Source organism: Nilaparvata lugens, chromosome 3 (assembly GCF_014356525.2).
Source record: "Nilaparvata lugens isolate BPH chromosome 3, ASM1435652v1, whole genome shotgun sequence".
Lineage (NCBI taxonomy): Eukaryota > Metazoa > Arthropoda > Insecta > Hemiptera > Delphacidae > Nilaparvata > Nilaparvata lugens.
The window spans coordinates 65818882-65963060 of record NC_052506.1 but is presented as its reverse complement, the minus strand read 5'-3'; the positions used below and the strand labels follow the sequence as shown (position 1 = coordinate 65963060).

The window sequence follows — 144179 nt, the reverse complement described above, 5'->3', positions numbered from 1 at the left end:
ATCCTATTGGTAGATTTGTTTTTTCTGACCAGTGATTGGTCATTAACTGGTCATGTGACCTTTTCTTCCCCAAACCTAGCTTCTCAATTTTGGAGAAGAAGGAAGAGAGAGAGAAATTAACTCAGCATTCCAATGGAAAGTCATTTGTAACTCCTATTTGTTATTTTTTGTCGTTTTAAATGTTTCATTGTTAAATTTATGTAAGAGTGCTGAATACAATCAATGTAGAGTTCCTGTAACGTTAGAATTTAATCTGATTACCAAGTCTCAGTTAAAAAGGAGTTATTAATTATCAAATTGCAAGCCAAATAATGAAGCCTAATATGATGCCATGCAGGCTGACGAAAGAAGCCAGCCATCCTGTGAACAAGTCCTCATGAGTGAGTGCATGTATATTATGGGCCCATATAAATGTGAGTGATTTATAATATTATTATTTCAAAATCTCTTCGACTCAATTTTCCATAGACAAACTGGTATATCGTTTGGAAAAATTCTGATGTTACACTGTCCAAACTTGAGTCGGGCAACCCTTGGGTGAAAGCACTACATGCTCACCCTTAATAAATTTATAAACTTGAAAGAACTCTTTAAAATTCAAATTATATTGTTTATGGGCTTAACCCTTCATTATCAAAGTCATTTATTAATTATTGAACAAACAATATTCTTATATGATTTAGTGAATTTAAATAAATGCAACTTGTCATCACATGTTGTTCCTTAGTGACCCTGTGTTCGACCTTGCTTATAGCTTATTTATTTGCTAATATCATATTCATTTCAGAGGTCAATAGTAACCCATCATCGAGTTACTTGATCTTGAGAAAATATAGGACAATTTAATCCTTTGATTAATTGTCAGGAAAATAATCTAGTATACTCTAGACATAATTCCCTATTTCGTGTGACAAGGGTACTTCACAAAACAGGAGTTAACCCTCAGATAAGTGCCGTCACCAACAGGAGACTGGTATTAACCATCACAGCAGCCATGACATTGAGAGAGCCAGTTGCTCTGTCTGTTAATTCATTATCAGGACTAAATATCACAAGAACTAATGAGAGAAGCCTTCTATTAAAAAAAAGCCCTGATCTGATTAATTCTCATGTAATTCAATCCTGATTGAAATTGAACAGGCTTTTGTGCTACTGGGCCTGATATTTTCATGTTTCAATATCAGCTAAAAACTAAATCAAAGAAAAACATAATATTCCATCAGCTGCTCCTATTTTCCTTTCATGATGTCATTACATGACGCAAGACAAACCTATTGATATTGATAGATCACAAGTAAATACTAAAGTTGTCAATCCTATTATATCAAGAGAGCAATAACTGTAAATGGTTATATGGTTATGTATGTTGAAAACAATGGATCTCGAAAACAGCTCTAACGATTTTTACGAAATTTGGAACATAGTAGGTTTATGACATAAAAAATCGATTGCACTAGGTCTTATCCCTGGGAAACCCACTGAAGGACATGAAAAGGATAATAATTATTCATTCTTGGAAAAACAGATGATAATTTGGTCCTCTGTTGATAATAGAAGATGCGAGTGCCTGTGTAGGAGAGAGAGAGAATTATTATGTCCAGCTGTTGAATCTAGAAATCGACTTGATCAAAATAATCTGATTTGTTGACATGACATGGTATATCATCCTAAATCAGAGTATATCATAATTATTTTCAAAGTTAATCATTATTCTACAGTTTTAAGTGATTAGTGAGTGTTTTTTGTTATTCAATTTGGTCTGTAAACAATCTACAACAACAATCCTTTTTACAACATAGTTATTGTACAAAGTAGTTATGGAATAAATAACTTAAAACTAAAACAAAATAACTTAAAATAGCAGGTTAACAAAAACATGGAAGGTCCCTGCAAAGGCAAAGCCTGTGCGCAGGGGCCGAGTGTTACAAAAAACTACAGAACCAAAGTGAAAGCATAAAACAAAAATATAAATTATAAGTATGAAATTTGAATCTGATATTTGAAATCTGAATCAGAACTCTTCTGTTTTCAAATGTTTGGATTAAAATTGGATCTTAATTCAAGTGTATGGAACATAACCTTCTTTTTGGACTATTTATAGTGTATAAATCAAAATTCGGGGAAGAAACAGTTTTGGGCTGTGCCTGTTAGTCCTTACCCAATCATTTTGAGTAATTGTGTTCTGTTAATCAATAAATAAACAACAAGTGAAGCTCGGTGCCCCAATATTTTAGATAGAAATTAAATTAGGTCATATGTTAGAATACATCCAAATTTTCATCCCTAAGCTTTTGGTTTCAAAGTAAGATCAAAGAGAGAAATCATATAATGGTAGTCAATAATCAAAGTGATTGAATAAACTCTATTCAGATTTATGCAAATTCATCCCACTTTAATATTTAAAATATGATAGTAAAGTTCAGGACATGAGGAATCAGCCACAATAAATGTTATACTAACTATTATGAATAGACTCTTTTGTATGAATGGACTTCCATGAAAGAAAGAATCAGTGGATTGGCTGCTTTCACACTTTTGAATAAGTTTTTTTTTTGTTATTTCTATTACAACTAGTCACTAGGACTAACCATTAATTTTGTTCTGTTATTTCTTATCCTAAATTAATTTTTATTGCTAAAGTCTTCCAGTGAAGCCTACAGTTCCAATCTATAATTTCACTACTTTAAATTATTTCACTACACTTTTATTTAATATACTTTAATCACTCCACTAGCACTACACCAACTCGAAGGGCTTTGTTCTCTTCAACCTCCTAGTGAGTTCAGTGTTGTCTAGTAGTTGGATGACTTCGGTGTTGTCGTATTGATGAAGACGTGACTCATGATGGGCTGCCAATCGTCTTATCTCACAGGTCACATAGGGGATGTGCAGATCTCGGTGCAAATCGCTGTTCCTTATGTACCAGGGCGCATTCACCATGTTCTGCAGTACTTTGTTTTGGAATGTTTGAATCTGACTGATGTTAGATGTTCTAGAGCAGCCCCAAAGCTGAATTCCATACGTCCAGACAGGTTTTAGAATTTGTTTGTAAATCAATAACTTGTTGTCCAATGAGAGTTGTGATTGACGGCCCAACAGCCAATAGATTTTACTGTATTTGAGTCCTAGCTCGCTCCTTTTCATCTTGATATGCTCTTCCCATTTCAACTTGGCGTCAAGAGTCATTCCAAGGTATTTTGCTGTGTTGCTGTGTGGTACTACATTCCCAATCAGATTTATTCGAATCGGGTCATTGATAATTTTGTTTGTGAAGTTGATATGAATAGACTTCATCTCATTTAATCGAATTCTCCATTTTTTGGTCCAGTCACTGAATCTGTTGCTAGCATTCTGTAGTTTTGTGGCTGCTTCTTGTACTGTTTCCCATTCTGCCAGTAATGCAGTATCATCAGCAAAAGTAGCTATTGTCACTGCATCCAATTCAGGAAGATCGCTTGTGTACAGCACATAAAGAACTGGTTCAAGAACACTACCCTGTGGAACTCCAGCCCCTATTTCCTTCAATTCGGAGACGTCGTCACCTTGTTCTACTCTGAATAATCTGTTGTTGATGTATGATTTTAAAAGTTTTACAAATTGATTGGGGATAATTTTATGAAGTTTAATGATCAGTCCTTCATGCCACACTTTGTCAAATGCCTGTGCCACATCAAGGAAGATTGCTGAACATATCGATTTCTTCTCTAATGACTTCTCTATTACATTGGTGATTCTATGTAGGTACTTGGTCCAGGGTTGAGTGCTTCTGCCTGAAACCAAATTGATAGGCTGGTATCAGATTCCTGCTACTTATGATGGGAGTCAATCTCTTCATTAGCAATTTCTCAAAAAGCTTTGAAATTACAGGTAGAAGAGATATTGGACGGTATGATTTTGCTTCTTGAGGACATTTCCCAGGCTTTTGCAACATAATGACTTCTGCCACCTCCCAAATTGTAGGAAAATGCTGTAACCGGAGTAATGCATTGAATAAGTATGTTAGCATGACAATACCTTCCCTTGGAAGTTTCTTCAAGATTTCACCTGTAATCAGATCAAACCCAGGTGCTTTTTAGTTATTCAGATTATATTTTATTTCTTCTTGAACCTCATTTATAGAAACTGGATCAATCTCTGTATCTAAATAATCTATTATATCTTTTTCAGGATCAATTTCAGATTGAATGTTGTTTGGCTGGAAGATTTCTTCTAGATGATTAGCAAATAAATCTGCCTTTTCTCTGTTATTTCTTGCCCAAGTACCATCTGGTTTTCTAATTGGAGGGGATTGTAATATTGGCCGCTTAATTCTTTTTGTTGCTTTCCATAATGAATAATCTGTACTGGCATCAGCTGTCAAATTTTGAAGGTAGTTATTAATGGATTCCTCAGTTAGTTTCCTTATCTCTCTTCTCAATTGTTGTGTTTTGTTATTCAATATATTTTTGTCAGCAAGATCACGAGTTTGTTGCCATCTTCTCCTTGCCCTTCGTTTTTCTAAAACAAGTTGTCGAATCTCCAGAGGGTAATTGCATCCTTTTGTTTTCCTGGTATATTGTCTGGTGTTTTTCCAGGCTGATTTCTGGATTTGCCACATGAAATTTTCTGTGGCTTCATCTAGCTGCTCAGTTGTTCTAAGTGGTATATTCAAGTTGATTTCATTCTCCAAATCCACTTTAAAAGCTTCCCAGTCTGTTGTTCTGTTGACTAACATTGGTCTGTCTTCTTTCTTTATTATTCGTTCACTAAGTGTGAGAATTACAGCTGAATGATCAGAATCCAGGTCAAAGCTCTCTTCAATGTCGATAAAATTACTGGATATTCTCTTTGTTATGAAGAAATCTAGAAGATCTGGAGTTTTATTCAAATCAGTTGGCCAATACGTAGGTGTCCCTGTTGAATGGAATTCGCAGCCCAGCTCCTGGATAGCCTCTCTGAGTTCTTTTCCTTTGGTAGTCGTGAGTCTTGAACCCCAATCCTTATGCTTGGCATTAAAATCTCCACCCACTATGAATCTATCTCCAAGCTGATGAAGAATATTTGTATAATCATTTTTCTTTAAATTGTAACGTGGTGGAAAATATGCAGCTCCAACAAGTATTTTCTGGTTGATGGACTCTATTCCAACTACAGTTAGCTGTATTTCATTACTTTGAATACTGAAGTCTTCATAGTGTTTAATACTCTCCTTCACTATTACAGCACTTCCACCTCTTGCTTGATTTTGAGGATGAATAGTTTCGTAAACATTATATCCATTGATTTTGAAGTGAGTCTGCTCAGTTGAATGGGTTTCAGAGATGAGGCAAACATCTATATTTCGTGACTTTAGAAATATTTCTATTTCTTGTTTTCTATTATTATTGATATTATTTATTCCATTGGCATTCCAGTTAGCAATCCTTATATCTTGTTGGCTCGCAATATTCATTTTCTAGTTTTCTTCTCGATACTCTTACTCTTCCCTTCCAAGCTGTCAAGTCGTCCAGAAAGAATATTTAAACTGTTCAAAATTTCCTGCAAAACCTATTGACTTCAACTGGTTGTTGTTGTTGTTGCTTTGGTTGGTTTTCCTGTTGTAGGCTTGGAGTGGGTTTCGTTACTTGGGAATAGGATATTTCTCCAGTGTACTTTTTTGAAGTGAAGTTTCTCTGTTTAGTTGTATGTGGTACTTTGCTACTTCTTTTAACTAGGTTTTCTTTTTCAGTTCTTCTTCTCTGAAGTTCTTTAGCGATGAGACAGCCTCTGTAGTTAGCTGGGTGAGCCTCAGCACAATTGAAACATTTGGCTGGGGTTTCTTTAGCCTTAGTACACGAAATAGTCCAGTGTTTTCCAGCACACTTCACACACACAGGTTCATGTTGACAGTATGTCTGTGTATGACCAAACCGTTGACAACGTTTACACTGTGGAATCATTTTATTACTTCTAATTGATTCAATTTTCACTTTCATGTAGCAAATATGTTTAATTTCAAATATTCTTTTTGTATCTTCTGTATTCTTGAATGTTAACATGAACATTGGAAGTCTGATAATGTGTTCTTTTCCATCTTTCTTCACTTTTTTCATTTTGTTGACAGCACTGATTATTTGAAAGCCTCTGCTTAGAAGATCGTTCTTTATATCCTCTGGATCACATGATGGATGAAGCTCTTTAGCCATGACACGAATTGGACGAGTTTGTTTATTTTCGTACGTGTGCCATTCATATTTAGCTTCATTCAACATCTTAGTTAAATCTCTGTATTCTTGTTCAGTTTCAACATTCAATTTTAGCTGGTTGTTGTTCATCATGTTGGCACTGAAATTGAGATTTTTCGATTTCAATGCCTCTTTAATTTTCGAATACTCTTGTATATTGCTTAATATGACTGGTGGTGGCTTGTTTCTCTTTTCTGTCGGTTTCATAGTTGTAGAATCAGTGGCAGGCCTTATTTTTTCTGGTGAGTCACAGATTTTTCTCTTCTTCTGTTTAGGGAGAATCCATGCAGTCTCTGATGCTACCATTTTCTCTTCTTCCTCCCAATTCGGTGGTGAATAACTTTTATTGCTACTTCTAGAAGATGCTGGTTGCATTGTATGTGAAGCTGAAGATTGAAGATTCTGTGTGGTTGTAGATGCTGATGAAAATATCTCTTTCAGCTGATTAATCTCCAACCGTGCTCCCTCCAACTCCTTTTCCAGTTTATGCATTCTTTCTCTCCATTCACTCTGTTGGAAAGTGACTTCTTTCCATGCATTGTACAAAAACTGCTCCGTTGCAGTTTTTAGTTGGTTTGTTTTTAGAAACGATTCTGGGAAAGTGTTGACGTTTCCAGTCATTGACGCTGGTTCAACGCTCCTAGCCGGTATCAGTTGACTCATAGTTGCGTCGTCCTCTGTTTCCTCCTCCTCTTCGAACTCTGGCAGTAGGAAGGTTGGCAATCTTTTGGGAGTCGACATTCCTCACATTCTTCACATTCCTTAGCCGGACTAGATGATAATTCAGCACTGAACTGATTTTTTGCCACAGGGCACTGAACTCGCGCACAACAATCAAAACACTGAACTCAGCACTTTAACTATTGCATACACTATTTCAACTACTCTTACTAAAAAAACTATGTCTGCTTGCTATGACTGCTCAATCGATACTTTTTGAATAAGTGAAGCGAAAATTAAGCATGATGCTATGCCAAAAATTCCAGAATAAGCAAGAGATCCATGGATACAAGAGTCATAAAATTCTGAATCAACATAATTTGGAATTTAATCTTCAATTGCATCAAGCAAAAGAAAAAATAACATGATCACTGCTAATTTGATAACTGTCAACGGAAAATATTAATTGCCAATGAATAAAGTCGAGGTTGACTCTTGAGCCCCGCCCAATATTCTACAAAATTCTCTGCAATTGGACTACTATTCTACAGAGCAGTTCCAACACATCAATTAAGTATTCAAATGATTTGACTCAATAATTCCCATGACAAGTTGTGGCCTAATCTCAAAAATGATTGTAACAATTTTGGTAGAATTTAGATTATAGATGTTTTACAAAAATAATCTTATTTTTTAATTCTCCTAGGGAAGCACGGGTGCCCTGCTAGTGAAATGATAAATTTATTTTGGCACTGGTATGAGGAAGGGTCGCCGTCAACCTGTCTCCCCGAAAACTAGTCTCCTCGCTATTTTGATCACAGGCGTCAGTAAATCCCCTGGCAAAATATAACATTGACGTCAACTAATCTCCCCGACAGTAAATCCCCTACTAGAATGAAGGAGCCTACTTGTCGGCGACAACACATGCTCACGACAACTAACTAGTCTCCACGACAGTAAATCCCCTGCTGGATAGGCCTATGAGGGGTCTGGTTGTCGTGATCGTACCCAACAACTAGTCTCCCCAACAGCTAATAACCTATTGAATAGAATCTTTATTGCAGCAATATCTGAGGTCTTTAGATACAATACAAGTGTTAAATATATACAACATGATTCAAAATACAAATATATTACATCAGTAGGTTACACTATTAGTACCCTATGATAATATGTCACCTGATTTTCAACTTATAACCGAATATTCCTAGCTAATGTATAAAAATCTTCAATCTTGTTTAAAGTGTTAGCTGCTAAGTAGCGTTTCATATGATTTTTAATAGTTCCATTCTCCATATTCCTAAGATCTTCAGGAAGTGAATTAAACAATTTTATTGATAGAAATAGAAATGTTTTTTGTGTACTAGAATAGGTATACCGATAAATAGTCAAATTACCCCTATTTCTAGTGTTATGGCTATGAACTACCCCCTGCTCCACAAACTTCTCCAAATTCTCCTTAGCATAAATAAGGCTCTGTTGAACAAATATTGAAGGTAGAGTCAATATTCCCAGAATTTTAAAATGCTTATCACACTGTGCTCGCTTAGAAAGTCCACAAATCAGTCTGATAGCCTTTCTCTGTATTCTAAAAAGTCTACCACTGTAAGCTCTGGAACCCCAAAGTATGGTGCCATATGACAAATGAGAATTGATGTGAGTGTAATAAATCACCTTTAAAACATCCAAACTGACATATGACCTCAGTTTTCTAATTAAGAAGACTCCCTTATTCAGCTTGCTAGTGACAATGTCAATATGCTGGGACCAACTAAGGCAAGTGTCAAGTGTGAAGCCCAGAAACTTTGCCTCTCTCTCCTCATTCATAGTCAGTCTTCTATTATAACTGATAGTCAAGTTCTGAACTTTATCAGAGTTGACACATAATAAATTTTGACCCAGATTCCTCAAAAGCATAACCTTCTGGAATCGATCCCCCAAATAAGATTCTACCAGTCTCAAAGATCTTTCCTGGAAGCCATAAAATGCAAGCTTCTCTAGCAACAATTTGTGCAATACTGTGTCAAATGCTTTTGACAGGTCAAACAATTTGGTCTGAGTAAATTTCTTGTTTTCTAAAGAATTCAGACAATCCCTGTATAGATCAATTGCAGCTCTAACCGTATTTCTCCCAGTCATATATCCAAACTGAGAATTGTTGAAAAGATTGTTTCTTTTCAAGTAATCCACGATTTGATCATTTAGAGCCTTTTCAAATACTTTTGAAACAGTAGTGGTTATGTTAATAGGCCTAAAGTTATTATAATCTGATCTACAACCTTTTTTATATATGGGCAGAATTTTGTTCATCATCAAGCTTTGTGGAAAAACACCTTCAAGGATTGAACTATTAACTAAGTGTGTAAGAGGATCTATAATATAATCAAAACTGAGTTTAAGACAAAAGAGTTTTAAACAATCTAACTCGAGATCTAAGGGGAGAGATTCAATGTATCAAGAATGAATCAATCAATAATTACTTGATAAACTTAACAGCAGAACGCAGTACAGACTACTCACTCTGGAAGGCAGCTAAAAAATGAAAAAACATTCATCAATCTCCTCCTCTCAGGAAGCAGAACAGACAATGGGCAAGGAGTAGTGATGAAAAGGCACAGGCCTTTGCAGATCATCTTGTGAACGTTTTTCAACCAAACAACACAACTGAAGAACACACTTTAGAAGCAGAGGAGAACATCTTACAGCCAAATCAAGAAATAATGTGTGTCACAGTAGAAGAGGTGAAAAGAGAAATAAGAAATCTGAATAACAAAAAGACCCCTGGATTCGAAATGATAACTGGTTTAGTTGTCAAGCACCTACCAAGAAAAGCAATAGTAAAATTAACACACACTTTGAATGCCTCTTTCAGACTCTAATTTGTACCAGGAATATGGAAAGTAGCAGAGGTTATAATGCTACTTAAGCCTGGTAAAGAGGCACATGAAGTATCATCATATAGGCCAATATCATTGCTACCTGTGCTTGCCAAGTTGTTTGAAAGGATTTTACTGAGTAGGCTAACACCAATAATTGAGAGACAGCACATAATTCCAAATCACCAATTTGGCTTCAGAGTGAAACACTCAACAATAGACCAAGTGCATAGGACTGTGAATGTAATAGAGAAGAGCCTAGAAGAGAAAAAAGTTTGTTCAGCAGCTTTCCTTGATATAGGGCAAGCTTTTGATAAAGTGTGGCATGAAGGTCTTATTTTCAAACTGAAAAAAGTGCTACCAAAGCAATTTACAGATATATTAAAATCCTATTTGACTGACAGATACTTTAGAGTCAGGCATGAAAATTCATATTCTGATTTGAAGGAAATAAAAGCAGGAGTTACTAATGGAAGTGTTCCAGGACCATTTCTCTACCTACTCTATACCAGTGATATTCCCAGCCTTGATGAGAATACTACAGCAATATTTGCAGACGATACAGCCATATTATCAGTAGACAGTAATATTCATATTACAACAGAAAAACTACAGAGATCCATCAACAAAATTCAAGATTGGACTGGAAAGTGGAGGATGAAACTAAATGAAGCAAAGTCGATTCACATCAACTCCACCAATAAGAATGACCTGCCCATACCAATAACAATTAACAACCAAGTTGTACCATATGCCAATGATGCCAAGTATCTAGGTATGACCTTGGACGCAAAGCTTTGCTGGAAGGCCCATGTCAAGAAGAAGAGAGAGGAACTTGGAATCAAATATAAGAAGTTGTATTAGCTGATCGGTAAAAACTCCAACCTACAAATCCAAAACAAAGTACTTCTGTACAAACAGATACTAAAGCCAGTATGGACATATGGTATACAACTTAGGGGGTGTACCAAAGACAGCAACATCAATGTCATACAACGGTTCCAGAACAAGGTGCTGAGGAACATTGTGGATGCTCCTTGGTATGTCAGGAACAGCGATGTTCATAGAGACCTGCACGTCGACCTGGTGTCCACTGAGATCCAGAGACATGCGGAGAGGCACGAGGGGCGACTGCACCAACATGACAACGTCGAGGCGATCCAGCTGCTAGACAATGGAGGGTTAGTGCAGAGGCTCAAAAGGAGGAAACCGTTTGAACTAGTGTAGTGCTTGTTCAAGTAGTGTCCAGTGAAAGAGCAGAGCAGCGATTGAGTGAATCTAGCTTCTATAGTACAGTCATAAGTGTACATATTAATTAAACAACATTATCAGTAAGAATATCTAATGAGATATTTGCTGTTAACATTTTCAAGTAGTATGTTAGGGTAGAAAAAATTAGCTCATTAGTCTCCAGACTAGATAGCTATAGTATTGGCAATAATAAAAAAAATCGCTGTTCAAACTGTAACCTGGATAACCGTTATTATCCTAATCTTGAGTTTGTTGACATCATATCTAGCGATAGCAATACAGCTGTTTGCTTGAGACCTATAATTTCTTTCCATTCAATGATTTTGATAACTATTCAAAATATCTTGTTACAACACACACAATTGCTTTTTGCTTTTTGGAAAGCAATACCTTCCTCACATATGGTAATATGGCAAGGAAAGTAAAAACGTAATTCTTGTTTTTTTTTAAACCAATGGTTCCTGAGTTATTCAGGAAACAAAATTTTTGAAGGCCGCCATTTTGTTTTATGAATTTAAATAATCATCATATTTGTTTTCGTAGCTTTGTCTAGTTGTTATAAATGATTGTTCAAAGTCTCAATTTCGTATGTTTAACCATTATTTTGTGCCGGGCACTGTCTTTAATTCAGGCCTTTTCCCAAGTTATAATAGTAAATTTAATACGCAGTAGACTAGAGCCATTATTGTAAGTGAGTTAGCGAAATAAATTATTTTCTCTCTCTATTATGAACGGCCATGACTTCGAGTTTCCCATGATAGATATTTAAAAATTGTGGCTCCGAGTCGTCGAGGAATGTAGATTATGGAATTATCTCTAAAACTTAGCCTTCTTGTCGCGACATAAAATGCGATAAGTTGGAAAACAGCAAGCATTGAAATTATAACAAACTACCGATTTTGCAGTTACTATTTGGTCCAAAGGCTGTAGAAGCCACGCGACGATTGGTCAAATTGATTCTCTTCGCCCAATAGGAGACCTGTTTCTAAATACAGTAGTGGGGCGATTCCCCAGCCGACAGACCAGATTACGTTTCGGAGGACACTTTGCTAGGAGCACTACGAGAGTAAAGATGTAGTCAATATGTTTCCCCCTTTTTGGGCAGGTTTATAAGTTTATTTCAGTAGTTAATGTAGGAGCTAGTTTTTTTGTTTATTAATGTCTAAATTTTACTAGTAGTGCCATGTCCTGAAAGGTTTAATTGTGTTTCTTCACCATGTACGAATAATTGTTTCTTCAAATAACCGCTAAGCGGTTCATGTGTGTCCCCAAACCAACTTCTTGTACTACCACCCCTTTGGTTCCGCAACTTTATGTAAAACCGCTTCAAGACACCCGTTCAGACGACAGGTCTAGGGACGTAAGAGGACGTCGCCGTCAAGCCAAATTCAACCGGTAAAAGCTCACCGCCAAAAACAAGGTACTGTAACCCCGACGATAAAGCAACGTACAAACCAACGAAAGTGCAGTGTAGTGAAACAAAGGTTCATTCGAGAATGTCAATAAAAAGTGGGGATTCAAAATTATTATGAAATGGGTTATATGGTTACTATCGACGAAATTTGGGTCAACGGGTTTTTTTCTTTCTTGAGTAATTTCATGTTGAAATTGATTGGTTATTTTATGACTGATCTTGTTTGGTTTTGTGACGTATTGCTATCTAAACGGGGATAGTAATGCGCCCCCGAATCAGATGAAGAATGTCAACAAAGTAACATGATATTGTTGTTTCTGTTGTTCGATTTTAGCTGCCAATGTTTATTGAAACTGTTTGTATTTTTCTATTATTTCAAATTGTAGTGTTATTCTATAGTATAAACCTATTAAATCAGGCATGGCAAGATTAATTGAAGTTTTCTTGACTCTAGCCCGTTCACCTGCATGAATTAGGTATAGACTCAGGTATTTTCTAGATGTGCCGGCCTATTTCGAAATTCTAAATTTTATTCAAAATTATCTTCTTAGGCACAATTTAGAAAAAAAAGCGTAAAAAGCGAAATGGCTGCTGTATGAGTAACTGAAGACTTCCGGACAATTTAAATATGATATTTGGATTATGTTTCTTACAAAGGAATGCAATGCCCTAGAGTAGGCTATTGAAAGGGAGTTTGTAAACACTCTGTATAACTCGAAATGAACTAATGACTGCTTTTTAGGCAGCCGGGGCTGACGGCTTAATGTGTTCATCCGAAACATGGGAGTGGCCCGAGATAAATATCTTGCCCAGGCCGGGATTTGAACCCAGGCCTCTGAATGATAAAGCCAGCATCTGATCCACTCGACTACAGCCACTCCTTATTATTGAATAAAGGAAAAATATTCTTATTGTGTGAATATAATATAATATGATAATAATAATAATAATAATAAGGAGTTGAAAGAGATCCCACAGTTTCTCAATGGGAATAACATACATGCTGCCAAAGAAGAAAGACTCACTTGATCCAAAGGACTATCGCCCAATCACCTGCCTGCCAACAATATACAAGTTGCTTACATCAGTCCTGACTGCGAAAATCCATGAGCATCTAGCAAATAATGAACTATTAGCACCTGAACAGGATGGCTGTCGCAGGGGGTCTCAGGGATGTAAAGAGTTGCTTGTGATTGATGGCGGCATAATCTTCCAGCAAGTACGAAAGAGATCCCACAATGTATCTGTAGGTTGGGAGGACTATAGGAAAGCTTTTGACTCAGTCCCTCACTCATGACTGAGGCATGTGCTGGACCTGTATAAAGTGAGCCAAGGAATTGTGAACTTCTTGTCTGGTGTGATGACTCAGTGGACGACCACACTACAGGTGGGATGGGGTAGTGAATCATACAGAACACAAGGTATCCCAATCAGGCGAGGCATATTCCAGGGGGACAGTTTGAGCCCCTTGTGGTTCTGTATGGCTCTTAACCCATTGAGTAGAATGCTCCGTGACTCAGGCTATGGGTATGTGCTTAAGATAAATCCTCAGGTGAAGGTATCACATTCCTTAAATATGGATGACCTGAAGGTTTATGCTGCCAATCAAGACCAGTTGAAAAATAAGCTCCAGCTTGTTAAGAGCTTCAGTGATTCAATATGTATGGAATTCAGATTGGCAAAGTGTAAAGTGCTGCATGTGAAACGAGGCCAAATATCAGAAGAGGGTGATGGAGCTATACAGTTGACTGAGGAAGTGCTTATTCAGAGTTTAGGCAGGCCAGATGAATACAAGTATTTGGGTCTTGCTCAGCTCTTATGCAGAGCTGATACTGTATAAGAAGAGAAATTCAAAGGAAGACTGTGCAAAGACTTCAGAAGGTATGCAGAACAGGGCTTAGCTCTAGGAATAAAATATCTGCTATAAATACCTGGGCAGTCCCTGTGGCCATGTATACATTTGGCATAGTCAAGTGGACAGATACAGCTTTGCAAGAGTTTGACAGAAAGGTAAGAACAACTTTGACAAAGAATAGACTTCATCACCCCCGTAGCTCAATCCAGAGGCTCTACCTGCCTAGAGATGTTGGTGGAAGAGGCCTCTTGAGTCTGGAGACCATGTGTCATCAACAGGAACACAGACTGCGGAAATACTTCCAGAATGCAAACAGTGGTCTGCTAAAAGCCATTTGTCTGGTAGACAGGGAGTACAGCCCATTGCAGCTGGCACATGGAGTCCAACAGTTAACAGCCAGCTCAGTAAAAGAGAGGCTGGAAGCGTGGAAGCAGAAAGAGCTGCATGGAAGATTTGCTGCAGCACTTCATTCTGATTGTGTTGACAGAAAAGAATCAATTGAATGCTTGCAGACTAGTGGAATATTCGGTGAGACTGAAGGTTTCATGTTTGCCATTCAGGACTAGGTAATCAGCACTAGAGCTTACAAAAGATATGTGATGGGACTCACAGTAGATAGTAGCTGTCAGCTCTGCAGGAAAGCCATAGAATCGATACAGCATATTTGTGGTGGCTGCTCTGTACTAGCTAATACAGAGTATTTACAGTGGCACAACAATGTGGCCAAAGTGGTTCATCAGGCAATGGCGAAAAGATATGAGTTGATAGCGATTGAGGTGCCCTATTACAAGTGTAAGCCAGAAATGGCCTTGAATGGTGAAAAGGGAAGACTTCTTTGGGATTGTTGTATGACAACTGACAGAGCAGTGGAGGCTAACATGCCAGACATTGTCTTGTTTGACAGAAAGAATAAAGAGGCTTACATAATTGATGTGGCAGTGCCCCTTGATGAGAATCTTGTGAGTACCATTGCTGAAAAGAAAATACCAGCCCCTGTCAGTTGAACTGAAAGATATGTATAAATTAAGGAAGGTGGTGATAATCCCTATAGTAGTGTCTGCCAATGGACTGGTCACAAAAGAATGGAGACAAGCAATGGAACAACTGCATTGGAGAACTGGCATATGAGAATTATGCACAAAGCAGCAGTTCTTGGTACAACTAATATTGTATGTAAGTTTCTAAGCCTCTGATCTGGAGAAGAGTGAATGAGTCTCTGCTTTGAATTGCAAACTATTTTAGTCTTGAGATCAGAATTGATCTCCGGCTACTTAGTTATTAAGACAAAAATATTTTTCAATAATAATAATAATAATAATAATAATAATAATAATAATAATAATAATAATAATAATAATAATAATAATAATAATAATAATAATAATAATAATGATAATAATAATAATAATAATAATATAATAATAATAATATAATAATAATAATAATGATAATAATAATAATAATAATAATGATAATAATAACAATAATAATACCTCTGTGGGTGGGGGGCAGTTGAGTCAATCACATGGACTCAGTATCAAGTTGATTAGAATGGCACCCACAGTATCCCCTGCTTGATATAGTAAGAGGCAACTAAAAGGGGACCCTCCTCTTCTTCCAAAGCCCTTATTTCGTTCCTCCTTTATCTTCTTCAACACGCTTTGGATCTGTCTTATTTCTAGAATGACAGTTTTTCCACTGACTTTGCTGTTTGTTATTCTTTCTTATCACTCATCTTACATCTTTCTCTCTGACCTTCCTTGGCCAAACTCTTGTATTTCAAGCCCTGGCCCTTAATTTTGCTAGTGGACCTGTGGGCTCATTTTCAATTTCCATTTTTCTGATTGCAGTGTGGAGTGGAAAAGCTGCCAGTTGGGTTTGCGGCCCCCTGGTGGTATAAAAGAGTTGCACCTAGACAAGAAAGTAATAGAACTCGGGAGGTGAGGGGGGATCAGGCTGACCTCTTTCGGACACCTCATGGACAGTCTGGCATGGAGGAAGGTGGACAAAGTGGCACCCCTCTTGTGCAAGGTACCACAAGGCCCTGGACATACAATTTGAGACATGGTAATGGAATAGTTGAACCTGTACCTGTACCCCCACCCAGGTCAGGGTACCGCAGCCAGTATTTGCCATCCGGGCCTACTATCTTATAAAAAATTATGAAAGGCATATAATGAAGCTGCCTATAAATAATGATTCATGCAGACGTTGTGGTTTGGCACCTGAGACTATTCAGCACATCATGTCAGCATGTCAATCACTGGCAGCTACTGACTATTTAATGCGCCACAATGCAGTAGCTGGGATCTTGCATCAGGACCTTTCTTTGAAGTACAAAATAATCAATCAGAAGCTGCCTTACTACTCATAAAAGACATCCCCAGTCTTGGAGAATGAGACACATAATTTATACTTGGACTGGTTGGTGCTGACAGACAGAACAGTTGCTCATAATAGACCAGATATCATCCTTATGGATAAGGTAGCCAAGGAAACAACACTGATAGATGTTGGCATACCATGCTGCCACAACTTGGACCAGTATTATGATGAAGAAAAGGTCATAATTGTTCCTGTCATTATCTCCACGGTTGGAGTTGTAACTAGAAAAGTGTCAGCAAATCTTTGTCCGATGGGAATATCAAAAAGTGCAAAATATGCCATGAAAAAAGCAGTTGTTCTCAGCACAGCATCCATTGTGAGATCATTTTTGAACATTTCAGTTTAGTAATGCACCAAAGTCTTGCCAAAGGCCAACTTTAACTGCAATAAACACAAATAATATGTTGGAAAAAGTCTGCTTGTAAAAGAGATGATAAAATGTTGAGTAGCTGTTCGAGAATTTATAAAGATAGTAGTAGGTACTACTAACTAGCAGAGTGGCGCAGTGAATTGTGTGTTCTATGAATTTAAAAAGGTTATTTGGAATTTAGAATTTAGAAGCAGACACAATATAACTTGTCAAATCCCAGCCTCTCGTTGAAGCATTGTGTGTCACAATCTTACTCCAAGGGGGGGGGGACACGGAAATATATAATTTGAATTGTATGACAAGGAACTAGGATTACAATCGTTTAACCATAAGTACGATTGCCTCATATAGTAGGTCTTACCTTGTGTTGGCGAATATTGCAGCCTATTTTGCTCCGTGGAGAGGGGAGGACGTACAGTAAAAAAGTAATTAATAGTTAAAATGGTTAGATTAAATAAAATAATTGAACAATTATAGTATTTGAGGTTATGATTTAACGATAGGTAGTTGCAGGTTAGGTTGACCAACCTTTGTTTAATCGGATTGTCGGTACCATTTAATTCAGAGTATCTAAGTAGAATGACTGGTGTATGGATGGAACAGATTGAAAAAGTTAATTTGCTCAATAGAGGGTTTGGCGGTCTACAAAGGTAGCCGAAGTAAGGATCTGAATTTCTAACTTAACGCTGTAGGTGGTTATAATATAGTGAGATGGAATTAAATCCAATTTAATAATAAAATGCAGTTCAACTTGAATCTGCTGAGTGTAAATTATGCTGTCACTAGGATCAGACGGAGATAGTGATTTTGGAGTGAACTTTTTCTCCAAATGATGACTAATATATCCAGAATCCAATAATTGTGCCGTAATTTGGAAAGATATTAGACCGCATGAAACAACAGACAGAATGGCAAATCCATGCGAACCAGGTCTCTGATAAGTACTATAGGTTGTGTGAAGGCAAAGTGCTGAACCAAAATAGTAAATATTTCGAGTACCGAGTTTAATTCTAATGTTGTCTATACGATCTATTACCTCTCTTTGCGACGTTGATCGGCTGATAATGCAGGATTCACTTCACCTCAGTGTAGTAGGTTAGTGGGAGTCGATTTATTATTTGACTCTGCGAGATATTCCCAATAAAAAGATTTATTACTTGATAAGAAAATCGACCACCATTTACCACCAGAAGAAATAATAGTCTAATGATAGATACGATACTCACTAATGTCTGACTATTGCAAAACAGGATGTGTCCTGTATGATCAATATGTGTCAGTCAAGATAGAACGAATTTGGAGGTATAATGAAGTAAACCCAGTTTAACAAAATGGTAATATGGATATATTCTGAGAGGTAAACTGTTACAGCAAATATTGAATAAATTAATGAACAGATTATACAAATTATGACTTTCAATAGATACAGAATGAATATTGAATGATAGCAGATTTGAATCTCTAAATTATAAATACTATGTAAAAAGTTCGGTACTCTTTGATTGAACAAAATAAAATGGATACTAGCCCTTGGAAAGGGTCATAAACTGAACTAGTTAAATAAGAAAAACAAGTTAATACAAAATGATGATTTAGAAAATAGAACAAATTAATAATTAAAATTATTCTCAGGGTGTGGTTTCGCCTAAGGAAAATAGACCTTTTGGCTAAGTACAGCTTGGATATTTAAATTTATTTAACACTAAGAAAATTAATTATGATAACTTTTGTACCCTTAATACTATAGTCATGACTTTCTCAAATGGACAAATTTATACGGTGTACAATTTTCGCAGATTTATGAGGATCCCCTTTTATATATTCGAATAACTTACGTAGACTTTTGTTTCCGTTTTTTGGTTTTCGAAATATATTTGGCCGTAGAATATATTGTTCCGGCTGGATCCTTCCACGTGGCGAAAAATGTTGAACAGACTTCACCAATATAATTTCGGGGTTTATTTGAATGAAATTTAAAATCTTAGTATCACAATTATTATAGGAACTTTGGAACAACTTTTTTAAAACAGAAAGACGAAGATTGAATTACATTAAACAGAAATTAAAGCTTTTGAACAATTAAGTACGTGGACTAGGTCTGCATTCTACCGATGATCCTTGCAAAATGGCCTCGAGATTTCCTCTTCTAATTTCCACTTGGGTTTCTTCTTCAAATTTTATCTCACCAAATTTACATATTGATTCGGGATTGGTCCGATTCTGTGACGTAACCAGTACGCTGAATGGGTGGTGTCACTGTGTCCAACTTTAGAGCTTTTAAATAGGGCGAAATTCCTGATTTTAAGTTGTTCCAAATTATCATTTAGTTTATATAATTATAATAATACACAAATAAATAATAGAATTCGTCTATGATGATTAGCATTTGAAATTGGCTTCGATGGATAGCTAATGATTATAGAACATAGACATGCTTTTATAACATAAAGTAGACATAATATAAGAATATTTATGCTTATAACAATAACGAACACAATAATAAATAAATACTTCTTCCTTTTTTTTATTTATATGGTTTTTTATGTGCTAGAATATTGACCCTCAAACATCATAGATTGGCTAAGCTAATTTGTCTACATATTTTTAACAAGTATATTTTTATGATAGTTTATTAAATAAATATTTAGGCTTATTCGGCATGGAAATTAAACTATAAAAATGAAAATGTTAATATTATATGATTTTTATGATCGATTATTAGTCGAACTGCCTTCTCAATTTGCTACTTGTTAACAAGTTAGCTTTGGTCTGTTTTGGGGTTATGTTTTTGTTTCAAAACTAACCTTCAAATATAATTTTACTGATCCAATCCATAAACATACAAACATATACGGTTTTTTCTGTGACAGATTTTTGAAAGGTATATAACTACTGATTTATTTATTGCATACTTTGTAGGTTAGATAACAGTCGTCTATCTACCTCAGATAAGATTGGAATGTTTTTGGTGATAGAATTTATTTCGTTCTCATAATGGCCTATGAATAAATCTATTGTGTAGTTTGAGGGCTGTACAATCATTGGTACATCACAAACTTAATAAAAGGGATGCTTGATAAACATACTTAATGCTAGAGAATGGGAATCCAGAAATGACAAGAGACAACAAAATAGAGAGAAGATATCAATTATATTGTTGCCTCTTAAATTCAACAGGTAATAAAACAAAAATTAAGTTGCATTATGAAAACCGAAAATGGAATTTCTAAATTTAGAAAGTTATCTCTGATATAGCTAATTCGATAGTAGGCTTCTCTGTCTGCTTTACATTGAAAACGTTTTAGATTTAATTATAAGAAGCTTAAAGGACTCTAATTTCAGAAAGAATAATTGAAAGTCATCATAGATTTTTCTCAGAAGTTAATCATAAATAACAATAAATATTCAAAAGGAAAGATCAACATTCAGAAAACACTTAAAGCATTTAGAACACTTGAAACTTTTAAAACACTATCAAAATATTATCAAATATTAATAATCCCCAATAATATCTGTTCTGTATCTTTATAATTATTATAAAAGCTGCAAAGACAAAATATTCCTAAAGTATCACATCACGGAATTCTACCTAGGAAAACTATTCAAAAATTTGTGATATCAAAACAAATTTAGAAAGGCTAGGGTCCTTAAAAATTTGATTCTTCACAACTTTAAGATGAAAATATCTTTTACAAAACATTTATGGACCTCTAAACATTCCATATGCTAGTTCAAATCTTAGTAGTTTATTAGATTATAGAATATAAATTTAAAGAAAACTGAAATTTCCAGCTGGATCCTCACAGAGAAAATATAGCCTCACATTTCAATGTAAAGATACAACCGAAAATCTACCATTCAAACGAAATAAAAATTTGTAATCTATTAATCCCCAAGTCCCAAATCTCAAAGTTACCACGATTCAACAAAAAAAGAGTCCAATTCAGCACGTTTCAATTGATTAAATGGTACACGTTTTACACCCCTCCCATTTTGAAAGTCTATAGTCACCAAAACCCATTCTGCCAAATCTGGAGTTCCTGGGACGTTTGTTTAATTTGGAAAAAGTTGTTACCTCAAAGCTGTTTCTTCAATTTTAATCTAGGGTAAGTAATTGAGCTGTACACGTCCAGATGGGACAGGAGACAGCATACCCCACGCTTCTAGGACTGCCATCGATTCAGAGGCATCTCAGCAGCTTAAAGACACATGTTCACGAGACATTCATGGACCCGTACATTGACCACTGTTAGAATAAAAAAAAAACTAGGATAATACAAATTAACTCAACTTCAGTTACATCATAAAATCAACATTATTCAGGTGCTTCCTATAAGAAACTCAAATACAAAAAAAAATACTTTGAAATACAAATAGCCATTACTTTTATAACTTGATTTATTTGTAGTCAGGGTCATGCCCTATATACAAAGAGGTGAGTACATATTTATTATTCCATAATACAAAACTTTAATTCACTAGTTGATTAAAAAACTTTTCATAACAAGGTCTTTCGAGTATTGTTGTTAGTTTGTTCAGTCTGTTCCCTTACATAAATTACATATATAGTGTAATTGAAAAGATAAATTACATGATAGGTGTAAGAATCAAGAAAGCATTAAGAATCAAGAAAGCTTTTCATTAGAATCAGCAAAACAAATAAAATCTATAACACAAAATACTGTCATTTGAATTTAGGTTAATAGCTTCCTCTTCAGAAATAATATCAAATTGAAAATATCTTAATTCCTTCTAATAGGTACTCTAAATTTCTACAAAACATACCGTTCATTTTCTTTCATTATTGACAAGATTGAAAGAGTTTATAAAAAATTACAATTAGCATCTGCTTCCATAACTAGAGAATCAAAATAAATTTACAATCACAATAAATTTAATGCTTTGATGGAAGCTTTCATAATTACTCAAATTATATTATAACCTAATTTCATGTACCTTAGTAGCTGTAATTGGAGGGAAATATCCATCGTGAGGTGACAAATTTGATATCCTCTCTTCTTAATTAAAGCATTCACTGAGGCAGAAAAAAACTAAAACATGCTATTGGAACAGATGGTTTCACATCCAAATACTAACAAGCTTAAAGCTGGCATAAAAACAATGATTAACACAAAATACTGAGACTATATTATTCTCAGTTCTGCTAGCAGCAATGGACAGACGCTGAATGAATCCACTTCTATCACTTCTCTCGTCTTGCCATGGACAGCTGTGAACGGCCATACTAGGTTCTCAACTATTGCAACTTAACCAAAGTCAACTGTGATTGGGAGTTACTATTTTCTAGAAAATATTTATCAGAATTTCCGCCAATAGAAAGGAATGGTACAACTACAATTTAAGATACATTCTCCCACCAAGTGACAGCTATTTTCCAAATTCCTAACCAAATAAGGCATGATTGATAATCAATCGGACACAAATTCCTTGCCTTATAAGGTCATGAACCAGGCTGATGCTCTAGGAAAATCAACGATTTTCCTAGTACCATAACTTCTATGCACACACTTACAGAGTCAACACAACACAACGCAGAAAAGCAAAGCAGCGAAATAAATTGTTATAACAGACTGACTTCTCATGATAATTCGCATAATTCTCATCATTCACAATTGGAACAATGAATATTGTTACAAGAATGAGACACATTAAGTTATACTGGGACCGGTCGGTGCTGACAGACAGAACAGTTGCTCATAACAGACCAGATATCATCCTTATGGATAAGGTAGCCAAGGAAACAACACTGATAGATGTTGGCATACCATGCTGCCACAACTTGGACCAGTATTATAATGAAAAGATCTCCAAGTACCTTCACTTGGCTGCTGAGATCAAGGAAGTCTGGATGCAAGAAAAGGTCATAATTGTTCCTGTCATTATCTCCACAGTTGGAGATGTCTGGATGCAAGTAAAGGTCATAATTGTTCCTGTCATTATCTCCACGGTTGGAGTTGTAACTAGAAAAGTGTCAGCAAATCTTTGTCAGATGGGAATATCAAAAAGTGCAAAATATGCGATGGAAAAAGCAGTTGTTCTCAGCACAGCATCCATTCTGAGATCATTTTCGAACATTTCAGTTTAGTAATGCACCAAAGTCTTGTCAAAAGCTGACTTTGACTGCAATAAACTCAAATAATGAGTTGGAAAATGTCTGCTTGCAAAAGAGATGATAAAATGTTGAGTAGATTGCTGTTCAAGAATTTAAAAAGATAGTAGTAGGTACTACTAACTCTGTTCAAACTATAGCTACTCTATGATAGTGCACAAGGAGAGAAAATAAATAAATACAACTTTCAACAACACAATAATATATTGGCAATTGAATCCATGTCATTAAGAAACAATAATAATAATACATAATTATATTAACTGTAGCAACAAAGAGCTGTTTTTCTAAACGATATGTTCACATTCTTACATCAAATGAAACAATCTAAAGTCCTATGATAAAAATATTCCTTAATCGAAGAGTATAAAAAGAGAACAGGTATTTTAAGTGAGAAATCTAACGTTTTGGTACAGATGCAAGAGTGTATTTCCACTAATCAAGTGAGCTTCTTTATACAAAAATAGCAATTGGGTTATTGTTTTAAAACAGACAAATATATGTCTTATCACCATGAAGCGAAATATTCGGTATTTTTTCAGAACTATTACCTTTTCATGATACTGTAACACAATAATAGACGACGGCTTCATCACAAACATGCTATAAAAATAGTCAGTAACTGCTCCTCTCATCAGTTCAAAAATCTCTATCATCTCATTCCATTGAAAATCAGAATCAATTCAAAGTAAGAAATCTCCTTTTCACTCATTTGAAGCCAACCTTTTTATTTGGAAATAGATTTCGTATAGAATTCAACACTAAAGCATCTAATCATACGTGCTATAATATGGAAAATTTTCAATAATATTGTATATGAGTATGAAAATATCCTAAAGATAACAGTCATTTATGATATTTAGTCTCCGCAGATTCCCAATGTCAACAATATTCTTTACAGAAGATGATGTGTTTTCGATTTACTAACTTAAAAAAAACAATTATCGGATTTGATCTGAATAGGAAGAGATGTGACCAGGCAGACTAGGAAATGTGTTTCTTTATTTATTGCTTTTCCAACTAATAGGATCAAAATGTATATGTTTTTGCTGAGCGGAATTGATAATAACCTGTAAGTATTTGTTCAAAAACAGTTGGTATTGGGATTATAAATAAATATGATATAGCTGTTCAATTTTCGACATATTCATTAATTCATTCCTGAAAAATGGAATCTATTCTGGGTAGTTTTTTACTCTTGAGATAACTATGAAACTATGGTTGGATACCCTGTTTGAAAAGCGTTGTTGTTTTTTAGAATTTTGTAATCTGAATGATCAATATTATTTTTGAAGTACCGGTAAAGTATTTTAGGAGAGATTCATGAAAGTTTTCTGACAGTATACCAATAAATGTCTTTAAACGAATCAAAAAATGGATTGTCTTGTTTTTACTCTATACAATAGTGTTGCTCTGGGTACTTATTTGAAGTATATGAGTTGAGCCAAGACTATTCGATTTCACTGGACCATCGAACAGTCAGGCTCTACTAGGGCATAAAGTAGGTCCAGCACAACGCAGCCTCTGCTTCAAAATATTATTTTGAAATATATTTCAATTCTAAAAAGCAATTCGTAGTTTTCAAATTTATTTGATATTTTATGCCACTTGCTTTTAATCTACATTTTTCCAGCTAATAGATTCTTTAAGTAGGTCTTCAAATGAATTGAATCAAGAGATTCTTCAAATAAAACAATAAGACATCATTAAAATACAGAATAGATTCTGAACTCACTGCTGAGAGCTTACTTATCAGGGAGCCATGAATAAATCTGTCAGACTTCATGGAGTGATCGACTTATCAATTTTCCATGACAAAAATTTATAATTAATAATCTATTGATGAAATATGATAAGCAAGTTAATGAGTTGGAAAATTTAGATTTTGAATATCCTCTATCGCTGTATCTCATATAATACCACGAAATAAGTTTGTTTACAACAATCAATATCCATGAATTTAATTTGTTGAAAGTAAATTTTTGATATTATGATGAATTTTATCAAAATATAATATTCTATAGAATTGATGAAACGCTGAAAAAAGGTAAATAAAAATTATATTACAGTTACTCGAAAGCATGAACTTCCTATTCATTTTCCAGCTTCGTTTATGATAACTTTGAGTACAAAACAAAGTAGAAACTTTTATATTTTTGCAGATATAGTGAATTAGTAGACACTAACAAACTAGCTGTTCAATGCAGTTTTCTGGCATTGCCAAAAATATGAGATATACCGTAATACAACTATTGTGCCGAAACTCACAGTTATCGTGTTCTCTAATGACATTTTTATTAAGACTGGAAGGGAGCCGAGTACTTTAATGGGAAATTACTGTACACATCGATGACTAAATTCACACAAAATTAAATGTACAAATCTATCATTTAACTTACAGAAATAACAACAAAATATAAAAATTTTAAATATAAAAAATAATATTGATACTGTCAGTAATATGATTACTACAATTCTTATGGCATTAATGGTAACTAAAAAAAGATGACAAATCGATTTTGAGTGTAATACATGTAGAAAAAAATTATGCTCAGTTTCTAAGTTTGCCATGAGCTGCGAATACAATATTACAATAATTAATGAAATGCAAATTGAACATATTGCAAGTTTGGTTGACCTTTTTATACAAGAGAAAACAATATTGTTGTAATGATGCTTTTATTGCGTTCCTCACACCACCCTGATAAGGTGCAGCAAGAGTTTGCTATCTAATCGAATATTAGAAGGCGATCATTGCCATTGGAGCCCAATCACAGGTGACAGCTATAGCTACCTCCGATGCGGTAACTTGGTCTTATTCAAAATCGGATATCAACACAGCCAATCTCTTCTCCTAAAGAATACAGTATGCAACGTTCCCACTAAACTCTTTCTCTCGATGCTACTAAATTGCTCTATACAAAAGTCTTTCACTATTTTTGTCACCTTAGGCCTCGATCAATTCGTACTCTCTACTCCAGTGCGAATTTCCCACTCGTAATTCCTTCCAAATATCTCTCTCCAAAAGTATAATCATTGTTTTTATACAAAATATATTCCAATCTATGTTGTCAACACATATTTACAAAATTGAATAATTTATCATGTGCATGCCGTACATTAAATATAATTATAAACAAAAATAGATAGCAGAGCTAGACTTACAATATGATAATATATACTACAACATTACATAGAATTGCTACTTTTTTCATAGATAAGCTTTATTCACAGATTTTCCATTTTATAGGCATCAGGAAACTATTGAAACGATCCTAAAGCTCATTAAAAAGACTTCCATGAAGTATAAAAGAATAGATATCAATATAAATTACTGCTTTTAGCTGTTGAGAATTGTATAATTTGCTTCATCATGGTACATCTTTATTTGTGATGATAGATATAAATTTGTGAAAATATACTATTCAGAAGTAGGTCACTTGTAGCAATCTTGTACTTTGAGGAAGATGACACCTGTGTTTTCAAAGATCTATCTTGTTGGCTTTCTTTTTATAAATCCTATGTTGATTATTAAGAACGGGATATTATAATAACAATCATAAATTGAACGAAATATTCAATGATAATAAATAATATATTATACAGTAGTATATTTCATTTTGAGATCTTGATTTCCTAAAATTTTATCATAATTCCAATGAACAATTCAATCTCAGTCTCAGAATGTAGCCTAAGCAGTGATTTACTCTTTAGTGATCTCCACAAAATATCTCCTTGTTTATGATGATTTAATTGGATAAGAGTACGCTAATTGTGTACAGTACATATCAATTGAATTGTATGAGGAGTTTTTGGCTACTAAATAATATTTTTTCCTTGTTTGTTAATGTTAACTTTCTATAACATGAACCGAATCTCAGGAAATATTATTTTAATAATTTATAGACTAATTAATTTTTTTAAGCACTGTCAGATGACAAATTCATATTACTTGTTATTATGAGAATCAATTCATTATATACCTAATATATATATCATAAACTTCATATTTTTGTAGGTAAAAATAATAAAGGAAATCAATATTATTGGTTGAAAATAGTTCGCAACTGATAAGGCCAAAATCAGTTTGCCTCGAGAATGAAATTAAATAGCTTAATTAGTATTGAAAAAGTGTAGTGGGACAAATTTGAAGACAGTATTCGTTCAACAACTCATTAACAAAAAGAGTTACCTACCAAGTACGAAATGTGAGTAAATTTTCAGCTAAAATATTGAAGATTCAGATTGAATTTAAATATTTTCCTGGTTATAATTGGTTGTAACATCTTCAAAAATCGAAGAGACTTTAGAATTACGTAGTTCGTAATAATTTGTGAGAATGCTTGATTTCTCGGTAAGTCGTGTTTTTTTTTTTAAAAAGGCATGACATATTTTTATTGAAACTACTGTATCATTTTATACCATATCCACGATTCGACAATAATCTTTTTTGTCATCCTATTTCATCGATTTGACTCGCTGCCACGAATAACAATAATGTAGCTTATGGTTCATTGAAGCTAATGAATACATAAGTTACATTCTTTTGAAATCGTGATATTATATACTTAACATTCAAGATTTTATAGACTGTTCCAGTAATTACACCCAGATAAACTGAATGGTGATATTATTATACGAGTTTGGAAATACTCGTAGTTGGTCGAACAAATTTGTATTTGTAATATTGTGTAGTGAATAGTACTTTTGTAAGCCTTCATATTAAAAAAATGCTGCTTTCCAGTAATATTAGGCTAAATAAATGCTGATTTTGGACCACTCAAGTTACCAGTAGTAGACGTAATTAATATTTATACATTAAAAACAATTATTGATATTTTTTAGTCCAAGCGTACATTTTTGAATAAATTCATGATACATGTTTCAATTATTGATTTTGGTTTACTACCTAATCGATTCACCTACCAACATTTTTGATGGCATCATAAATAGCATCACCATTCAGTCCATTTGAGAACAAGAAGTAGCTCATATAAGTATTTATCATTTAATACAAAATATATTTTTTATAATTCTTCAAGTAACTTATTATTGCTTTATTTGAGTTTTCAGTGATATTAAACAGTTTAAGGACAGAATTATTACTATTAATATTATTGCAATCTGGATAAATTCAGAAGGTGCTGACAACTCAACATGAATGATATTTGTAGGTACCGTACTGTATTGCTGTTTGAGCGGTTAGCGATTCAAATGACAGAAATATTTTTTAGTCTCCCATATTCTACCGTAATGGATATTAAGAGAGTTTTTGTTAGAAAATATTATAAATTAAATCCAAATAATTTGTTGAGCTCTACCAGAATTTCCATACAGCGAGTTTCTTTTATTTTGTTGTGCGAAGGAGTTTTCCATTGATTAAATTGAGAATAAGAAGATGGTTGCCCTCTCCTATTCTTGCGAAGACAATAGCGATGACACTTGCACTTGACAGAGATAATTTATTAGAATGTCTCAAGAATTTGCAAAACTACTATAGTATAAGAGTGAAGCGTTGAAGTATTCACGTCCTAGAAAGTTTTTCAAAATGGCAGACTGGCAACAAACATGTTCTCTATGAGAGGAGGCGCTGGAACCAAGTCTTCCAGCTTCAGGTAGAAGATCCTCTGCAGTCCTTGCACACTGAGAGACCGCAACTCAGGCAGTTTTCCCAACAGCCGCGAGAAGTAGTGCGACTTGCGCTGCGCTTCTGCGTTGTAGGTCACGTGGTCTCTCAAAGAGCTGATTATCTTCATCTGAAGTTGTTCAACCTTATTCGGCTCTTTCAATCCATGGCGCTCTGCAATACAATAAAACATCAGTCATTAACATGAAAATTATCTCATGAATCTATATGGGAGGATAATATAATTGTTCTTATAAACACAATTCGCCATATTATATTCGAAACGTTCCGTGTGAAATAGACTATGTGATAATGTGAATTAGTCGGAAGAATATACCAAAAACTACGTTTATACCCTATACCTATATAGAATGTTTGAAACTATCTTTGTTGAATATAATTGACGATGATCATAATAAAAAAGAAAATCATTCAACAAATTTGATCGGAGTGAGCAAGTGAATTTTTAATTAATTTGGAGTTCAATAAACAGATTCTCATAACGTTGGAGAATTCAATTTCCGAATGAGCGCGATGAGCTCAAGGGATTGAGTACCACTGCTCACAATTAATAGCTCAATTAATGAAATTACTTTACTTTGTTGAAATTACTGTTTTTTGGAATTTCAAATAAAATTCATTCATTAATTTTGGAAGTTGATTGTAAGCGAGTGAAAGTTTTTACTGAAAAAATAGCTTCACTTGTAGTAAAGTTATCGGCGAATAAGATATGAATCATTGACAAGAGACAGACATACTGTAATTAATTCTGCAACAACCAGTATAAATATTTCCATTCATGAGTAAATCTCATCAAGTGAAAACCAGAAATCCTTGCTCCTACTTCTCTGTACTTGATAACACATATCATCTCACTCATATTCTCTTTTACTCTTGCTCTAACGTTTTGGTTCATTCTCTTTTATTTTCACTTTCTCTCACTCAATTTAATATTCAATATCAATGTACGTGTACACCCCAAAGCTACTAGTATGCTTCAATAATGTAACAATGATAGCAATGCAGTTGGTTCACCGTTCACAAATTTGGATCGTTGCCATGCACGATTTTATGTGATTTATTCATATTTGCAACCAGTAGACTAATAAACAATTATGAAGAGTTTAGTCCACTGTATATTTGGATTTCAATGATAGCTTTCTCAACATTGTTACTGCAGAAGCAGTTACCTCTGTCAGACGAAAGATTGAAAGTCAGATTGGATTAATAATTTATTCTCCAACCTTCAATGAGAAGATAATTCTAATCTACTCAACATTTCTAATGAAATCGTTTATAGAAATTTTGTTCTTTAGACTAATGTTGGTGGATATTTTTTCCAAGAATATGTCTTGAAGACTTCTAGGGGAGTGGAAGACGAATACGCTCAAATAATACACACATTAATATAATACATACAATACAAAATACACACATGAATACAGCAGTTGCTCCCAATTGAAGTCAGCTCTAGTTTCAACCTGATAGGACTAGTCTATACGAGTACTATTAATGGTTTCATCAACTAACCATTTCTTGATTTCTTGATTTGAGTATTTTTTTAAAATTTGAGTTCTTCATATCACAGAATGCTTGCAGAAAGTGCAATAGCTCGTTATTTAGATACCCCGCGAATAGATAGCTAGTTTTTTCGGATAATTTCTTGTTATGACTCAACAAGTACCGTAATACTATGTTTGGCTTCGTGAATTGTAATAGAATAATCAAGAAAATCAATATTTTGGCCTATAAATGAGAATATTATCAGACGAGATGACACACATGAAGATGGATTGAATTAGTCACCTGTGATAAGCGTGAGAGCACACAGACAAGAGAACGCTGATATGTCAACCTCCATTGCATGAAGGCTCTGGCAGAACTCCAAGATTGAGTGCAGCCAATCTCCAAAACTGCGTTGGCATTGTTGCTTATCAAGAACAACTCCATTGCAGAAGGTCAGCTTTGTGTCTGTCACTCTTGTCCTGTTGGCAGAAAAAATCCTGTTCAGCTCATTCTAGTCTAATATAAGCCATATTATAAGGAATTTACACTCATAGTTTGTGAGAAAAGTATTTTGGATCTGTCGAAAGTCAGCTTCTCACATCTGTGACTAATTTATTGGCGTCTGAATTACTTGAATTCATTACCACTAGGGGTCATTCTTTCCTTGTTGTACGGTATTTATCGACCATGATTTAGTTATCAACCTACTATCTCAAGTGATATCTTGATTTTTTTAGAACAACCATCATAGTCCTCAACATCGATGAGGGTAAAATAAGAAGACAAAATAATATAAATTTACATGTACAAGTAATAAGGAATTTCTCAAAAAAGATTATGCCTGAACTTCTAAGAGATATATTATTGATTATTCTAGATACACTGAAAACCCATCAATGAACAATATGAATCTGTTTGTCTTACTGTTTGGACAAAATCACCATTAATTATAAATTATTATTACTGATTTGAATTATTTTGAAAGAATCGATTCAGATTCGGTTATCAGCAATAATACAATTATCCTATTCGTGTTTGAAAAAACAGCTTCAATCAGGCCCAAATATTATGAAATCTCAATCATTCAATTCTTAGAAGGAGTTTCTATATACAGTTTAAACGAAATGCATTGAAACTGAAATAATATTCATCCAAACAGCGCTTTCTGCTTCATTAAGGTGATTATTTGAATAGCAGATCGAGTAAGAGGATTCACTTTTTAACTTGAGTTTTACCTAAAAATTTCTAGATCAGAATGGAGACACAAAAATACCTATTTATACCGTGAAACAGTTCATCATAGAGAGTTGTTCAGGATTCAACAATTTCCTACCCCATTAAACTCGACCACTTAATTCATATGTGGAAATTGCAGTTAGAAGCTGCTCATAGATGTTTCATGGAGCACAAGATATCATGTGAAGCTAAACTCTTGATTTACTAGTCGAGTGATTTGCTACCACTTGGATCCTACAAGATAGCAGGTTGCAACTTTTGATTTAGTACTCAGCGTCGGCCGTATAGAAGTTGGCTCTCACCTGTAAGCAAGTCGCAGTACGAAGAGTTCAAGCGATGCCGACTGGAATAAAAGCTCCTGGTCCTCCCGACAGAAGTCGCTGAAACCCGGAATTCTGTCAGCGAAATGTCGTATAACATCCACTGACGTCGTTAGAAGGTTGTAAAACTGGTGAATTTTCTCTGCCTCTGTAATCGGTGGTTCCATCGGCATCGGCTCTCGGTACTAAACAGAGAAAGCACAAATTTATTGTCATTCCTTCAACACAGAGTTTAATTGCAATTTGTAGGCTTTCATACCTCATGATTAAGTTCAAACTTTTTTATGAATTCTCTCTTGAGTTGAATTGTGATAGACCAACGAAAAGATCTAGGTCTAAAGAAATTGAAATGTGAGATCTTCTTATGAAGAACTATTAATAATTAATTCTACAATAGCACTACAGTACTTGATTTTTTAAATAATATTATTGCTAAGATCCCATTGACTAATGTTTACCAGGCCCGGTCAAGGCATTTGAACATGGTCGAACTGGGTATGATTTACAAGTGTGTACTGGAAAGTAACTAAACCCATGGAAATCATATGTTCTGGTGCATTCGTAAATCGTACCTGATTTGACCATGTGAATCATGTCTTGACCGAGCTTGGTGGAAACAAATACTAATGATTATTAAGTGAGATTTAAGATTTCGCTCCAAAATTATATAGCATCAGTTTTATATTACTCATCAGTCATCACTACGATCTATATTTGATTGACCTCGGGAAACTGAATTACCATATCCAAAATAGCCTCATCCATGTAGAGTTTACGAAAATTTGACCGAATGGAATAATAATTTTCACATTTCGCAAGTGAAAATGAAGCAGGATATTCGATTTCCTGTTCACTCTGGGTTCTCTAGCTATTACAGTAATCACAGTTTACTTCTACAATTCCTGACATGAAGATGACAAATTTACCCATACCTATGACTAGAGAATTTAGTCGTTATTTAATTTTCATGAATTTACCTAAATAAAAAAAAATTCAGTGAATTTCCCACAATTAAGAATAGTAATTTCATGAAGTTTCTCTAATTCTGTTTTGTAGGCCTACAATAAACTATTTAAGTATTATCAGTTCATTTGTACTTTGTATGTTTTCAAATTTCTTTACTTAATTTTAACTTCTATAGAATATTTTTTAGGATTATCAGAATTCGAAAACAAGATTGGCCTACACGATTTACTTTGGAAATCATTAGAGAGAAGGTTCTCCTATTTGTTCACTGCTTGCTGTATCTGAGAATATCAAAATATCCCTTCTTAGTCGAGCCTACTAAAGAATGTGGGGCAGAAGTAGCGATTTGTACAAATAATTGTTGTTGTCGTCTACACGGGTATTGTAACGGTAGCGTCATCGTAAGGTAAGGAGAAAGAGAAAGCGGTGCGGCGAGGCACGTCGAGGTGCGTTGCGGGAAGGAGGAAGGGGGAGGACGGGCTTTGAGGAATTGTTGCATTGCGACTGCTGGGCCATTAATCCGTGGTTTACAGGCGATATGGTTTTTGTTGTTGAAGGCAGACAGTGTTGTGCGCATTCCATGTTGTTGTTGTTGAGGCGGCGATTTTGAGTGAAAAAGGGGAACAGGTTGATGGAGACTAGCAGGTGCCCCTGGTGGGCAGAGGGTGAGTAGGCCTGGTAACGGTGCGGTATGATTCGGCGGCATAGACGCATAGTGTAGCGTAGTTCTCTCGCGGCAAGCGCGTACCTTCATAAACTAGTTCGGGGTCGTTTAATCAAAATATAAATCAAGTTTAGTGCCGCACACGAGAATCGTTGTGTGATGGTGACGGTGAGGGGGAGGGGGAGTTGTGACACAAACGAGACCGAGATACGCCTGCTAAGTACCTCTTGCACCGAGTACTGTACACCGTCTGTTGTTTGCCAGTTTAACCATAAAGTCTGCTGACTGCTCTCTCACTGCACTGTTATTAGCCGCAAACAGAGAGTCCTGCCTGACGACCATCCACCTGCACGCTGCCGATCTTCCAGGCAGACTCTTTTATCACTCAGCCCACAGCTCCGGATCTTGTCTTCGCATGCCAATCCTTTCTGCATGTCATTACTCTTGTGCTTGTGATCTATATTGGCTATGAAGCCATGATCCACAACATTCCCACTATAACCCCACCCCCACCGTTACGTTTAGAAACAATTTCTTCCAGATCTTGACGTTTTTTCAGCTGATCAGCTCAAAATATTTTGCTTTTCAAATGGGACCTTCAAAATTTGAATGTTGCTAATTCTTTGCTCTAGGTGGAGTAACATTTCTTCCATGAAAATTTAAAAACTCCATGTCAATATGCTAATAGTACATGTTGATCAATTGCTAATCTCCACGATCACACAACTCTAATATTTTCACAACACTTCTAATCTACACTATGATAAAGGAAAGAACTGGCTTATACACGTATGGGATAGGAAATTCACGAATGACGCATCATCACGTCTGAACTACTGGACTGATTCTTCAAGATTACTTTGTGAAGTAATTAATTAGTCCTTGCGGAGCATGGATTACCTACTAGTAGAATGTAGTTCTTGTTGTTACAAGCATGACTGTAGAACTTCTCACATCAAGTTTTTCTAATTAGAATCATTTATAAAATTAATAAATAATTACTTCGAAAGTCGTTGAAAGGTGATTATGTCATTGAAAATTCCAATTTTCTTACATAGATGGTCTCGATCTGATTTTTGATACCAAAACTTGAAGAAATCTTCCAAATTTTTTCTCATTTCTACTGTTCTTACAAAAGTGACTTTCCACGCCTGTTTATTACTATATTTCCATAATAAAAACTTTTAGTACCCTTTCATTAAAAACTTTAAAATAATTGAATAATTTCCATAATTATTCTAAGTGCTGTTCATTGTTTAGAATTATCGTATTGTTCATCCAAATAAATATGATAAAAACTTCCGAATTTTATGTGCCACACAATGCACTTACTGCAAATTAGAACCAACGTTGTTTCCCGATTATTCTCCTAATAAGAGAGGTTTTACAAGAAGTAGCCTAATGGAATAAGATTGTTCAAGTTGGCAAAACACACGCCGATAACCTTTTCGTTATTAGTTGAAAAATGATAAGGTGAGAATGTTCGATAAGATAGAGAATATTTTCCATCGAAATTTAATTATAAACAAGCCGATTCGTGGATTACGACACGATGATATCGAAGGATTTTTCTAGGAGAGGGATGAATAAATTAAGTGGTCAATCCAAGTTATTACTCTTCATGTCTGTGTTTTTAAGAAAAATATGTGCTATCAGCGACTATGCAAATACAATCAGATAAGATCACTGTCATTCTTTTATCGCGACTGTCAAGGAATACTTTTTCAACAATTCCTTTGAAAATAAAATAACTCAAGTTTTTTATTGTTGAAGGCAACCATTTTTAAATCGTGATTAATATCGAAAGCCACTTAGATTTCTGTTTCAAGATACCCAAATGATAATTTGATTGCTTCCACAAGGATGCAATCAGCTAATTGGTTGAGGAAATTTGGTATAAATAAATCTTGGTGGCAAGTCGTCATCTAACTTATCAAGAAGCAATAAAAAAAGACAAGATAATGACTGATTATATCATAGTTTAGTTTATCAAAAATAAGTTACATATTTTTATATTATTAAATCAATATTGGTTTACTTCTGACAAAATGAGATACTTCAACAAAGAACTATCAGTCTAAAGAGCTTCTAGTCTTCCTAGAATGATTTTTCACTCAGAAAAAAAGCTAACCGAAAAGTAGATTTTGACGACTGATTTAGAAAGATTTCATTAGTAGATTTCTATCAATGCTCAATCTTTAATGGGAAAAATCCAAATCTCTCTATTTTGTTATTGTTGCCATTCTTGAATTTTAAATGATTCTGACAGTTGAAAATCTTCCTGCATCCTAATGTGGATAATAATCTAGCACAATATCAACATTTGGGCTACAAGTTGATACAACTGATTGTGTGGCGTATGTGACAATTCTAAATTCTCACTTCACGAAGTGTGCTCAGTTGAGCTTTGATTATTAAGGAAAATCAACTTTACTAGGTGATTCATTCACTTGTTTTATTTTCTGAATTCAGACATACGAAATAATTAATGGTAGACGGATGTACATAAATTAAGTAGTGACGAATAATTTGATATGCAAGTACACATCCAGGTAACAATTAAGTAGGCGTCCACTAACTAGTGTATGATATAAACAAGGACATTTATTAATAGTCCACATAATTCGAGGACGCTGTCAGAAAGGAGTTTGTTCTAGATTGCACAACGAGTTTTTCTTATCAAGAACACCGCTAACAGTGCAGAAATCAGAACCAGGGTAATTTATTTTTGGCAATCTGACAATAGCATGTATTGAATGGTGAAAACACAGAGTTCTCTATTGGCCCCCGCAATCTTAGGCAATAAACACCAGCCCAAAAAACCAGTTCTACCGGGGCCGAATTCATAATATAATGCATCATAACGAGGATCCAACTGTGTTTAGTTTAAGTTGCATTCGTATTGTTAATACTTGATATGATCTAGATCGCTTTGCTTTGAATAAATTATTATTTATTCACAGACAAATGCAATCATAAATCAATCCCACTTCATCGATCACCCTCCCTTGTCCCTCCAGACGCTTTCTAAAATTCCATTCAACAAATTGAAACTAACTACAACTACTCTGTTGGAGGCTATATCAATGACTGAATAGAAAAGAAAAGCCAACTAGATTGTATTGATCAATAAATTCTACCTATTATACTTGATGTCATTTGAAGCAAAAGAAGTTCGGAATTGATTCATATTTATAGCATAAACGAAATGAATTGAACTGGTATCCACAAAACACAATCAGTAATGTATGGGATGATATTAATTTTGGTAAACTCTTCAATAATGACTAGTTTAGATTATAACTCTTCAATCATGGTTTAGATAAAATTAATGATTCTGATTGATTAGTGAGAGATAATTATATGCAGAATAGCCGTTATGGATATGGAATAGTTTATGTTTATGCAATCTATTCACATTAATTATGAATGCATGTCGATATAGTTTGCAGTTTTACCGGATATGAGTTATCGAATAAATATGATTGAGATGCATACTTGAAAGATGATTCTAATTCGTTGGAGGTTGAATTGGGATGAAATCTTACAATTCTTGATTGTCAATTTAAAACAACTCAATCGAATACTATTACAAAATCAGAGAAAAGCTTATTGACTTTGATCTGGAAATTTTTGTTATGGGATTGAGGCGATTCTCATTAGTATTATTTAATATCGAAGCTTTACACTACGAACAAGTCTCAAAAGTAGCCTATCTATATATTGAATTTATGAATAGAAAATTGGCTTTAATACTGTTTTATTGAGATTGGAGTTTACGTGGAAATCCTTTCATTCAAAGATGTATAGTTCTATAAAAAAGATACTGGTAATATCAAGAGTGAATACAGTATAAGCTACTAGACCTAATTACCATTTGCAATCAAATCGAATCCTGCTGAACGCAACTGTTAAAGACATAATATATATATACTTGCAGTTCTCCAAGGGAAGAGAAAAAATCTAATAAAATAAAATCAAGAGATATGGAACGACATAAATCAATCAAAGTAGTTGTTTGAGAAAATCAATCTTGGAATATGATTATTTTCCAAACGTTCAAAAGTCCTCCATTCCTTTTACCATTAAGAAAAACTTGGAATTCAGTCACGTTATTCATTGAAAATAAAGGTGAGCAAAACTATCGACCACGACTATTGGTAATTGAACCCAAGTCACTATTTCATTCTTTAACTCTTCCATTTTCAAGTCTCAAGTACAGTTCAAGGTTATGCTGTTTTCATAAACTGTGGCAGCCTACTCTCTACTGTATGGTGTGAAAAAGCTGAAAATTACAAAAGAGAAATTCAATTGATTCAATTAGAGTAGATCGGATATAATATTAAACTGGGAAGTTGGGAAGGACCAATAAAAAGTAACAGATTATGCAGATTAAGGCAGAATTACAAGTTGTTGATTGGACGATCCCAAGTGCTTTATTTTTGTAACCTTATCTATTTCAACTGAATATATTTTTGTAAGAGTAAGTTGGTTCAGGAATAGTTCTTGAAAAGCCATTCGGGATTTACCGGTATTGATCTTTCACTACTGGCATTGATTGCCAGAGCTTGATTGGAGCAACTTGATTCATCTCACTGAGTAATGAATGATCCGAGGCAGATTATAGTATATTGTTAGATGATAATATTAGGATGAATCCATTAACAGCCCATTTCAATTAGAATTCCAAGTTTTAATCTTGCAACTTAGAACAGCTTTAAGACTTGGGTTGTAAATTCATGGAAGCATAATAACTCGAAATTTCAATACCCAATATAGCTTTTATAATTGCAAACGATGTAAATTGCTGATTAACGATAAGATGGTTGTTACTGTAGTATTGAAATTCCGAGAATAATTTCAAACTATTTAAACTACGAATTTGACTGCAATATAAAAGTAAACAATATTTTTCTTAATACAACTATGTTGAAAAGTGCTCCATGCAAGCCTAGTGGGTAGGCCATGTGGATAAAATATTACAATAAATTAGGTTGGCTTCAAGTGCACGATAATAATAGAGCGTTCCCAACTCAATTATCATAATGAGATAGTTTAGTGCACTTTTCAAACTGTCAAACATTATTGAGAGTTACTGTTATCGTTGATAAAATATCTTAATTCCGAGTACATTAATACGGATCAAGGCGGAGATATAAAACCGTATATCTCACTATCGCAAAAGAAACATGGAATTTCCATTCTGAATCGCTTGATAATTAATTATAGTATTAGTCGGCTAGTTCTTTATTGTCCTATCAAGGAAGTTAAGAATAAGTACAGTGATTGCAATACAGTAATGTTATAATAGGAGTTGAACATTTATAGAATTGTTCCATCTGTTTTTTCTTCTATTTTCATTTTTTATTCTATTATAAGAAAATATTTCATTTTATTTCTATGTTATTATAATTGATGAGGTATCATTTGAATTTCTACTTTCTCTGTCCTTGTTAGCATGTTAACTAGTTCTTTAACAATCAATGATTGATTCTAATGAATTTATTCCAAACGAAATTCTCAAATCATGATTGATATTTGTTCACGTCTGCTGTGTTAATGAATTCAATTCAATTCAGTCCAATCTATTGAAACACACTATTAATACTACATAAGGAAACATGAATCTACGTAACAATATTTCCTCACATACAGCACTACATTATTACTACTAGCTCTACATCTAAGCTCTCGACATCCTGAAGTGGAAGACGCTGGGTGGAATGATTCTTTCCCGACTTGGTAGTATCGAATTTGCCTTATCGTTCCAAATCTCCCTTCACTATTAATTTTTATAATCATGTAATGTAATAGTGTATCTATTATAATGATTCTCTCTCTCTCTTCGATTAACAGCCGTTGGGCTGGTTACCCAAATCATCATAATGATTAAAGAAAACGAATACAGTACCTTTTATGATAAAAAAATTTTTTTATAGAAAGAGGGCACTCCTATAACGGTATATTCGTTCTATTTTATGATTTAAAAGAGTAGCCCTGGATATTCGAATAGCTTATTATTTTATGAGAGGCCTCATGGCACATTTTCAGCCATTTTTAAAAAAACATCAAAAATCAATTCTCAATACGAAGCTTCATCTTTTACTTATGAAAGGACTCTTGTCCCATAGTTGTAACACAGCCGCATAGAATGCGTATATTTATGAAAGGTCTCATATCACTGGCGTGAGCAGGAGGCTCTACAAAACCAAAATACTGCTAAGTAACAGAACAGCTTTTCTGAAGCGTAGTTGCTATTATTATAGTCACTGAGTATGATTATTGACGATATGATTATTGCTTGATGTCTAACCTGGGAGTAGTCGAGAGAGGCGAGATCGGGACTGGTGTCGACGTGGGCGCGAACGAGGGCTGTGATGAGGCTGACGGGCGGACTGGGAGGCGACTCCTGCGGCGACTTTGGCTTGGACGGCAGTCGACCGCGGCGACCCTTGAGCGAGTCGGTGCGGACCACCTCCTTCACCATGCCCACCACCAGGCACTTCTGGAAGCGGCAGAACTGGCAGCGGTTGCGGCGTCGCTTGTCCACTGGGCACGCCTTCTCCGCCAGGCACACATACTTCGAGCCCTTCTGCACCGTCCTCTTGAAGAAACCTGATATCGATCACAATTTACATCAACTCTATTGTTATTAGAATATACATTTTTCTGAAAATAATGCAAACCATAAGTAAATAGAGATAATAGATTGGATAATATATAACTAGATTTGTCCTACTATTTTACTGCTATTCATCGAAAGGAGAGACAAAACATAGTTTGTGTTTCTATTACAATATTATTTTAATAATTGTATTTAATATGATATGGTATTCCAAATTAAGGTTTAGAGCAGTTTTGGGCGAATGCCTGCTGTATTTACCTGGATTGTATTTATATATGAATAAATAAATAAATTCATTTTCTGGAATAAAGAATATTTGAATTTGAGTTTGCACTTGTGTAGTAAGTTCTGAAGGATTAAAATACGGTATTTGGACCAAATATCGTTCAGAATATACTTCGAGAACAGAGTCTTGTCGGGTTTTAAGCTCTATTGTAGGAATTTATATGATCTCTGGCTGCATCTGCTGTACAATTGATGTGTTCGCTCCGAAGTCGAGGTAGGTAACAGATAAAAGCTGATATATGAGCAGGTAAGGACAAAGAATAAATATCTCGATCTGACCCCACTCACTACATCCACTTAGACCTGTTCCAATATCCAGCTTAATTCAATTATTCCAATGATCGTATTCGATCGGTTCTTGATGATATAGAACGTATCAGACACAATAATTGACAGGCTTAAGAAATAATCGAACTCAGAAAGCAAATTAACAAAACTGAAATATATTATAATAAAATATATGATCATACAGTGCAGATTCAGAATTTGATTTACAGGTTGATAATAATTTAGCATTAACAGAATAGTTAAAAATTTTCTTGTGCTTGCATGATACCATGCGTGATTCGACAGAATTTTACAATTGATAAAATTTAACAGTTTTGAAAAAATAGTGAAAAAATGAATTATAAAATATTTTTAAAATGCTCGGGGTCGTGGTTCTGGCAGCGGAGGATAGCTAATCAACTACAAATTCTTAGAAATTCTATATGGATAAATTCTAGGCTCTTAAATGCTAAAGCGCTTGTCGGCGTGGCCAATAATTTAACGAAGAAAATTTTATATCTTTCTGCACTGAAATATTTTCGAAGCGTAGATTGGGGCCCCTTTAAACTTATAACTCACGTGAAATTCCTTGGTGGTCGTGGTTTTCTTCTTTAGATCAAAAATCGCTTGATCAGCAGCGGGTCCAGGCTTCGGTTTCAGCACGTGGGGAATTTTAATTTAATATCTCCTTCACCAACTTAATTAAGGGATGATTTAACTTTAAACTTTTAAATTTATCGATTGATGAAAATAAATTTACAAATAACAAATAGATTAGCCTAAGATATCGGCTCACAAATGAAACATATAAAATCGAACGAAAATTTTACAAATAGGTCTTGGTAACTATAAAGAGATCTGAACGGTGAGGATTTCAAAAGGGAAGTGCTGTCTTTTTTCTCTAAGCTTCTTGGCTAGACCTTTCTTCTGAGAATCTCGATGTAATAATTTGCATGAAAATTTGCCATTGGTAGAACGATTGTGACGTAGACGTGACGTCAGTGGCAGGCAGTAGAATATAATTCCTTTAATTACAATAATAATTCAACTTATATAATTCTTAAAACTGCTTAATCTTCTAGACATAGTTCCTCTCATACAATGTACATGTACTAGCATATATGATAAGGCAGGTTTGTTGTCTGATAGTAGATTAACATGTGTTGCTTTCAAACGATCACCTTTTTGGTGCTATTTCTATGCACTATGATTGGCTTAGGCTTGCCAAAGAGATTTAATTACCATGTGGTTCAGTTGAATTAATCATTAATAAATTAATATTCTTATACAAATTTTATTATGTTTGAGACTGTTATAATTAATTTCTGCCGTTTTATCAATAATATACTGTTCATGCTATGACCTAGTTAGTTACAATAAGACCTGACATATAATATAATTTCTTAAATAATAAATAATTTCAACGATAATACATACATTTTATTTTTTTATTCGAAATTCTTGGTCCTTTATTGATAGTTTTATAATTTTTAGAAATGGTATTATATCTTGCGTGAAGCCAGCATGACATTTGACAATACTTTGAATCAGTCAGCTGCGTTCGAACTGTTTTAAAAACATCTGATCGATAGTAAACAAAGTGTAACCTCAAAATCAGTGAGCAATTCATAAATATTTCTTGCTTTATTTGCAGAATAATTATAATTTTATTGAATAATTTTTCTAGAAAATATTCGGTACAGAACGGTACTCTTATCTAATATACAGTTACTGATAAGTAAATGTTATCGCTCGGTCGCTAACTATTCCTTTAGCAAATTCTTTCATTTTAAAAGGTAATCACAATTTTTCTCTCTTTTCATGAGGTCTATTTAAAAAATTCATCACAGTATGAACGTTATGACTCGAATCAGCTCATTCTATACTTATCTTATACCTATAGGCCTACTTATTTCAGCTATTAATAGCTGATAAGAGTAAGTTATTACTTTTATATTCAAACTAGCCGTCAGGCTCGCTTCGCTCACCATATCCGTCTAGCCAGGGGGCTCCACCCCCTGGACCCCCGACTGGATCGTCCAAAGATAAGATCAGCAGGCTCGCTTCGCTCGCCTTCATTTTTCGTTTAAGCATTTTTATGCTATTCATATGTTAGGACGATCCAGTCTGGGATCCAGACTAAAGTCTGGCTAAACAGATATTGCGATCGAAGCGAGCCTGACGGCTAGTAATATAATATTCCCAGGAATAGCTCTGATTAAAGTAGCAGTGCCCAATAATTTTTCCGCGATAAATGCATTTCAATCTTCAACTTGGTGCCAACCTAACAAAATTATTAATTTAGTTACCAGTTAACAACTGTTTCGAAGAGGTACTCTATCTAGATTATAGTTCTATAGTAACATATGATATGGAAATTTCAATTATAATTAAGAGATTGGGAGAAGAAGAATATACATGCTAAAAGGCGAACTTTAAACCCTTAAAAACAACCCTTAGAGTTAAAATATTGCCAAAAGATTTCTTAGTGCGCCTCTAAAGGGCCAACTGAACATACCTACCAAATTTGAACGTTTTTGGTCGAGTGAGTGAGTGAGTGAGTGAGTGAGTGAGTCAGTCAGTGAGTGAGTGCCATTTCGCTTTTATATATATAGAAGATAAGCACAAACTTATGTCTTGTCTCTGCTGCTTTAGATGAAAAGACAATGAGAATCAACCAAGAGAACAAAAATATGATATTAGGAAGAATTAAAGTAATCAAGATTATCAATAATACTTCACTATATAATTATCTACTCTTGAAAAGAATTGAAGATGTTGTCAATAAGAGAGATACTGATAGCATTTCACTTCATCTTTGTTTTGGTTAAGTGAAATTAAGACAATATTAAGAGTAGTTATAAAAATTATACTCGTATCTATTTCTATTGCGTATGCCATTTGATGTTTACAGAGCTACCTCAATGTAGATCATTGACTCAATGAAGTATGATAAAGTAGAATAAACTGCTAGACGGAATGGGATTCGAGCTTGATACATAACAATGAATCAAATTCATCGAAACAGTTATCAAAGAATAATTTTAAAAGTGGGATTGACACTAGCTATCGCAATCATTCATATTATGATGATTATTCAATTGTTTAATATCAAGTTGGCTTCCATAAAATCACAAATGAGATTTCTTCACAAATTAAATGCAGTGGGAAAGGAAACATCGTAAGAAGTATAATTTACGGTAATAAGTCCTCTTCATAATTTCAGCACTATTTGGATGCTGCAAAGCATTCATGTTATATGTCAATGCTGACAGTTTGATGTGAACCTCACTAGAAATGTATGAGGAAGTAGGACGGACATACCCTTGCATCCTTCGCAGGTTCTGACACCGTAGTGCTGACAGGCAGCCGTGTCACCACAGACAGCGCATAGCTGGGATGGAGAGGGAGGGGTGACCCCGGGGGCCGGAGGCGGCTGCGAGGCGGAGGGCGGTGGTGGGGGCGGTTGCTTGGAGGCGCGTGGAGGTGGTGATGAGGAGGCCGGTGATATGTTCAGACCCAGTCGCAGTTTTGGTGACTCACTACTGCTACTGCTGCATTCAACACACAAAACAAAATGTTGCACATCTTGAATAGATCTAGTAAAAGTATTCTAGTAAGGTAGGCCTACTTTTATTGATCTAACTTAAAAAAATCACTTTTTCATCCAAGATCAAAGTGAAACTTTGTAATGGAATGAGTTCAGACCATAGGCTAGCTTATTCTATTCCACCATCAGTAATTGGGAATATTTTATTAATTTAATTTGCTTCCTCAATGTTCATATATTAGATGATGTTTTAAGATACTTCTGCCTGAGTTAGGCTGGAGTTAGGCTGAATGTATTCTCTCAAGTACAAAAACTTGTGATTCTTAAGTAGACAGAACTCAGTCCAATCAGGACAAAAATGAATCAGAGTCGTCTAAAGTTTCACAAGGTTTCCACGATGACTAATATTTCAGAAGCTGACTCATAGCTTTTGATGCCAAAAACTATAATCTCCAGTAATATGCCAGCTGGGTATCTGACAGGAAGAAGCTAGAATAAAAGTTCGGAGTTGTGTTTCGTTAGTGGGCCTAGGAGCGGTAAAATGCATCGGTGCGTGTAGTAGCAAGTTTGGGCCAGAGATGATGATGCTGCTGTTGGAGCTCACATCTCGACTCGGGGATTTGTGGAGAATCTCAAGTAAGTACATTAGCCGGACTGCGCTGCTCCTACGAATAATAAATAGACTAAGAGGATTTATAATCTTATTATTTGTATCCACTGTGCCGGGTGGGCATGTCCATCTTGAATTTATGCTAATAAACGTGACTTGTAGGCCTTCTTTACAACTGGGGACTGCGCCAAGTCCCTGGCTGAGTTTTCACCAGTGAAGTGGAGATTTTCTACGACCGGAAGGCAATAGAACATGGTCTCCAGTTTAAACCTGCTCGCGGCTCTGGTATGCTTGACTATTCTATTCTCTAGTTCTACAGTTTTGACTTTTCTAGCTTGTTAGTCTGATGGCAACGAAAATATTCCATTGTTTGCCTCTCAGTTGCTGTAGAAAAATGTTCATATTCAAGATTAAACTAGGAAAAAGTGCCACGATGTACCATCGTCCATCATACATTTTTGTAAGTTCTGTTCTATTCTCACATACGAATTCGAAGGGAGTTCCCAGTCGAAATATCGGAGAATTATGTAGAAATTTGAGTTATGAACTTGAATAACTCCAAAATTTCAGCTTGAAAATTCATCTTAATCAATTATTATTGATAAATTACGTCTCGCTGGAGTACAAGTTTTTTTGGAATTGAAATTTACACAATTTATCAAATCCTTCTAAGGAATTTATTCTCTAGATCCACATTTATCAGGTCATACAATCACAAAAATTTCCAGATATAGTTTTCTTAGAAAATTTAGTATGTAAAATTCATACTCCAGACAACGTTAGTTACAATATTTGGTAACCAGGGTTCCCAACCAATTAACTGATTCAGTTCCTATCCAATGATTTCTGAAAAACCTAGTTGAAAAGGCTAACGGCGGGAAATATAATTAGGGGCATGGCACGAAAGCAAAACATAAATTAATAGCAAATCCTAATCCATCAAGTACATTAGAGGCAGATGTTGGTTAAAACGACTCTCAAGAAAATCCGATTCTCCGAGTTTGAGGAAATAAGGAATGATAGAGAAGTAATAAGAGATAAGGAGGATAAATGACGTGGATTAAGTAGATCAGTAAAGAAAGAATGATATAGATTGAGCAACTAAGAAGAACAAGGAATTGTTGGAGGCACGTAAATCGCACATTCCATTGCTACGTCTCGGTATTCCTCCATGAATCCAACACGGCCTGCCTCCAACTCTTTACTCATCCTGCTTTTTCCAACCAACGTCTATTTCCTAATAACCAAGCATCTGCTCCACGTCGAACGGCATTTCTGTTCGGTTTTTATCGTTAATGATAAACCATTGCCGAAGGTCGTGATTGTTTTAATGCACGGCGTCGTCTTCACAGACGCAATCGAGTGCGACACTTCTCCAATATTGGCCGCGCTGAAAAAATGACAGCCGCTCACGTCTTCAAAAGCCGAATAACATAATTAAACGTCTCGAGCTGTCAATCTTGTTCATACCTCTTCACTTTTTCAGCAGCACTCATCTCCACCGGTTGGATCACTTGACTTCCTGTGCTCACACACAAACACACACACACACACACACACACACACACACACACACACACACACACACACACACACACACACACACACACATGTATTCAGTGCTTGACGACAACGTTTTGCAATACGGAGCACATCAGAACACTGTAACGTTGCTGCCAAATTGTCGAAAAATTAACTCAGTCATGGAAGTTACTCTGCTCTTGAATGAATCGCCGTATTTGCATCAATAAATTGTCAGCTCCACCATCCATTACAGTATTGATATGAACTGTTAGCAGAGCAATGTAGTAGCTGAGAAATAGGTAGGAAGTAGTATTATAATATCAAGTATTCTCATAGATGAACTTCTGTAGCTCAAGTTGTCTTAGTAATAGTAGCTTAATAATAATTATGTAGGGTCTTCGTGGCAGTAGACCTCATATTGTTTGAGATGATTATTTAATTTTTCCATGGTTTTCATTTACTGCTAAGCTTATTCTATAATAATGTATTTCAGAAGAAAATCATAGAAATAATAAATAGATAGGTGTGCTGTTTTGATATTCCTTGATGTTATAATACAATCTTAAATATCAATAAAGGTATGTAGAATGAATGATAATTATGCTGACCTGGTGGACTCTGATCTCTGGAGCGGTAGGGAGGCTCGCCTCTGCCTGGAGCCAAGAGCGGTGTTGACGGCGAGCTCGGCGGCAGTGGGGGTGGGGAAGTGGGGCAGCGAGTAGGAGTCCTGTGGCGGCGAAGGCTCGAAGTGCTGGTGCGGCGGGTAATAGTGCGGGTGAGGGTGGGGATGTGGATGCGGCACAGGGGTGTTGGCGGCGGCGGGTGCGGGAGTGTTGGCCGGCGGATACGGCGGTTGCGGCTGCGGCTGCGGCTGATGATGGTGATGGTGGGGGTGGTGATGGTGGGGGTGGTGGGGGTGATGGTGCTGGTGGTGGGGGTGGTAGGTCTCGAAGTGCCCCCCTGGGCTGGGGGCGGCTTGGCCCGGGTACCCAAAGCACTCGTCATCCATCTTGAAGCCAAGACTGGAGTAGGTCTCCTGGAAGCTGGGCAGGGGCACGCTGTCTGCTCCCTCCTGTCCGTTGTTGCCTGAGAACACGTCCTGGAAGGGGTCGAGCTCTTCGGCTAGAGAGCCGGCTGATTCGTCTGGATATGGAGCTGTCAGCAGCTCTGAGAAACTGCTTGAACCGAAAGATGTCTGCAAAATCAATTAATGCATTTCAATTTCCATTCATTTGGTCTTCAATAATACAGTTGAATACTTCAATTGGATTGATACTTTAATATGTACAGTCTACTTTATATACAGTCTACTTTGTATACTTTAATATGTACAGTCTACAATAGAAGCCATGTTTACTAGTTACAGATTTCTATCGCTAAGCCATTACATCATGTTTGAGAAAAATCTACAGAATAAACTCACTTATAAGAAGCTGATGAGAAAAGTTTTATGTATAGAATTTATCTCCTGTCATGGAAACACGAATTTAAAAGAGATATTGTACAGGGGTGGTGAATGTTCCATAGCGGGTTATTACAATAGTGGATTAGAAGCATCCCTTTGATCGCATATCAAATCTCACACTGTCATGTAGCCTATTAGTTATGGATAACGACGAAATTAGTTCCAAACAGTTCGGTAGGAGAATAACGTGTGATATGTTATTTCAGTAATGGGACTAAAACATTGTATTTGCATGATTCATGATTGAATTTGAATTAAATCAGAGTGATGGATCAAATAGTTTTTAGTTTATCTCTATAATCCAATCAAATCAAAGTAATAATTTCTAATTGGAAAAATTGTCCAGCAGTTCTCCAGTGAACTTTAGTATTTCCAAATGGTAGGTTGTATCCAAAAAAGTGGATGCTCTTTCTGTAAAAAGTTTCATTATCTATTCCACTTAATTCAATTATTCTATAACATTAATACCAACTCCAATTTTTGGGAAGTTCAGGATAATTAGAGAGTTGAACATAAAAATATGGGGCCTCAATGATAACGTTAACTGCCATTTTCTTCTGCGATCATAAAAACATAGCAGAATCTGATATTTTGATCATGTACAGTTACGCTAAAGAGCTGAAGTATTCATCCAACGAACATTCATTTCAATATTTACAACAAGATAAAACATGCTTGAACGTTTTATGCCCTCCAAAATCTTGAAACGACTGCGGTCATTAAATATCGCTTGAGTACTATTAAAGATCTTACAAGCTGATGAAAAAATCAATAAAAGCTTTTAATTATGATCTATTAAGCATCCAACAACTGTTTGAAACGACCACCTCCTGAATTATCAAGAGCTTGATGAGATTTCTCTATACCGGCCAAATTCAAACCGGTTAAGAATTACAAGTTTCTTGCTTTGATTCAACACCTTTATGAGAAGATATATATTTTTCATGGTTCATTGTTCGACGTAGTGGCCTGAGGGTATACTTCTCTCTCTTGAATAGCCCATTAATGCCTAACCAGGTTTGTACCGATTTGAAAATAACAGACGGAAACTAAATGGAGCGTTACAGATTGCTCGCACTAACAAGGCTACCCTAATTTATTTAAGACAGACCGCTCGCAAAGATGAAGATCCATTTCTTCATTACTCGAGCGGACACTTCCGGCCGCCGCCTATCTCCCAAAATATTATATCTATACATCTTGATAGTCATAGATAGCACAGCTAACAAGCAAAGACCCCATCCACATCTACATGCTACAACTGTAACAAACATGAGAAACCGGTTATCACTTTTTCTCTACTCAAAATCGACAATCAAACAGAATATCGCCCTCGAGAACAGATTGGACTATTTTCTAATCATGATTTCAATTACTGGCAGTTAGAGAACCAGCCATCAAACTTTCGGAACCGATAATTTAGACAAACATATCGAGGGTCCGCAACAGCAAAAGAACTCTAAGCAGCGACCACCGCTACTCGCTACTCTCGGCCATTCAGCAGGCCATAATCAATAGATTCACAAATTGGATTCGTCTCGAACCAGACGAAAGTCAGAACATATTTTGAAAAATACTCCAATTAGTTATCTGACTTATATCGGCGGATCTGGTGGAAACTCTGACCATTCCAATTTTTGTTCCCACAACACTTTGATTTATGTTGTCATGTTGTACCTCATAATGCTGCTGGTAATCCGTTCCACTGATTAAATATTGATTTGAAATAAAGATTTATACCCGCTGTCAAATTTCTGCTTTGAAATGATTACAAATATTCCTAATACGAATCAATTACATTAAACAGTTTGCATACTTTCAAACGTGGTTCCAATTACACGGATCACTAGCGAGGTGTTAAGATTGGCCGTTTTTTACAATTTTGTCTGTTCAATTCATATTATATTATTTTGTAATAGTATCTATCATACGTGTTATGTATAAATTATGTGAATCAGCACATTTGCTCAAACCTCAACTCTTGGACACCTGGCCATGAGCCAATATCATAGTATCATACAATTTTGTAACTCGATGAAAGATAAATCTTTAATAGGCCTACTTGACACTGAATAAAAATTATGAAAGGACAAGACTTTTCATCATCAGGTAATTCCTCGAACAGGTAATTTTTACCTTTGGGATTGTTTGTTTTGTATGTTAATATTATTGTAATTTTACTCACTCTTATTTTCAGGGCTACTGAAAGTATGGAAACTTACATAGTTAAAATAAAAGTGTACTTGATGTATTCTATTGTGTTTCAATATTGTAATTGTTCATGTATTATTATGTGAACTTATGGATCAATAACGAAGTTCTGAGATATTAAAAATCATTCAGGCCTATTCCTTGATTACCGTATGAGGAATAATAGATTCAAGTTTGTAGTGATCTGTAAAGGATCTCTTCTTCCCTAAAAACTATTTCTTGAAAAATGAGGATAATGAGATTGCTCTCCATCAGGGGAACAATGGGAGAAGAGGAAAATTCCATATAATGAATAAAGGATCATCGATTATGAATCGGTTAAAAATGATCGTGTTTTATGGCCTTTGTCAACAGCACTCGCCATTCCACGTTATTGTATTAAGTTGTTTCAAAGTGAGAACAAGGGATGTCGTAATCCATGTTCTTTGTCGGTGATCGCATCTTGCAATAATTCATCATCGAACAGTCTATGGACACATCAATCTCAACATCAACACCAGCTTCTTGTTTGATCAGCTTGTCTGCAAACGAAGGTGAACTACTGCATGTGACTTTTTATTGAGCTGCATGAGGATAGGCCTGGTCGCCGGTCGTCCTCCGAGCGAATCGGGGGCGTCACCCGGAAGCAAGTCACGCATGCGTGGATACCACGGCGTCGGGACGTCTCTATCCAACCAGCGTCCATTTCTTAATTCCATGCGCAATGGCAGTCTGACTCCTTCCTCTTGACCACACCAATTCTCCCACCATCATCCTCCACCACCAACAAGGCTTTTTTCATAGCTCGGTTGGTTAGAAACTTTCAATATAAAACTGCACTTATATATATGTGTATCATACTTATATGTTCATCTTATACAATACATTTCATTGTTATAGGCTGAATCAATGTTTATACTAGGGTTCACTGAGGATCAATGCATTGCAAGATGCACAATGTTATATTGTATACCTCACATAAAATATTATGTGAGTTAAAATTACACATTTATAAAAACAAGACTCTCAAGATCAAAATTAAAGACATGAAGAGAGTTTGTCGATTGACACATTAGTCTTAATTGACAAACAGTCATAATTGAATAGATAAAGATTCTCAACAATATCACAAAATCTATTACGTTATTCTGTCGTAACGTTTTACTCTGGCGTTATTCGATTTCCAAAGATATAACAATCCACCGCAAACCTCAATTTATTGCTGTATTGAATTCAGACAGCTTATCAATAGAAATAAATTGAATTGTAAAAACTGACGGAAACTTGCACTGTCGATCATTTACTGACATGAACTCATCGATGAAACATGAACGTAATGGAGCTTTTATTACGGTTTAAAAGCAACGTTGAATAGCCTCTAATAGGCAGCGGTGAGCTTTTGACAGGTGAGAAAACAATCGTGATCTACGAGAAGGGCTTCTTGGCGACTGGTTTAAAATAGGCTGATGAATAGAGTGGTCTGTTAGAAGGGTTGGGGGGAGGAAGCCCTGTTAGTGCACTAACTCAGGTGAGAGGTGACAAGCCGGTGGGACTCTTATTATTTATTTATCGGTGAAATGGCCGCGAGGCAATTCAAGACAAGCCGGGTGACTGGTTTATCGCATCGCGGTCGTTCGCCACTTCAGACAGGACGACGTCGTCAACCGACCTTTCGCCGTGCAAACCGGAAGGTGCAAAACGCGACGTTTCAAGAGCGCCTAACTGCAAGTAGAAGTGAGGACCTCCTATAGTGTAACAGGCCCACCGCGACATACGTCTCTCAACATATTTACGGTCGCAAGATATCTATTAGGCGAGCAACCAGCCCGAGGTGCACAATTTCAAACAGCACACATCGTAAATTCGGGCAGCAAGGTTCATCTGCCCATTTCTTCTCTTTTTTCCGGCAGCTACAAGCCGAGAAAAACGCGATTCTGCTCACTTGGAAATCGTGCTCTGAATTGACTGCAGGGCGAATCTCGTAACCATTAATATGTGAGCCGAAAAGATTGATTGCACTCTAGTTCTAATGCCAGATTAACGCTACTGGTATGGAAAGGCGTACACGTGCACTGGCCGATCCTTCAAAGTGGCAAACAGCTCTCTCAGTTCACACGTGAGAGCGGCAGTTATTGGCTGATAAAATAGGACGCTTCAGCTCAAAAGCAGAATACATGGGATTAGTTTCAATACAGCACACTTTCTGACTTGGAAGGAAGCAATTTGTATCTTTTGAATTGTGATTGGAATTTATTGTTGATTGAATTTATTATAATTACTGATATAGAATATACATGTATATGTCTGATCATATGAAGAAATGACTATTATAGGGGATATAGGTCTGACCGCATGAGGAACTACTACGCGGAATTAGGACATCAATAATATGCAACAATTGTACCTGGACCCGGTTCCTAGGACACTTATTGAATCTATATTGAATTATAGAAACCGGGCCTTAAAGGGTAGTCCCCTATCTTCCCATTATATGCAGAAAAAATAATATAAATTGCCAGATATTGTATGGAGAAATTATTGCTTTCCCTCAGGTATCTCGAGTACAAAAGAATTGAAAGTTACTCTGAATCTTCGAGACATCTCCATTAAACAAGAATGATAGTGAGAAAAAGAGCGATAATACAATTTTTCATTTCATAAATAATTGGGAAAAAGAGATGCAAAGAAATAGGATTGAGAAGATATCAACCTACTTCGCTGGGGAAATGTTCTTAACAATGAATATTGAATTAATAAATATTAGAAATCGTGAATCTAACTAAATAAGAAACGAAAATACAGTATTCGACATTTTGTATGAGTATTGATCATTTGAGAATTTGACCCATAGCCTACTATGAGAAATAGTTTCATTGAGAGTCAATTGTCGTCGAAGTACAAGAGATTCGTGAATTCTAAGACTGTGGCAATTCTTTGGATATTGTCGGCAAGATACAAACAAAACAGTATATTATAAAACGTATAGAGTATTGCCATACTGGGATTAGTCGGACAAGAATGTCAATATAATAATATACCTCTCAATAAGAAACCTCTTAGTCATTCCATGTATGAGAACAATCCGTTGAACTCCTCCTTGACGGTTAGCCTCTCATGAGAAATGGCTTGACAGGTGTTAGAAAATGGTCACTATGCTTTGTTCTGTCTTGGGATATCTGCAGATTCTTCCCCGTACAACGCAACTTATGGCATTCTCTGCTGCAGAGTAAGCCGGGAGAATATTTCGAGCGGTGCAAGTTTCCCGAACGTACAACAATAAAGATCGCGAGTGCTTACTTCTGTTTTCTAAGAAAGGTAAGGTGCTTTCGTCTGGATATGGAAAGAGTGGCCGACGATTAGCACAGCGACAGTTGGCTATTTGCTGTTTACTTGATATTCGTAAATGGTAATAGGAATTCAGGTCATAATGACAATAGATAGTAACTTACGAATAAATAAATAGATAGGACTTTTATTCCGCTTTTTAAAATGTTTCACAGATTGAAAGTTCTTAGGCCTTTACCTTCCTAGAGAACTTTCTGAGATGTTCCTCCAACATTCTAAATTGTAGAGGATAGGATTGAGTCGTGATTGTGGATATTGTTACGTTTATACCTGAATTTTCAGTGTCTAGGAGTGGAAAATTATGCAGTAGTTTCACTTTTATTTTCGTTTATTGATGCATTGAGAACTAAGAACTTTTAATTCATACATCCATAGGATAAATAGAAATTACATTATATTTATTTTATCCGATGTGAGATATAATTTGATGAGGAATGAAATTCGATTAAATTGTATACGATTGTAAAACCGCAGTTTCATGCAAGACTTAGACTGTTTTCTTCTTTTGTTTGAATATGACACTAGTATTATATCTTTCAGGTCTAGGAGAACTAGAAGACATCAATGGAAGAAATAGATCTACATGCTGACGGAATTTGATGTTCATTTCAGAAAAGTATATTTTGATTGACACTTTTATCCTCACATTATCCTGACAATTTAATTCTCTCTATCATCTTCCCTCAAATTTAAAAATTAAAAAGCTATTGAAAATAAGAACTATAAGAATAGTCGATTAGCTTAGAACTAAAAAAACCTATTACACATTCATAGAATTAATAAAAGTTTCATTTTACTGATCTTATTGAAAATCAATTAAATGAGTAATGTGAAGAGTTATGTCTGGAATTCTCCCTATTTACATTGCTCAAGTTTATAAAAGGAACAATATTATTAGTGATAAAATAACATAATTTTTGTCTAATTGCTAGTAAAGATGTAAAGGCCAAAGTCCACCTTTGACAATTAATTTAAATAGGCTTAACCGTCTGTATCGAACTTAATAAGCGCACTTCGAACAATCACCATCATAACTAACAAAGCAAGGTCGTCTGTGGTCAATTACTCGTTATTTATTCTTTCATAGATGAAAAATCTAGAAGCTCTCAGTGCTTTCTGGTCCTATGATGGTCTTAATATTGGCGTCTTAAAACCAGTGCGATATTATAACTGAGATTGGACTCGTTGGGTTAATTGGCTATGTGATTATTTGCAACACAGACCTGTCATACGGCTATTGCCAACTATGCTGCATCGTAAAACTTCGCTTACTATCAAGTCAATTATAACAAGGCATATTTTAACAAGCGGATCAATGAATGACGCAGCTCCCAGTCATGCAATTTCAGGAGTCTTGTTAATCCAAAGTTGATTTATTGAAGACAATGCTATTTCATTTTCGCCCATGAAAAACCCATTCAGTGAATAATAAGTTGATTTTTAACTATCTATTCCTATAATTGTCTTGTAAATACTATTCCAGCTTAGATAATTATTTGTGAAGGATATGGTTTTTGGGCAGTAAAGATGTATAATGGATAGTAAATTATAGAGAAAGATTCAATGATTCAACTAGCTTCACACCTTACATTCAAGGTTCAAAGTCATATCAAAACCAAATGAACATCATGATTGGTTTCTAAAAATTCATTGAATTAGTTTGTAGAGTTGGACTGATTTGAATTGAATTCAATTATTACTCATAGTTTGTAGAGTTAGATTGGATCGAATAAGTTTGTAGAGTTGAAATTTAAAAAAATCACTCTGTAAATTTTTTCAAGTTATTTTTTTAATTCATAATTGTAGATCATGAAGGATGGAGCCCCGATAATATAGACAACACTTATCTGATTTAATCAATCATTTTTCTTGCAAATAGCTAATTATCGCTTATATACACCGGTGCAATATTTCTCTGATACAAACCTGCTGCAAGAAGTCAATTGAGAGCAGGTGATATTAATTCATAGCCTTATAAAAGTCAGAAAGAGACGCTTTATTCATCAATAAACAGTGATGCATGCATGCGAATTGTTTTACGGTCTCTATTTACAGATAAGATCAATAGAATCGATTAGAATTGACAAATTCAATTAATTTCAAAATGGTGGGCGTCTGTTTATGAGTATTGGGTGTTATCTTTGCCACTTGTGTCTATATCGGCGGAATGTGTGTGTGTGCTACGAGGGTAAGCTGGTAGAAATTGTAACTTTGGTCATTAAGAAAATTGCCACCGTGTTGCAAAACTTGTTGGAAGAGCATACAGGATGTTGGAATCGCATGGTACTTGGCGTAAAACTGCCGGAATATCACATTCCTGGCGACACTATAACATGCTAAAGAGTCCTGCTTATCGCACCCCTCATGTACTTGGTACCCCTCCACCCAACTCACCGCTCTCAACTAGCTTCCTTCTCTATTCAACGAAAGACTCACTTCCATCATTATCAAGCATGTACTATTAGTTCAGCTACTTCACACTGAGGGACGATTCAGATCTAGTCCTACTTTTACATCAGTTGCTCACAATTTAATCCCAACACTCCTCTTATGGTATACATTCATTTATAAATCAAACGTATTTATTACTATTTGTGTATAAATCTATACTGAAGTTGTTTATTATCAGAAGCCGAACGTACACATGATTCCAGGTCTATCCAGTCATCTGAATAACAAGCCTGGAGCTGGTTTATCTGAACGGTGAAAGTGGCTAGAAACCCTTTTATAGATCTGTACCTAGTGGAAGAAATGAATTGCCAAATTGTGTTTATAGGTATTGTTTTAGAATATTTAGCTTCAAAATCACGATCAGTCACAAGTTTCAAAGTTGAAATTATTAGTTTATAAAAAATCAATGAGCTTATATCAATCTTTTGTTTTAAGCTAATACTATGAATAACGATGTAGTAAAATTGACGAGAAGGATAAAACACACATTTGAAGAGACGTTTGACATTTTTCGACTTGTATTAAAAAAAAGTGATTTTCTGTGATTGTGTAAATCAGTAAAGTGGACAACACAAATCCATAAATGGATTCCGATTCCATCATCAAATATAAAATTACCTCCAGTTACTGTGTTTGTAAAATTGAGCAATAAACTGTATAAAATTCACAATTTTAACAAATAATTCGTGGTCAGGGACAATCAAACAATTCAGTTCTAATGTATTAAAATTATTGCGAAAATTATTTTTCGTGGGATAATCATCTCACTCTTATTTGTTCAGATTCTTGGATATTTTCAAATAGATCCTTGGAAATATAAGAGGATAATATTATAATTGTGCTTCAATAATTATATTCTTTTATAACTATAAATTGAAGTATAAAAATTTCAGATTCAATACCTAAGACTGTGTACAGGAATAATAGTAATTTATTCACCAACCTTAGATGCTGTTGTCAAATTGACAATCAAAGGAATGATATACAGTATCCGGTTGATTATTTCAATCTAATTAAAATTATAATTCAAATTATACTGTAATAAGACTCCATTGCATCTCCTATGAATCGCCCAATCTAATTCAGCTACTGCGCACAAAGTACTGGATAGACAGGCGCCTCTGCGGAATTCAAGAAGAGCTGTTTTAGTTTGTCAAGCTTCTCGTGGTATAATGTGTTGTTAATGACACCTTTTACATAAATAAATAATAATCGAGCTATTCTGCCCATGGGGGAGAACGCAGGTGTTCAGGTTTAGGAACAAAGATTAAGTCTTAAGATGAGTTTTTGATGTTTTTCACTCATTAAAGATGTCGAGTATATTTTCCAGTAAAAACTAGTTTTAGTGTAGCGCCACTTGAAATTGTGGGCTACTCATGTCAGTGTACCAAAGCCTGTTTCTCAAATGGGTTTATTCTTGAACTGTTCATTAAAGCATTCCACCTGTCCATCTCGTCAAAATCTGTATACGATTATGTAAGAAACGAACGATAAGCCTACATGTCATCACAAGCAAGTGACAAGGTTTAATAATACAGAATATGAAATCTTGTTTTTCTTCGGACCTTGAATAAGTTGTGTTTTCTTCTTGTACTTAGCACAAGACTAATATACTACTTGTAAGTTGAATTCGCTGTCCTGCAATTCTAAGGTCGAACGTCAACGTTTCTTGAGCCATTTTGACAATCGATATAGATAACGTTTTATATTCAAGCTGCGAATGAATTCTACCACTACTTAATAAGTTTTAAAACATCTTATTGATGCAGACGACAGGTTCAACATGTCAATTCTCTTAACACCCGCTCCAAGACAGGCGTAATCTGCGAGAAGACTGATTGTCTATTGATAGATTCATGAGATTGTTAGATGCTCTGTCTATAAGTTAATGTTCAACCAATCAGCAGTTGAGGTCTGGTAGTACGAGGAAGTAAGAGAGATACGCCAATCTGGCTTCAGGTGTCAGATGATCCAACAAAACTCCCTTGACTAACAAAAACTAAACCGAAGAAACTAATTCAAAATAAACAAGGGTATTTCATACTTCTTTATTTGACCTTAGTTCGACATAATTATTATTGATGATTCTCAATTAAAAGAAATTCAAGAACAAGAATAGGAAAAAACAATATTATCACATCATTTCTCATCATTGAGTAACTCTGGTCACAAAGATTAACAACAACAAATCAAGCCCATTTTTTATGTAATAAAGATTTTGATCAATCAGTCCGATATGTTTGAAATATCCCCAGCTCAATAATATATTACTGGAATCATAACGACATTGATAATTCATCTCATTCCAAAATCAACCCACAATATCAATAGAGTCATCATTGAATTGTGATGTAATGCTATTATGAAAAAATTGTTACTCCTTGGTACAAATTAATACTTAGCCTCTATTAGGCTCTCCAAAGTGGGGGAGGAGCTACACTAGCAAGACAAAATTATTACTGTTTGTGTAAGATGGTGGCGCTGAGGCGGGGGGAGGGAGTTGTGAGCCCACGTGGTATGCTTTGTAATCAACAAGAGGCTTCCGTCACGGCCCGGCGCCGCGGTGCTTTGCCATGGCGTCGTTTCTAAATGTCAGCAGGCGTCGCCACCAGTCCGGAACCACCCGTAGCGAATCAAAATGAGCTCACACTCTCAGAATGAGCCCCCCTCCACTCTAGCTCACCTCCCCACTATGCATTGGGCCCTTCCCTATCAACTATACACAATAATTAATTTCTCTGCATCAGCTCATCCAGGAATTCTTCATTGTTCAAAGAAAAAAATGGGTCATCATTGGGAACAACGGACTGTGGAAATAGCTCGTTGTATTATGAAGATCTTGGAATATTTCTGTTTATTCTCATTTGGCATAGACTTGGGTGGTTTTCTTTGTTTTGTTAACTACCTGATCTCAGATGTCATCTATTATTCTTGCCTTATTCAATAAGAATATACATCTGATTTAAAATGTATCATGGAAAGATGTAGCAAGGAATTTTAAATGGCAACAGAAACCTTCAGCCTCCAGAACAAAAAAGAAAAAAATTGAGTAATAATTCTTCAACTAAACTGGCTCAATAGCAGACTAATTTGTAGGCTCATACTGAAGTGCTGATGAATTATAGTTCTAGTGTGAGGAGCTTTGCTAATGACAAAACTCAACTAGGTGGTACTCAACTTACAAGGCACTTCTCTTTTGCCATAATTATCATTTTAGTTGGGTCACTAAAATTGAAACTTGATCCATATATCATGAACTCCTATGACTATCAATCGGGTGGCGCTGAGATAATAATAACCCGTGAGCCACGTGTTGAAATCGAAAAGTGGAAGTGAGGTGGCGCAAGGCGCTAGCATGGCGCCAAGAAACAAAAACACTTAAAGTACAGTGCCTTCATTAAAGTAGTGCAGGACAGCACTTAATGGCAGCTCTTAATTATCTCTTGTAATGACCAGTGATAAAACAAAATCACTTCCTATAACAGCCAACAACTGATAAAGGCTGTTCCGTTTCAAACTTTGCGCTCTTGTACTTACAACCACCAACTACAACTACTTCCTAATAGGGACCGTAAATACAATAATAAATGTTCAATATAGTTTAACGACTGCTATTTTTCTCCTGCATCGTCCCACTGTTGTCCTATGAGACAGCAAACGGCATTACAGTTGGAAAAAATTGTGGAACCAATTCTTCCAATCTTGTCTTGCAATTGCTTCTGATATTGCTATTACTTTACCATTATATTACTGCTGTATCAAAGTGCGACTAATTGTTCAATTGAATTTCTTTTATATCCCTCCGACAGGAACGCTCTTCAAAGAGATGAAAATTAAAAGCCGACACCGTTCGCAGACTTGATAGTAACTTTAATATCTGCCAGTGTCAAATAAGGGCAGAGGTATCAAGAAAAAATAGATAAATAACATATAATTATCTTGAAAAGAACAGCGCAGAGCTCAATTTGTTTTTGTGCTCTCTTCAATGAAATTAGAACAGATTTTGCATTTGGCCTATTGAAACTTTAATACATGTAAAGAAAAGTGATGATTTGTATTGAAAGTTGAAAAGAGTGATGAGTATAACTTATTACTAAAGTACTTCATTGTATCATGTAAGACCAAAAGAATCTCCCTAGAGCTCACAGAATAAAAGTTGTGAGACTTGGTCTTAATCTTTCCAGTATACGATATATACACTTAACAGATTGAGATCATTTATATGCAAAACTCAGGTCATTTATGCGCGAATACATCCCACATGATGTTGAAGAGTAGCTTTGTTCTTTCCTGAACAAATTTACGGTTGAAATACTGTTTGACATTGACACTAGTTTAGTCACTGGTGTGTGCTTTTTATTAGTTGCCCTGAGGAGCTGAATGAAAATATTTGAACTAGCCGACCATATTCATGTTTTATTCATAATTTTGACCGGAGTCTAAGCCACAGATTTCGGCGATGTACATCCAACGCGAATCTATATTGCCCGCGGAAGTCTCCCTTCTCTCTCTATCTCTCAGATAGCTTCAACATCCTTCTCTCTTTGACTGCCCTGTAATTTGTACTCTCTCCACTCTCAATGATCAGGAAAGCGCGATAACAATACAATACATTCTCCCTTACTTTCTCTTCGATCTTCCCTCTTTTGAAGAGAGAAATATGTATTTTGTGATGTACACATGCAAATAATGAGGTGCTAGAAACATACTCCTCCGTTATTTATTGGTGGGATAAGGTGATTTATCTGTTAAGATCATTACCTGGATAACGACTGTCTTGGATCTATCAGCAATGCATCAGAACTGAAATTATCTGTTCAAAATCCAAAACTGAATGATGACAAGACGTAGGCTGTATCATGTAACGAGCCATCACTAAAAAAGTTTCTATCTAAAATAACAGTGATTGATTTCTTTTGATTCGCAGCATAGGTAACATTACAGGCAGCATTACATAAGATTAAACTCATACATCCTCTTTTCTTAACGAAAAGAAGCCAATCTCGATAAATTTCAGTTTTCCTTGGTTGAATTTATCACGTAACCTGTAAACCTGTGTGGTATTGCATGAGCTCATTTTTCTTGTTCAGCTTGTGGGAGTAATCTAGTATGCAATCGCTCAATGCAATTTGCGAATAGTGCAATTTCATTGATGATAATCTTGTTTAGTATTATTCGACTGTGATTGAGCAGCTCTTGAAATACTCTACCAATGCGGCTGGAAGAGCGAGATGGTTTTTAAGTTTTCCTCAATTTGATAAAGCTATCTTGAAAATTGATTCTGTTTTTTACAGTTTCATGGGAATATATAGTATGAAACTTTCTATACAATATATCTCCATCTTTCTATAGTGGTGGCTCATTCACTAGAAATAATTGTATTCAGAATATCACGAATATGCGTATTCAAATTTTATCATATACAGTTCAATACAAGAAAGCAATACGAGATGAGTTGAATTTAAATAGTATCCACACAAATCTGAAAGAGTTACAAGTGTTTATGAGATTGCAGTCGTAAGTTTCAGTCGTGGAAGGAATTCCATTGTATTTCCCTCTCAGGAGGAGGTAATTTTGCCTTGGTCAAGTTGTCACACCTGTCGGAGGAGCGTGTCTGTAGCTCACGGATCTCGGCTGCCGCTGTTTACAATGCAAACAATATCGCGTGATTGAAGCTGATGAAGACTGGGGGAAATTTATCGGCATTATTTACGAGCTTTCTCAGGATCGACAGGGTTGAGTGGAGGGGTGGTGGGGGATAATCGCCCCGGCTCGCTCACAGTAGCTGACTTCCCGTAAAGCTGGTTTATCCCAGGACTACAAACTAGGACTCTGAACGTGCTTTGCACCTGAGAAAAACAATTCTTGATGATCACTTGTAGCGACGTCTCATTCATTTCACCGTCCAACGCATGGCCAGTGCTCTACAAAATAAATATTTATAAATATCTAATCAAATCTCACGCGTTGAATGATGAGAGAGTTCTCGTCTTCATTTACCGCTTTTCCATTCAATCAGGTTCTCAGCTTCAGCTTCACAATTTATTACCTTAATCTCCGCTTTTGGCGAAAATTGTTTGGCTAATAGAAACACTGGAGCATACTATTATGTGTGAATAAGATGTTGCTGTAATCGATTCAAGTAAGTTTATTAGAATTATCAAGTATTCAGCCCTATGGAAAAACACTATATTAGTGAAATCCGCAAAATAAATATGAGAGAATTGATGAATTCTCGGATTCGATTCCACAATATTATAGGGTATATTTCCCAGTAAGAAAGTTTGTTACTGGGACTTTGTCAACTGTCGTGAATGCAAGTGATAGTGCGATTGGTGCACTTCAATACATCGGTGCAATCATAACAGCAAGTCCCAGTACTTTGTTACTGGGATTTGATCCAGGACTTTTAAGGTACAAAGTATTTTATAGCTGTATAGATACTTCCTGTATAGTTGAGCACCCATATTTCTTATTTCTCTCTTTAACAAGATTTACTTCCTTGAAGACTCTGGCATCCCTATCGCCATTGATAGCCCCCTCAGAATCTTTCCTCTGATAATTTCTCATTCACATCTTCTCGTAGCTTATAGTCGCATCTAACGGAGCCTTGGAATAACATTACTCAAACTACTGACTATTGCTTCCTAAAATCGTTTGCTTGTGATGTGATAATCCACATTATTGATTCAATTTGTCGATTACGATCTTATAATTATATTGAAAGATGTGAAGTCATTTGAATTACAACATAATTCCAACATATCATAGATAAGATAGGTAATGGACTGCATGGATTTTGAATAAAAATCATTTAGTCTGCTCAAACTTGAATATGAACCGATCAAAATGTAGGCCTACTGTGTTTTGACAATTCAAATTGGTTTAATATGTAATCTTGGTTTAATCATCATAATTATCTTATTTGCAACAGATATCATTATCAAAGAGATTATCAAAGCTTTAGAGAATTAGGGTTGTATTGGAGAAGTTTGAAAATAGAGTTAAGTAAGAAATAGATGACACTGATATTTTCAGATATTGTGAACATGAAGTCATCGGGATTGAATTTGTGACATGCTAGTGGACACGCCAACAACAATTAATTAGCAAAGCGTAGCAGTGCTCAATTGTCAAGCGTGCGACTGACACTGGGCTGTGGACTGTAGGAGGTCGCTTGCTAGTTAATTTACATAACCGCAACAAACTCGGCCCATATGCATTTTAATGATTCTGCAAACATACAGTAGAGCTGTCGCAATGCTGTTGCCGGTCGCGGGCTAATCACCTAGACAGTATTTCAAAATATAATAAACTAGCCACATTAATAGTTCATAATTGTTCGTCAAGTCGAACGTTTCATCAATTATCGAAATTACTAATGCTAAGTGATTCGGCTTCAATGTTCAGCCAGAGTATAAATTTTCAAAAACTCGTTCCACGCCTCTCTCTCCTCCCCCACCGCCACCCATCATCCCCAGCAATTGCTCTGTATTCTGCAAGTGCAAACATAAAATTTAATCGTTTTCTATTGTATTCTGAATGAGCAGCAGCCTCTCGATCTTCAGGATGACTGACTGAACAGGGAGCGCAGCGTATTTATTTCATTAATGTGGCCTTTCTGGGTGCGTTTCTGCCATTTTAGCAGTGATTTAAACAAGTGCCGGCATTTTCGAATATGACCCACTTAGCCAGCCGCGTCCAGACCACACACTAGTAGAAAGCTAAAACAAATAACGCGTCCCGATGAATATGGATTAGGGATTGTGCACTGGCTGATTTACGACTTCAACATGCTGAAACAAGTAACTGCAGTCTCAATACGGCCCAGCCTCATCATCTGTGTGAGATTTATATTTGTTGGAAAATAAACTACGAATATGTTTAGGAGGACAAAGGTTCGTAAATTCTGTCTAGTCCGGTTGACAAGCACCGTATAAATCAGAATAGTAAACTCCAATTGCAAAATTTAGACTTTCTCAGTGCTGCTTGTAGTAGTTTAGAACAGGGAATTATTAGATTCATAGGAATAAGATTTGCAGGATATCTCCCGCAATTCTCTCCTTCATAAATGACCAAGATCTTGATGTTATCATGTATTCACCCTCGTTCTCTAATGAGAATGTTGTTCAATCAACAACAAGGTCAGAAGTTATCGGATGAAAAACAATACTATTTCTGCCATCAGATCGGAAATATGACACAAGAGTTTTGATGAATGAATATTCAATGTGCCAATGAAAACTCTATCCTTGGAACATTCAGGGCCACCCCAAATGAATGAATATGAAAATAAAAATTTAAGAGTGTTTTGCCGAAATCAAATTAAATTAAATTTTACAGGAACAAAGTATAAATTTGATTGACTAGCTACAATGATTCAGAGTCGGCAATGAGAGCTCATATTTGAACTTGAAACCACAAATAAATTCGATATCACCTTGTTGGATCGAACGAAATAACATGCATTGAAATGGCAGCACAATGACTTGCAAGGAAAACACTCAAAAGCGCACGGGACAGCAAACCACAAGCAGCCGAAGAAGGCGAATCAAAAAAAGAGAAACGCAAGAGATGCTGGCTAATGCAGCACACACAACATCATGCACCTACGTCTGTCTGCCGCAATACATTCTACAAAAGGCAAAAGAAAGTGATCACAAGGTCTAAAGTGATCAGAGGTTTATTGTTGGTTGCTTTCACATGCAAGAGCGCATCACTGAAGTCGCAACAGTCAACACTGAATCACTCTCCGGGCGATACCCGATCATTTTCCGTCAGTGAAATTTAAAATTTCAGATTAGTCACGGTCGCACGGCACCGCGCAGAACACATGAACCAGTTCAAGCGTTAATGATTGCGACAAACTTCGGCCCAACTCAAATGATCTAAGTGTATGATCTCAGCTCCGTTTCATTAGTGATTACAATCGCCGGAACCATTCTGCGCCGCCTATATATTACATCGCTTCTGCCAAAGGAACATGATTTGGAGATTTTTCTCATGTTAAGACTTATCTCGTCAGCTTGAAGTTTTGGCTGTCGGAACTCTTTAGTGATCTATTACAAGGACCATTCTTCTCAAGAGCTGCTCTCATTCTTGCTCTTCCATTCTAGATTGTTAAAACTGCACAGTTTTATGAAAGTATACGTTTTATCATGAGCTACTAAACCCGATCTTGCAGCTTAGGACACATTATCGCCAATGAACAAAATAAAAAATGAAGACAGGAAAAAAATGAAAGTACACTCCGAAATCAGATAAAATGGAATATGGTTTTGGATAGTAGTACTTCGTATTCAAATTGAAAGTACATAAATATTTGTACATGCGTTGTGGAATTTGTGCCCATTAGAAAGAATGAAACTTTCAAGAAAAAATAATAAGGTTAAGGTAATGTAGTGATGAATCATTTAAATTAATCGAGCTTAATCGATACAGAGTTAAGAGTTAAGAAGCAACACTTGTTTGATAAAACTTTATTTCTAGACTAATATTTCCATGCATCGTAGAAAATATTTTCATATTATTCATGAATAATTCAGTTGAAATCAAGGAATCTGTGTATTCTGTATTCTAGATTCCATGGTTGAAATGATTCAAAGATTGAGTGAACCAAACTGAATCACTGTAGAGCAAGGTACACTTTCTAATGACTCTCGAATAAAATGATGCAAGTTCATTAATTTCTTTCGAGAAATCTGTTCAGGTGAACAAAATGATCGCTAAAATAACGGCATTGCGTTGAAGAAACTATTCACTTATACTGTTTATTCTTTCTAGTAAAGCACGCCTTAATGCACGACTTGCATCACCGATGGAAATCCGTATTATAATGTCTATCAGAAAAAAGTAATAAGTCCTTAATTACTGAGAAGGTAAATGCAGTAGCAGACTAGGCTGATTCTTGTATGCAATCCATCCACTAATATTATTGAGGTCAGATCTGTTTGTAATGCTTTCAGGCGGAGCGCGGTTAAGTTGCAGTCTTGACTTCCCTGCTACTCACTTCACATCTAGACATTAAAGTAAAATTATAAACACCCACGTTACGGAGGGATCATTACTGAGCTAGCAGACAAGGCTCCGACTAGGCAAGCCGCTCAGCCATACTACTCAGACAGCTCTTCAGAAATTACTGCAATGTAGATTACCGGCATATGCGAAATATAGGCTAATAGGATCACCCGCAAGATCAGTCTCCTTCTCCTGCCAATGCAGGTCAAATAAAAGCTCTCCAACCTTACTGAAGGAACTAATATTGCTTTAAAGGTGTTTAATATGGTAATAATCTAAGGTTTCTACCTAAAATAGTGAGTTTTATACATGCTATTCCAATCTCCCACAACTATTCTTCTGTTTTCCATTGTTCTTACTACACATTAAGGTCAAGTAGAAGAATATAAATCCGAAGTTTCTCTTCTAATCCAATAGGGACTATCCAATAGTGGGCGTCCGAAATTTTCATCCTGGGTGGCTTTAAGGAAGCTGTTCTCTTAATTGAAATATGAAAAAATACACATTTGATGAGATGGTCACTACATAGAATCGAAACGCTCATGCTCTTTTGAAATACTAAGGTTAATGTTGGAATTTGGAGTTATGAAAAAATCTTATTTTTTGGATGAGAAATTTGATCTATCTCATGAAATAGTGAGTTCTCAAAAAAGTCTGAATTCCCAGTCTCACTAATGTATGAAATCAGCCAATCACACTCTTCCACAATGCATGAAGGACACACCATCATGTCACCCACCATATCTGGCAACTAATACTTTTACTGGGTTTCTTTGTTGACTTCTTTCCATTTGAAATTCACTCGTATTATATGATTAATTTTCATAACTCAATCACTAATACTGGTTATGGTTAACATTACTTCTATAATGTTCTCTTCTTACCTTATAATGACAGTTACCATGGAATAAATAATAAATGAAGAAGATGTTCTGATTCAGTCGCATCTCTACTTTTTATACATCAGGGATAAATTTTCCATGTCTTCCGTTATAAATGTTGAGAACTCGCTTCCCTCAAGAAATGCTACAAATATTCCGCAACTCAGTGTTCAAAAAGGCTCAAGTAGGCCTCATCCTTTAATCTGTGAAAAAATTATGAGGCAAACCTGATGAAATTCTTCAGAAACTTGATGGTTACTTGCAGGATGAAAAAGACGTACAAGATCCCGTTTCAAGTAGAAAAACACTGTAGCATAATCTATAATTATTATTCCTAATTTATGTGTTGGTTCAAAAGTCAAGCAACATTACATTTGCTCGATATTATTTCATTTTGAACACCACGCAAATACTGCTTCCTCTCCTTCGATTCGCGCAAAAGAGAGAACGCATTAAATATAAGACAGGCTTTGCACTGGAGATGCTGGACTGAGCCGCGCCACGGTTATGCCAGTAATATAAGCTATAAATCGTGACTGATCCAGCCATTTTTTCGTCTCGAATCGCGTTCAATAGTTCTCAAACCAACAGCTGGGCAGCAATCTACGTTCGAGCCAGCTCTACTATCTCTATCCATCCATCTTTTCCACAGCGAGAGTGTCTAGATTTCCATTAGATTAGAACATTGAAATAACACACTATCAACGATTATTAAATACATAACATATTTATTAGGATAGAGAGGCAATTGATTCTGCAATATCGAGCAAGGATACTTTGCAAGAAGTGGATGAGAAGTGTGAGCGTTTGCACATGAGAGAGATGGAGCAATGAGACAGCTCGTGCATCACTGCTCCGTCCAACGTACTCTGCCAACTCCATAATCTGCGTTTAGTTCTTACACACTTTTCTTGTTGACCATTCCTCGGATTAAGTGTAATTATAAAATCGTTCTTGGGACTTGGTCGTCCATGTTCGATGGCCCGTTAACACTCAAGTGTTTTTACTGAGACTGATTGATGCAGTCTTGCCATCAAGTCTTCTTATCAAGACTTTCCATCGATTTAGTGAGTGGAAGATCGTCGTCCACATACAACTAGCAGATTACGAAACCTTTTCACCGACACCATCATGAATCCGTTTGTTTGTCAGCCAGCGGTCGCTTGCAACAGCACACACATGCACACCGGGCTCTTCTGCTTGTATAGTGTGTTGCCGAAAATTATCTTCCAATCACAGATATGTCAATTAATTGCAAAGTCTGTTAGGCGTACCAATCAGCTCTCAAATTGAATATGGAGGCTATCAACTATTCTTGCGCAAGTCGCTAGGGCTTATCTTGACATAATCAGCCAATGGTCGTCTATGTAACGGGCATCACGATCAACATCTTCTATTGATTAGAGATTAGACTACACCGATTGATGATCGATCTGTCATCCAAATGAATTGACATACTTGATTCATTGCGAACGCTCTACCACTACTGCATCTAAACGTATAATGTGTTCGAATACATGAGCAAGAGAATTCCTCCTATTTGATTTACAAGTTTATCTTGAATCACTTCATCGATAAGATTTGCTCTACTTTGAATCGAGCGTTCTAAAATAGTCTCCAGCTTCTTTCCGATTCTAGTAAGTACTTTCTTCACTGATTCATCCACCATCATAAAGTATGACGAGTCACTCAAATGCGTGAGTAGAGATTGAGGAAAATCGTTCTATTGTCATTTCATGCTGATTCGTAAAATAATAATCATAGCATTGGATGAAAATCAATAACTATTGAGTCTCTACTCTTCTACTGAATCTCTCAATCTCAATAAGACAATCCGCTGAAGTCAGATGAACGAATAATATTGAATAATTGACTGAACGATATGACGAGTTTAGTACTATACTTGAACGTGCGAAAAGTGCTAATGTGATTGTAGAGGGATTAGAAGAATATTCTGTCACTTGCTATAAATAATGAAGTTACTGACAAAGAATACAAGATTAGTATCACTTTCGTTTTGATCGGCATCAACAGTATCATATCAGGTTTTTAGCAGCAATAGTCAATGTCTGTTTTGGTGTTTGACAAAGTTGTGATAAGTTATTGACTGAGATATTCAAAGATTTGTAAAGCTGCAGTCGTTCTAACCAAGAAAGGAGTATATCTTCCACTTGAAGAGTTGACTGTATCCTTGTATGATGTCATACCTGACCTAAAAAAGGTCGCAAATTATCTACGAATAAGGGCCGACTCCCCATTTATGATAGTTGAAAAGGAATTTCATTTGACAGAATGATTATTTTCTCTCGTGCATGACGAGATACATAAAGATCTGTTGTGAAGTATGCTAGAAAAACAAGGCGCGATATCTGCCTAAAAACTGTCATGTACATTTTCCAATAGGCAGAGTGTAGAATTCATTTGCATCAGATTAAGTGATATCGGGCTGACATTCGTATTCGGCGTCCGAATTCAGTATAGTAAACCAGTTATTCTTCTTTAGCTAGAGATTTTCCCGTATCGCGTTTCCTATTCGAAGAATAAAACATTCAAGATTTCGGACTTTGATGATAAATTTTGGAGACACACTGTCTGTGTGTTCAGTTTATCTCTCTTTTAGTAACCAAGAGCCACATCTTGAAGATGTCGATCCTAAAAATTCCGAGAACGGTAATGTCGCTGAATGAGAATGTGCGATAATGTAGACAATCCATGTTAAGAGATACCGTATCTAAAGTGAGTCGTTCAATTTTGAAAGCTTACGTTTTCTAACACAATACCTCACTACTGAATAAGAAGTGTATCATGCAAAAGAAGTGTATCATTTACCGTTGCCATATCGGAAGTCATTTTCAGCCTAAATTTCAAGCTCGAGTGAATATTTTCTCAGGACCGGAATAAAATGAACTTATTATAATCAACAAACTAACTTAAAGAGAGAAAAAAGAGACAATAACTTCCTGCTGTTTATCCTATATTTTGCCTGTACGAGTCGAAGATTAGAAGTTAGTCAATAATGTAACCTGATATCAACAGCATATTGTTTGCTATAAAATCAGTTACGGCTCGACTATACTCGTAGCAGTTTATTATTTTCCTAACTTGTCACCCCTCATGTCTCTAATAAACAGTGAATTATTGGTGTTTCACAATGGGACTTCACCCTCTCAGAGGGGACGCTACCCGTGGCAGATATCATTTTACATGCCTTATGTTCATGTGCAGATTTGATTATCTCTCCCAAGAAGGATATGCTGGTGAGTAAAACTATATTGATGTTGATATTGGATGGAACGACCTGTTGAATCACAATATTATGGCCAGTACTAACATTCTTTCCCCTCTCCGAGATCTCTCGATTTTCTCGCCCTTCACTTAACTCAAATTCCCTCGAAAAATTTTGACTGAAAATTTTGAATTTTGTGACTGACCCAACTATTTTGAAAAATATTCCCGGGCTGGCAACTAATTTTTGGATAGTAGTTCTCATCGAATTTCCATCTAGCTGTTAGCCCTGTTGTCAATGTCTGCAGTAGCAGAGGTCTTCGGGGTGATTTGCAGCATTTATTTAGGATTTTCGTTAAATAATAATTATATATTAATTAGCATTTAAATAAATGCATTCTCTATTTAATTCCATCTGTAACTAGTTGGCCGCTATGGCTTCGTATAAAATGAGCGCTGCTATCCAGAGATTGTCAGTTTGGTGTAAGGGCAAGCATTCCTGACTAGCAATTGGGAGGTACCGGGTTCGATTCCCGGGCTGGCAACTAATTTTTGGATAGTAGTTCTCATCGAATTTCCATCTAGCTGTTAGCCCTGTTGTCAATGTCTGCAGTAGCAGAGGTCTTCGGGGTGATTTGCAGCATTTATTTAGGATTTTCGTTAAATAATAATTATATTTTGAAAAATATTAGCACATTCATGTGCATTGAGCAGGTTTCATTTGTATTTTGTGCTAAAAGCTAATTAGGTTGAGCATGTGAATTAAGTGAAAAATAACCAGGCACTTTCAAGCAACTTTTCGATAAAAATTATTGCAATAATAAGTGTACAAATAGGCGGCATTATAACGCTAATTTATTAGGTCAAACATGTAACATATGTCAAATGAACGGTGATTCTATCCCGTGGTTTTTTGGGAGAACTTAATAATACTGTAGAGTATTGAATGCGGAGGCTGGAAACAAGCAAGAAAGACGGTATTTCAAACTGTTTTCTTGTAAGGAAATTTATTTTTATTATTGAGGTGTAAATATGACTCACCTGCGTCTGCAGTAGAAGCATACTTGATGACGCTGGATGAGGCGGTTGGCCTGATGGGCGTAGAACTTCTCTGTGGCTCTCCTCCTGATCTGTAAATAAAACACATCCAAGTTTTATAATCCGTCTTATTTTTCTTCTCATCTTTCTGCACATGATTGAAAGAATATATAAACGATGGGGAAATCACTGTACATCACTCAAAAAAGACATATCAATCATTGACATATGATAATTAATCATTAAAATGTCCTTTCCCATTCTATTAAATACTTGTAAATAAGAATAATCCATTGCACTTTTGAGCAACAATTTTTTATTGATAATTTAAAGTTTTGTTTTAGTATATTTAGTATTAGTATTCTCCGTCTATAAGAAGCGATTTTATTCTGATATTGGTAGAGTAGGAGCGTTGAGAGAAACAAAGTAGTTATGTGGTGAATAACATGATATTGAACCGTGGGAAGGTAATAAATCAATCATCAAACATCTCAAAAGAAAAGTGGCAGGAATTCTTTTGGCAGGTTTTCTTGTGCAAAGGCACGCTACCCTCGGTTAACATTAGTTGAGTAAATAACTGTGAGGGCGATAATTCATGTAACAAGAGAAGTGCAAGTAAATGGCAGGCAGAAATCTGGGTAATAAGAATGTGTAGGTTGGAGAAAAACAACATCGAGGAGTTGGAGGAATCACGGAACACACCAGATGATATGAAGCTGGAGAAGGTGAACATACTTAACAGTACTTGATAGTTGAATGATTAGTCAGAATTCTGAAGAAGATTGACGGTAATTTTGTGCAAGTTCTCGTTGCATCAGATCCCGTATGGTCATATTATTCACGGTAAACATGCACATCAGGTGCACAAAGCTCTCTCGACGGAAGAATTCAAGTAACAAGAGAATTGCGTGCTCAATCAATCCTTAACGATCTCCTCTATACGGAGACGCATTATGGAGTCCAGGATTGAAAGCGAATTGAAACTGGTTCAGCCACTGACAGACGTGCACATTTTTTACTTGTTTTTGAATATTTCCAAAGGCCGCGAAACTCTCTGTACAAAACCAGTAAAAGATCTCCTCAGAATCAGCAACAACAACATCGAAAGAATTCCAACAACCTTGACTTGGTGTAAAGAATCAACTATGCCACACTAGCATGAAAAACATCCGTCTGCAGCATCAGATCACAGTGCATTCGATCATAACACTTAAAATAATATTCAGTTTGTGTAATACACACCAAGTTATAATTTTCTCCGACATACCTATTAGTGCTACCCATAACTTCAAGTATCCCGAAAAGGGACTTTACCTTCAGCTTGTTAAATAAATATATATGCAAATTACCGGTGATTAATGCCAGAGACTGGTTATTATTCAAATAAGAACGATGAAAAAAGCATATTCCTAATGGTATTATAAATATCATATTAACATAAAGGACACCTATTATTCCGTATGAAGAAGATCCAGTCTCAATGGTCTCAATCAGATTCAGTCAATTTTTTGGACCAGCCTTCAAAATGTTGGGACCAAATCATTAAGGCGATGAAAAAATGACTAAATTCCTCTTGTGGTATCAAACTTGACATTATTGACACCTTGAATGCATTAAAAGTTGAATTCGCTCCAAGTGTTAAAATTGATTTAATTAACAATAACGGCTTCTTCCTTGATGTAAATATTCTAGTATCCATTAGTCACAAGGAACTTGATAAACTATAAAATTTATCACTCATGTAGCTCTTGCATTATAGTTCTCTCAACATTCCTGCTGATGAATGATTTAACAGAATATGCAGGTTCATATATGATGATGAAATGATTGTGGATAATGCGAAATTCGATGGTTTCACGAACTACTCGGAGGTTTTTGTAACATCATCCCCTTCGTGAATCTGTGTTCGTCATTTTTTATATGAACCGTATAGATCTACAGTTTTGACAGAAGTTTCCAGCTCTTTATAATAATCAAAATGAAGTGCTCGAGTTTGCATAATACATGATAATGGAAAAGAAATTTTTCAGAATGCTTCACTTGTATGATTAACGGACAGGTTGAAAAATCATTCAATTCAAGGAAAACTTATGATCATAAATAATGATTGTACATATTTGAAACCATCCAGAACATCCACGCTACTCTTTCTTTGCAGGCAGTTGTAAATCTTAGTAGAGCTCTGAATCATGAATGAATAGCATTTGAATACATAAGCAAGAGCTGCTATTAGCAGAGCTGTCGATTGAAATGTTAGCAAGTGGAGCGTATCTCATGTCACACCTGATGATTTGAGCCCTGAAGCCAAAAAAGTTACAACTGCTGCATCAGTAAGCAAGCTTGTCGACCAGGTTTCATCTATGCAAATTCGCGCATGTATTTTTCATCAAGTGTCATCGAATTTTTCTGTCATTCAATTAAGATCTCAGAAATAAGAGATCATAATTTTTGAAATTATTATCTTATGAACAAAAATATTGGGTTATTTGGTATTCGACAAAATCATCCAAGATATAAATGCATAATCGTAATTATAAGTAGAAATGTAAATCAGATTTAAGCATTAAGTTACCTGGATGAGATCTGTAACATCCATGGAGAATAAATCCAGGTTCTAAATATTAATCTTCAAGTTTCCATTTCTAAAATGGTTAGATGATGGCCTGCATGAAATTCTTGTTGATATTGCACAGAATGATATTCACAGTTGTTCAGAAAAAAATCAGAGAACAATATTTGTTAGCAAGGTAAGGTAAGGGTGAGTAAATCTGATAGGTTGAGTTTGAAAATATGTTTCAAAAATCTCATCTGTTGACCAAGAAAAAAAAACAGCTAATTTTCAAGCACTGAATTCCTTAAGAGTCTAAATAGTGAGATGTCTACATCAAGCAATAAAATAACATGCAATCCAATACTAGATTCATAAAAGAAGCAATAATGAAAAAAGGAAATATGAATTAAGAGAAGAAACCCATAGATTTTCATCATAGCTCTTCCCTATACTTACTATAGTTTTCCATAAATGATATAGTGTATATTATGCCGACGCGAATGTAATATTATACGCAACTAGAACTTCAAAAACATAACCATAATTAAAATTTTGTAACAAATGGGGTGAATTTGTTGGAAATCAACTGATCGTCATAAAAAATATGGGTAAAATACGGTACGGTAATAGAACTCAAGTGGAAAATTATATACGTGAAACTCACCGTTGGAGGCGGAGATCATGACGCGTTCTGACATGAACTGCCGCCCCACAGCTTTGCCGCCTCTATATATAATAGAAGCCTGGGGGCGGTGTTTGCCCAACGCTCCCCAGGGACATAATACAAGAGGCTATTAAAAGCGATGGTATTTTCCACGCGCAGGTCTTCTTCACTAGTGGGGGAGAGGGGAGGATGTTTGTCATATTTTCAATGTGCCTTCCAAATAAGTTTTCCATACAGATTTCCTTCTCTCATGATTCGAACGCTTTCTGTCAAGCTCATGGCCCGTGACTTCTCTGATGAGTAGTCTGTCTCTTTTCCACCCTCAGTAGAACGAGATAGGAAATATTTTGTTAAAGAGAATATGAGAGAGAAAAATTCGGGAGGGAGAAAGAAAATGTGACAGAGTGAGGGAGATAGCAGAGACGATAGAAACTACGTGAAGGGTTGTTTTGACACGGAACGATGACCCCAATCGGTCCTAGGGTCTACAAAACCATTGAAAACTGATCATTAGAACGACAACAACCAGCGTCATCATGGCCCTGATTATTCTACGTATCGTATTACTTATAAAACAACCATCAACAATCAACTTGCAAACTTCTATATTGTTTTCAATTACCAATCGGTGAATTTACTCCAAACTTCAACAACGTAGAAGTATCAGAGATAAAATTTTGTTTTACTGTAATTGATAATCTTTCAACAGACGTTCCTATACATTGAAGGAAATAATATTGATTCCTGATTCCTGATTCAATGATGCTACAATGGTGAATCAGCTTACCAAATACTATGCAATATGACTCTCCACGACTTGCCAGATTCTATTATAACACTGGCTCTCTAATGAGTTCCAAATTTTCAGAGTGAAGCAATAACCAATCCGAAATCGAATGAGTCAAGTGAAACTACAGGCAATCTCCAGTCATCTCCCAATTCAAACTCCACTGAACCTATTAAAGTTATCAATCTCTTTCCTCCACTTCAAAGAACTGTCTTTGGTTTCAAATATAGAGTATTATCTCTTTCTTAACATAGAATTTTAATTTTAACGTGACCCAGTTGTTGTGAATTAAATTCGAACTGACTATCTACTTGGATGCACCGTTAGTGATAAGAGGATTTTATTGTGCACTCTGCCGTTTGAATGCATTTATTTATTTTTCTTTCAACATAAAAACATATTTATTCAAGACATTCTTTCATTCTATTGGAAACGTGAAACTATCAGGTTTCATTCGGAAAGGAGAATGGTTAGACACATAAAATTATGAAAATATCCAACGTATCTGTTAATAGTGGCGGCAAGGTAGCTGTTAATCGGACCTCCTACTGGTCTGTAACTGTTTTTCCATCTTATTATGCCCTTGCGGTTGAGCTCCTGCTATAAATGCCTCTAAATTTTCTGGTTTATGACTTACGTAGAAGATAATATGTAAATATTTTTCATCTATGAAACCATTAAGAGTGTTCAAAAAACAATATCAATCGATTAGAAAAAAAACGCTTTCACATCTTCTACCTCATGTTATAAATGCATTTAATATCATGTTGAACAAACACCCAATGAACGAGCACATAATTCGTAAGAATTGAGATGATAACCAAAGCCGTTTCACACGACCCAGTTTTCTTGAAAGAGGGGAATTTGTGAGAAAAGCATTATTGTTTGCTTTATTTTAATCTTAGAACGGTAAATGTTTTATCATCTTCTATTTGAAATATAAGGATATATAAGATTATTACTTTTTAAGAAAATCATACGTAAATTTCCGCAAATGCATTTTCACTTTCTCGATATTAAAAAAATGACGAATTCTGTCAAGACTTGACTCACCATATTCTAATATTCACTTTCAAATACCTACAAAAGTACCTGGTAAGCTTCTATTGCATGATGCTGTTACCAGTACTGTGATGTGTAACATGAACAATAAATGAATCATGTTATTGTATATTGCCAGTTTAGTACGAGAATAATCACTTCTCCATCAGAGCTCCATCATAGTTAATGACATAGGTATATTTCTGTTTTCATATACACATTCTGCTTAAGGCAGGACCTGTCTCTTTGTATGAGTCTTGAATTCCAACAACTTCAATCGATATTGGAAACAGTTGAAACACCTATGAGATGATTCATCGGATAAAAAAGTTTCCAAGGTTTGCCTGCACTTGTCTGTTGTATTGCAGTTGCTCGCGGAGCATTATATGTGAACGCCTTGAGAGACTTTAATGCCATGTAATTGCCGGAACATGCATTCTCAAATAACCGTTGGTTAACGGTTGGACATACACGATTGGAAATACCAGCTATTTGTTCTGCAATTATGACAATTATCAACACCATCAACAAGAAGGTAGGGCAACTTTCAAGTAGTGTCAAATAAAATATATGGCGGCCGCACTCTTTATAATCTGCTTCGTCAAACTACTTTCATTCTATTATTTATCTATTGTTCCAGTAGCAACAAGTGTCTGGCTCAAACTGGGCTGCTATCCTTATCGCAGAGAAAAAACCTGCAAACGGCCAATGTGTTTTTGAGCTAATTAATTGAACCTTTTCCAGTTGAAACGTGGATAAAAACAAATACAAAAGAGTTCAATTTCAGTTTTTGCAAGAGCGGACTCTTTCAATTTAATTTGCATTCCAGAATAAAGATTTACAGAGGACAAGACGGCCTATAACAGTCTGAAGCAGCAAGTAGTTACTCATACTTGAACCAGTTTCTGTTTATAACTGTTATAAGATGTGATACGAATAATAATGAGTCTTGCATTTCATTGAAGAGAATCTATGTGTGTGGTGTTGTTAAAAATCATTTTTAGCACCACTATTCAGTTATAGAATTCTCCATGAGCCTCTAAACAGGCATGTTTGTCGTATATGAAGTAGATAATGACAGCGACCAAGTGCAATAATAACAGCTGTATGTTACATTCCCTATCAATAGGCTGTATCAAAGAGAAAAGATAGCATTCATACTTTGCTGTATTTATACTCTATAGCAGCATATCTGGAAGGCATAGGATCTTGTATTATATTCTGGAGATTAAAATAAGCATTACAGATCCATTCCATGAGAACTACATTAGGTCGTAGGCTATTACAAACTTCGTTCCAGATATCATATTGAAATATTCTGATCGATTCACGTTAATTTTTTCATTTGAGCATGCTTCATGAAGCTGGAACAACTATAAATATTGAGAAGTCTGCATTGAAATGAACAATGCATTTGAATTGTGATTAGTATAGGCCTGATGTTGGTGAGTTGATATAGGCTTTATTTGTGAGTTTGTTGTTTGTGTTTTTGACAGGCAAATTATTATTTTCTCGTATTTCTTGCGATGACAAACCTTCATGAGTCATGTTGATCAATGGCTGGCCCATCCCTACTCGAATATAATTTACAGACTTGCTCGTGATTGATAAATGCTCTAAGAGGATGATTCAGCTCTATCCTTGCCTCTGTGACCCGAATAATAAAGTGGTTTGTCTAACTCTACCTCTGACAAAGTTACACTTCAGGTACATTGTGCTTATTTGTCTCATTCTATAATTTTAAGAATACTATTGGCGGGTATATGATTATAACAATGAAGCTCTAATAAATTTCATATTCATTACAGGAATGAGGAGTCTTGGAATATCAGTGGAGAAATGAAACATAGTTAATAGAGAAGACAACTAAAGTGATGATTCTGAAGTTGCACTCGTGACAAGACTCGGGGGTACACGCATCTTGAAAAAATCTTTTATCAGGTAGTATGCTCAAAAAGGAATATCAAAAGAAATAATAGCTTCCTTCCTGAATAATAATAATAATAATAATAATAATAATAATAATAATAATAATAATAATAATAATAATAATAATAATAATAATAATAATAATAGTAATGATAAATAGGAATATCAAAAGAAATAATAACTTCCTTCTTGAATAATAATAATAATGATAATTATTATTCCCAATACTTATTCACAAACTCAAATTCTGTCGTAAATTTATCAAACTCTTTAAATAAGGATGATAATTAATCTGGAGTGCATGAATCTTCAAGATCCTAAGAATATTCTTCGTGTTTCCAATTTGGTATCACTAATACATCTTGGGTAAACAGACCTTTACTGAACTTGTTAATAATAGGCCATTATGATTTATACACTGTATCTTGTACAGTAATTAAGGTCCAATTTTGTTACGTACAGAAGGTTAAAATGATTTTTAATCTCTAAAATTGTGTAAAAGTTATTCTGCAGATATTTTTCGTTCAAGTTAACCTCCAAAACTACAGATCTGTGGAAGTTCTTAGATGATAAAAATTAGAGTAGTTTACATTAGTGTGATGGAAGTTTTTCAAACAGGAATGTATTGAATGAACAACTTCTATCTGTTAATAGATTATGCATTTCAACCGTATCTTATTCGATTTTATATCAATTTCATATGAACGGGTGATGACTTAGATAACTCACAAGATTTTCCAAGGCAATATAGATAGTGATCATTGAACCAACTCTAGCGACTGAACAGGATCAGAGAATGAACTTGAAAAGCTGATACCTTAATAATATTTATAATTAAACTTAAATGGATTATGAATAGATCGTATCTTATAGTTATTAGAATGAACATATACGTGTAAGCTTTAATTAAGATTGATTAGATTTTGTTTTTTATTTCAGCTACGTGTTGTTTGTAATGCCTAAATAGCATGCCACTCATGTCACCTACATTGCTTACTTAATCTACTCTATAATCATTGAGCAAGGTCCTCATCTAGGCATTGTTCATCATTTTTTATTGATGAGTCCCGGCGATCAATTGATTTGGTCCTTGATTGATGGATGATTGATAATAATAGCACTTCTTCCAGTGACTATTGAAGAACTTATTTGACTATGAACTTGATAAAATTTGAAACTTGATTTCCCAATACTTGAATGTAGTTCGAAGCGTGTTGGAAATATTAGCTGATTTGTAAACTCTGAAAAATCACTATCATGAAAAATAAGTTCTTTAACCCTCAATCTTGAGGATTGGAGTGATCACACTCTATGGATAGCTAATAATATATAATTTGGGCAAGAGTTTTGAAACAAAGTAATCTAGAAAGTGGAGATGATCATGATCTCCAACTAAATTTCAAACATAATGCAATTACGAAAAATTATCACAGTGATTGAGTTTATTATTATTAACTCTTATTTTTTGAAAAGTTTCCAACAACCTATAAAAGCAAAAAACAAGTTTTTATCGATGGATGACCTAGTGGCAAGTTCATAATAATAGCCAATTTCACGAACGGCAACTTCTTCAGACTTGATTAATGCAGGCGATGAGATAACGCAATCTGTCGCAACACACTCGCACCAGTTGATTGATGATAGACGATGAAAGTGATATTATACAGATACAGTGCAGAAAGAAGACAGCGAAACCAGTGTGATGAATTCTATATTGCAGTGTAATCCAAGTGTTAATAAAAATAGCACTTAAAATTGAACATCATACTTACAGCAATTACAAAATATCAAGCTTGCAAGGAATATGATAATAAATAGCTTAAATATTAATAATGCTTGATAAATAGAACTCGACGTATGAACATAGTTGGAAATGAAACCCTTGCTCTACTGCTACAAATCACTTTCATCCCGATTTACTTGGCTAGAGTCAGCGAGCCAAATATTATATCTTGAATGATATAAAATAATAAGTGATCACTTCCCAATTAATAAATCATTTTACTAAATAGGACATTGGATACATAACCAGTAAACCAGTGGTTGGTTTTTAACCAGTAACTATTATTAATCCTTGACTTATACTAGTTTACAATACTGAAATTGAAACTACTTGTAATAAATTATATCATCTATCAACCGAAAAACTATCCATTCTCCTATGAATGCTATCACCCATAGTCGATTTAGTTCAAATAGATTGTAACTAACAATATTTCAGAAAAAGAAATATAAATATTCAATCAATATTTCTCTCTGCTTTTTAGATAGTTCGCGCTAAGTTTTTCTCATTTGCACACTCACTGACAAAAGCTGACCATGTATTCTGATAAGATCAGTTGAACAGTCACAGTTGATCTAGTTACAATATTAATAGATATAATACGGATTCAATACTCTGAATTAATTTGAGCAGGAGTGAATAAACCAATCAATTTATTGATTATTATGGAAACCACAATCGAAAGCAGCACTCATTACCTGATAATCAACTAGGAAACTGTTCATATGCAAACAATAAGACAGTTGTTGAGATTAAAACGTTCCTCAGCACATCAAATACAATCAGAGATTGTCAACCGTCGATAAAAACATTGAATAGAGAAAATATATTATAATAGCATTATGTAAATGATGTCATACGGTTGTATATGGTCATTGGGTGTGGGTGTTGTTTTTCTTTTTTTCTCGGGCTGCAGCGAGAATTTGGTCGTTTGTTGTCCTGTATCCGGTATTGTGTCCGCAATATTTATAATGGGTTATATTTTAGCGGTTGAAGGCTGGTTGCTAGACCCGTTGGTTGCTTGACGCTCGGACTGGACATCACAACCCCGTGGCAAAACGAGAACACACGCACACTGATACTCTCACACACACGCACACATCCAGCGGATGCTGCCCAGTGATCACTGGCGAGTGGCGAGGTCATTTCTTTCAGTCGGCTAGTTTATTGTCGTAATGATTGGAAGCTGAAATATCTATATTCGCGATATTTTTCCCTGTCTGGTTCATTAAAATGGAAATCAACGTCACAATCTCCTTGCAAATCATGGATGATGATGACTACTTGAATGAACTGAATAGACTCACTGGACATTTCACAGAGAAAACAAAGCTGATCATCACCCTCTACCGTGAATTTATAAAATATTATTACCAGGCTTTTGTTTTGATATCACACAAGATACTCGAGAATGAAAATAGTATTACTATTACTCAGACTATAATCATCTTTCAACATAATCGAATATATTTGTCTATATTCTATAATCGGATAAGATGAGATTGGATGAAATTTGATAATAGATACATTTTTCAAGCTAGTCAAATACTACTTTATGGTTTTTTAATGAATGATAAGTTTAAAAGAAGATACGTCTTGTTCAAAACAGTTTTGCTCAAAAATCAATCATAAGAGGTGATTCACTAGCTAGGCTAAAGTTGTTGATAGGGGAAGAAAAAACATATCTTTTTGAAAAATAATAAGTACAACCGAAAAAATGTGTGAATGCATGATAAAAGTCTGGGTTTAGGCCCAGGTTCAGTTCAACAGGCATTTAGAATAATTTCATTTCAAAATAAGACCATGACTCACAACTACCAAGAAATTCTATAAGGCAATTGGACTAGATAATTATAAAGTTTCCTGTTTAGTCGTACTTGATGTGTCCAATCACAAGAATTACGCAGTATTTTCGATATAACAATTCTGACGAAAAACATTATTGATTTGAAGGGTTGGCTTGATAGGGATACTTCTTCTAAAGTTTAATGAATATGATTTTTATAGGGTAAAATGCATAATCTATTTTTGAATGCTAATTCCGATGTAATATCACTGTATTATTCAGTTATGATAAACCCATTTTCAATGATAACAAGTTCTGTGAAAGAGCACGACGGACACAATAGTTATTGAACTGAAGCGTGACCAAACCTCTCATTCACATACTGTCTCAGTCTGACACTCACACATACGCACTCACAATCGATTGTTACCGTACGAAGGTGTTGCAGGGAGATAACCAGCAATCAAGGCCAAGACGTTCATTAAGAAGCCACGAAATGAGATCAATACTGTCGTGTCACACCGGCAGAGGTTGTAAGCTGTCGTTTATTTAATCTCGAGTTGGAATAACGTAGTTACAACACTCAGATGGTGATACACGTCTCGTTCGGGCAACAGCTCATTGTGCAGTGCGGACTGTGGGTCTGAGGGACCTGGGCCATCATTAACGAGTGGTCTATCAGGCCACAGCGTTCATCTGCCAGATATGATCAGGCCTACGCGGCGGTCGCCACCACATTTGCATGCGATGTGCAGCTGCAAATCCAAACACATACATTCACTTTGATCACCTTCTAAAGACACGCAAAAAATCAGTTGGCCAACATTGGACGAGCTTTTAAATTTGTCCACGCCAACTCTTCCATTAAACTTGTTCTATTTTTTGTATTCTTCACCCGTGGGCATCACTTTGAAGGCGTTTGCAATTTCAGCTTCTATTAAGTTGTAAAATGTAGTATCTGTCGCGAAATAAATAAGATGAAATTGTTCTCAAGTAACATGTATCCCCATAATGTAGTAGTGACATGTCCATAGTCATATGAAATATTGATCTGTTCCCACTTTTGCAATACAAGATGGTTATTTCGAGTACACTCTCACCGTAAAATGAATTCATAGTTTAATGAATCAATTCTCAACTGTAAAACTGAACTTCATAGTCAATTGAATTAGTAACTCACTTCTGTTGGGAAAAGTTCCAATACTGCTAAATTCTGATGATAGATCATCAATTTGTTTGAATTCAGTCTGAATTCATTCCCTACCACCTCACACGTCCTCATCAACATAAGCGTTATAATTTTATAAAAGTGACAAAATTATCAGGAGGAGTAGAATTCCTCACAACTCATCTGTGGAATATTGACTATTCAGAATAATTAGAACAATGAATTCACTTCGGAACGACAATACGTGAATAATACCTTAAATTAATATGCTAAACATCATGTGTACATTATGCAGAGCAGTAATGTGACACTTTCAGGAAACTTGAACAATTCTGAATCTGCTCAAAAACTTTGAAGTGAAGAGTACATACAAATCTGCATAGTATGTAGTTTTTGACAAAGGGGAAAGAACAAAGGGGGGGTATGAATAAGAAGAGATATTCTTGTGAAGATTTGGAAAGAACTCGAATTGATTGTAAAGGGAGAAAAGAAATGAGTGAGAAGTTTGATATCTGGTAAAAACGAGAGGGGGGGTAGTGTGTGGGTTGCAGTTGCCAATGGGAGTGGGTGAGCTGGGTGAGCCTTACCGGCTGGTGAACTATCATTGTTAGGCCTTATGCTAATGCACGGCAGGGGGTCGTCTTTTGACCGCCTTTTGATTGATGGCAACTAGCAGGCTGAAAAAAGTATTGAAGACAATTTGCATAGCTCCAGATGGGATCATTGGGTCAACTTCGCTGTATCAAGACTATCAAGAGTATGTAAAACATGGCATAAATGTTTGGTAGTAGAAGCAAGTGAAAAACTTCGGCCATCTGATTGAGAGATGCGTGAAACTGTTCATGGACGATTTTCCCTCATCTAAACTTGAAGTAGTTCAAAAGAATGATACAATTTCAATTATCCTTGCGAATAAATAACATATTTTTCCTGTGGTATTACCCACATGCGTTCCAGGCTTATTTATGCGTGGGTGATGAGATGTATGATAAAGGGAGATGAGTGGACCAACAGCCTAAGGTGTGTTCAATCATGTCTTAGAATGATTTTTTACTCAATTACATATTATTGTGCTTAGAGAGATTATTATTAGGAACAATTAATAAAGTTTGAGGCACATAAAGAAAAACACATAGATGAAGACTCATTCTAAGATTGCTTTAATCTTTGAAATACTATAGGTGAATTTCTTTTGAGAGTTGGAATAATCCTTGAGCATTCATGATGTTGATTCGGGAGTAATTAATATTGATAGAGCACATCATTATAACTAAGTATATTTTTTATCTGAAGACCTGATCTGAAAAACTTCGATAACGAATATAAATATGCAAATTTTATGAACTGGTTCAAGTCTTTCTTTCTTGATATGTTACCTCACACCTTCGAGATGGAAGGTAGTAGAAATGAAAAAGATTTAGATCTGTGTCATCAGTGATTATCAGATGCACACGTAGCTGAGCTCATTTTACACTAGACGAACGTTATAGAAGATTATGAGTTCGGATAATATGTGAAGATCATGTTTTCATCGTATAAGATATCAACACCTCATTTATAATTTTCTTGATAGTTCTAGATCACATCTGATATTATAACGATAGCATTAACAGTTTTTATTGGGCAGTTTTGGTCAGGATAATCTGATAGAACCCTCGATTAAGTCATTACAAAATTCAGCCTTATTCGTATCTTTATGTTTTGCAGATCCTCACCAGATGAAACTCTTGAACAGATGAATGGTAAAAATTCTAATATAATGTCTTATGTGTGAACCACAAAATCATTCATAATCGTTTAACATTGTTTGAGAGAATTGATGTTGTAGCATTCTAGAGAAGACATAGAACTTTTCAAAAGGAGGCTGTTTAAAGGATTCGAAAGCTTTTTATAGCAAAATAAGTGATAAAAAGAGAACTGGGAATTTCAAGGTAATTTATTATTACAGTATCAAAATGTATTGACACATCTCATTACGAAATCAAAATAGAAATAAAAATCAGGAGGTTTCAACTGATAGAACTGAATTAAGAAAAATCAGGAATCAATACAACAAAGTATAATATAATTATATTGTTATGGATATTGCTTATCAAGAATGATGAAGTCAATGATATTTATTTTTCATAAATTACTGTAAAGCTCATTCATCATTGCACTAATAGAGTCGTCATACTTTCAAACCTGATTTTCATGAAAGGTTTCTGAATAATAATAATTGCAGATGTAACGGAAACTTAAATGATTCAAACATTTTATCATTCCAAAGATTTATAGCTAGTTTTAAGTCTTGACGCGGCAAATTTTGTATTTTCACTGTTGAAGTTTCTTCATTCATCACAAAATCCGTCTCTTTCCTCTTGTAAGGAGGTAGAATGATTATAAATATTATATACAGTGGAACAATCACTGTTGAGCTTCGGCTGTAACGGTGACTTGACCAGATAACCATAGAGTGATAGAGCAGTGAGCTTTTAAAGTTCGCAGGCATTCCATTAGCACTGAAGGGGTCTCTAAGACTTTTCAGGTTTATAGTCTGCTAATTGAAGAACCTTGTAAATCATGAATACATCACTTTTGATGCTCACGAAGGTTCTTGAAATTCCATTTCGCCAACATAGCCTACTCGTACATAATGTAGCCACTCTGTTTGGACAGCCGATGGTCAGGAATAACCTTACACTGGACTTGGATTTCGGTTCGAATCACGATCATGGATGGAATTGATATAGTTTGAATCGTGAACGAAAGAACTTTTTGCTGTGGAAGGTGTTGTTGGAGAGAAGAGATGATCAATGTTTTTTTCAATTTCGTTTCTTTAGCCTGGAACTTGAATTAGTTGACTTTTTATAGCCTTGATACTATAGGCTTGAATTGGAAATACATCACTGCAATCATTGAATGAGACTTGGAAAAATATTACTCGAACCTGATCATTAATTATTGTGAGGAGGTATAAATAGCCCTTCCGACTCTCGAGTTGTTTTCATTTCACATACGAGTATATCTAATATTTCACCTCACACATTCATGGTAATTATAATTTAGTACTATATTTTCACACTGAATTGATGTGCCTCTTTTAGGAGTAGGCTACTTATGTGGTACGGTAAATGACAGAGTGACTAACTATTCTAATATTATTGAGCAGCAGGTTTGTTTCAATTTGAGAAATGTATAAAGTTTTCTTCGCATCTACTGCCAACATTCTTATTTCAATATCTTACCATTGCAATATTCAGATCGTTATAAGGAGTAAGAATCAGCAAGAGGTATGTCTAGATCCATTATATCATATTCCGAAGATTATACTGGTTAACTTTGTTGGACGATGGTGAAATTTTTGAAATCTGATTGTATGTTCATGTTTTGCTATCTTCATCTTGACTCGACTGCATATAAGTATCCTATTTCAATGAAATATTACATGAATGATATCAATAAATCTCTTTGGCCGAGTAAAATGAATATTTGAATAAAAAATAAAGAAGATGGGTGAGATGTTATGATGCGAATGAAGAACGGTATAAAAAAATGAAGATGCAAATTTATCTTGAATGTGCAAAATTTGAAATGGGATGGTTGGGAACAGGTTGAAATGCATAAATTGCGGATGATGTAGTCACATAACCACTCCGTTATTTACGATTTGTTTGCTTGTATTTCAGTTTTGCTTTCCTTAACAAACATACAACGAATAAATTAATATTTTACAGTAGTGAATAAATGGTTTCAGTTAAAAGTATAGCTCAGTTGGAGAGTTGAATTTCGAATAAAATTGAATGTATGATCATATTGAGAAGCGAATGTGTACAATGTTGTGAATATCATGTAGATGATCCGGTTCTATGTGATTCTGAGGCTGGTGCATACAGTGAGAAAGTGGGAGAGAACAGCAAGGTCTTCAAGTGAGAGCAAGTCAAAGTGAGAGAGATTGAGAATATGGAATGATAGAGATGATTGAATGACTGTCAATGGGAGAAACCAGCGATTGAGATGGGAAGGGGTGGGAGTGAGTAGGTCGATGCTGCTACCAAAAGATTGATGAAGATCACTTCAGTTCAATATACATCGCACGTACGAAATGGAATAAAATTTGAACATTATCAACCTCCAAACAAGGTGTCAATAAGGCTGCACAGAGATACTGAGATAGCATGCTGTAGATAATAAATGATTTGTTTTTATCATTTGAATGAACATAAACTCATATTCAATCTCTTGGTGCATACACATCCATAGAGTAGGGAAGCTTCACATAATATTGTAAGTTTCATAGGTAAATAGTGAATTCGGATGGCTTTTGTTGGTGGGGAGTGTACCTTGCGGGAAGGTTCCACCTCGCCTGAATATATAAATTAACGGTCAATGGGCCTTACGACTGTCATTCTTCAGCCGGGATCGACAATATAAAGTGTCCATCCAATAAAACGGGAGTGATCTGGTTAAAAAACTTTTCGTAATGAGAGGGTTTGAACCCGGGATCTCTATGCTGCTACGCAAGCACTCTATGCACTAGACCACGGTGTGCTTATGATTGTAGTGGTTTTGGTTGCAAGAAAGAGCAAATAGGAAACACTATAATAGGGAACGGGAAGAAGAAAACATATTGGAGAATTTTATTCTAGAGCTGAAAAGAGATGAAGAAAAATTTTAATCTTTACACACGATTAACATTGGAATCATTCAACTATCTGCTGAAACTTTTACAAAATAGATTGGCAAAAAAGGACACACATTTTAGGAATAGCTTATTATTATTTAATTATTATAAACCAATTCTTTCGATCATATTCCTATTATGGTGCTTCATACTAGAACGAACATGACAAATTTTTCATCATCAGAAATCATGAACTCTGAAATTACACTTACCACAACTACGAGAATGATTTACACTGACCACAACTACGGATTGTCCAATGATGACTGATTACTGATAGAGATGGAGCAAGCTCTTTTCGATTAGACTTTATAGTGAGTTGTGTTTTTCTGGCTCTAATTTTGTCAAATTACGCAAAAATGTTTCAAGTAATGGTGATTTGAGTGTGATATTTTTGTTTTTTATTCTGTTTTTAACTGTAAAAATTTAACATTCTTAGTTTTCGTTGTTTTTTTAGTGAAAATGGACTAAATTTTAGAAAAGTGAAACCATAACCCTATTTCGGACTTTTAAAATGTTATCTAAATTTGGGAGAGAAATAGTACAAGGAGTATCCTTACTTTTTCTCTCCCAATAAGTGCTACTTAGTAGAAATTATAAATAAATAAAATAAAATAAAGACGTGGAGTAAAGACAAGTTAAGACATTACATGTCTAATTGTACTAATTAGTGTGAGTAGCATAATAAGCAACAATGTGAGGTATTGTGAGATTGTGACTAAACTTGTCTGATCATGTTTTGTCTTTTCTTGACCCTTACAGTCAAATCGACGAATTGCACAGTTTTATTGTGCTTACATGCTAGTGAACAAACAAGGCTGAAACTTCATAATACTGTACTATCGAAAATAGTGGTACAACAGGGTCTTCAATAATTCCTTTCTCTGTAGTAGTAGCTGAAGACCCGTTTGAATTTAACTAATTTTGCTCTGATTTGCTTTTATCTCAGATGTCTGATGACTTGCGGTTCAAATTCGATTCAAGTTTACTTATTCTTATTTGAAAAATTTATCTATTGAAAGACACCCTTTACAATGTAAGGCTTATTGCAGGGTAAACTCAATAATTCATAGTTTCTTTTCCTTGAAGCCTAGTTTGCTTAAAAATGATTATATATTTGTCAAAACAAAATATCAAATCAAATATTGAATAGCTAAACTCCCACTTTTTTGTTCTACTCCTTATCCTCTTTCATTGAAACGTGCTTGACTTCAGTATAAGAGGTTTCGAAGACTAAAGCAATAATTGGAAAAACATTCTAACAATCTTACCAATGACAAGAATTCAAAAAACAAAATCATTCATGATAATTTGTTGAAACAAACGATAATACTGCAGTTATCACAGGTGAAATAACTGTTATTAGAATCAATAATTTCAAATTCAGATTTGACGTGACTGAGTTGTGGTAGCTGTTTTACTGGACTGCTAATTGATGGAAACTGGTAACTCCCAAACACATTTTCCTCATGTCAGTATTCATAACCGAATCATGCAGTTTTGAAGATGTAATCGCTTGCTATCCATTATTTACTCATCAACAACCTTCGCATCGGCTGATGGATTGCAGCTATTAGGCCAAATAGAAGTCTAAATGGACCTGGCAAAAAAATGTAGATGTTGGTCAAATGGTTTTTGCCGTTCAATTATTGCACTTAGACACAGTCGGCAAGGCAAGGCCCACACGTGGATTGTTGATGCACGATTGCTCCGTAGAACCTGTTTCGGACTTGTACCGTATCTTTGGAACATTCGCACTGGAATATATTGGCTCTCATTATTTTATTGCTACATCTAGTAGCTCACTCAACCTATTGCATTTATACACGACTCGATTTTTACAAAAGTATGAAATAAGATTTATACTTCTTCATATCTCAACTATCTGTTGGAACTCGACGGTATTGGATGAATAAGCATTTTTGTTCTTTACTCCTGAACCATCTTTGAAATGAACACATTGATCTCAACCTATATAGAATGATAAAAAGGGTGCAATACTGCAATAGTCGTATGGATTAGCGCAACACATTGAGAAACTCTTTTAATGCGGTAAACGGAGTTGGAGATAAACAAAAAACCGATCAGTATCATTTACCGGATGATGCATATTTGATACGTTTGCTCTGCTTGATTTCCAGATTTAGATGTGACCTTGAGGAAGAAGTCTTAGACGTCCTGGCTTCATTTTCTCTTTCAAACACACCTTCATACCATTCATACACACTCTCTCTTCTCTCATACGCTCTCTGTCTCTCTTATAAATAAATATATTCTTATAATATTCAATATCTTTTGATGTGATATAAAGAAGAATCACTCAATTTAACAGATTTGCAAGTAAATTGTCCACAATTGATGACTTGCATAACTGTTGGCATTACATCTTATTTCTCTTGAGAATTCTAAAGAATGAGGGTAGCCTGAATAGAGTATATAGTACATATTTATGTATTAGAGAAGTGATGATAGTTGATAAATCCCCACAACTTTTGATAGAACTAACATTCGAGTGTTCCTATTCTTTAGAAAATAATCGAAGTAGAAAGTAGTTGAAAGGTTTTTTGAACTAACATCAATTTATAATTGGGAAAGTGGCCCCTATTTACAATGAAAAATAAGTGATCAAATGAAGAAGATCTAAGAAGTACTGAGTATATGGTGTAGATTAGTGCAGGATTATGTTGATTGGGATACGGGTTTTAATAGAACAGTTCAGAAATGTCGTGACAATGATTGGATGAAAAATTCAATCTTCCAGTAGGCAGTTTCATCAGTTGACTGTCGCTGTCTTAAACCAAGTACGTTTATGAGTAGGTTTTATCAAACTTGGAATGAGTGTTCAAGTACAATGAAGAGAGCCCTTTGAAATAGTATATTTCTGTGAAACCTTCAATTGAGACAGTTTACAGGTATGATATCATGTCTTCCAACTGTGGCTGTTTCTATATTTCAGTGATTCATAGCTTATGTAATATCATAGCACTTGGAAAATGGACAACTTGGAGATTTCTATGTCTATTGGAAATACAAATGATAATGATTCCGATGACATTAAATTTGGTTTAAATATGTGGAAAGCTCGAATCTCATCTGACCAATTACTGGTTTTTGGATGGGTGTAGCAAAACAAACTCTTCGAATCTCTCAGTATGAATGAGACTGAGATTAAGGTTTACTGTTGCATTTGTATCAATAATTGAGATGTTGCCATTATTATCAACGTGTAAATCTTCGACGTAGGTCCGCATTGCTGATGCCAATAAATTACCAAAGAAACGTTACTGCCTGAAGGTTTGCGTTGCTTTGCTTTGCTTTGCTCATGCATATGCTATCAGAGCGTGGCTCAAGTCATTCGTCGACTCAGACTACATGCGCTGTAATTAATAATAGATGTTCGTAATTAATGACTTGGACACAAGCTACTAGTAACAGAAGAAATCGGAATAATAACATAGGGGAGCTCATGGATAGGGCGCTTGTCAGTACGTTTCGATGTTGATTTCGAAATTAAACAAGCCAAGAAGAAAACGCTGGAATCGAATTGTCTGTGAGCTCGCCTACGATTCATTACTTTTCCTTCTCATTCTGTCTCATCTCTCATGCAATCCATCCTCGTCTAATCTCTTCTCCATTCAAATTCCATTTGCAATGCTTCCCTGTCTACACATTCCGGAATCAATATTCATGATATCAGTTTGAATTTGTTAGAAGCTAAACGTTTATACTTTTGACATGAACTGCTGCAAAAAAAATCCAAAACATACCTCTCATTTCTCTTTTCTTGTTTTGCGCCACCTCTTTTGTCTGACAGAACATATGGTGATGTGGACTACTATATTATTTGGCTGTTGAATCAGCATTAGAGTAAATATCGGGGCACCGAGCTTCGCTCGTTATTTTCATTTATTGATAAACAGAACTCAATTCTCTGAAATGATCGTGTTTATATTTTACAGCTGGCTATACGTCAGCTTATGAATTTCGGGGATGCGATATTTTGATAGAATCACTCGCTCACTTTTGATCACTCGCTTACTATCCACAGACGACGAAAGTCTCAGCTGTTTCAGTCAAGGATGAATTATCCTTCTAATGTCGTTCAGCGAGTGTCCCCAAAGATGAAACCTAGTGCAATTGAATTTTTATATCATAAACCTACCATGTTCCAAATTTCGTGAAAATCATTAGAGCCGTTTTGGAGATCCGTTGAACATAAATAACCAGATATAAATATACAGAATTTGCTCGCTTAATATAATAGGATTCGTAAATATGAAATTCAACCATGATTGCGTCATAAATCCTTAGAGATCTCTTCCTAGAGCATTCTCAAAACTTGTTACTGCAGGTATTGTAGACTATAATAAGAGCTTGTAATCTCTATAAGTGAGGGAGTCAATCATGAAAAAAACTATTTTGTGAAATACATCGTTACTACAGTTAAATATTATATTCTGTAAACTACAAGTAAGATCATCATGCTCCATAGAAATAATACTACTATGAGCAGATAATAGGAAAGCAGTTCATGCTTTGAAAAGTTTCAAAACTTCAGAAAGAAGTGTTATCGCTAGCTTGCAACAACATGCTTGAAAAGTAAATGGGAATGTTGAATGCTGATACTTGGTTAAATCAATACTGTACTTCAGAATGAAACAATTTATCATATGAAAAAAATTTATATTTATATTCCCAAAACAAGTAACTAGCATGTTGGGCATGACGAATCATCATGGTTTGAATTGCACTATTTTTGGGTGCAGAAATGGATATTATAGACTCTCAACTCAATCCGTTAAGAGTTTATCATAAGTCAATCAAGTTTCGGGTATAAGAGCCTACATTTTCTACTCAACGTTCTAGAGTCTACTCAATTGACTAGAGTTTGGGTTTGGGTGCACTGCTAATCAAAAATGCATAAGTTGACCAAGTCAACGATTCTTTACCTTTGAATGTTGAAAAAAACGTCAAAGCGAAAATGTCATTTTCGCTGAGCTCAGCATCCGCCTTGAGCCAGTCGGGTGAGCCACTACTACACCTCTGAACGTGAGCCCTTGGGATGGCCAGGACAGCTCTACCTGTTCACTGAATCTCCAAACTTCTCTAGAGTCGAGTATTCTTCGACCTACAGAGAACATATAGCGTTATCATCTATATGCCTATGCTATGACAGTTTGGGGTAAGTCAATCAACAGGCATAATTTAAGAAAGCATCAATTTCAAAGGTGTGGGGAAAGAGGAAAACACATAATACGGTATATGGGAAACCTCAAATTAATAACCTAGATTACAACTCGGTATGCAAACAATTCAAGATCTTGAATGTTAAATTCAGCTCCTCGAAATCATTTACTAATCAATCAAATAATAGAAGTATAGTTGAAATCTATGATTCTGGTCAGAGAGATATAGAACGTATTTTGCTGATAAAAAATTGAATTTGTGAGTACCTTCACGACTATCTTCATTCTCCACTCTCAAAAACTATACTCTTCTCTTATGACTCAGGAAGTTTAAATAGTTCCAAAGATTGATTCGATGAAAAACAGCTCAACTGTAATTCTTAGTATACAGAGGAGTTGAAAATTTTACTGATTCCTTCTATGAAATTCGCTCTTGAGCTCAAATTTTACTTCTCACTCATTTTTCTTTCTCGGATTCTTTTTCTTCCCAGAGAGCTGTCTGGACTTTCTTTCCATTGAGTAAAGTTTGTCTTATCAATATACAATTTAGCGAAGAAGCTTTTTTATGTAGGTGCAAGAAACCACCATAAATACAAGGAAGTTCTCAAACCAAGAATATAGTATCGCTTCTATTGCATTCTGAATACTTCTAGTATTGGAGTTGTTTGTGCGTGGAGAAATTCACGGAAGATGCCTGGTCCGAAATTTCAGCCTCCGATATTTATAGTTTCTATCGCCGTTTCAAGGTCTTTCGAAAAGTGGTCCCATAAATAAGACAGTGTGGCCCTATCAGCGGCGTAAATCGTCTGACCGAAACTAAAAAAACCAACAAAACTGAAATTACTGAGAGGCTTTGATGGGAAACCGAATGAGCTTTGTTCGGTTCCATTTCAGTTTATAACAATTACGTCAAATTTTTATTGGTTGTCTATCGAAAAGACTCAGTTTTATCGGGGCGCATTCCGTGACTGATGTTGTCGACTTTGATTTATGACCAGATTCGCAAGGTTTCACCGTTACTGCTAAGAAGTCACTTCTTCCATGCTTTTTACATCGATCAGCCCATTTGAATTCGCTCTGTGTTTATGGCAGTCAACGATAGCCAATAGCGACCTTCTAATCACCGCTCTTATCAAAACGATAATTGAAAACCACATAAAAGGTGATGGGCGTAGAAGGTAATTATTTTACCTTGAAATATTTCCCCGTACTTGCCAAACTGCCAAGCTGTTTAGTAGAAGCGATGGACATTTTGTACTAACCAATATCGCCGTTTTTAACGCAATAGAGATAAGAAATTATGAAAAATTGATTTGTTAAGCAGTAATAGAGCTCCTTGATTAAACGCAGCCCATGAGATAAAGCTTTGTCTTTGCTCCAATTGATATTCTTTTTCTACACAGATTTTATTCCTAATTTTGGTAAAGATATACTAAAAATATTTTGTTACATGATATAATTGATGATAGCTTCCATTGGTTTGATTCGTTTACAAAACATACGTAATACACAATACATAATACATGATCAAATGCAGTTGAAGGCCACTCCGAAAAGCGTTGTCCATATATAATGACCCAGTCTTGGAGAGATTGAAACCTCTCCACAAATTCTTTCTCCAATGGTAGTAAAAGTCAAATGGTATGTATTTACGCAACATATTAAACGAAATGGGAAAAAGATTTGCAAACTGATAGAAATCTCAGCAGCCCACCAATAGAACTGTAGCCGGTTTACCACTGATTCAAATTTATTTTTCCAACTATAATTGGCGTGCTTGTAATACAATGATAATTGGGAGGACAAGCGTGGTTAAAGTTGGCGCAAAGGGAGATTACAATGTACCGATAGCCTCGTCTCAGTGTCTGCATGTAGATTATGTTGCAACCTGTTATGAAAGGGAATTGGTGTTTGGGTAGATGGTGGGGGTTAAGAAGGGACATCGCCCGCACTCATATAGGGACCGAACACGAGTGAACATTCACACGTTATAAGGGTGATTGTTATTGGGCCATTAGAAGCTCACAGGCTCTATCCTTGCTACGGTTTTCTACTGTTATGACCCATAAAAAGTCACTCCGCTCCGGTTTGCTAATAGCTTTACCGCGTCCAGTCAATAAAATATTCAATTTATTATGAAGTCGATAATTGTTTTACTCACCTCTATTCTAATGTCTAGCTGGTGTAACGCCCACCTTTGCCTCTCTATCTTTTGATTGTATCTTTGCCCGCTTCACCAAATCATCACCACTACTTAGAGAAAAGCTCGGTTCATCCATTTCCAGCTCAACAAACTATCTTAAGAATGCAATGAGCTGCATAGTACAGTATCATTATTTTAGATTTTGCACATTGAGAAATTCGAAATAAACGTGTTGAGCAGCTAGACTACATTGAATTCTAGGAAAGTGTATATTATTGAGTTTTCAAAGTTCTGTTTAACAAAACATGGATGCATATCAGCATATCATTTGACGCAATCGAAGTGATTATTATTGTAAGCGAAAAACCTCAACCTCTAAATTAGACATGAAATGTCGTTTTGAATTCATAGGAGTAGAATTGAAAATAAAATTGGGAACTCTGTTGTAGTTTCATCATGGAATTTTACTTCATGTCCATGATTTACAATGATGAAAATTTCCTGTTTGTTACTCTATTCCTTCATTTCAGTGATGATGACTAAATATCTGAATCAGATTAGTTTCAATCTTCATAAAACTGCTGTACATAATTCACTAGTGATTCAAATTAGTCAATCAGTGGGAAAGTCTTCAATTTTTTTTTTCAAATATTCAAAGCAGTTTTGTCAATTTGTTACGTATTATCAATTGTTAGAACATTATTTTTATGTGTTTCGGGGCTGAAAAACGTCTAGTGGGTCACTTCTTTACGATGTGGACAAGTCTATATCATGTTGAAAAAACCTTGTTATTGTTCACAATATCTCAAATGGTGGTGGCCAGACAGTGCAAAGACTCATCAATGTGATATTTAGATTGAGATTAATAATAAGTCTTGGAAAAAAATAATTTATATTATACTTTTAGTACCGATCGCTAATGGTGCGATAAAGTACAGGAATTGAGTTGGTTTGTAACTCAATAGTGGAGAGTTAAGACGACGAACTCTAAAGCGAAGCATATGTGTAGAAGACAGAGACAGTCCAGTGATGATGCAAGAAGAGTGAGGGAGAGGGTGATCGTTGAATGACTGAGATTCAGGAAGCGCAAATTTGCCATAGTTTCTCTTTGCTCAGTTAGAAGCAGTAAAATATCATTGCTCGGCTGCTTGTTCTCATGTTGAGAGTATCGCTGTGAGAATGTGCGGAAGAGAAAGTAGCATCTAATGTGATTGGTCAGTCGCTGATGAGATGAGCAGAGACGAGTTCTCATTGGCTGAGAGAAAACGCTCGACGGGCGTGACTTTCAACGTATTAGTATTGTTACGAAATGAACATGCATCCATGCCTGAGACCAGAATTAACACTCTCCACACTAATAAAAATTTTTCGAATGATTTCATGAGGCTCCTTGTTCTATTTGATTCGAAGTTCGTACTTTAAAGAATTCAAACCTTATAACGAATTATGATTTAGAGATTGTAAGAGATTACACTGGAGGTAGGTGATGAATTAGCTTCAAAGAGGAAATCATGCATATCCTGTACTTATCTACTAATCAAAGTGTTGGAGCATTTCTTTCTTAAGTTTACAGAGGGAATAAAAAAATAAAAATCACAAGAAAAACTATGTAAGTTAGTAAGGGCTACTGCTTCAGATATTTGTGATAAGTTAGTAGAGACTAACTAATTTTGATCTTTTTCTGAATTGATTTTGTGAGTCTGCGATAGAGAACTACGAAAGGCATTTTCTATTCGAAGATAAGCTGTGGTATTTGAATTCGTTCTAATCTCAACCACATTGTCTACCACATTGATAATATCTCCTGGAAAGCGATTTTCCACTACAAGTAATATGAATCGGCGTCCAGAAATAGCGCGTACAGTACTAGGAGGGTAAAGCCATTCGTCACTCAGAATCGTACCGGGGATTAGCCGAGGAAATCGTCCCTCAAACTCAAATACACTCTCATTCAGATGTAGATGTTCATGACTATAGTTTGTTATGACTAGTTGCAGGTATAGGTTCAAGTTTCTCTCTGTAAATTTGCTAACCTTCAACCTGGCTTTTATACATATGCTTTCTACAGGTTACAATTTATTCAATTTAGCAATGAATCTTTCGAAAAGTGCAACCATTATTGGATGAAATACTTATTATACCTGTATGTTCAAATCAAGTGAGTAAAACTTATCCGGTTTGACCTCAACTGCAGCTGACGACGTTAAATCAATTTAATCTACAATATTAGGTTGATCATGATCAGGAAACTCAGTCGAAGAGAAATTTCTACAATGTTGCGGATTTAATAGCGCGACCGATTCCTATCAAGCAGTTGTAAAAAGAATCGAGAATACTTGAATTTTGAGTTCTTATCGATTCAATCACATGAGCTAGCTGAGTTGAAGCATTGCTATTGGATTGCCTGCTCATCCTCATTCAATGCATGCAAATCGAGTTGATGGACGGTTCGATCATTTTCCTGCAAGGTAATGTACACCTCTTGCCAATCTTGGACCACGTCAAGAAAGCGATCGTAAATTTGAAGAGAAAAAGAAAAGAATGAAGACCGCAAAGAGGAGAAAACTTGACACGGCATAAAGTGTCCATCGTAGAAAAAAATTAAACGACCACTATAAAAAAACAGCAACATAATTACACATCAACATTCCGCGAATAATTGAATAAATTTCCTTTATTCCTTCTAGCGAAGCTGCTTATTAAAAGGGGAGAATTATGAAAACTGCAGTTCACTGAGGATATTTCTTGAGCTCATCACCGAGTATTTGTTGACCGCTCATTATTACTCTACTCATTTCCAAGCAAGCATTCCTGGAGAATAATTTATCTTTGTCTCAAAATATGGGCTATATACCCGGCTGACGGCTTGTCCGTGGTAACGTGATAATGTACTTTGAATAAGCGTTCAAGAGTGATTGATTTTCACTCCTCCTTAACGTTTAAAATGGATGCCTATAATTGAGGAAATTCTCTACTGAATAGGGAAAAAATATGTATAGTAATGACTTGAATATTCTCTGTGTTCACCACTAGACGTTGAAAAACAAAATTCAAGTTCTTTCTAGAATTTCATGAATGGTTATTTTGATATAATGATGGAACGTATTGAAACAAGGATCAACTAGTTATTTCGGCTATTTCTAAGAATCTGAGTATTCTATGATAAGATTTGGATTAGCTCAATGTAGATTGTATATTCAATGTATGCTGGGCAGCATAATTATAATGCATAATTGTGCTCTTTCTAATTATTCCAGTGATATAAGTTGTTGGATTTCTATGTGGATATGGAAAATCACTCGAATTAAATTTTTGTATCCCATTATGAACGGGGGGGGGGGTTATGCTGTGGAATTGGCAAATTATGTGGAAAAGGAAGAACAATACATTTCAAGTCAATTCCACCCAAAAAACTTGGGTATTCTACTAATTGTTGAATGTTCATGCGTAGACTATTAATAATATAATGCAGGCCTGTATTCACTTATAACGGCGCTATGTAGGCAACTTGCAACTATACATTATTGCAATAGTGTATATCTGAACAGTAAATATCAGACTAATTACTCATTACTATTGTAGTATTATTACTATTTAATGGTACAGAGGAAGATTTTATGTTTGGTCAGCAATTCTCAGGGAGATATTTCATATGAGAACCTTTTGAATAGATGCAAGGTTTTGAATATAAAAGGTATATTTCTGTTTACTTTGATTTTAGAAAATTACTTCTGAAAAAAATATTTAGTTATGGAAGTTAATCGATATGATTTAAGGAATGAGAGGTATGTTGTACCATTTACTTCGAATAATTTAGCCAGAAACACCTAGTACCTTGAACTTTCAATGATTTACTCGATAATTGTGCTGAGTTTGTTAATATGCGCCTGTTGAAAAGAAATTTAAAGATTTGGTTGAATAATTACACTTTAGATGTAACATAATGTAACTCATTATTAATGTATTGTATTGTTGTAATTCATTCTGTTCTATTTTTTATATGTAAGTTCAGGTTGACTATAAATTATAATACTCTTTAGATTTTTGAGAGCTGAGCCAACAATTAATTAATTAATATCATGATAATTTTAACTGTTAAGTAAATTTGACAGTGTAATAAACTGATAAGTGAATTTAACTGTTAAGTAAAAATAAAGTTCACTGATATATGTATAATTATATTTGAATTTACATGTTTTGTATAATAGTACCTTGTCAAGCAGCCTCTTTGAGGTTCGCTTAAGGTAGCTTATTTATTCAATAAACGTTTTTTCTATTCTATTCTATCCAGTGATCGTTTATTTATTTACTATTTATTGTGGTATTACTATTGTAGTAATTACTCATTACTATTGTACTCAGTACTATTGAGTAGTCATCGGGGTGCGTTCAGTGCGCCTGAAAAATTTCCTCTGCATCTCCTGATTTTATATCATGAGATGAGCTAGAGCTTCTATATTATAATTCTTCGATCATAATTCATATTATGGACTAAGCATAATGTGTTAGCATCCAAAATGCGAGTATCTTTAGTTCCGTTATACTGCCAAATTAATTGCGCAAATTAAAATCCTGCACTTCCAAAATTCGCCAATTGCAGACTTGCAGTATAATACTTGTATGTATTACTACACTACACCCTATGACTTTCGTGATGAGATAGACGCGAGATTATATCATATTATTATGAAAGTTACTCGTAGTAGGCTAACGGTAGAAATAGATAAATACAACCACTCGTTATAGTACGAACTTTGCTACGAATATAAAAATTGATTTTCAATTAGAGAAATGTAAATAAAACATCGACTTCGGGGAACATTCCACCTTTATTCAGGATGGTTTGATTTTACTTTGATATCTAGATCATCTAGAGAAATAAAACACTTGAAATAGCAACAAACAGACGCGCATTTCTCATTTCACTCAAACAAATTGTAGATACTTATATGGTGAGGAACTGAAATGAGGAAATACATGTGTAAGAGCAGTTTATTTTCAAAATAATTGAGTTACGGAAAAACATGTCTTGGGGTAAAATCCTAAACAAGACTACATCGATATTATGAGCGGGAGACTGCTTTCAAGTAAGGTGCAGCGCCCTGGTGAGTTTCGACAGAACTAATACTGCTTTCCTGCATGGACTGAGATAAGTTTAGTTCTGATAAAAATTAATATTCACCCACAACAATTTAATCGTTTATTTTTCTGTTGTGAATTAGAAATTGATATCTGAATTATATTCGAGCTATCCAGATTGAAGTTTCCGAGAAGAAATTTTGTGTATCGAAAAGTAGTTAGCTTTGAGTAGATAGGTTGGCAAAGCATCCACAGTACAGTGCTGCTTTCTTCCGTTCGATTGCTGAGTTCCTGGGAAGTTCCTCAGTTCTCGTCGGAGAGCCGCCGTGGCAACATCTCCCATGCTCTTCTTGTTATCTAAACGTTATTTTTCCAATAAAAAAAGAATCTACATTTTTTCATGCAATCAGTGAAATTAGTTCCAGTAACACATCATGGACTGAGTTCCTTCCACTTTTATTTAATGGCTCTTGTTATTCCTTGTGAAACAGGTTCATACTTATATTGATATAATGTTTTTGGTACGATTCCTATCTAAACATAATAAACATTCCAAAAAATTGAGAAAAATAGGTATGTTTCACGTTATTATTTTTTGATGTTCCATTTGAGTTAGAATAATCTTATTTGATAACTATTGTTAGAGCTTTCTCATCTAATTTTACACGTAGTTGTTTGAGAAATATGATTTTCCATCATTTCTGAAGCAGAAAAATAGAATACTCTGAAAATAATAATATAAGAGCTCTTCCGAAATACTTCCGGAAGACACTAGACAATTCAAATAATATCGTAGAAATAAAGTTCAGAATATGATAAGTTCACCTGGTAATCCGACGATCTGATTAATTTTGCTATTCTTTCGTTAGAACTTTCTCAATAACAATGATGTATGAATAAGTGGAAGAAATATAATTCTGATAATAGAAAAATATAAGAAATCATTGACAATCGAGTTACTGAAGCTCATCGATTAGTTTAATTTATTATAGAAGTAAATCAATACTCATGAAATTCTAAGTTCAACCATTAATAATGAGAAATAGTTCAAAAAAATTTAATCAGAAGTACACTTTTCTCCAATAAATCCTTAGACAACCTATGGAACGATATCAATGCTGTAATAGAAATGAATAGAATGTAATTTCTCTAGCGAATAGTTTTTTGGTCGATAATGATGAACAGTATTCACAATTTATTCATATTCATTAAATTATATCAAATACTCAAATTCATGAAATATTAATCGTTGAAAAAACAAATATATGCTAATAGGCTTTGATTTCATCATTATTTTGGTTAATCGCAATAAAAAATTATGAAGCTAACAATTCTATTTCGAAGATTTAATGATTTGGCAATTATTTTCATATATATTTATTTAACGTGATAGTAATAAAATCCTTTAACGGGAAATCTCACTATTCACAATTGTAAATAAGCGGAATGTTTCCTACAGTCAAAAATGAACTATTGTTCGAATCTTTTTGGAGCCCATTCAGATAAATATGTTTGTAGATTACAGAGAATATATGTGCAATCCTCAACTTAGAATATTCAACTTGAGCCTTGGATTCTGAACTTCCACGCTCGTATCCTTATTTTTATACAATATCATATTCATTTTTGAGTCTCACATCGTCAGTCGAATTTGTTGTACTCAATTTGCATTATGCTTCCATTGATATTCGCTGATGTGTTGTGAATATGATTTTTGCAGTATTCCGTTGATCAGTTTTAGTACAGAGAATAGAAACAGCAATAGTTGTTTCTATATAGAATAGAATAAATTATTGTTTCTTCTCTTCGTTGTCGTGGTCTTCGCTTCAAAAAAATGTTACAATACTCATCTTTTTTATCTAGAATGTTGATCATTATCAATCATTATTCAAAAAGCAGTGAAGAATAATTACTTTTGAAATGCATTTATATTTTCTCGAACATGAATAGAGCATGAATTTGATTAAATGATAAATAACATAGTCAACTATAGTTGACTCCTCATAGAGAATTAATCTCAGCAAATAGTTCTGTCTCTCAATAAATCATAATAATATCATATTAATATATTGGATTGATTATTTAATAATTGATCATCTTCAAATCTTACTTGGCGCTCTTTCTCCTAGAAACCAATCCTTACTATTGGAAATACTTACCCCCAGTTTTAGAACTTATGAATGAGTGTTTGCAGCTGGTACTTTTGAGAGTGAGAGTATTAGGAGAGCTTCCTAAAAAGCCAGGGGTAACGTCACAATCATTGACTGACGCTGATACAGGTAGAACCCGACCTGCGCAGAGCACAGTTTCACTCATTGTTAATGTAAGGGTTCAGCGCGTCACGGCGTGGGATCGATAGAAAAGGGCCTGAGAATGACGTCACAGTCGCATTGGCGTCATTCCAGTGTGACGTAAGAGATCGCGGGCGTCCCGACGCCGAAAATAATAGGAAACACATGATTCTCCCCCTTTACGCCCAACACCCCCTGTCATATCATTGGCGTCTCGTGACGGCTCTTATTCATAGACGCCGAACACCTGATTCTCAACTTGGACGCTATTCAATAGTCTGCTATATAACCTACTCAACAATAAAAAAACGTGATGTGTTCAGGAATTTCTCACATGATCTGTTAATACAGCATTATTCGCTCTGTGAAATACATTATGAATGAAGTTGGAGTTGGACCAGAATAGTTCGAGCTTTTGATCGAACTAATTGATCAAAAATCGGGCAGTTGGAGTAAAGTGATAATTTTATGTCGTAGTTCTCAAGAGTGCGCAAATGTAAATTATTCAAATTTGGTTTACTGATAAAGCATTATTAAAGGTAGTGATTATTTTGAAAACTATGTTCAAAAATTATTAGAATTGAGTACATGGATGGAATAATTCCCTAAACTGTAACTTTCCGACAAATCTTAAATTAACATTAAAGTTTTCGCATAATCGACCGAATTTTTCCAGAATCAATCATTTGTATTCTTTCATATTAATTGTATATTTCTTCATTTTTTATCTTCTTGTATTCCAAATTGTATAATGTGTTGAAAATATTGTATTGTGTGAAGGAGGCAAAATGGGTTTATCCTGTTGTCTCCATTAATAAAATTATTATTATTATTATTATTATTATTATTATTATTATCATCACTGTTTATCCACATTAGGTAAGATACAGAAAGATCTGATCAATAATTTACTATCGAAAAAGATATTGACTTGAAGTTTAAAATTTATGCTCCAGTAAGACGTCATTTAATTCAATTTTAGGGGATGATTGGTAATATTGTTAATTACTTTGCAAAATATCGGCAAGTATTTCTATTCAATGGCCTATTAAGGACACAAAAGTTATGACTTGGAGACAGAAAAAATGATTAAATTGATTGTTCGTGGTGCTCACGATGAATGCGGTACGATTCGTTTAAAAGTAAATCTTGTTTCAATTTATTTCTTCATAAATCCTATTGAAAGTCATGCTTCTCAAGATTTGGAACAATTTTCTAAAATCGTGTTTAATTTTATAATTGAGTTTTTGTGATTGATAATATTATATTGAAATTATTTTGAAGTTGATAAACTGTGAGAGCAGAAAATACGTTGTTTTGATTAATCAATCAGCGGGTGTAGTTTAAAAATAATGCCAATATTTATTATTATGTGTGAATATGAAAATTTAAATTCTGTTGTTATGCGCTGGATTGTGAGATTTTGTTTTACTTTTGGAATTGGAAAATCTTACATTCATTATATACTATGGTCTCGACTAAAGACATTTCCACTTGAGAATCAATGCATCGTGACAAATGAAGCAGATTAATTATTCAATTTGAAAGAATGACAATTTCGGGAATGCGATTGAGTTTTAAGTAACTAATTACGTTATTGTGTAATAGAGTTCTCTCCTAGAATATAAATCGATTTGGCCGATAATTTTTGAAATTGTAGAAAATAATTGAATTGATTATTGAGCTACTGCCCTATAGTATACACCACCACCTCCACCACTGAACCCGTGCTATAATTTCATTTTGAACTTACTGCAGTAGTATATCCGTTTCTTAGCGTGTACAGTCCTTTGATTGTTGTTAGCGTCGCTGGTGCCGTTGGCTGCTGCAGAATTGCTGTTCGCACACTGAGTCAAATTTATCATAATTTAATCCTCATAGTTTCTGCACTGCAGGCAGACCGTCCCATACGAAACACTATTCCGAATTCGGTCGTCTCCGTCTTCTCCTAATTGTCGTCATGTCAATTTTCGAGATAAAAATTTGATAACACTTCAGAAGTACCGAGACACCTGATTTTGTGATTTGTGGGGATTGAGAATGAGATATGAACACTTCACAATAACAAAACAATGATGATGGGTGGGATGAGACACGGAGGGATCACAATGTAGTTTCAGGAGGCCGAGGAGTCAGTCCACATAAAGACAACATAGAGGAAGACATGAAGTTTTCTGAGATATTTTGGGGTGGGAAGGCTCACCTTGGGGCTGGGCCGGTGACAGTGGTTGATCCTCTTGCGCGGAAGGATCCAGAACGTCTGACCGGACGCAACTCAACTCAACTCGAAGAAGACACGTGATTGTTGGTAGTCGTCGTCAGCCTTACAACCAGAACCGTTACTGACATGCTGATCGGGCAACGGTCCGCACAGCACTGTCCTCCTGCCACCTCCCTCTCAAGCTATTATAAAACGCGCGCCTCCTTTCCCCCGGTTCATGACGTCACAGCTCCGTGACGTAGCTAGCGGATCGATGTCCACCGCGCGTCTCATTGGCCAGCGTCGTGCAACGTCATAGTCGCACCGTAACGCGCGTGACGTCACCACTTCCCCATCGATCAGGCAGCCCAAAATACACACTGCCCCCATGTACCCTGAACCCCCTGCCCCCTCACGGGTTCAACAGCGGGCTCGATTGCATTCTGCGCCAACCTAACTCGCAATGTTACAAGTTGAGAACTTACACTTTACGATTTTGTTGACTGAAAAATTCTCTCACACTAACAGAAATAAATCAGAGATTAGCATTTTGCTGAAGGATTCGAATGATGTCTGAAAATCAATGTAAATTAATTAAAAAATGTCGGTATTAATTCTTGTAAGTTATCGTAACGTTTAATGCAGTTTAAGATCACTGTAAGATAATTTTACAGAAATAACTCATGAAGAAATAAATTGAACATCAATATTCTTCATTCATTTCTTTCAATTCATTCAATAAAAATTGAACAAGAATAATCTTAAATAGTTTAATTTGTGTTTCTCTCTTTTTCCATTGATAGTATCATGACATCATAACATTCTAGAACTGATATAGTGGTTGATTTATCGTATTATACTCTTACAAACAACTATTCACACGAAACTCCAATATTGCAATTTTTCTACCAAAACTGGTTCTCCAATATTTTATAATAATATAATTATCTACAATTCCACAGATCTGATAGTTCCATCAAATCAATAATATCAATGTGACCCAAACCTGCAGTATTCAAGATAACTATTTCGTTGATTTTATTTTTATGCATTTACTTTTTCCATTAAATATTGCTAGACAAAAAATTACATATTCTATGGGATTGTTTGAGCAAATTTTTAAAGGATTTGTGAGGGGAGGATCAAAGTTTCATAGAGACCGTTGTAAAAAATGTATCTGCTCCAATAAGGAACACCTACACCGAAGAGTACTCCTATGAATAAATTATTCAAGATTTGACAATTGAATGTAGTGTGGCACAGGAACTATTACATTGTCGAAGCGCGAAAATAGTTTCTATGAGGATGTAAGTTGAACTTGCAATTAGTCAATATAGATGTGGATGGTACAATTGTTTCTCACCATCATCAATTATTCGGATTGATGAAAGTATCATGGCTTTGCGCAAGTTGATGGAGTTGAAGTTTATTTTGCAGATTCTGAGGAATCAAAAGTTCAGTATAATACTGAAATGAATAATATGTGTAGTTCAACTGTGTTTGACAATGAAACCTATTTAAGAAGGTTGCTATTTCAGGAACTTGACATTGACATTATAAACCATATTCGCGTGATTTGGTTGTTGAAAAATATTAAAATTTGAATCCATATTCCTGAATGCGTCTCAATATCCCGCAATATTTGCTCTACAAAAGAGATCACTGTAGTGGCTATAATCGATTATGGAAAGAATAGATACTAAACTTATTTCACAGATGATCAACCAATATCCTAACTACTCCACTATCATGTTTTTTCTTTTTCTTTTTTGAAAGTGTATGCTAATTTTTTGTTTGAAGTGTTTGCTAAATTTTTTTTCTACAGTTACTTTTTTTCTAGTTTTCTCAAATTGGAGTGCTTACTGAATGATCGTTGCTAGCGCACAAACTTTGTTTTGCTTGCAACGCCAATATTATATATTTTATTATTATTTAGTTTCAATAAAAGCTTTCATAATTTTGTTAGTAAATTTCTAATGTATGAAACTGAATTTTGTTTTCCATGTTTTGTGAATTATTTATATGAATTTAGCAATAAATTTGATTTGATTTGACTTGTGTGTCGATCTTGTAGATTATTAACGACTATTAATCCATAATTTGCGCTTGTTGTTATTAGCAGATGAAAAATCCAACATTATTTCAATATTATAATGGAAAGCTCATATTCAAAGTTCTTTTCGTCTCTATCTCCATAAGTCACATTAATGAGAGTATTATTATGTCTGGTATGTTGAGTCTTGAAAACTGATAGTAAGAATAAATTCAATAACTTATTTTTATAAGTAGTCGTAATAAGTAGGATAGGAACAGATGAAAGCGTTACGTAGGTCGGGAATACGAAAAAGGAGTACAGCCCAAATGAGAACCTATAATATATGAGAACCTAGTTTCAAAAAGCGGATTAAGCGGATAATTTAGAGCTTACTGACCAATATATTTAGATTAAAATTGTGTGGTAATCACGAGGAATGAAGAATTATTGTTAAATTTTGAACAGGTATGAATGGCTCAACTGCAATATTGCTGCTAATATAAAGTGAAAACTCTTAAACTCTTGATTTATCCAATCAGAAGAAAATCGTTCAGGAGAACAGAAGGCCGGCTCCATGTTTTTTTTGCATAAGAATACGACATAATAAAGTTAGATGCATTATAGCCGATATTAGCAGGCACGGGCCTAACTTTGGAACGTGACTTGAGAAAATTAGTTAATGACCACGTTCAAACAATTTATCTACGCGTTCTACTGAAAAATTTGTGAACCTCAGGCTTGGGACTCATTGGAAACAGCCGTTGCTAATAAGTAACATTGATGCTAGTGTTATATCTCAATCCAGCTCAACATTATAAATATATTAGAAGACCGTTAGTCGCCTCACATGCCGCACCAAGTGTAGGCCGATTTTGTAACAGATTACAACCTAGGCTGAACCTTTTTCCTTCCAGGTGCTATTACAAACGTGAGTTGAGAAAGGAATCTTTTTTTTTGTTCAATCTTCTTATACTACTTCTAGTTTGAATATTTTTCGAAATCCTGAATTATTGTGAAAAGTCACTAATCAATTGAAGAAGATTCTTATTCATATTGCATTGATGTCAAGACTGACATCTACCATACAAATTTCATAAGACTTTAGCATCAAAATTAATGTCAAACAGGAACAATTGAAAGATTGATTAGAGATTGATATTTTTCTTCGTGAAATTATTCACAGCTGAAGTCAAAAGCTGAATGACTTCCATAGAGAGATTTTTTATTTGATGAAGTCATGTTATTAGCTGATAATCCATAAAAAGTTACAATCTATAATAATATAATGACTATACAGTATATATCTTGAACATGTACTGGATAGGACATTCACGAATGACGCCTATCACTTTTGAACTACTAAACTGATCAACTAGAAATTTCGTATGAAGATTCTGACTTTACCGCTTATTTTTATTGCAATTAATCCAATTAATTCTAATTAAATAATTTAAACAAATTCATTCAATTCATTTCAAAGCTTACGTAACTATAAAAGCCCAACCAAACAGGGCTTTCATGAGTGACTCCCCAGCTTAGTTGATAGCGATGAATCAAAGGTTTGCAATGGTTGTGGTTTCAAGACATATGAGACCCATATTTTTAGCTAGACATTTTCAACTATCAAAATGAATATAATGACTTGGCAGACTAATACATTTTTCTATAACTAATTTTACTAATAGCTTTTTTGATATTCAAAGCTTTAGAAAAACATCAAATAGTTGTTCATTTTTCTATATAAAAATCCCATATGTACACTATTCCAAATTTATGCTAAAAACATCATCCCTCACCACTTTTTCGCGTTCACTGTATCACTCTCTTTGATTGATGCTATTTAACCTCAGCGACTGCGATACAACTGATTATCATATAATAAAGATAGGATTAAGTGAAATGTGAAAGTAGTGTAAGTTTTATAAAAATTATACTCTCTGCCATTATTACATTGCAGGAGTTGAATAGTACCGTGTAACGGACCCACACAGCACTAGTGTTTTAAGACTGAATTAGCTTGTCCAACTGTCCGTGTCTAGCATCAGCATGTCTTAGCTGCACAATATCCATTCATCAATGTTATCTCTAGGTGGAGAGCTCACATACCTAGCCTACATTTGCTGTCAATCAGAATATGTAACTAGCATGTACGGATCGTAACTTGTCGGTGACGAGAAGCAAACATGCTTGGTGACACGTTCGACTGGTCGTCATTCGACATCAGACACTGATCTTTGGATTGACAATCCGTGTACTTTGGCACTCGACTGATGCCCAGTTGACGGAGATGTTCCACGGCCTTTCGATGGCACTTACAGGTAACACTGTAGCTTGATGCAGCTACGTATTCTCTGTCCATAACAATTACATGCACATACCTACTATCACATCTTAGAATTCTTCAAAATGCAGGAAATCTTGATAAATAGTTCCTGGTTAATAGTTGTATTATTTGTAACCATTATTATTTCCTTGGTAGCCTGCTGGTTAGTGCGATAAGTATAATCCTGGGAAGTCTAGTGATGTAGATAGGCTATGATGTACGCTTGAATAGCTTATTTGTCCAATTTATTCAATCACACGAGGCTGTAAGAGAATTGAGAAATGTACTGTTCCAGACTTTGAGAAGCTAGCAGGAACCTCACTCTCTCACAAAAATATATACACCACTGCAATTAAATGCAATTTCTGTGTTGGCCGACAGACCAACTCATTTCAAATCAAGATAAATGAAAAGAAACACTCAAATGGTATTTCTTCGAAAATTTTTCAAATTCAATCAACAGTCTCCCCATGACCCCTCAAGATCTGCAAACTCGTCCCATAAACGGCGAAATGTTATTCAAATAAGCAACGTTCCAAGTAATTCACGTTTATTGAGTGGCTTGAAATTCAATTGGTTTTTATTTAAAGTGAACGAAACATGTTATCAAATAAAATTGGCATACTTTGAAGCATTGAAGTTTTATTAGTAAAACTTAGTTGAAGAGGCAACATATTTGGCACTATCATCAAATGATTTTACGCTCTTTTAATATTTTTATTCATGAGATGAGATATAAAGTATTTGTCGTATAATTATTTATTCATTACATCTCATCTTTACGGAACTAACTTACCATTTCTAACGGTTTCTCACACGTGCTACATAGGTTGATGTGGCCTAGTAGATCTTGCTCCTCATCACGATGCAGCATCTTGGCAAACAAGCTTTAAATCGTCCGTACATCATAAACTTCATCAGAAAAAATGTAATGCAGTAATTTCCACAGTATTCAGTGATGCTCCTAAAAGTGGAGATTAACCAACTTTGAACAATCTTTGTTCGAGAATACAATATTTGTTGCATGGAAGATTATCAACTGACAACGAGTTATGTTGAACGCAACTCATACAAAAATTTAGTTCAGCTACCTAAGCTACTACTTTATATGAGGCACATTAGAGTCAGTATAAACTCAAATAACCTACGGTATTCAAGATTGGTGAAGAAGAGGTTCGATTTTCAATTGATTCTTATGGACTTATTTCAAATATGATTACACTAGTATTGACAAAATGTCTCATTTGAGATCAGATTCAACTAGAAAACAAGATAAAGCAGGTTGATGTGATCACTCATAGTGGTAACTCATAGTGATAGATGAAAGTCTATTCCAACATCCCTGATATTATAACGATTGAGGTTCACATTGGCATGCACATTTTTGGTTTATACCGTAATGTTAATATTGTTGTGACATTGTTGTTGATGTAAGAGAATTGAATAAAGATATTAGAGAGGAGTCAATAGGAGCCTGTGAGAGATTTCATTGATAATGAGGGTTTGGCTAGTGATAATTGGCTAGATCTGTGATATTAAACTTGAAAGTCAACTCCATCGAGTTCAAATAGATAATCCTCATAATGCGGCCTCTTTCCCAGATAGATCATGCGTGTAAAACGAAATTGCCGCAAATCGGATGTTCCAGTGGCGGCTTGCCTTCCGCTCGCCTTATCCCAAAGGGAGATCTGGCCCGCCTTGCTAGCCTCCTACAACGCTCCATTAATTTTTTCACTTGAAATCCTCATTTGAGTAATCAGTTCCCGCCCGAGATGAAAGGGACACCGCCAATCACATAGGCGGCTATTAAGGGCCATTAGGAGGCCTAACTCATGCTTCGAATTTCTTTATCAATTTATCTGGAATGGCTCGAGAGACACGTGGCTTGTATACATTCATGTAATCCTGTTAGTTTTATGGCTGAAAATAATGAGATTATGTTAAAAACTGCTTGATGAAGAAGAGTACTCAATCTGACTTATCACCAGCTAAACATTGGCAACGCCAGTGTAACTTTTGATACTATCCACAAAGGCTATAGCTAGTTCATCTAATACGAGATCTGATTTAAATTTCTAAATAATCACATAAATAATTTCTCAATTCATTTAAACGGATTCTGTAAGAATGAATACTGCATTACAAATGTGCCTCTGTCTCTTCTGTTTTGTTTCCTGTACCATTTTTTCAAGTACTAAATGAATGGGAAGATAATTGGCCAATAATAACATCTCTGTATTCAATTCAAGTCAAATTTCACGTGGAGATTACAACAGAGATGCATGTTTTCATTATGAAATCAGATTATCATGATCTTTATCGATTGAGCTTACATCAAGTGCTCAAAATCAATAATCTGTTGTTAAATGAACATGACAATACGAAGAAACGAAAAATTAAACTACGTTCTAAGTATTGTAGAGCGAAATTGGGTTTTAAATGACACAACCGTCCCACGGAGAAAGCAGCCATTAGCTAAAATGGTGGGCGCGGTGACCAAGAGAAAGAAATCAAAATAATTCGATATTGCAGAGGCAGACGAGTCATCCTCAGAGACGGCTCTCACCATTGATTGTTAAGGAATTGATAGTCCGATGAGTACCTTTCGTAAACTAACGTTGCAGTTCTGAACCCCATTATGATACTGACGTTTCAAAGACGAACCTAATAAAGGCGATGTAGGCTAGCCTGCTAGTTGTATTAGTATTTCTAGGAGTATCCTAACAGAGATAAAATATTACTTTCAGTATATGATATTGATCCTTTTTTCGTTATGATCCTAGTGTCATGTAATGTTCTATTTATAAGCTTTCAAAACATCAAATAATAAGTTAAATGTAATACGTTACATGTTAAATGAATGAATTATTTCATTAGGGCCTTCAGAGTGATTCATTCTGAAATATCAGGTTTGACCATCTTCGGCAGTCCAATCCGCAATACTTCGGTTGTAAATTTGCGACCATTTATTTTTATAGCATTGCTTCTTTGGTATAATTTATTTTTCTTGCATTACCTTTCAAGTATATTTAAAGCACGCTGTCAACTGATCCAACATTTCCCGTCCATTACAGCCAACAATGAAATAGATAGAGAAAATGTTCCATAGAAACTAGTGAAACTCCAATAAAAATGAGAATCTAACTCAATTAACATCCTTTTCTCGAATTCGAATGTAATCGATGCGTCAACAGCCAGCCATAATTTGGCAAGTGTCGTGCTTACGTTTGGTGTGCGCGTTGAACAACGAAAAGTCGTGATCCAGACACACAACTTGGTTGGAGTTGGTTGCTTAGTTGGAGTTGGTTGCTTGTTTGGAGTTGGCTGCTTGGTTGGAGTTGGTTGCTTGGTTGGAGTTGGTTGCTTGGTTGGAGTTGGTTTCTTGGTTGGAGTTGGTTGCTCGGTTGGAGTTGGTTGCTTGGTTGGAGTTGGTTAATTGGTTGGAGTTGGTTGCTTGGTTGGAGTTGGTTGCTTGGTTGGAGTTGGTTGCTTGGTTGGAGTTGGTTAATTGGTTGGAGTTGGTTGCTTGGTTGGAGTTGGTTGCTTGGTTGGGAAGCACACCATGCACACCTACACCGTGCTGTCGATATTTGCGCATCCATTCTACTCGTTATATAATATTGGCGCCTATTATGGAACAATTGGAGAAATTTGCGAAATTGGACGATTGCTGAAAAAAATGCTCATAGTCATGTGTGGTTGAATAAATCAACTGGGAGAGTTCTCCCGTATAATTTTCACTCTATTTTCACGTTCTTCCGTACTTCATTTTTCACTTGCTCATTGATAATATTAATATCTCAGTAAAGGCTGTTTGAGTGGAAATCATGCTGCATGATTTTCAAATCATTCCAATCTCAATTGAAAAGTCCTTTAATATAATGTGAACTTCTATCAGGGCTAGATGCTTTCCAATTACTCCAAGACTGGGAGTTGGAACACATGTAGTCTCCAAAATTGTGGAGTACCACAGTTACATTGTTGAGCATCACAAGGTGAGTATTGAATTGTGGTGGATTTATTGTGGCCCACCTCATCCTCTCCTGCATTGAAGTACTGAATTCGTCAACCTAACGATTTTCGTCAATTATCATGGTATGATGGTCATTATACCATTACAATAAAAAAATACCATTAACGTTAACTTTCATCATAATTTTATGCTGATAAAAGTATGACTGAGAATCATATATTATATAAAGAGTAAGTTTTTTTTAACTTAATGTAATTCGATTATGTAGTGAGAATTCACTTTATAAGATACCAGCTTGTAGGACAAGAGTATTTAGAGTCATTTGAGCTTGCCAATAAATGATAGTTAAAGAATTACGTACACTCATAGTATGAACACTTTCTAAAGACTAGTTGACAAAATGATATCACGCCAACATATATTACAATCAGGAGGCTATTACATTATACATTCATACAGCGATTGAAAACGTTTCCTATATTCTAGTGTTCCTCAACTGCTTCCCCAACTTGAATCAATAAGATAAAGGGAGCTTTACGATTTGAATTGGTAGCGTTCTCGGTTGGAGGTTCTATATGGCGAGTTGGCCACAATGAATGGTCCGGCCCAGGGGTGTATTCAGCAAAGCAACACGGAAATTATCATAAACGGGCTGCTGTATTCAAGAGATTGACTCGCCCTGTAGTTGGGTGATAAGAGGTGTGCTATGCGACGGTCATAGCCATAGGTGTGCTCCATACACTGGCAGACGACTCGATCATTATTCTGCCGGGACTTGACTCGGACTTAGCTGACCGTTTGTTACTTCTCAGCCGCCCCCAATGCTTTGGGCTAGCGTCTTTCGGCGTGGTCGCTCGTCTTAAATAATGGATTATCTTGGCTGGCCACCCAGCTGGACTCGTGACGTCACAACTCTGCCTGCCTACTCACAGCTCACAGCCTCAGACCCAGACACTCCCTCACTGCACTCACACTTTCACGACAAGAGCATCACACTTTATTGCTATCAGTTGTAGTAATTCTGCAGATTATTCGTGTGGGAGAATAGCTGTATACGCCAGACGATTGTGGTTTGATCGCACCGAACGTGTCATGATACTCAGCCACATTATAAGCTCCATGAATTGATTTATTTTATTTGAAATCAATTTTTGTCGGATGGTGATGGCACGAATGGAGGAGGGTGAACTTGTACTCGTAACATTAATTATTGAAGTCGAGCCCAAACATGATGGGGAGATTATTATTCACTTTCACAGTAAATATTATGCTTCCATCTTGCACTGTTGGTGAAAAAATCGATTGGAATGTTCCCTTGTCTTAGGAAAATCATGAAGAATCATAAGCGATACGAAGGTCATTTTGCTATGTATATGGAAAAATAATTTTCTCACGAAAAGTTACATACACTTATGGCTATTCTTGAACATAATCGCTGTGAAGATTGAAACATTTGTCTCACCAGTAGACTAGCATACCAAAATCTTGTTCATGAATAATGTTGCCGCCAAATGAGTTGAAGTGGGCTATGACGTTGTTTTGAGCTTCTTATTGATTTGGATGTGCTGCTCTCAAAATCATGTTCTGAGCTTGAGGGAAAATAACTAGTGGCCAAGTTAGGTTTGAATGACGAGTGATCGAAAATATCTCATTTGAATTGTGGTGAATTTATTGTGGCCCACCTCATCCTCTCCTGCATTGAAGTACTGAATTCGTCAACCTAACGATTTTCGTCAATTATCATGGTATGATGGTCATTATACCATTACAATAAAAAATACCATTAACGTTAACTTTCATCATAATTTTATGCTGATAAAAGTATGACTGAGAATCATATATTATATAAAGAGTAAGTTTTTTTTAACTTAATGTAATTCGATTATGTAGTGAGAATTCACTTTATAAGATACCAGCTTGTAGGACAAGAGTATTTAGAGTCATTTGAGCTTGCCAATAAATGATAGTGAAAGAATTACGTACACTCATAGTATGAACACTTTCTAAAGACTAGTTGACAAAATGATATCACGCCAACATATATTACAATCAGGAGGCTATTACATTATACATTCATACAGCGATTGAAAACGTTTCCTATATTCTAGTGTTCCTCAACTGCTTCCCCAACTTGAATCAATAAGATAAAGGGAGCTTTACGATTTGAATTGGTAGCGTTCTCGGTTGGAGGTTCTATATGGCGAGTTGGCCACAATGAATGGTCCGGCCCAGGGGTGTATTCAGCAAAGCAACACGGAAATTATCATAAACGGGCTGCTGTATTCAAGAGATTGACTCGCCCTGTAGTTGGGTGATAAGAGGTGTGCTATGCGACGGTCATAGCCATAGGTGTGCTCCATACACTGGCAGACGACTCGATCATTATTCTGCCGGGACTTGACTCGGACTTAGCTGACCGTTTGTTACTTCTCAGCCGCCCCCAATGCTTTGGGCTAGCGTCTTTCGGCGTGGTCGCTCGTCTTAAATAATGGATTATCTTGGCTGGCCACCCAGCTGGACTCGTGACGTCACAACTCTGCCTGCCTACTCACAGCTCACAGCCTCAGACCCAGACACTCCCTCACTGCACTCACACTTTCACGACAAGAGCATCACACTTTATTGCTATCAGTTGTAGTAATTCTGCAGATTATTCGTGTGGGAGAATAGCTGTATACGCCAGACGATTGTGGTTTGATCGCACCGAACGTGTCATGATACTCAGCCACATTATAAGCTCCATGAATTGATTTATTTTATTTGAAATCAATTTTTGTCGGATGGTGATGGCACGAATGGAGGAGGGTGAACTTGTACTCGTAACATTAATTATTGAAGTCGAGCCCAAACATGATGGGGAGATTATTATTCACTTTCACAGTAAATATTATGCTTCCATCTTGCACTGTTGCTAGTGAAAAAATCGATTGGAATGTTCCCTTGTCTTAGGAAAATCATGAAGAATCATAAGCGATACGAAGGTCATTTTGCTATGTATATGGAAAAATAATTTTCTCACGAAAAGTTACATACACTTATGGCTATTCTTGAACATAATCGCTGTGAAGATTGAAACATTTGTCTTACCAGTAGACTAGCATACCAAAATCTTGTTCATGAATAATGTTGCCGCCAAATGAGTTGAAGTGGGCTATGACGTTGTTTTGAGCTTCTTATTGATTTGGATGTGCTGCTCTCAAAATCATGTTCTGAGCTTGAGGAAAAATAACTAGTGGCCAAGTTAGGTTTGAATGACGAGTGATCGAAAATATCTCATTTGAATTGTCATAGTGTGAAGGTTTCGTTTTATTGGTACAACACTATGAGGACGGACTTTTTCATGGATCACAAGTCACAACGTTTTGGAAGTCATTTCAACTGGCGTCTTCTAATATTACCGACATCATTCACGCACATCATCACTCATAAAGTTTTCTGCATAAACTTGGATTTCTGCTGAAGTATTGCATTTCACATAAAAAAACTGGAAACACTACGCATCTAGCTCTTGACTAGAGACTAAATATTAAGGCGGCCGTTTTTCTTGTTCTATAATTCGACAATAATATAATAATTGACATTCTGGACTCACCGATCACAGAACACTTGGTCAGGAGGACATGCAGTTCAGCTCTGTGAACATTGCCCTCCTGTGACAGGAGGTTGAAAAATGACCCTCGTACTAGATAAATAGGCTACCAGTTATTTATAGATCATGCTATCGACAACATACAAAGTTCCATTTCAGGTTGTCTAGGGTTTGCGTCTATCTGAATACAACGCGCCAATTCGTTCCCGATTCGAAGATGTACTTTTGATGCGGATGACAGTAACAAAGAAGCCATCGCGATCTGGAGAACGACAGAGTTATTTGATTTGTTGTTGGTTTAGTGCTGGGAAAATATTTTGAATATTTGAGTCGTCCGGCAAGCTGGATAGAACCGGCTTCAAAGAAACCGACTCACCAACGAATCAAGTCCGGCTGATCCTGTCTCCTACCAGCACGACCACAGCTGTCTTTTTTCAGATGACTTTCCTCATGAAGATATCAAAACGAGTGTCATTTTCCTCAATTTTCATGTTGGCTGCTGAGTTGGATTATTGCTCCAAATATAAGAGAGAGCGAAATATCCATCTGTTAACAATTCATCTGTTAAATTATGTCTTGTATATGTACATTTGGTCACTATAGACACTTAGTTATAGAAACTTTTAAAATCCATTAAAAGGGTTAAATAGAGATTGAAAATGAAAATACCTGTAAGAAAACAATAGAATGAATAGTTTTCTTAGATTAATTACTGCAGAGTTTAGTTATTGTTGAATTGTATGTTGAATTCTTCTTTTAAAATTCAATAACATTGATTTAATTTTTGCAGTAGAATTGTGATTGGGAAATATGTTTATAGGATATAGGTTATTCTATGTTTATGGAATTATATAGTTATTCATTCTTAATGTATAAAGCGGTCATTGTTGAACTGAACTTATAAGGCTTGTTGGCAACGTTATTGGGTTCCGAATAATCAAAACCTTCTATGTAAGTATCTATTGCTTAATAAGTTCATAATTGTGGATGTAGTGATTCATGCTTCAAAATGTGTAGAGTAAATTAACAGATAGTGTACACAGGTTCTGAACTGCAGCGCTTATGAAATAGCTACAGCCAAACTTGCTAGTTGATTTATACACATTTACTTTCAAAATGCATTCGAAATAGTAGACAATGCAAGTAACGCGCATACGAGATGCACGTTCACGAGGTCTATTGCGCATGACTGCATTTCCATGTGGCGATCAACTAGGATTAGTTTTTTCTTCCGTGGCTGATGGTTTCCCATCTTACCACCCCTCACCATCCACCGACGTCTAATTATCCAATCACAAAGAGACCTTTCAATTTCCAGGATAAGCGACCAGCTTCTTTCCCGGCGAGCAAGAACCGTATGCGCCTGTGCCTTCTTTGGAAAACTGTATGACCTTTATCGTCGGTCATCTCACGACCAACGTGTAATATATCGCCTGTCTTGCATAGCAGCCCAGCGTTGAGATCGCACCGTCTCTAAGACGGCGCAAAAGACAGCAAGTCATACGCTGGTGAGAAATGGAATATCTCCTTTTAAGACAGCACACGATGAGGATCACAGTAACACCTGGTTACCAATAGATTACAGCGTGTAATGCAGCCAGTTTTACATGCTAGATACTTATTGGAGGATAGTGGGCATATATCATACTTATGTAGAGACTAATCGGCCAGGATCAACCAGATTAACTGTCCACTGAACTTGAAATCTCCCAAGTAATAATCCTTATTGTAAATATCGCTAATCATGTTTTGGGTGGAAAGTTGAAGTTGAGAGTTCAGTTTCGAATTAGAATAATGATACATGGCAGCCTCAGTAGAATGCCGGAAGAAAACGTAATGGCTCATTCTGAGGCAATGGGATTGCAGTTGAGCTTAGTGCATGCTTCAGCAAGTTCATCTTTTCAGCGCTTGTATTTTGTGACGCTACTACTCCTCAAATGCTCAGTGAATAATAATATTTAGTGTGAAAAACTGTTATCTATTATCAAAAAGATTTATAAATGATAAATTTCTTATTGAAATGAGAATTGTTTCCATTTGCATTAAACAAAAGTTTTTTCTACCAGTACACAAATGAAATCTATCTTTAGGTATTTTCCATAGAATTCTGAGATTGTCGAATACGTTAGGGTTCTTCTTTTCAAATAATAAGATTATTATAAGACCTATCCATATTTGAGGGCTTCAAAGTGTCATTCCCATTATAGAGAACCACTGTATATTAATAAGTTTCACAAGTTGTCAATGAATTGTTACATTGTACCTGTGGTTGTTCTGGCCAGTAGCATAACGGCCCTCACAAGAGTCGGAGAAAGATTTAAACCAACGAATTTGTTAGTGAAATTTTGTTGGGAGATTGGATACTTGTATAATGTGAGAATGAGATTAAATGTATCTGGAAATACAAGAAACCGAATTTGTAGCTTACATAGCTATACCAGTTGGACATTGAAGATTATAATCTATGATTAATATTACTTGTAACTGAAGACGTCTGTGAATGGAGATTGACATTATTGTCTGATCAGTTATAAAAGGCTTACAATTGAATTTCTTTGGATATTCGAATAACACCCTCCTTGCCAGCAATGCAATTGGTTGCAGATCTGTTGTTGAGTCGTCCGTGAGAACAGCATGAAGAGAGCGACAAGAGTGATTGTTGTGCAACATGCAACAACCAAACGAACAGTAGCCGGCGATAATAGGAGTGTGCACTTTGTTCTTCTGCCGGCACATTTCAATGCTTGTAATTACGGTTGGGCCGTGAAATAGCGGCCGAGATGGCAAACACGATAAACAGGGCACCATCAAATATTTGCCTGCGAAATAATTAAGCAAAATCGTCGACATTTCTTCTTTTTCAAAGTGAAACCCGGATGAAATAGGACCTGGATGGTGCATTCTACCAGTCTGCTTTTCCATCCACCTCCTCCTCCTCTTCCTCTTCCTCTACATTAACACTCTGTCTCGGACACTGGGCGACAACTGGGCCCCTGGAATGCAATAAGGTCGATCACGGCTTACTTTAACCACAAGAAAAAGCCTTCTGACGCTCCTTATCTCCGTACATTAACTGGCACCAATTAATGGATCCTTTCAAAATATTACACTCCTCTTAAATTTGCTCCAACAATGTTCTCAGCCGATAAATATTACATTCACATTCAACGTTCACTGCCGCATACGATTGTTGCCGTTTTTTATGTTGTGTGTTTTTCTTGTTCGAACCAAACCGGAGAGTTTTTCATGTCCTTACAAATATCCAGGATGCAAATCGTCCCTATAAAACTGTGGAATGCAAATATCTTGTTTCTTATGTAGGTTCAGAACCAATGTTTCCATTGATTTTCCAATAAAAATGTCAATTATTACACAATCATAGACATTCAAAACTTCATTATTATATTCACCAGAAGTGGCGATTGTAGCCACTCTCAGGAAATTTTTATTCAGTGGAGACTTGGATTTCGCGATCCAAGTCATAAAACCTTTAAGATTGAATTTCCAATTCACCACGTGGAGAGGAATATTGAGTGTTGTAAATAATTAGATTTTCACGCGCTACTATCAATGAGAGCAGTTTAACAGTATCAGTATTAGGTGGTAGCATGATAAAACTTTCTTCAATATAACACAAATTTTCATGATGTAATTGATTACACTTTTATCAGAGATAATTCAATTTGTTCTCATGACCCAGACACGTGAAATGTTTTAAAATATGCACATGAGGGAATTCACTCATTATAGATCAGTAATATTAACTTCTTTTACGAGATGAATGCTAATATAATCAACTTCCAAATTTGATAATAAATTTATTGAGAACCCTTGAAGTGGTGAATCTCCAGTTTGATCGTCGCCAAACTCTCTCGCATAGTGGTAGATTAAAATTTCATGACAGCTCTGAGAGCGAAAAGTTACAAACGAACATGCGGGTGACATATTTCTCTAATTACCTGGTAAAAAATAGCATCATGACTGGTGGTCATCCTGCTTTCCACATTGTAGAATCTTCTTTTCCATAGCTGCTCGGTTTTTTCCGAATAACGTTGATAAAAATAGTTCTATATAATGTGCAAGTCAGGTTCTTCTTTTTTAGTATTTCAACTTTGTAAAAATTTATTTTTCGTGGCTGCTCGGATTTATATTTTCTGTATAACCTTGATGAAAATAGCTCTATATCATGTGCAAGCCAGGGTTTTCTTTTGAGTGAATGATCAAATAATGTCAAATTGTTTCAAAAATATTCAAGAAGCAACTAGAATAAAATGTATATTAGAATGTAATCACAATCAAAACATGGCATTTCTACAGAAATTAAATATTGACTTTTCTACCACGGTTTTTTCATCGAAAATAAGCGATTCAGAAATATGGAGCATGTTATTAATTCTGAGGTAATTAAAATGTTCAAATATACTGGATTCGAAGCTACATGTATATTGAGTGTAACAACAGGTGAACTGCTTAATCAACAAAGGCGGAATTGAGCAAGAGTGTTCCCTCTAACTGGGAATGGCTCTTACGGGTTTCACCAACTTTAAGGTTCAAGTGGAGAATCGAAAATTAATTGCATGATAAATAAACCAAGTAAGTCAGCCTACAAATACTCCTGTTGCAATCTGTTCCAGAGTCTGAATCGAAAAGCCGGACAAGTTTTTGTATTCTAATAGCTGTTTTCTCACCTGCCTGTTATAATCGTTCAATTATCAAACAGCGTAAAAATGAAATTCTTCTGAATTACGAGCTTCTTTGTAATTATAGTTTTGAGTCTTTAGAGGACGATTTATTTACAAAGTGAACTAAAATGCCAATTGGGCTATTGAAGACAATTCCTTAAAAATCTTCAGGTACAATGCAAATCTCTCCTCGTCCAATTTTTCCAAATGCTATCTCAGCATTGAAACAGTTCATCTTCATCCTTTATCCTTTAAAATCATTTCACAGCATGTAATCGAGTAGTGGATGTTTCAAAAACGAAATTATTTTTGAGAATAATTTCATACTAGACTATACTTTACGATTATGAAACTATTCCATTGCAGTCACATCACATAATATGGATTAGATATGCTTGAGATTTGGTTTTTAATAAAAAAACAATATCTCACTGCCACTTTACTTGCACTTGGATGATAATGACAATCTTAAAAACCCGTCATACAATACCTAATCGTAAGTTCTAAGAGCGATTCATTAACTTCTCCATCCCTTAAAGATTCGTGGTCAACAACATAACAGAAGAATCTTTATAATTTTCAAATAAAGAATACAAATTAATATTTTACAGGACTTCTTAAGCATTCACTGGTCTTATTTTGTTCCTTCTTGCATTCTCAATTTCACAAAACTTTTAAAACGTCTAAAGAATGTGAAGGAAGAAGAATAAATTTCACTTCTGACGTGAATAAATTCATTTTCAAAAACTCCTGCTGTAAAATAGATTAATTGGCAGACACGAAAGGAAAAAAATGCGGATGGATTGTAGATGCGTGATAGATACTCATCTTAATGCTTTTTACTCGACTTTTTCACATTATTCAGATTTTTTTTACTGAGTGAAAAGTTTCAAAGGAGCACTGAACTGTCGATTCAAATAAGTCTTCCGTTTATTTACAAGCTTATATCGATTTAGCTTAGTGTCACTGAAAACCGGGCTACAGATATAATTTTTTCAAACTTAGCGTAACACGGTTGATCGGTCCATCGCATCTGATCATAATTATCCTCTGGAACGCAAAAGTAAAACTGAAAAATTCCAGGCATAGAAAAACAAAAGCATGTGAAAATCTCTTAATTAAACATCTGATCCTTCTTCTCAAGTAAAATTTCCTACCGACTTATGATTATATAGCATTCCCAGGTCTTGTACTTGCTAATCTCCCATTTCTACACCCAAACTACAGGTTGTATTGTGTTGGACAACTTTCTTAGTTCAGTTTTTATATTGAGAATCAATAGAGCGGCAACAGATTCATCTAACGAGCTCAGCTCTACTAGTTCACTAGATCCGTGAACTAAGTATCTAAGTTCACTACATCTAGATAATGCTGGTTGATTAGTTCCTCAAAAGATAAAACTGTGCACGCAATAAGAGCTCTAAATATACAGAGTGAGTCATATTATGTATGGGAACCCTTCAATAAATATAAGACTGTTGTAGATATAATATTGTAACTTTCAGGATAAGTTATTGGTCAAATACTCTACCTTTTGACGTACAACTGAATTTCAACACCCCATAAGGGGGTGACTTGGGGGTTGTAACTCGAATATTTTAAACGTAAACATCCATTGTGTGGTACATAATTTCAAAGGCCTTTTCAAAACAAGAAAGATGACATCAATAAAAAATGTTCTATGATACTAGAATCCAAAATGACGGCTGATTGAAGTTTTAGTTTTTAAAGAAATAATTGACAAAGTTCAATCAGCCGCCATTTTGGATAAAAGTATCATAGAACATTTCTATTGACGCCATCTTTCTCGTTTTGAAAAGGCCTTGAAATTATGGATCACAAAATGGGTGTTTTCATTCAAAATATTTGAGTTACAACCCCTCATTCCTCTAAAAATCAAAACTTCAATCAGCCATCATTTCGGATACAAGTATCATAGAACATTTTATTGATGCCATCTTTCTTGTTTTAAAAAGGCCTTTAGAATGATGTATCACACAATGGGTGTTTACATTCAAAATATTCGAGTTTCAACCTCCAAGTCACCCCCTTATGGGGTGTAGAAATTCAGTTGTACCCAACTTAAAAGGTAGAGTATTTGACCAATAACTTATCCTGAAAGTTATAGTATTATATCTACAACACAGTCTAATATCCATTGAAGGGTTCCCATACATATGACTCACTCTTTAAAATAGAGCTATGATTTATTTCAAATCAAATCATGAATACAGCTGGTCACAGACTGTGATAGTTGCAACTCTACAATGTAGAGATCATGTCATGATTCCAAACACAAGAAACAGTTGTTCTCCATTTAATTGTTTCTGAATAATAACTTGCGAAATAGGATAGCTGAACAAGTCATTAATGAGAACATTGGATTCACGAATCCTTAGAGCTCATCTAATGATTCTAACGTTTCTCAACTCTAGCAGGCCAAAATACAGCAATATAATCAACTATTATGAGTTTCAATGTAGAATCATTTTCCGATGTTTCTCCCTTGCCATTCCATTTTTTCGTGGTGTGCTGAAAATATTAGCGAATATTTATTAGTTATCTACCCATGAATAAATCCTTGAGCCTTGAAAGGGTTGTTGCGAGTGTCTATTTCCATTGACAGCGTTGTCCCATCAGTATCGGCATCAGCTCATGGAGTTTCATGTATATCTCCTTCCATTCATTCCATTCAACAGGGGAACTAACAGTTTCACGAATTTTCTAGTCTCAACTGTGAATAACGTACACACTTGAAAAATCAATAAACATTTCATATCAAAAGCTCATGAAATCATATGAAGTAAGGGTGATTGCTTTCTACTGATGGCTGTGTTGAGTACGGTGACCGTAATGCTCCTCATTGTCGCAAGGCAAATGATTGGTGGAGTAGGCCTAAGTTGGTCTACACCACATCGCACATCAAATCACAAGACTTCGCGTGGGAAATACATCCAAACGATGCAGCACAATGAGGAAGTGCAGAAAGAACTCATCCGAAAAAGATTATTACTCCATAAGAATCAGTTTTTATTTGGTGATGCCGAGAGCAGAGCCTGGCTGTGTACGTTATGCCGCTCTAATGAATAAGGCAAGGCTTTCGCTGAATAAGTAGCCTGCGTTCGAAAAAATTGAATGGAGAGCGCAGAATCCGGAGAGAAGATGGTGGTTTTAATGAGCGCTGGGAACATCGACGAAAGAAAGCAGATGAGGAACGAATGAATATAAAGGAGAAACAGTTGGCTAGGAGAGAAAGAGAGGAGGGTATGTGCAACTAGTAAAGTAGGAAGTGTAGTTGTGTGCGATTATAAGCCGAAGATTATGAGGCTGTGGGTTGTTAAAGCGACGCTGGTACCGAGTATGATTCTCCCAGGACCAGAATGCACTACTGTAAGGAGCTCGAGTATGAGGAGAAGGCGGAGGACAAACTCGCAATTAAGAGGTAGGAACAGCATACAAGTCATCACGAAGCGACAGTAAGAAGCTATCTGCCACCTGCAATGTATCCTAACCTTCTAATGTGTGAATGCTGGCTGGTAGTGTCTCCCTGCCACCTTACCGTACTACCGTCCCAACGACAGACAACTCATTAGTAATACCAGAGAAAGCTACCAGTGCAACTGAAAAACGCGATTGTTCAAAACAGGCCGCTTCAATGCTGGTACATCATTTTGATGGAGTCTGTTGCAGACTATATAAACTGGTTATTCATCAAGGAATTATTGCCAGGACACCTTCGATAAAAGTGAAATGAAGTCATATAAAAGATCTATCAAAACGTTTAACAATGGGTAATATTTCACTTTGAGGCATAAGATGAGGAAATCAAATGAGAAATGAGGATCTCGAACATAAGGTACGTACCTTGATGTTTACTCCTAATTCTAATAGAATTTTCAGTATCATCTTTTACTCTCAGTAATTTTGTTATCACGAGATAATCTATTGAGCAACAGGCTTCAGTTGTTATTTTGTTATTTCATTGAAATCTACCCCCCCCACCATTCATAATTTGGGAACACAAAAATGTCATTTTAAACACTGCTGACCTAAGGACCCTCCAAGATTAGATTTTGAGATTCCTTCCCCCAATAATTGCAAGGACACAGTCTGCGTCCACAAATCCCCCTCCTGTGGAAACCACTGTCGAAGAATAAAGAAACTGTCGGATCTGACTAGCATCGCTTGTTCAAGTTGGATCCTCAATTGAAACCTGACTATAAGGTTCTTGGAAAAATGCTACATAACTTATAAAGAAAAACGAAGTCTAAGTACCTTTTTTAACTTTCATCAACCATTATTATCTTGATAGTGGCATCATATAGCCGAAACATGTTGTGACTAAATAATTTATAAAAAATTTAGATTTCTACTTTTATTGAAATTCAAAAGTAGCCCTAAAGAAAAATACAATTTGAAGGCGAATCCACATAACTTATATGTTTCTCTTTGATGTTTGAATTGGTATTCATGTTATTATAGCATTTCCAGAACCATCAATAATGTTACAATAAATGTAATGAGAATACTATATTTTGAAAAACAAATTTCATTTTATGGTACCGAATATATTATGGAGAATTACAGACGAGCACAATAATTTGTAAATGATTGAGGTTCAAATATTGAGGTAAGAAGTCAACTCTGTTTCAGAAAGTCCAAAAAAATTCCATATTCATCAACTAAGTTAAATGAGAAGAGTTTTGTAGATGGATCGTTATAACTCCGAAAAGTATTATATTATTCATTTGAGTGCAAATTATTCCAATCAAATTTTGATTGGGGAACCGTTTTATGCAGTCTTCTCTTCTACGAGTGTGGAAACAAAATAGGTTGGCCAGTTATTACTTTTCAAACAATCCGTTACTTACCGATTCAAATTGCGTGGGTTATTGATCTCACAGAGTTGAGACGCCACGGCGAATTTGTAGCCGAACGTGATGTAAATTGGCTGTCTTTTGAAGACCAGAAACGAGGTTCGGCACAACCTCTTTCTAATTAATAGTCCATACTCACTTCTAATGTGTCCGTTCAAACAGGCGAAACGTTTGTAACTTACATTCATTTAATATTCCAATTTAAAAATAATAGCTGGCCGAATATTGAAAGTCTAAGTACGTTTGTATCGTCTCGTTCGACTCCAACATTAAATCGGCTGCCTAATTCAAATTTCTTTATTTCTTTATTTCTTTTTCTGTTATTCGTTCTCGCATATTGGCTACTCGTACGCCTTTTGCCTTTTCTCGTACTTTGTTCTGATCCGCTTGACCTGCAGTTATTGTTTTTATCGTTATACCTATATCCGCCTTCATCTACATCTGTATCTACATCTCTCACGCTACACTTGCCCAGCTTGTTCATTGGTCGAAATTTCTCATGAATATTCCAATGGACGAAATCAAATCCTTTTCAAATATTTATTTGTGTACAAACTATTGAGGAAGGTTATCAACATAGAAATTTCTCTTGAATCATCATTTTAGATTTCGACTTATCACCAAAACACACGTCAACAACTTATTAAATGGAGATATCCTTTTATGGCACATGAATATTCAACGGCCAATATTTCCGCGATGAGCTCGTTCTAGCCGATTAGTTCTGCTGTTCTGTTCGTTTGGAGCCAACTAAATCAGAGATAGTTAAAACGAATTTAAGGCTTTTTACTCTTGAAGATGATTATCGTTAACTGGTTGCTGAGAATTGGAAGGATGTCTTTGATCTATGGTAGAAGATACTCCGATGTTTCTTCACTGGACTCATTTCTCAGGGCAAATTAATATAACAGTAGAGTTTCAAAAAGTTATGCAACTCTTTGAACTAGAATTATATAATTTATTACGAAGATTATTTGGATTTCAATCTCTGAAAGTTTCAAATCCAATCGAAGTGAGAAGATAACTTTTCATATGAAGAATGTCCTTAAAAATCACATACGCGTGACAAAAACTGAAATCAAGTTAAAAGTGAAGTACTAGAGACCCCCTGGGTTGACGAACTCGCTCATGAACTGTTGTATTGATATCCTGAGATCCGAGACTTGTAATTATACAGAGTTGGTGAGAATTATTATGGAAACACCTAAATATATATTTTATAAGTATGATATCACAGTAGTAGGTTCCATGGGAATCCTATTCCAAAAAAAACTTTCTGTTGCTTCAAAACTTTTGTCCGCCATCTTGGATCCGTCATATGGATCCAACTTCATTCGAATCCAGCTTCATTTTGAATCCAACGTCATTTTTCAAATGGGAAGGTGGTCATGTGATACATATATGATTTCGATACAGAATATCAAAGGAAAATTAATGGCGAAACCCGCACATCGATATCTCAAACCGTTTCAATGATCTCATCATTTGAAGGTACTAAAAATGATACAAAAATGAAATGAATGAGTGAGGTACCTTACTTGTATCTGTAGGCCAATAAGTTGGTTTTCCAGTTGAAAGAGATTCACATCTTGACTCTCTTACAGCTTCGTAAAGTACCTTGCCCTTATGAGTTGTTAATCGTGATCCCCAATGAATGTGTTTTGAATTGAAGTCACCGCCAAGGATAAATCTCGTTCCCAACATATCAAACATTGATAGATGATCTTCTTTTCTGAATGAATATCGAGGAGGACAGTAGACAGCTGCAACTACAAATCGATAATTAACTGCTTCCACACATACTCCTATCAATTGAATTCGTTCAGTTTCTAATTTAACGTGTTCATTATGCTGAATGCTCTCTTTGATTATGATTGAACTCCCCCCTCTCGCAACATTGTTGGGATGTAAGGCGTGGTAGGTCCTGTAACCTTTAAATTTTATGTAGGACTGTTTTGTAAAGTGAGACTCAGAAATGAGACAAATATCTACATTATCTATGTTTAGAACTGCTTCCAATTCCAGTTGTCGTTGTAAGAGTCCATTTGCGATCCATTCCATTATGTTTAGTGAACGAATCATTTTGGTTTTTGTTGTCTATTATTGTCTAATTTCTCGATGCGAGATTGAAGGGATGAAATTAATTTCTCTTGTTTATCAAGTTTAGATAAGATGAGCTGTAGGATTTGTGAGGTGTCTTTTACTTCTTCATTTTTCTTCATCTGTGATTTATTTTCTTTGGATACGATTTCGGCGAAAGTCATTCTCTTTTCTGTGGGCCTACTTTGATGTTGAGTGGGCCTACTTTGAGAATTAGCCACATTCCGAGCCTGAGAATCGACAACATTTTTTGATGTTATATTCTTACTGGCTACCCTACTTGAGTTACGTATTTTTTGTAACTCAATTGCTACAGAGCAACCACGGTAGCTTGCAGGATGAGCTTCACCACAATGAATGCATTTCGGTAGTGCTTCACTAGGTTTCGTACACTCCTTTGATGCATGTTTCCCAGCGCACTTCACACATCTGGCCTCCTTGTTGCAATAAGCCTGAGTGTGGTTGAAAGCCTGGCAACGCTTACATTGAGGTATTAGATTAACTTTCTTCAATGCTTCAACTTCTACTCTGCAACCCAGAATATGTTTAAGTGAAATGAAGTCATATAAAAGATCTATCAAAACGTTTAACAATGGGTAATATTTCACTTTGAGGCATAAGATGAGGAAATCAAATGAGAAATGAGGATCTCGAACATAAGGTACGTACCTTGATGTTTACTCTTAATTCTAATAGAATTTTCAGTATCATCTTTTACTCTCAGTAATTTTGTTATCACGAGATAATCTATTGAGCAACAGGCTTCAATTGTTATTTTGTTATTTCATTGAAATCTACCCCCCCCCACCATTCATAATTTGGGAACACAAAAATGTCATTTTAAACACTGCTGACCTAAGGACCCTCCAAGATTAGATTTTGAGATTCCTTCCCCCAATAATTGCAAGGACACAGTCTGCGTCCACAAATCCCCCTCCTGTGGAAACCACTGTCGAAGAATAAAGAAACTGTCGGATCTGACTAGCATCGCTTGTTCAAGTTGAATCCTCAATTGAAACCTGACTATAAGGTTCTTGGAAAAATGCTACATAACTTATAAAGAAAAACGAAATCTAAGTACCTTTTTTAACTTTCATCAACCATTATTATCTTGATAGTGGCATCATATAGCCGAAACATGTTGTGACTAAATCATTTTGAAAAAATTTAGATTTCTACTTTTATTGAAATTCAAAAGTAGCCCTAAAGAAAAAATACAATTTGAAGGCGAATCCACATAACTTATATGTTTCTCTTTGATGTTTGAATTGGTATTCATGTTATTATAGCATTTCCAGAACCATCAATAATGTTACATTCATGTAATGAGAATACTATATTTTGAAAAACAAATTTCATTTTATGGTACCGATTATGGAGAATTACAGACGAGCACAATAATTTGTAAATGATTGAGGTTCAAATATTGAGGTAAGAAGTCAACTCTGTTTCAGAAAGTCCAAAAAAATTCCATCTTCATCAACTAAGTTAAATGAGAAGAGTTTTGTAGATGGATCGTTATAATTCCGAAAAGTATTATATTATTCATTTGAGTGCAAATTATTCCAATCAAATTTTGATTAGGGAACCGTTTTATGCAGTCTTCTCTTCTACGAGTGTGGAAACAAAATAAGTTGGCCAGTTATTACTTTTCAAACAATCCGTTACTTACCGATTCAAATTGCGTGGGTTATTGATCTCACAGAGTTGAGACGCCACGGCGAATTTGTAGCCGAACGTGATGTAAATTGGCTGTCTTTTGAAGACCAGAAACGAGGTTCGGCACAACCTCTTTCTAATTAATAGTCCATACTCACTTCTAATGTGTCCGTTCAAACAGGCGAAACGTTTGTAACTTACATTCATTTAATATTCCAATTTAAAAATAATAGCTGGCCGAATATTGAAAGTCTAAGTACGTTTGTATCGTCTCGTTCGACTCCAACATTAAATCGGCTGCCTAATTCAAATTTCTTTATTTCTTTATTTCTTTTTCTGTTATTCGTTCTCGCATATTGGCTACTCGTACGCCTTTTGCCTTTTCTCGTACTTTGTTCTGATCCGCTTGACCTGCAGTTATTGTTTTTATCGTTATACCTATATCCGCCTTCATCTACATCTGTATCTACATCTCTCACGCTACACTTGCCCAGCTTGTTCATTGGTCGAAATTTCTCATGAATATTCCAATGGACGAAATCAAATCCTTTTCAAATATTTATTTGTGTACAAACTATTGAGGAAGGTTATCAACATAGAAATTTCTCTTGAATCATCATTTTAGATTTCGACTTATCACCAAAACACACGTCAACAACTTATTAAATGGAGATATCCTTTTATGGCACATGAATATTCAACGGCCAATATTTCCGCGATGAGCTCGTTCTAGCCGATTAGTTCTGCTGTTCTGTTCGTTTGGAGCCAACTAAATCAGAGATAGTTAAAACGAATTTAAGGCTTTTTACTCTTGAAGATGATTATCGTTAACTGGTTGCTGAGAATTGGAAGGATGTCTTTGATCTATGGGTAGAAGATACTCCGATGTTTCTTCACTGGACTCATTTCTCAGGGCAAATTAATATAACAGTAGAGTTTCAAAAAAGTTATGCAACTCTTTGAACTAGAATTATATAATTTATTACGAAGATTATTTGGATTTCAATCTCTGAAAGTTTCAAATCCAATCGAAGTGAGAAGATAACTTTTCATATGAAGAATGTCCTTAAAAATCACATACGCGTGACAAAAACTGAAATCAAGTTAAAAGTGAAGTACTAGAGACCCCCTGGGTTGACGAACTCGCTCATGAACTGTTGTATTGATATCCTGAGATCCGAGACTTGTAATTATACAGAGTTGGTGAGAATTATTATGGAAACACCTAAATATATATTTTATAAGTGATATCACAGTAGTAGGTTCCATGGGAATCCTATTCCAAAAAAAACTTTCTGTTGCTTCAAAACTTTTGTCCGCCATCTTGGATCCGTCATATGGATCCAACTTCATTTCGAATCCAGCTTCATTTTGAATCCAACGTCATTTTTCAAATGGGAAGGTGGTCATGTGATACATATATGATTTCGATACAGAATATCAAAGGAAAATTAATGGCGAAACCCGCACATCGATATCTCAAACCGTTTCAATGATCTCATCATTTGAAGGTACTAAAAAATGATACAAAAATGAAATGAATGAGTGAGGTACCTATACATTGAATAATCAAGTGTGAAGCTTTTGGGAGCCAACTAAATCAGAGATAGTTAAAACGAATTTAAGGCTTTTTACTCTTGAAGATGATTATCGTTAACTGGTTGCTGAGAATTGGAAGGATGTCTTTGATCTATGGGTAGAAGATACTCCGATGTTTCTTCACTGGACTCATTTCTCAGGGCAAATTAATATAACAGTAGAGTTTCAAAAAGTTATGCAACTCTTTGAACTAGAATTATATAATTTATTACGAAGATTATTTGGATTTCAATCTCTGAAAGTTTCAAATCCAATCGAAGTGAGAAGATAACTTTTCATATGAAGAATGTCCTTAAAAATCACATACGCGTGACAAAAACTGAAATCAAGTTAAAAGTGAAGTACTAGAGACCCCCTGGGTTGACGAACTCGCTCATGAACTGTTGTATTGATATCCTGAGATCCGAGACTTGTAATTATACAGAGTTGGTGAGAATTATTATGGAAACACCTAAATATATATTTTATAAGTATGATCACAGTAGTAGGTTCCATGGAGATCCTATTCCAAAAAAAAACTTTCTGTTGCTTCAAAACTTTTGTCTTGGATCCGTCATATGGATCCAACTTCATTTCGAATCCAGCTTCATTTTGAATCCAACGTCATTTTTCAAATGGGAAGGTGGTCATGTGATACATATATGATTTCGATACAGAATATCAAAGGAAAATTAATGGCGAAACCCGCACATCGATATCTCAAACCGTTTCAATGATCTCATCATTTGAAGGTACTAAAAAATGATACAAAAATGAAATGAATGAGTGAGGTACCTATACATTGAATAATCAAGTGTGAAGCTTTTGGACACATTTAAAAACTTTGAACAAAATAAAATGTGCTAATTACAACTGCTATCACAAGTAGTATTAATTACGTGTATGTTACAGACAGGCAGACAGACGTTAACGGAAATGAGTTAATATAGAACTTATAAATTAATGTTGTGTATTATTCAGCTGAAATCATGTGTCGGCGCATAAAGACTGTCTGTCAGACAGTCTGTGTGACAACTGCCAAATAATAGCATCAGCTTCCTACTTACAGACAGAAAACGACTTTGGGCTCTCGTAAGTCTCAAGTGAGAACTTCGCTAACGCTCGTTCAATTAATATTTTCACCTTCAACAAAAATAAAAATTAATATACTTTTTATATTGAGATGATTCAATTATCAGTGGAAGAAGTCCCGATCGTGTAGAAAACTGGCCAAAATACTCTATATTCAACCATATAGAATGATAACAACAGGAATAATTGTTCCATTATTCATATCCAATGTACAGTTAAATAGCTGTTGACTCCTTTTATGTGATAGGAAATTTAAACCTACTAGATTAGATTAGAATATCAAGCTTGAAACTTCTACTATGGACAATTTTATCAACAGTCAACATAACATTAGAATTGATACGATTCAATCGTATTTTTATCTCCCATAATAAAGACCACAGGAGTATCTACGAAACGGGGGGAGGTAAATAAACAAGCACTAAATAGAATGTTTTTTTCCTGAAATAGAAATAGAGATAAGCCTTTTTACAGCCCAATGTCTGTCAATAATAATTATGTAGTCTTTATAGAGTAGACAAATAGTCTACGACTACAGTAATTTGTTTGTATAAAAGTCCAGACAGAATTGATTGCAATCGACAATTGTAAAGCAAACAATTTTTTCAGTTAGTAGCTTCTTCCCTTATCAATATCCCCTGAAAAGCTAAGAGATCAGTACTGTCGCTCAGTCGCTGACATCGTTTTGTATGGTTACCAATTCACTTTTGAATACGGACCTGGAGCCTGAGACCCGGTGAAGCTATTGAAATATATTATGATATTATATGAATCATGATCATGGTGATGTGGAGTTTAATTTTCAGCATAAATTTTGTAAATTATTTTTTTATAATAAATCATAAATGTAACGTTTGAGTACTTTTCTATATTCGCGCCAAATGTATACGTCTCTTTTATATAAATGATAAGACACGATATCTCATGACGTTATGAATATAATTAAGCATACGAATGGACTAGTATAGTATTCATCATTTCAATAGGCGAGCTCGTGATAAATATAATTTTATCAATCAATGCACGTTGTCAATTGTCAATTACAAAGTTGATGAATTTATGATGGGGTGGGGAGATAAAAAAAAGGTCGGAAGTGTTTGACATGACAACCGACTACCTTTTTATGTCCCATCCCTAGAATATGGTAGGTGATGTGGGGCGGGGGCTGCACCATTGGGCCTTGGGCCTTGGGGATGTGGTCCTCTATCACGCTTTCTCCTCATCCTGCTAGAGATAAGAACCTCTGTAATATCAGGGGAGCCAATCATAGCAGACTTACTGGATAATGAACATTTTGAACAAATTAAACATGAACTTATGCATTACCAGGGCTCAAACGATCATCAAGTGATAATTTGACTCTTGGTAATAACAGACTTGAATGTGCCATTATTTGATTGCTCAGTCCCACCTCAATCACCTCCAAAATATCTCCCAACCTTTGCATAATCATTGAATGACAGTAGGTGTGAGTGAGAAGAAGTGTGATAGAGATAGAGCTATTCTTTTCTATGGCTCAAATGACGGTTTCCTTATTCATTGACTGCTCACCACATAACGTAGGCCAGTCTCGCCTAACCGCAATGGTATCCGATCTATTCGAGATCATGGATCGAAGCAAATTAGTAGCCGCAAAGGTAATGAGGCTCTATTAATGAGCAGGTGCTTTTGAATCAATCGACTGATGCTGAATAGGCCGTGTACTGTTCAGGCTGGCTGGTCGCCGCCGCTTCAAAGCAGTCATAATCGGGACACCGCCTCCCTTCATCAATCAACGCATCCTATTTAGCATGCATTTCTCTACATTTGTTACTTCTTCTTCATGAATCCCATTCAATTTCATTCCTATTCTCAATCCTCTACAGTTCTTTTCCTCTTTGAGCTCAAGTGTTAATGTACCACGGTACTAAATTGACATTTTATTGTCATGGTATTTTTTCCTACCGGCTTTAAATTTATTCAGTGCTCTATAGAACTGTTCTTTATTCATTTTTTCACTGAAATCAATTTTTTTTAAATAGAGTAAGTTAGGTTACAGTATTTTATTGCGGGGTTATAATCATAGTATATATGATATAGAGTAATATCTTAAATAATTGTTTATCAAGAAAATAATGTTTCAATAACTAAGCACTGACTACTAGTTCTCAAAAACTCCCTTTTTCTCGTGTTTGATTGAGTACTTTTTTAATGTAGCCTACTTGTAATCTAAGTGTATATACTGGCTTATATACTAAAATACAATAACTTACTATACAGCAAAGTGTTAGATAAATTTACATTAATATAAACTAAGAAAATAATTATTGAACTGTATATGGAAGGAAGAATCAATTTGGAATCACTATAGATAATATTTTTATGCATCTACATACATTTTCGGAACTTTGGACACATCGATGTCCATTCTTCGGAAAGAATATCTCAAAATATCCTTCCCAGTAACTCTCTACCAAAAGAGAGATTTGATAAGATATGAATTTGAAGAAAAAGTATGTTCAGTCATCATTCAATAGAAAATATCATGGTATACTACTTCATTGGATAATATAGAGATTGTGCAGGTTCTTGCTATGTAGAATATTTGTAGCAAATAGTGCTTAATACGGCTTTTATGGTTGTAATATAGCCTACATGTTCCACTACTAATAGACTACGATTTAACACTGTCAACCGAAAATAGTTGTGCCAAGAGTTTGCATAATATAATGATTGGAGGATCATCTGAAGAAAATCTTGATTTTTGAGTTCCTTTCGTGTATCAAACGAATATCAAGAAAGGTGCTGAATCGCGTTCCGTTCCTAACAGAAAAGTGAGTATGGTTTTGATGCTCAAAGCTCACTCAGGTTTGATCATTAAGACTAAACTGAATGACAGACCATGCAAGTCATCCTAATAAGAATTGGTTTGTTATGGCCAGTTATCCTCAAATATGACAGCTTAGCCTACGATCAACTGCACAAAACTCCACTAATAATAAGCACAATGTTTATTGCCAATTTTTTATAGCAATAAAAGATCGTGCAAAATTTGAATTTTCTGCTCTTATAGCTAAACAGCCAGTGACCAGACATTGAGGAAGTGATATCTTGTTTTATAGCTTAGATTTGATCGATTGATGAATAATATAGGAGATGTAATGTGAAAGTTACAGACATATATTTTGGGGTGTCATCCTGTCACACGCTCTTATTCCATCAGGTGACATGGATTAAAAATAATTTCAGAATAATAATTTGATCTGATCCTCAGTTGTTGGTTGAACTAATGCTGGGAGATAAAGTTTCTCTATAGTACCTCTTCTTTGCGTTTCCTTTCAATCTTTACTATCGAAAAATGCAATATAAGATTTTCACTACTATACAGCTTTAGTCGGAAACTTGAAAAGCTGAATTAGATCGAAACGACCCGTTTAAAAATTCTTTCGTCGTCTCATTTATTTCTGATAATGGACTTTAAATCTTCGTTAATGACTTTTTTGTAATCTTTCTTTGGAAAGTTATGTTTTTTAAATTTCTCCTGAATTCCAGGAGATCCCACAACTTCTATCCCGATCATGAATTGCAGTTGCGCGGGGATTCCATTGAGCTAATTACGTCATTCTTGCACTCTTCCAACATCATCTTGCGACCGGAGACATAAATTTACTGATGCGATTCAGGTGGGAGATTTTAACGAACGAAAAGTGTTCATCGTGCATCATAAATTGTCTCAAGAATGCTCATTCTCTTGATTGTGGAGAGAATAGAGTATGTTATCAAATGCATCATAAAAGTCTTGATGCGAGTAAGTATACAACATCACTCGACTTATCAGTTAAAACCAAGATTCAAATTAATAATGTATGAAGATTCAGCTTACGATTCCAAACACTATTGACCCAATTAATAATTCGAAATGTTTTATCCTGAAGCCCTCTTAAGTATGCTTTAACGCATTCACTTTCAATAGGAAACTTTTCTCATCAACTGAAATAAATCATCTCATCAAAGGAAATAGCTAAGGGTAAACGAGAAACCCAATTGAGAAATTGCATTGATCCCTCCATTCCATTTCAAATATAATACCAGAATCGGGAAAAGTACTCCTTCAACAAAATTTTCTTTAAAACCTAATCCTCTTCAGCACGCATAAAATTATTTTTTCTTGTAGGCTATCTTTTTTCTTGAGTATTGAAAAAAAAACAAGAGAAAATATTTCAGTGATATTTATATTTCAAGAATATTTCAAGTTTGAAAAAATGTCAAGAAAGTGAATCTGCACTTTTCATAGATAAGCTTAATAAATTCGCAGCCCTCTCATTCCTGGTGGCTAATCAGCCCACTCTATTACTCCAGTTTTCCCAGTAACAGAGAGATACTCGCAGAGAGACGCCCACATGTCATCCCACGCAGGTGAAGCGACTCTCGATTTCCACCATGCTACCTGTGCCCTGTGCCGGGCTGCACCTACGCTCAGCTCAATTTCCATCTTTCAATTTTCCTACCACACACATTCACAACACACACATTCACAACACACACATCTCACATCCTCAAGTATGATTATTTAACGCTCATCACACTCCAATACTAATCAGCCTAAGCTTCCTGGTTGATTTAATAATGATGAGTAAATAGTTCGGTAGTAAATTAATCAAGATATCATAACACCATTAATTTACCAATTTCGAAATTCATAGACGGTTGTTTATTTTTCAGGGTTTTTTCTAAAATCACTTCCATATTATTTATCTCCTTTCAATAAATAATTCAATTTGACATTGAAAAAGCATCTGCCGGGATACAGTATATTTTTAGTGGATATGCCGTGATTTTTTTATATTTATGAACAATGAGTTTTATATTTAGGCTAATCCCGTGTTTTCTGTTCCTCACCATACAAGTATACCTTGTGGGAAATTTCTCATGAATGTAGAATTTTGAATCCAACCAATTTTACGTATTAAATAGATTAATTAACTTCTGCAACCTATTTATCGAGTGTCATAATCTTGGACATATTATCTAAGAGAGTGTCATCCTGCGACTTACTTCCAACACAGAAGGTATTCCTCATGTTGGCAGTGCAGAAGGAAAATTAATTTACCTTATATTATGACGTCACGTGTGACTCACAATGAAATAATCAAATAAAATAAATCATCTCAGAAAGAATTAGCGAGCTGAAAACGATCAGCCTAGTCAAGGTAGAATTATTATAAAATTGAATCTTCTTTTTTGATTAGAAGTACAGCTATTATCGCTAAGGCGATAAGAGATCAATGAACGATCTAACTATACGCTAGTCTAAATTCTTTGGCATTAATAAAATATGAAAAATATGGTAATTTGTTCTTGGCAGACACAAAAAATCTGGTGTGGCGCACTCACACAACTTTCCTTGCCGTTATGAAAACTGATCACCTGACGCTAGTGTTCACGCACATCTCAAGTCTACTATTCTAAGATCTGAGCCAGCTGGTGACAGTACTATAACGCTGGAGACACACTAGGTCTGCTATCTCTTCATAGTGAATGATTTAATAGAATCAACAGTTACCAACAGTTTGCAATTGAATAATAATATTTTCTCGAATTTCGAGCTTATTTTCATTCTTAGGTGAAAATGTTACTGAACATTAATTGTAGAGATTCTCATGCTCACTTCTTTCCACTTGAATTTTTTTGTTTAAATTGTATCTGAAGACTGATAATTGGGAATCTAAAATCAAACTTTGCAAAGATGGGGCGAAGCTCCCGAAATTTTTACAGATATGGGACTTGTGGCAGTTGATAGAGCTTATCAATGTCTATTCTATGTATAAATTTTGTCAAAATCATTAGGGCCGTTTTCGAGAAAATCGCGAAAAACCCTGTTTTTGACAATATTTTCGCCATTTAAGCCGCCATCCCAAATTGCATTTGATTGAAATTGTTCGTGTCGGATACTTATAGTGTAAGGACCTTAAGTTCTAAATTTTAAGTCATTCCGGTGATTGGGAGACGATATATCGTGTACACAGACGCACATACACTCATAAGGTGCGTACAGATATACGCGCCGCGAACATGAGCAATTCACTTTTAATCAGCTCACTATATCTGTATTTTTACGGAAACGGTATAAGATATAGATATAAAAAGCTTGGCATCAGCTGATTAAAAGTGGATTGCTCATGTTCGCGGCGCTTATATCTGTACGCACCTTTAAGGTGCGTACAAATATACGCGCCTATACACACACACACACACACACACACACACACACACACACACACACACACACCCAAAAACCAATTGTTTGGACTCAGGGGACCTTAAAACGTATAGAAATTTAGAAATTGGGGTACCTTATTTTTTTCGGAAAGCAATACTTCCCTTACCTATGATAATAGGGCAAGGAAAGTAAAAATAAAACATTCCTGTAATTTGGATGTTGGAACTTTTGTTATGATTTTGTAGGTCACATGATCTCAGTTCAGCCGACAGTTTATTCAACTTAATGCTCGAATAATCAGCTGACTGACCAACCAATTATTGTAACAAAAATATATTTTATTTCACTATAATTATAAATATTAAATTTAAGGGAATGGTATGTAAATTTAAAAGCATTAATTACTGTGATACTTCGAATATTTATTGGTATCTAAAAAACCACAAAAACAAAAGTACCTAACTAGAGTTCATATATATAGATCAATGTATGGAATTTGTACAGTTATTGCATTTACAGTTAACGTGATTCTTTAAATTGTAATTCTTATGGCCTACTATACAATTTAGTAACCTATAATAAATGTTAATAAATAATAATAGCTATTTTTTATATATTTGTTGTGTAACAAAAGAGCTAGGGAAACCCTGAATCTTGAATAGCCAATCATATCACGTCTTACAAAGACTTGGAAACCAATCAGGCAAGGGCTTACAATTTTTTGAGGAAGAAGATGAAAATTTTCTAGGAATGTAGCTCTCTGGTTTGGGATTTCGTGGAAGAAAGACGCAACAGAAAATAGGGTTCCTTTTCAATTATTTTAAATTAACAAGCCAGCCCATTTTTAATGTTAAATTATCTATGTATATTAACTATTTGTCTATTTGTGAACTCGGCGGATATTATGAGTTCTTAACTGTAAAATATTCCCATTCAGGAGCTAATACTGATAGAAAATTATTCATGATCTGGACCATATCTTAGCCCAGCAGAGTCAAAAGGATTTGGCTAATTAATTATTGGAGATAATCATCGATTAATTATTCATCGAGAACTTCAGCGAACGTCTATTGAGTGAGTGTTAGTTAATAAGCTCATTAATAAGGCCTTTTTAGTGAATTGGGGAATTATTCAAAAGCGCTATATAAATTTTGATTCAAGCTTGAATACTTCGCAATGTGTTAGACATTAGCATATATTTATTAAGAACTCTTTTCATAAATATATTTTGAAATCTGTAGGAAGCTTATTTCCATGCATAGCACAAATTCATACCCCTGAGATTTGAAGCAATCATTCTCTAGATTATTTATAATTGATTGGAATATATTTATCAAATCTATGAACTGGACATGTTCAAATTTGCTAAATTCTGAATCAATCTGAGTTTATATATATCAGTATTAAGAAATATTTTTTATAGCAAATATCATTGTTAATGATAATAAATCCTGTGATATTAGAAAGCTTATTTACATGGATATATTTTTATTGTGTCATTTATTTATGGAAATATGATTGTGTTTTTTGTCAGCATACAAAGTTTTTAGAAATTTTCATTCTCAACCTGATCCATCTCGTGTTATACAGTCTGTGCTGTCTTGGTACCAAGCAATTGTGTTGTGCAACATATGCAATTAATAAATCATTAAAAATTAGTTTCATTTTGAGCATCTGTTACTTATCATCCTTTGATGATAGTCGCATTTTTCAGGCAGCAATTATTTATTGATAATTGTTATAATGAGTCTGCTATATATCACATAAGGTTCCAGAGATCTTCCAGAACTGGCGTCGTAAGTAATTAAGGATTTCAAAAGGATAAATTGGTGCACACTAATATTCATGCTGAGTGTTTTGAAATTCAATTAGAAAAATAACAGTTGAGTTTCATTATTCTTGATTGGATATATGGTTACTGTATTCCAGTCACCGACTATCTTTTTGATTTCTTTCTTGGTATTCTACAATATCTATGAGAGTGCGGCGGTAAGACTTGGTAAATATCAGTCGTCTAGACCATTTATGGTCCATTATTGTGAAGTTACTCATGCATTTATTACTGAGCTAAAGCTGTGGCTAGAACCCTATTATATTTGCGAGCCGGACAGCCTTAAATTTCTGCAAATTTATTTGCATGATAGGGATCATAGTACCAATATTGGGCTCCCCAAAAATACGGTTTCACATAAAATGACAGCCAACGTTGGGCATATAAGGGGTATTTCCAAACACAGCTTCACAATATGTATTTGTATTTTGTTTCTACAGTATTTTGTACTTTAATAATTTTGTATCTTATAATTTATCAATTTCTTCGTGTGTAATTTATAACCGTAAATTGTTTCATTTCATTAAATGAATCTCAATTGAACATTTTTTGAAGAATCATACTAAAATATTCATCATTTTATTTGTCATAATTAACATGGATAGGGAGCATTTTTCAAAACATTTTATGACAATGTAAATAAATATTAAGTTTGTGGGGTGTAATGCACCTCAATGCAATTGAATTTCTTTCCTCTGTATAGGGCTACTTCTAATATAAATAGAAATAGAAATCTCAGTACCCTTTTTTGAATTATTTTATCACAACATGTTTCAACATTTATGCCATTTTCAAGTGGCAAAAAAAAGGTACTGAAATTTTTATCTCTATTCACAATTGAATTCCATATTTTTTTGTGAAGATGTGATCATGAAAATACTTTCTGGGATTGCATATTAATTGTGATGTAGGTTTGAACAGTTCTAATGAAATCTGCTCCGTTTGAATGGTTAGGAAACTGAAGCCCCACCACCCATAGAGGTGGAAAATCAATTACTGTTCAAGATGGAGCAGGATATAACTATGTTGGAAGGGAAAATCATTCCGGAAGAGAAGTTATATAATTATTGCTGATCTACTTCTTTCGAAAAAATTATAATATTCTCTCAGAATCATTTTCAACAATATTAGGACTTTTTTTTCTGTACTGATTCGATATTATACTATTTGAGATTTGGATACGGTGCGTTTTGTGAGGGTAACAAGAGATTTTATTCATTATTTGATTATGGAGGAATCATTGAATGATATAAGTGTATTTTCAGAGTCAGATCCATTCATCAATATTGTATCTAGCATTCAATTCGATAGCTCAACAATTAAATGTTTGTAACCTCAATGATTATAAATAGGTTTATTTTCTCATTAAATCTGACAAGCATTGAGAAATACAATCTGAAGGCTCAAAAGACCTGAGCAATGACGTTAACAACAATAGCCTACGTTACACTAATAAGAAACTCGATAAAATGTTTCCTCTTTCATTCATACCGTTACTATGGAAACTTAAAGAGATGAACGTGCGTAAGACCGAGTATTTTGAATGGGCCGGTGAAAGGAAAACTGGCTCAATGTTTTCTCTGGTTAGGTGATCACCGTCAGAAAACGATTTTCATGAATGACGACAGACCGGAGAACTCCAGCGCCTACTTTCAAGGTCACAGCTGGTATTGATCTTTGATGACGTCATAGTATAAACGCCCTTGACGGTGTTCATTCGACCATTGCCACTAGGTAGCAGCAGCTGCGCACACTCCCTTCAACCCCACACGGAAAATCTTTCAGGTTTCCACCCATAGAGATCAGGATTTGTTGGCCAATGTTGAGTGCTCTGAAAATAATATGTACAGCTTTATAATGTAGCCTCATGCAACAAGTTTCACGCCACGTCATCATATAAATAATTCAATCCATTATATTTGAGTTTCTAGGTTAATTAACTAGTGTCTTCCATGGGATTTCCCACTTCAAAAATATGAAAAAATATTGAAGAACCTTTTAAATGAAATGGCAATTCCATACAAGTAGTGAAATTGTTGATGTTAATTTATATACTCCTTGTCTCCATCGTAGTGGTTGAGATTCTTTGAATTTAATGTTAATCAGTTTCCAAATTTTATAACAAAGTAATATGAAAAAACTATCATGATTGAATTGATTGCAATGATATCGATTGCATTCATTCCAAGAACCAACAGAACTGAGCCATTACTTTTCAAGCTACAAGGAACAGCTACTATGATAAATTCACATAAATGATGGTAAACCTGTTTATTCAGGATTATTCTGGTTAGTGTAAACCTCTCCAGTTTAGAAAGAGATGAGAAATGAATAATATTATGTTTTCATTCTTCTATCAATATACATTCTATAGGAACAACATGAATGTAATTTTGTTTAAAGTAGCAAACCATTGTTAACCATTGTTAAATTGCAAACCATATTGTTTGCTATCAGAACTCTCCGCGTTCTTACTCGCTTTGTCGATAGTCGTTGGAAGTGATCTGTATTTTATTTAATTGCATTACTCCAGAGAAATGAATTGAAAATTTATTTTAGGTTTTTAAAAACAAATTATCAATAACTCACGTCAACCTGAGAATTAGTTGAACACACTCAGGAATATCAGGATCAGAACAGTTTACTCTATAGAATAATTCAGGATTTAGCATAAGCTACATTTATTATGACTATGTTTATGAAGACGATAACCGTACAAAAAGCGAAACTCCTTGATACTTGTTGGTGCTGCTGCCATATCTGAACAAACAAGGTATTTTAGAACCTGGTGGGTTTATTTATTAATACTAAATCCCTTATTCAAACAGGCGCTTGCATAGGATCGATAACAATACGCATACATTAGGGCGAGGAGGCACCGCAACAACCCCCCCCCCACCCAAACAGCACAACAGTCTAATGACTCTTCATTTTTCACAGCATTTTATGTCGGTCGTATTCTCGAGTACAACTGCGAAAAGAGCCTACAGCTCCAGTGGTAATTCAATAAATTTGCCTCACACCTGTCATTCATGTCTCGCTGTCGGCGAAACTCCAACAGCACTACAACTGATAATATTATAGTTCTTGCATCAAAGATGGTGACTTGCGGTAGGTCTGGTAGTATGAGTTACCCCTGACTTATATTGGAGAAATTATTAAGTCGGCACGATTTCTGTCTATTTATTTACTTTTTGGAACTGACAATTTTGTTGTTTTCCTTTTCTAGTTGTTTATGACCTGAGAGAAGGATTGAATCTTTTCTGTCAGTTCTCCGCTTGCAACAAGTTTATATTGTTGGGAACCATCCACTTCATATTGGGTTATGGATTATGGTGAATTTCGGTGCATATTTCGTGATTTTTCAAGCACTAAACTGGGACTATCCATCGGAGTCTAGTTAAAGACTACTTGACAATTAAATAGTTTTATCCAAATATATTTATATTCCATTGGAAATAAATTCATTTATTGGGACTATCCATCAGAGTCTAGTTTTAATGACTACTTGACAATTAAATAGTTTTGTCTAAACATTTATATGTTGATTCATTGGTAGGATTACAAATCGAACAGCAATGACTAGAAGATGGCAACATAAAAAACTGAGGTAAATGACTATTTGAAACATGGATTTCATCTATGAAGAATGGTGGAGCATCAATGAGCTCTTGATGAGTCAACACAATTCATTCGACTGAGACCATCAATCTCCATCAAAATATCGGCAATGTCTTTTATTTTAAGCTATGAGTCTCTCATAAGTGGATATAAAAATATTGATTCCTTGACGTGGAGATTATTACCATCGACAACCGTGGATAGAATAGTAGCTTATCTAAGATCTTTCACTAACACAAGCGAACTGTTTTAATGATCAAAGAAAGCAGAAAAGATGTAACTTGTATCCAAATAAACGCTTCCTTGTTGTCAAAAATTCTTTGGTGGCAGTTGCCATTTTCTCTTGTATTTTCTATTACGGTTGCATGGAGATTTCAGATCCTATCGAATTAATAATCCGATTGCTAATCGCAG

General features: G+C 35.3%; 1 protein-coding gene across 4 annotated transcripts; it reads right to left on the bottom strand.

The window, feature by feature from the left end:
• Positions 1 to 23329: 23329 nt before the first annotated feature.
• On the bottom strand, positions 23330 to 104387 carry LOC111048087 (probable nuclear hormone receptor HR38). Of its 4 annotated transcripts, XM_039424334.1 has the most exons (9): positions 104210 to 104387; positions 92257 to 92435; positions 70939 to 71027; positions 46932 to 47518; positions 43964 to 44193; positions 39776 to 40077; positions 31815 to 32017; positions 30577 to 30755; positions 23330 to 28944 (listed from the first exon to the last, which is right to left on the bottom strand). In XM_039424334.1, the coding sequence occupies exons 3-9, from the start codon at positions 70957 to 70959 to the stop codon at positions 28688 to 28690; spliced, it is 1779 nt and encodes a 592-aa protein (XP_039280268.1). In that variant the 5' UTR covers positions 70960 to 71027; positions 92257 to 92435; positions 104210 to 104387; the 3' UTR covers positions 23330 to 28687. The 4 variants fall into 4 exon arrangements, with proteins under 4 accessions (XP_039280268.1, XP_039280266.1, XP_039280267.1 ...); XM_039424332.1 differs by lacking the exon at positions 92257 to 92435 and having other exon boundaries at positions 103760 to 104387; XM_039424333.1 differs by lacking the exon at positions 92257 to 92435 and having other exon boundaries at positions 43964 to 44190; positions 103760 to 104387.
• Between the last annotated feature and the right edge of the window lie 39792 nt (positions 104388 to 144179).

What these genes read in the sequence shown, in the direction of transcription:
- LOC111048087 (XM_039424332.1), bottom strand. Translation starts at nt 103,871, where the DNA reads ATGATAAATTTGACTCAGTGTGCGAACAGCAATTCTGCAGCAGCCAAC. An exon ending in GAAACGGATATACTACTGCA is followed by an intron (nt 71,028 to 103,759) that starts GTAAGTTCAAAA and finishes TTTTATTTACAG; the next exon opens with ATCAGGAGGAGAGCCACAGA. An exon ending in AACCTGCGAAGGATGCAAGG is followed by an intron (nt 40,078 to 43,963) that starts GTATGTCCGTCC and finishes GATCGATATCAG; the next exon opens with GTTTCTTCAAGAGGACGGTG.